The sequence below is a fragment of the Falco cherrug genome, chromosome 7, assembly GCF_023634085.1.
Source record: "Falco cherrug isolate bFalChe1 chromosome 7, bFalChe1.pri, whole genome shotgun sequence".
NCBI lineage: Eukaryota > Metazoa > Chordata > Aves > Falconiformes > Falconidae > Falco > Falco cherrug.
In genome coordinates this window covers 67,020,637-67,136,916 of record NC_073703.1, presented here as the reverse complement: position 1 = coordinate 67,136,916, position 116,280 = coordinate 67,020,637, and the positions used below count along the sequence as shown (strand labels likewise).

Genomic DNA, 116,280 nt, shown 5'->3' with positions numbered 1-116,280 from the left:
TGGAAAAATAAACAGTCTTTGATCGCTAGGGGTAAAGATAATATCTCTGGGCAGCTGAGCTTTATTTTAGTGAATGCCTTTAACTATGGACACTGCTAGCAAAATGGGCAAATCCAGCTGAGAAGTACTGTAACTGACTGATGGGTATTTTCTCCTTTATTTTTTTTAGACTCAAATTTAGTTATATTATGAAGGAGACAGATATAGCAGTATCATAAGAAACACTTGGGGAAATAACTTACCTTTTCTGGTGGGTTGCTGGCTGACATGTTTACTTGACAGGACTTCCAAGACCTGCTGATCTACCTGTCTACGTGACTTCGTAGCTGCTAGAGCTCCCTCTTGATCATTCACCTATCAGAATAGAGAGCAATTGCCTGCAAAAAAAGCATGAAGGCAAGAGGAAGAGGTGTACAAAGCTCAGCCTGGAGGTACTTTTTTGCTTGCATGAAATTCTCCATAATTTCCTTGGCCCTTGACTGCACACAAACCAATCAAGTCCTTGGTAGCTCACCTCTGTTCCAGAGGGTGCAAAATGCCTTTCAGTGACTCTTAGCAGCTCTTGTTTACAGCTGTATTCATCTCCAGAACTGGCCAGCACAAGAATTTGCAGCACACAGAGATCACTTATTGGTGAAGGACTTGCCCTCTGCTGCCACTAAAGCGAAATCTATGTCATGGGTTGTCCAAGATACGACAGTTTGTGTGGTAACAGGCATAGCTCTTCCTAGCCTTCCTGTTTTGTTCAGCCAGCCATCCACCCACCCACCCATCCACCCACCCCTCCACCCACCCACCCATCCATCCATCCATCCATCCATCCACCCATCCATCCATGCATCCACCCATCCTCCCATCCGTCCTACCCACCCTCCCTCTCTCCCGTACTTGCAATTCATTCTTTGCACTATTGACATTGGTTGGTTTGATGGTTATTTTGTAACGTGTTCCTACCTTTTTGTTTTGTAAAATAAGGAAGTCCATACACTGGCTAACTTTGTAGAAGTGGTTTATTATTTTTTCTTTTTATTTTATCAGTTGAAACGGGATGTCATGTTATGTTTGAACTATGGGAATACTTAAATAAATGTTAAGATGAAGCAGCATATCCACATTTTTGCTGTGAAATTGAAGTTGTATATGTGCTGTATATTCTGATAAGTCAGAAGTCTTGAATTCAAAAGAGGAAGAGGGAGTGCTTTGAATGGCATAAAGAAGGAAATAATTTGGAATTAATGGGACTATATGTAGAAAAAAGATTATTTCACTTGGTCATCCAGTTTGAACAATAGAACACAAAGGAAATGGAGCAGGCCTAGAGCCTGAGCCACAGAACAGATGTGCAGAGCAGTGCTGACATCATATAGAAGATGACCCAGCATTTGAATGAAGCCATCCTGAAACAAAGGTGATTGAGAATTGAAGCTTCTGCTCAGTGGGTGTCTTCTGTTCTCTGACCAGTAAAGCCAGGAGTACATGTGAGGGCTGCGTCCTCCTGTGATCAGAACATCTGTTTGCAAAGCAGGTGTAAGGATAAAAGTCTCAACTATTTACTATTCTCTGTGTTCTTGCAAACTCGAGTAAGCCAAACATCTTTCATACAGCTTTCTCCTTCCCTCACAGTCCCTGAGACGAGCTGCAGCTTGCTGGTTTTCTGAGAAGCACTCCCTGAATCAGCCCAAAGAGCTGGGCAGTCTCATTGACCAAAGAAAAGCAGATCCCCATCGTAAGGGCTGCTCAGATTATTGCTCTGAGCTCGGCAGGTTCTCCGTAGTGTGCCTCAGCACAACTGACAGTAAGTCAATAATTTTACCGTATAAGAAAATGGAGGTATGCAGGGAACAATGCCTCATGTTCATTATTCAAATCAGGTCAGCCAGAAGAAGGAAAGTTAAATAGAAAGATTCAGGGGCTGTCAGTAATAGCAATTTATTTACTATAATTCATGTGTTTAGTGACATTTGTTAAATGATACTATCAAATTGAGAAGGTGGCATTATATTAACCATGATAGCTTGATAGTACGCAAAATGGTTTTTTAGAAGAGAGTTATAGAAAAAGCAGAAAGTTTGAAATTGGGGAGCTCAGAGTTCCTCGGCAATAGCGCAGTCCTTCCAGACAAGCCAAAATAACACCCTACAGGAGATGCAGAAGTCAGAGTGCCAGCGCAGCATGTACCCAAACAAAAGACATCACTAGAGCGAGATAGCGCAATTTGGGGAGAAAAAAGCACCACGGCTGTTCTTTCAGTGCCCTTGGTTGCCATGATTGCCCTTACCATCTAACCCAGATATGTTGTAAATTTATGAGCAGGACAGAAGCTGCTGAAGGTTGGTGAGGTAAAGCAAAAGAGAGAGCAGCAGCTCCTTTTTGCCACCCAGGTGCAGGTCTGTGCCACTGTGGATGCATCTGAAACGTGGAGTGTGCTAATCCCAGAATAAAATCCTGTCTGTTTTTGTCAGGGTATTAGAAGCCCAACAGCGACTGCCATATATAAAAATGTAGTTGGAGTAGTATTTCAGACACCAGCCGTGAAAGGTGTCTTTCTCAATAATGGGACAGCAAAGCCTGATGGAAAGGGGTGACTACACCCCTGCTTGTGGCTGCACTGGGGTGCTGCAACAAGCGGCTCTGCCGTGCTGGGGTTCAGGGCTGTGGGCAGACTGGTCCTTCCCTGCTCCGGGACCTTCTGCCATCTCCCCAGATGCTACTGCCCAGGGGCTGTAGATAAACTGGGAACTGATCACTTGGCCTACAGAGCTTCTGCAGGAAAAAGAGGAGCACAGGGTGAATACAGCTGAAATGAAATTTCCTAAGGTGAGAGCCTCCGGTAAAGGTTTCCCTCATGCAGAACAGGAAAGGACAGCGCTACTCCTCTGTATGGAAGCAAAAAAATGCGTTAGGGCAGGGTCAGTTCAGCAACTGTGTTAGCACAGGGAATGAAATGGGAAAACCTCGTGTCACTGCACAGATGCAGGCAGAACTGTAGCAGAATTGTGGCTTCTGGAAAAGAGAAACAAAAGCAAAATTGCAGACATTTTTCAACTAAGAGATTAATGGAGTTCAACCGCTACGGCATCCGCTGTCCCCACATCCTTTTGATCAAAATCTTGCTTAAATGGCACTGCATCGGGCAGCCGGCTTTTTTTTTTTTGCTTTTTTTTTTTTTTTTTCCTTCCCCAAGCTGTTACAGGTACCCTTTGCCCAGGAGGAAGAAATGTCCCTGGCAGTCAGGAAGTGACAGTTGGCGCGAGAGGAACAACAGGGGAGTGCGGGTGGCAAAATAGGATACGCTGAAGTTACAATCTCAACAGAGAAAAAATATGTGCTAGTACATTAAGAAGTGACAAGTCGGGAACTACGCAAAAAATATGACTTGGGGAGTCCCAGTCTACAAACACTGACCCTAGGAACAAAGGAGAAAATAGTAAAAAACCCAATACGAGTATTACGAAAGATTGGAAGGTTTGTGAACAAATGGAATCGGATTTGAAACTGAACCACATCGTCAACATCAGCTCTCAAATTGTACGGGGCCAGAGGACCTAAAAGACTCAGAAGGCTGAAAGTGAGCTGACTGTGACATTTCTGCTGGGTAAGTTGTAGTCTGCGGTATGGCTCCTACCTGGAGAAGTAACCTGCAGGTTGGAAGGATGGGGTGCTGAGCTGGTGTTCCCTAGGTTGGCAGGAGCCAAGGGACTGTTGCTCTCTAGTGGTCGCTGCAAGTTTTTGCCTGGACTACTGACCTGCTGCATCGACACACAGCTCTCACTGTGAGCCCCGTGCAGAATTTGGCCGTGGTTGACACACTGGAAGCCAGTCAGATCTCAAAACTGAGTGTAGGTGTCGACTACCTTGGTTGATCACATGTTTAGCTGAGAAAAGGCCAACAGACAAAATAATTTTTCAGTGGTGTTGACTGCTCTTTGCACCCAGGGAGTACCTACCTGCCCGCACGTTCATGCATCAGTGTGAATTTACATCCATAAAGCCCTTTAAGTACCTCCAACAGAAAGTGCTGCGAAAGGGTAACTTTTAACTACTGTCTATTGAAAAATAAAAGCATACACGTGTGTTGTACAGGCGTGCAGAGGCCTACACAATTATGCACTGTACGATGGGAAGAACAGTAGTTTGACCTTTTTAATTGCTGGCCACCCTTCTAAACGCCGGGCACCCCAGCACCCCGCGGTACATCACTGGGGCTAAGACCCAGCCCGGGCAGCCAGGCTTGCTACCCCCGTCTGGAAACCCCCGTGCAGCTGCCGCCTCATTCTGGAAGTACCAAAATTCCCCGGAGCTCTCAGAGATGTCATGAAAGACACCTCCACACACCTGCTGCCCCTGTGTGTGCCGCAGACCGCCGCAGTCCTGGAGGGTTGGACAGCCAAGGCCAGCCCGGGCTGCCAAGCCAGGCGTTCTCCCTTCCCTCCCTCCAGGATTCTGCCTTGCTGCCCGGCTCAAGAGGAGCACTGGGTGCTATAAACCTGGGCTGGTGGGAGCGCCGCAACGCTGGTAAGCAAACGGGGTCTGGCTGCCTTTCTCCCCCTTGTTTGAAGCTGCCCAGGAGGGCCAGGGCAGAGGTGCAGACAGTTCAAGGCTGAAAAGAAGGACTGGAGGCTTTGCGGGTTGGGAGTACCGACCAGGTTTGTCCATCCTGGACTACAGTTGCTGAAATGCTCTTGAGCAAATGACAGAAACAGTCCTTGGAGCAAGACCTGGGCACCAGACCCGCCCTTCCCCTCCAGCCAGATTTCTTTGCCCAGCCCTCCACAACCTAGAGGGCCTGCTGCCCAGGGGATGGGCTCTGCAGGGTAAGTGACAACGCTCTTTGAGGGTAGCGCCTTATCTATTTGCTGAGGTGCTATGGAAAAAGAAATGTTGAAGTACATCCTCCTCGTGCAGTATTTTCTGAGAAGTAATTTGTTATAAAAAAAGTCTCCTTCCCGCAACAAAACGATCCTTCTGTATTAGAGCCTGGCAAGAACACAACTCTGCCTTTGAAATAAATCCCTTACAGCGTGGGGACAGTTTTCCTTTCCAGTGCCCACAAAAAGCACAGGAAAATCAGTCTTAATCTGTCCTGAAGTAATTTCTTACTTAATTTTTAGGTTTAAGACAAAGATGTACTAGTTATTAATTTTCACGTACACTGTGCATAATGAACCTGCTTGTATAGGAGTTACAGCTAACAGCCATTGCTCGCACTGGGAGCGCTACTGGGCAATTTTAGCACAGAGGGAATTTTTTACAACCTATTTCTCTGGTTTGTTTCCTGCGGGAGTGACTGTACTGGCATCGGAGTTCTGCCTCCCTCTTGTGGCTACATCCCTTACTTTCGGCTTCGAAAAGGAACTTTTACAGTGCAGCCCGAGACAGAGCTGGTGATAGTCACCGTCCTGATATAAGCCTCCTCCTCCTCCTCAAGTTTGTTGGAAAAGCCCCATTATGTTAGGAATCTCCCACACAAAAATTTCCTATCTAAGGGAGAGTTTCCTTTTCACTTCCATGTGGGAACAACGGAACACGTTTGATAAAATCAGTGGTAATTCATGCTAGTTACGTTTTGTAATTGATTCCAAATGTCCAGCTTCAAGTCAGCCAAATGTATGAGCTCCACCTAGGAGTTAAGGTATATGCCAGGTGATGTGATATTGTTGGGTAGTGCAAAAACTCATGGCCTGTACATTTCAGGATAGCACTTTAACCTTTCCTATCGCCTCCCATTTAAATATCACCTTAGTCCTTTTCAAACAGTTAAGAAATTAAGCTATCTGAACAGTTAACTGAAATAAAAGACTGTACCTCCTAGAGGATAAGGAAGCTAAGATAGCATTAAATCACTGCCTTGGAGGCACAGAGCCCCAGCTGAGCGCAAATCGCATCATGTCCCTAACCCAGAAGAACAATTTCTCCCTTCAAGGTCCTTAGCAGACTTAGAGCATTTGTAGCTTGATTTACCTTGAGTGTCTCTGCCCTGTGCCCTTGTATTCTTCATTCCTTAGCAATTTACACTGATACCAACACAGCACATTGCCTGCCACAACATTCGGAAAGACGTGTGCAGTGTGTCCTGAAAGCCAAAGCTGGAAACTGGACAGGAGGGATCTGGAAATTTGGAGCAGAGGTCTACAGTAATGGAAAGAGAACAAGCTGCACAGCTTAACCTCCGCTGCTGGTCTTGTTGCTTTGTTGGGTCTAAAAGAAAGTGACCCTGTAGTTCTACACCACTGTTACTCACTTGCATCCTCCAGCTGCATCTCTGATTTCAGCTGGCTTTGGCAGCAGGGCAGGGGACTTGCTTTGACCACTCATATGTTTACCAAACCATCCCAGTGATGTGGACGGAGATACTATCGCTTTGGCTTTGAAGGTACTGTGAAGCTGCTTCACATTAGCTGATACCCATCAGCACCACCTTGGTAGCTGGCCAGTGAAAACATTCACAGGAGCTGAGCCCAGCCCCGGACAGACGCTGCCAGGGGCTGGCTGCAGCATGGCCGGGCTTGAATTTCTTGGGAAAAAACCATCCCTGGTGCCTACAGACTGTATCCAATGAAGGCGGTGTTGGTCCCTCACCCTCTAGCAGTCCCGCGTCTCCATCTGGCCAGGCGGGTCGGAGCAAGGACCCGTCCTTCCAGCACAAACGCAGCTGTCTGAAACCTCTGTAAACTGGAAGCGCTGTTTTCTGCCCGTCGTGCAGCTCTGCCCCTACCATAAGACAGCGCAAGCAAAACGGCAGGTATAGCCGGTGCGAGGGGGCGTCTCACTGGAGATGTTTTCTTTCCACAGGGACACAGATGTGCCCACTACTAATCTGCCTAGAGCCCGTCTGAGGGAGAAATGAGATGGCTGATGACAGTAGGTCATATTGCAAATCTAGGAAGATTTGTAGTGGAAGGTGATGCTTCACATGGAAAAACAATCCTTCATCCAAAGCAGCAAGGCAGGGAGTAGGAACAAGCAGCTGAGGGAAAATGTGGGCTCCGGTCTATAAGCACAGCTTCCCATTTTTCTTACACGTTTGCAGCTGTCAGAACCTTGGTATGCCCAGGACTCCCAGGCTACACATCATTTAGCATGAAGACTCCAGCGGAGAGGAGCTCTGGAAATGGGTCACAGGTTAGAAACGGCAATAAATGCCCAGGGTCCTATAGCTCCGTTACAGGATGAGCCGGGCTGGCTCGTTCCTGCCACCTTCCTTTCTCTCAAAGCCAGGGGCCCGGATGGCCCAGCGGTCCTCACACCAGCACAGCTCTGCCAGTTCGATAATTAGCCTCAGCATGGGAACTGCACATTAACTGCTCATAAACGATAGGCTGGCTGCGACTCAGAACCGAGTTCGCATCCACTGTTCCTCGCTGGGAAGGCAGAACACAGCCAAAACTGAGCTGGAGTTGTTTGCTACAAATTCCATCCAGTCCTGTGAAAAACAACCCTAAGATTTATCTAGGGGGAGAGAATAAATTACAAAAAAAACCCAAAAGGGCAAAAAAAGTGCAAAGGTTCATCTTATCTGCCTGATGCCTGTCATGCTGGGTCCCAGAGGGGACACACAATGACCTCAGACAGCGTGGTGCACACCCATGGTTTTCCGCGAAGGCTGTAGCCTCTTTGCCCTTAGAGCAGCCCTACGTGGTCCCCAGCGAGGCAGACACTTGCCTGGCTCGCTGGGCCGCGCGCTTGGGCGCAGAGGAATGGCTATAGCAGGTGGGTGGCAGCGAGCATCCCATGTGGAGCAAACCTGCCTTTGCACAAAAGCATTTTTACTTTACGGACGTGCGACTGTCTAAACCACTGAGTAAAACACACCACAGCGCATCCCTGCTTGGCGCTGGCTGCCCATGCGCGGTGTGCCATGGTTGTACACTGCATATTTGTATCCTGGCGTACTCCGGAGCGATTCCTTTATCCTTTTCACTCTCCGGTGCCCGCATATATCAAGACTAACATTGCAGAAGCGAATACAGTTTTGCTGTGGACCTCTGCACATTATAGCCTCCGATGCAGCAGTAATCGGTAAAAACCTTCATGGGAGTGCTAGGGAAAGCTCTGCTTCAGGTCGGTAACGTAGCACATCGCGTGCAGGGAGACTAACTGGTATTTTCAGTGCAGATATTTTGTTAACCGCCTTGGTTTCATGGATCAGAGCCAGCAATATTTTGGCTGCTGTCAGAACCTCCTCACAGTTGAGTAGCTGTGATTCATAACAGTGGCAGTCCAAGTGATTAATGTTACTACTTAAAAAGCACTTAAGCAAGGTAGTACTGACAGAACGTGTGACTTCAAGGTACTCCTTTAGCTCCTGCCCTTGCAGAGCAGCTCTGGCCTTCAGAATTTTAGGGGCCTTTTTGAGCTATTTAAGAATCAGTACTCTGTGTTCAAATTATTATTCAGCCTGTAGAGACCTAAGCATCGGGTCAAACTTGCCTACACATGTGAAAAATGAAGGGGTGGGCTCTGCCCTAGGACGGGATATCTTCACACTACAAGCATTAGGGCTTGCTTACAGCAAGCGGGGTGTGCATTTTAGCAATGGCCAATTCTTCTTCAATAAAAGGAAGCCTGGAGACTTTTCTACATGACAAAGCATTTGGCAACAATGTTGTTTTGAAGCATTTCCTCCTCTGGTCACTTATTTCTACTCCTGTCAGCTCTTTCAGTCACACTAACACATCTTTTGTGCGGCTGCCCTACGAACCAGATGAGGAAACTGATCCAGGTTAAAAATTAGCCAGCAGAGGAAAAAAATAATTAAAATGGCACAGCAAGGAACTGGCACAACTGCAAAGCAAGAGTGTGGTGGCACAGGGACATGGAACGAGCACTCAGGGGTATGGGAAGGAAGTAGGAATGCCTGACATCCTCATTATCACTGAGTGCTCGAGGGTCGTGGGAACCACGGGGTCAGTGTCTCAATTAAGTTTTGCCTTTATGGACTAAGCGTAGTTTTGTCAACCAGAGGCATGAAAGAAACAATCTCTGATCCACAGATCCGTGATGGCAGAAACCTCTGCTAAGGTGTAAGTAAATGCAGCTCATGGCAACAGCCTACAAAGGAGCTTGTTGCCTCCTCCAGCTGTAACTGATCATTTATTAGAAGCAGCTGGTATGAAAGGCCATGGTGCAGCTCTGTGAAGTGATTTTTTTGAGGGATGAGCTGAGGGAGGCTAAGGGAAGTCAATTCCCTAAGCAGAGGAGGCACAAGTGGCCCTAGAAAAGGGAACAGGTTTTCAAAGTCTGGTGTGGGGAGGGACTGTGTTTCTGCTAGAGGAGAAATCGTAGCGCTGAGAGGGGAAGATCTAGCAGCTGGTGGCAGCTGTAGAAGAAAGTCTTTGGATGGGTGTACAAGCCTCTGCGTTTTGTGGTGGTGTTCCTCAGTCTTCGAAGCCCTGAGAGGTCTGTTGGAGATGTGTGGGGACAGGAGTTAAAGTAACAGACCAGCTAATGTGCCCTTCTGTGAAGGTACAACTTTGGCATTTTGTTTGGAGGAGGGAAGATGGCTTTCTAATGTTGGCAGCTATGTGGCTTTGACTGTATTACTAAGCGCGGAGTTTTATTGTCCTGTTCAGACACGCTGTAATGAGGAAGGTGTGTATATATAAGCTGTTCTCAAACAACTATATGTATTCTAACAGTAAACAGAACAGCCTTGGCCGATGTCGAAGAATATATTGAAGAATTCTTCGCGCTTCCTACTTTGCCTAAGTAAGCACTGGGTAAGAGCAGAGCAAGCCTGAGACTCTAAAAGTCTAATAAAGAAATAAAAGCTTGATGTCTAGCAAGCTTCTCTGCAGGCATTGCCTGCTCTAGCACTTTAAGCTGAGAATTTGCTGAAACATGGCCTGCCCTCTGAAAGGTCGCTGGGGACAAAACAGGTCGCTCCGGGATGACAAGGCTCGGCTCTCCGTGGGCTGCGAGGAGGGCAGCAGCTGAGCTGTGCCTGTGTCAGACTCCTAAACCCGCTGTTGACGTGCTTTGGTAAAGCATGTTGCTGTGCTTCAAATTCTGCACGTGATGGCAAATCCATCTAAAGAAGCAGAGGTGCCTTGGAATAAGGGTGATAGGAGCTATTCCGTTCCACTTCTGCCTTGCTTACAAATCAGAGGGGGGGGGGGGTAGGGCTGAAGGCAAGAGGGACGTGTTTACTGCCTTTTGTTTCCGGCTACTAGATGATGGCGAGCAGGCTGTTAGAAGGAAAATGTCACATTCTCTATATATCTATTTTTATACTTTTAATTAAAAAGTGTTTATAGAGTACCTGAACACTGAAACTAATATCACATGAGCTCCGTTATGTGTCGGTGTCTCTTCTGACTCTTGAGGGCTGGTTGCATCCAGAAAAGCTTCTGTATGATGTGTCTGTTGTTAACTTCTGCCTGTGCCTTAAGATTTGGATCATGGTTGGGCCACTTACTATTTTTTTTTTGAGCTCTGCAGGGACACTTAAAAAATGACAAAAACCCCAACCACACAAAAAACGAAACGCTTTCTCAGATTGTATTTAAGGTTGTATTCCCTCATTGGTACAGTGAGTGGAAGCAGCGAGAGTGAGTTAAACAGAGGTGAACATAAGCTCTAAATTCAAAATGTGTGAACGTAACTGCAAGCAGCTTTTTCCCCTCTTAACGTTTTCTAGACTGACTTGGTTCTGTGTATGCTCCCATTTCATCCTTTTAACGTGTGCTGTTGCAATTTAAACATGTATCTCCCCATTCTTCTGGAAAACTGTCATTTCAGAGACTGGGTCAGAAAGTTTACCTGCTTGACTAATAGTAACGCTGTCTTGCTAACGCCTTCTGAAAAGTATTCGATGGCTTAGCTTGTTTCTAAGGAAAGAGTGTAAGATACTGGGTGAAAATTGTATGTTGTCTTCATGCCCACAGTGGGAGACTTCACCAGCACAACGACAATAGCAGATTGGTAATGTGGGCAAGATTTAGGATGACAAATCTGGAAGGCGTGCAGACGGTAAGCCTCATTCTGTCAGCTGTCTTAAGATTTACACTCCCGTAATACAGTTAAGACCAATTTTTGTTTTCCTTGCTCAACCGCCCCCCAGGGGGGAGCTGAACCAGTTGACATGATCACACTTAACAAGCTTTTCTGTTGTTTCAAGAAATTATAAACCACTGTGTCAGCAACACCTCATACTAGGCACTCTATGCTTTGGTGTACAATCAGAAATGTTTTCAAAGAAAAATGAGGGTGTGCTGATACTGACCGAGCACCGATTTCTCCAGGTACAGGAGGTTGGGTGTACTGATCTGCTCTTTGGAGGCAGAAAAGTAACTTCAGATATCTTTTTTTTTTATTTGCCATTTTCAGATGAACCAGAAACCATTTACAAACTTCACAAATAAAAACTGAAGATCACAACTTTAAATTGGATGTGTTTTGACTTAGCATCAAGATTTTGTGGTTCTTATTTTCAGCTGAATGGCTAGCTCCGTGGCTTTCACTGGCAATCACAGGTACTTAGCACCTCTGAGTTTCTAAATTCAGGTGTGTCCCATCACCACCCCCATTAGCAAATACTTATACATCAGTTATCCCTTTGCAGGATATCTTCTTCGAAGATATGCTGTGAAGAACAAGACATTAGTACTTGCCAAGAACTTAAGAATGGAAGTGCATTGACCCAAAAATCACACTGCAGAAAATTTATTTGTGTGTGTCTGCCCCACTTCCTACTCACAAGTTCAAAAATGTCTCTTCTAAAAGATGTAGTTCTCTGATGGACTGCAAAGGGGAGAAAACAAAAACATCTCCATGCCCTAGACCCTTTATATTAATTCAACAAGCTACTGTTGCAGTAGTAAGTCGCTTGCTGTGCCGAGGAGAAGCAAGGGATGCTTCTGGTACTAACAGGACAACCGTTAGGGCACGATGCAGACTGCATACCTCTGAGTGCAAAGTACTGGCTATAAAAGACTGGCTATAAATTTGTTTGTCTTTTTCTCAAACATCCAGTAGAAAAAGGAGGATGCTTGTGCCTAGGATTGAGCGGGAGCTCTTTCATTTTATTTCTTCCTCAAGTACACCAAGGATCGGCTTTCGATCTCGTACATAGATGTGCTTTCCCCTGTGTGGGAGAGAAGGATAGAGAATGTCTGAAGAGAGATGTATGAGAGGAGGATGGAGAATGTCTGACCATTACTGGTAGGAGATAAGAGAGAGGAGGATAGAGAATATCTGAAGAAAGATGTAAGAGAGGAGAATGGAGAATGTCTGATCTGGCAGGAGATGAGAGAACAACTGGGTATTGTGAGGGAGAGTAAGAAAGATAAACATGGATATTTAGTAGTCAAAAGGTGTTTGCATGCTCATAGTGATATATAGCTACGTAACTGCACAAATGTTTTCTGCCCCGAGCCTGGTTGTACATACAGCTGGAACTTCTATCCGGGCTCAGAGATAAAAATATCAGCTTCTCTGTACAATAAAGTGTCTCTGGTTGCCCCACAACCAGAGTTCGCGCCTTCATACGCCACACCCCTATGTTACCCCATATTTGGCACGATTTTTGCAGTGAAGGGGAAAGTTTACCCAAATGCCATCATCTTTGTTCTGGGTATAATGTCAATCATCACTGTGGAGTTCAAGTCTACACAGCACAATGGCTAAAACAGAAGTGTTGAGCCAACAGTAAAGCTGACATTGCTGCTAAACCTGGTGAAGCCACCCTGAGCTGTCAGTGGTAGAAACCTTCGGGAGAAAGAGGACGGACGAGGCAACACAGAATCATGCCTGACTGGCTAACCAAGGAGAGCACTGGTAGATAAATACAGTTAACTGGAAAAGTAATGCTGTTACGTAGCTTATGCCTTCTGATGCTATCGAGGTTATCAGTGTTGCTACTGAACTATATACCAACAAGCATGTTGTTGCAGTTCAACAAAATGCTAAATGAAGTAGAATCCCCTAACATCAGCACAGCAGGCAGCTGTGATGCTGAGGAAAAACAAGGTGAACAGACTTCAGCAAGCGGCTCGCTCGCTCGCTCTCTCCCAGCAGCAGCTGAATTGCCATGAATTAGATGGACCATTAGTCTGACTCAATGGGGCATTGCTCATGAGGGCTTGATTTTGTTCACAACAATATTCTTTAGAGGCACTCTGTGGGTTTGTAGTGCTGCACCGCAGCTTGGTATTAGAGACCGAGAAACTGTGGCAGGGCTGCACACACCGGTCTTACCTTCTGGGAAGTCAGTCTGAACTATGGAAGGAAGCGTGATACCAGCCTGAGCCATTACTGCTATCGTGCCCATATGTTAATTTTTTTAACTCTTCAGTAAGCCACTCTGGAAAACGGAGGGGGTTCCAGGGAAGGAAACTGCAGCTACCCAGTGCCTCGTGTCAAAAAGAGGAAGGGCATGAATGGCAATCTGATTACTTCCTGGTGGCGTGCCAGTCACTTCAGCAGCTTAACTTCACAGTGAAGTACAAACTCTGCGAGAAATTACTACCTTCTTGTGGGAGGCATCAGAAGTCAAGTAAGACTAGCGCCCTGCAGTTTATTCATCAGACCATGAATTATGGCTTCTGAGGGGGCAGACCCTCTTCAGTCACGTTCAGCTGTGCTACGCAGGTGGAAAACTCCAGCAAAAAGGTGGGGTTTGGCAGCTGAGAATGGTAAAATGTAAGCTCTTTTGGGTTTTGGCCAGGGCTCCAGCAATATGTACAGTGAGCAGTGGCTTCATCAGCTGGCCCACTGCGAAGCAGTCACGTCCCTACACCAAGTCTGCTCTCCAGAAGGGAAGGAGGTGTTCATTACTGCAGGAACGAAGGATTTAGAGGAATGGGAAGGGAGAAGGGAAGGTCTCCTGTACCTGCTAACAAACTCCTTCCCATCAAAGGGTACCAGGCAAGAGCTCCTGAACCTGTTACTTGGGCTGTTTAATAGGTAGAACTTCAGGCTAAAGGTAACTTAATAAACGTAGCCTGCACCATCGCAGTGTTTGCTGGAGATGTAACCTGCTGTGTCTTTCGTATGCCGAGTCAGAATTCAATGTCATTTTTCCATTATGCTTGACTGGGACTTAGAACACGTGACATACTGGTGGAGATCTAAGGGATGAGCAGAGTTGGCAGTTGTGCCAAGAAGGACTGAGTGAAGGTGGCAGAGGTTAACTCTGGTGGAACAATACTCGTCGAAAAGATCTTCCTGCATTACGCATCTCAACAGGCTGCCAGAGAGAAAGGGGGCAGAGAACGGCAGAGACAGCAACAGAGAGGGGAAAGCTGGAGTTAAGCCAGCTGGTGGGGCTCTGCTAACTTCTTACGCAGGTTCTGTGAGCAGCCGCTGAACACAGCCGTGCTCCCGCGGGCAGGCCCTGACGGCTGGCATCCTCATTCCGCGGCCTCTCTCGCCCCGGCCTCGGCTGCCCGCCCGGCCGGAGGCCAGAAGCGCCGCGGGGCCTGCGACCACGGCAGCGCCCCCACGGCCCGGGGTGCCTTTGTTTGAGCGCCTGTGAGGGGAGGTGAGCGGGCCGGGCCCCGGACCCCTCCCGCGGGCCGGGAAGCGCCATTTCTGCCCTGAGGCAGGCGCCTGCCGGCAGCGTCCCGCCGAGCGGGCGGCTCCCGGCGGGCCGAGCTGAGGCGCCTTCCTTCCCCACCTCCCCGGCCCGGCCCGCTCCCACCCGCCGGGACCGCGATCCCCGGGCCGGAGCCTGAGCCCGGGGCCAGCCCTGCCCCTCAGCGCCGCCGCCGCCCCGCCTGGCGGGCGCCGTGACGTCACGGGCGGGGCGGGGCGCCCCCCGACTTCCGCCTCGGTAGGGCCCGGCTGCGCGGGAGCGGGCAGCGCCTCACGCGGCCGCTTCCGCCTCGGTAGCGTCATGGCGGCGGGGCGGGCGCCTCACGTGACGGCGGCGGGCCCGGCGCGGTCTCGCCGGCAGCTCTCGCGGTGCCTGGCCGCCCCCCCCCCCCCCCCGCGTCCCCCGCTCGCCCTGGCCGCTCGCGCAGCTGCTCGCCTCTCGCTATATAAAGGGGCGAAGCGGGCAGAGCGGGCGGCTGGCGGCGGCGGCTGCAGCCCCGGGGCCGGCGGAGGAGGCCGGGCCAAGGCCGCGGGGTCTGCCCGTGAGCCGGGGCGGGACGCGCGGGCTCTGGGGGGAACGCAGCCGGGCAGGTTTTTGTTGTTTTAGGGGCGACTCCCCCCCCGCGGTTGGGGGCGTCCCGAGGGGCTCGGGACATGGCGAGCTCGACTAACACAAACCCCGTGGTAAGGACCGGGTCGGGGGGTGAGGGGGGCCCCGGGGGCAGCGCGGGCGGAGGGGGCTCGGCCGCCCCCTCCCCCGCTCTCCCTTCCCTCCCGCCGCCCGCCTCGGGCGGCCCCGGCCCCCGGCGGGAAGGGGCGGCGGGGGGGCGCGGGGCAGCCTCACCCCCGCGGCGGGGAGCCAACTTGTGGCGCCCGGCGGCGAAGGGAGGGGGGCGGCGGGAGCGGGGCGGCTGAGGGGGGCGGGGGGGCGCGGGGGTGGGGGGGGGCTGGCCCCGCGGGGGGAAAGGCCGGGGCCGCGCCGCCGCCCGCGGGCTGGGGGGCTCCGGCGGGGAGGGGGCGGCGGGTGGGGGGCGCCGCCGCCGGAGGGAGCCGCCCGGGGAAGGGGGAGAGCAGGAGCGAGCGGTGGGGGAAGCGCGGGCGCTGCCGCCCGGCCCGCCGCCGTCCCGGGGCGAGGGGAAGCGGCGCCCCAGCCAGGTTTCGGTTTTGTGGCGGCGGCGAAGCCCGCCCGGGCTCCGCTGGAGCCATTTTATGTTGCTTTGTAAGAAGGAGACGATGGTTGCAAAGCACTTATCCCAGCCCGGCCGGACCGGCCAAGCCCTCAACTTCTCTCCGGCGAGCGGGGCAGTATTTATTTTAAAAAAAGAGACAAAAAAAAAAAATACCCCCAGACCTCCCCCCGTCCCTTCTCGTGCTCTCTGCACCTCGGCGGTGGCTGGCTGCTGCACTCGTGCTCACGGAGGTTCCGCCACAAGCAGTCACACAGCCCGGCGCGGCCGCCGACCCCCCGGCTGCCACGCTCCGCTCCGCGCCCCCTTGCGCGCCCCCCCGGCCGCGACCCCCCCGCCCCGAAGCGCTGGAGGAGACAAACCCGGCGTCCCGGCGGCGGGCTCGGCCCCCTTGTTTGTGGCTCTCAGATCCATCATGGCTTCCCCCTGCCTTTCTGCCTCCCTGCTCCTTGTGTTCCTCCTCCCTGTGGCTGCCCTGTTTATATAGAGCTATTGCCGCTCTCTAATATAGACTCTGCTCGGATGGGAAGGTGCTTTCCAGCCCCACGTCACCGCCTCTCCATTTAAACACCACATCAGCCTTTAAATAGGGAGCGAGCCGCGGAGCGCGGGCTGGGAGGTGCATGCGGCCGCGGCGGAGGCTGCCAGGCGGGCGGCGTGTCCCTCGCATCCCGGCCGGGCTGCGAGCCGGCTCTGGCCGCCCGCCGTGCCGTGCCGTGCCCAGCCGTGGCTGCCTGCCCCGCTCCGGCGGGGGCGGAGGTGGCTCCCCTCCCGGGCACCGTGCTTCTACGCATTGCACAAAGACACATTGCATCCTCTCTTGCCTTTGGAACCGTTTACCTTTTCCTTCCCCCCCCCCCCCCGCCCTTTTTTTTTTTTTTTTTTTTTTTAATCCCCCCCCCCTCCCCCCCCCCCCCCCCCGGCATAGAGCTAGTGCTCCCCTAAGCTCTTCGAAGTAGTTTTTCTCCTGGGTGGGGAAAGTTAAGAGTTTAAGCGGTTGTTACCCAGTACGTCAAGGAGAGACGTGGTGCTGATTTTATGGTGCTTTCCCAAGGTCTGACTACAGCTGTCGCCCTAAAAGTAACGTTAATATTACTTTTGCCTACAGGTTGTGGGCTGCAAATACTGCTCAATGATTTCTGTGTGTTTTGGTGGACTGAAGCGTACAAATACTTTACAACAATCCAGGCAGAGCACAGGTTTTAGAATTTTCACTAATACTGGGTTGCATTGCAATGTTTAGCAAGCCACAGAACAGCGACACAGAAGAAATTGCATCCTAGTTTTCCTTTCCAAACCTGAAATTTTGAAGACCTGCCTGCAACTTAGCATCATGCAATTGCAAAGTAGCATCGTTGCTTTGATATTTTGTAAGGTTTTGTATTGGGAAATTTTAGGAAAGCAGTCAGCCATTACGTGCAGGGCAGTTACTCAGTAGGATGCATATCAAACGTGTGTGATGTGAAGCTGTTAGTTGTCCTTCTGTTTATAAACTTTTGACTTCGTTTTTTGATTACAAGACAAAGGGATCTGTTTCTGTACAGTAAATCAGAGGTTTTGCTTCTCTTTTTTGACTGAGTTAGTACTGAATAGCAAAATATATACATATCTATATTGAATAATCACCAAGCTACTTGTAAATATCTTGGATTCAACAATGAACCAAGATTTCCTTTCTCTTGGCTGTATTTCACTACTGGCATAACTTCCGTGAAGTTCTCTTGGAAGGTGTCTGTGTTTGAACACTGTGTTTGGAATTGCAAAAGCCAAGCTTAGAATGAGCCTACTTCAAATAGGTACGCTTTAGGCTAATATTTCGGTTTAGTATTAAAACCTTGCCATGCAAATAGCACATGGGCAACTTTGTCAAATTCAGGTCTCGTTCAGCAGCGAGGATCAGGATGCTTGCCCTGGCATTACCAAAGATGAATACGAACATTTTGAAATCCTGTAACCAGGTGAGAACTTTAGGAAGCTAGATGTCCAGTCTAGTGTGTTAAATATTATCGTGTCAGCATCCGATCAAATTGGGATCGCTAGGAGTTTGTTTTTCCTAATAAAGGACAAATATAAAACATTAACGGTCATATGGCAGTATAAGATTTTGTAGGTGACAAAGGTAATTCTTTTGTAATAGCCCATGACAATGCAAAACCAGCTGAAATTTCCATGCTTGCAACGTAGATTATATGTGTTACTTCTTTTTACGTGCATCTTTGATGTAGTTGCGATTAAAAGGAGTTACCTTTACAGTGTGCTTTTCTAGCTGTCATCCAGCTAGCTTCCAGCTGTAACTGCACAGACAGGAGAAAGATTAGTGACATTTCAGGAATAACTGCAGAAGCAACCAGGATCAAACTGCTGTCAAATGTACAAAGCGTGCTGTGGTATCTCTCTCCATAATGTGTTCGTTATTGGAAACCCAAACTGCTGAAATGCCAGGTGTTGTGGTAATAATTACAGAGAGATGCAGGTTTTGTACCCTGGAAACTGAAGGAATGTAGGAAGTCTAAGCCCCTAAAGGAATGAGGCATTTCTTAAAATAGCTGGCTGGTTGCTCCTCGGATTTGGGGGGTGTGTGTGTGCATGTGTGTAGCAGTCTCTCCATACTCGGGAGTTTTCTTTACAAGATGCACAGAGAAAGTGAAATATAATCATTCCCTTATGTTCCCAGAGGGGGAAGTACTAGATTTCAAATATCTTCTATGTGTTTGTGGTTGTATCTAATAAATCAGGAATTTTAATTGTTGTCTTTAATCTATAGTAAGTGTTTGGAATAGTGTTTATTGAAGAGTGATTTGAGTATTTTGCTTTTAAAAGAGCTTGAAGTTTACAGCAATGTACTCTTTATGAGGGAGGCACTTTAATATAAACCAGATGAAAGCATGATTATTTTAATAGCAATCTTTAAAGTTTCCATTATGTTCTCATTGCTTTTTCTTACTGAATGCAGAGATTTATTGGAAAGCATAACTCACCTGCTATCCCATCCTTAGATTTGTTCAGTAATTGTGTTCCAATGTTTATTTTTTAAGTAAGCAGCGTATGAAAATAATTTTGTCATTCAGCTCCAGAGTCTTAGGTGGTTTGTATAAACAGCTTGAGCATCGTATAAATAATGCTTAAAGCCAACACTTAGTGTATATCTAAAACAATACAGTGTGCTTCCTTTTAAAGACCAGGGCTTAAGGCGGTTTTGTAATTTTACTGGATTTGCCTCTGCTGAGATAAGGAAAAAAGCATTCTGTGATATTCCTCAAAATTCTGCTGTGGAGGGCTCTTGAAGGCATCGCTGCTCCCACTGCGGGAGGTGGTGCATCCACCTGGGCTGGATGTTCAGCAGGAATGTACACAAGGGACTGTTTTGAACTAGACAGGATTTTTCTGAGTGATACATAAAATTTTAAGTGTGCAGCTATTCTCTGTTCCCTTCCTTCTAATCATACAGCCACGAATGTTTCATATATTGTGATAGTGCGTGATTAGAACAGCGTCCAAAAATTCTGACCCATCTTCAGATCCAGTCACCGTGTGGCTCATGCAGAGAGAGACGTGCATGTACAAGTGGCTTGTGGTTTTGTTAACCTGCATTGCACCAGCCTCCCTGCACCCCAGTGGTGCTGTTGCTGTCCTTTGAGGGGGTCTCAGCCACCTCCTTAGGCTGCTGGAAGTTGTGCAGAAGGACGCTGCATCAACAGCAGAGTGAACATCTATTATTGTATAACCCTCCTTTTTGTGCTCTCTTCCTAAACGAATGCTGGACACTTAGAAACCAGCATCCTGCTGCTTGAATTTTTTTTCCCCCCTTACTACCTAGGGGAAAAAGGAAACGTTCCCAAGCAGACTGTTGGGGCTGTCGGGTTAGTTTGTTGTATCTGAATGTTGATTTTTTTCCTAGGGCTTTATAGGCTGAGGAGGCTTTGTGAATAAACCTCACAAAAATGCCTGACTGAGGAGATAGGAGGAGGTAACTGCTGCTGGAATTTTTTAGGACCTATTTGTGTAAAATATGTTTTACTAGAAAAGTGGACCTAATAGATGATTTAAGGAGAAAGCGCAGTCTCCATTGTGAGGGTATTTCGATTGTAGTTTCAGATATACAGGTAGTTCTCTTCACTTAAGGAAAGTAACTCACGTGCTTGAGGTTGAGCGTGTTTGTTTGCAGAATGTGGTTTTGGCATTAAGAAACAGATGCTTTTAATACAATAAGGAACACTATACAGAATAGGTTAAGTAGCATTTCTGCGCTAGTTGAATGGTATAAACCTTACGCAATCTGTTTAATTACAGAAATAATAGGGCTTAATAACATTAAGTAGAATGTCTTTTTGCATCTGCTGTGAATTAAATCTATGTGAAAAAATAATCTTGTTAATGATGCTTGGCATTTCTGAGTTACTCACAGATTTAAAGTACTAGAACTCAAGAGTAGTCTGGCTTTGACAGTCTTGTTTCCAATGTCTCTGTAAGCACAAATAATGCTGTGCTTGAAGCCTGGGTGGGTGAGCGTGCACTATTGTTTTGAAAGAAAAAGATCTGCAAGTAGTCTGGTATGGAGAAGTTAAATTTTGGGTATAGATGCTCTAAATGTAGCTTTGAAGGCTGGCAAATTTACTCTGTTACTTGAGGCCAGAAAGTTTTTTTTAAGAGACAAGGAAAAAAGGATGAATTCTAACACTGCAGCTACTTCATTTGCAGCAGCATGTTCTAAAGCTGAAAAGTGGCAGACTGGTAACATGTAAAATGATGAAAAAACAGGATGCTGATAGCATGCCATTTGCCAAAATATTGATGCATGGTCAATAACAGAGGGGTATGTTGGGTTTTGTTGGTTTTTTCTGGCTTTTCTTTTTCTCTTATCTTTTACCGTGGTTTGGTTTTCGTTTTTGTTTTTGTTGGGTGGTTGTCTTTTGTGTAAGAAAAATCACTTGAGCATGCCCCAGTGCAGAGGTTGTTTTAAACACTTCAGGGCATAATGCACTAAGCAGCCATCAGACAACTTAGTTCCAGGCTTCCAAATAGGCTCTTTTCTCCCCTTGTAATACCAGTGCATTTCTTTTAGGTTTTTGGGTTTGTGTGTTTGGCGTTTTGTTTTAACATTCAAAAGTAAAGATGTTCAGCTTTTCTTGGTGCTTATTGGCCACACAGCTTTTTCCTGTACTAGTAAATCATGTGCTGCTATTCCCCCTCCGTTATTCCATAACATAGGCGTAACAATTCCATAACGTGTACAATATAATCTTTAGCATATCTGTAACAAATTCAACCCTTCTGGGATGCGTTAAGCAACTGCGTATGCATAAAATAAACATTTCAAGTGCATGCAGTACATTTGTGTAGCTCCAGCACTGCTGGGCTAACTGCATGTGCTTGGTGCAGGTTTTCTACATGTGTATTAAAAGGCACAGCCCTCCTGGGGTGCCAGACCTGCTGCGTGATTGTTTTGCGTGTATACCGCATATCTGAGGTGTTCGTGGCTTCATTTGTGATTTACTGCTTAAGGAATTTATGGAACGAGGTAGAGAAAGATGTGGACTTGCAGAAAGTCGTCGCTACTTTCAGATCAGTTTAAAATGGTCTGCTCGCGGCCCAAGGAACAGCCTTGGTCAGTGAGGTATATACAGTTCACAGGCTGCAGATTGATCAGCGCTAATTAGTGAATGATCAACACTAATCAACTTACTAATTAAGGGCTGGTAGTCGCTACCTTGGAAGTAGCACAGATGTTTAAACCCAGCCAACATACCGTTGAGGTTCACGTGTAGGTAGAGAGGTCCAAGCTGTACTGTTTAAAAGGTACAGCACGTGCGTAGTGTAGTTATCCTGTGGTCCTCTGAATTAAATTTAGTGCTTTAATTGGTAAGGATAAGTATTTACATTCTCCTTTTAAAACTGTACCTGCATTTTAAAATTTACAGAATGATTGAGGTTGGAAGGGACCTCTGGAGGTCATCTTGCCCAACTTCCTGCACAAGCAGGGCCACCTAGATCCGATGGCCCAGGGCTGTGTTCAGATGACGTTTGAGTATCTCTGGGGATGGAGACTCCACAACTTATTTTGGCAGCCTGAAGTGAATTGACAGTTCACTTTATCATTGACAGTTCAGGCATGAAATCAGCGTAATAGAATAATAATGTATTTGTAGTATTTCCCCCTGAAAAATTCCTAATGTGAAAACATAAGTACTGATTGAAAACAGAAGTATGTCTGGCCTAATACCCTGTCTTCAATAGTTTCTGTAAACAGGTGTGTAAGGGAGAACAGGACATCCACATGAACGCTTCCAGTTTTTTGAGCCTTCAACGTTTTCAGCTTGAGATCATTCTGAGCTGTACTTTGTTCCTTTCCAACTAGCAAGCACTAACAAGTTTCTTTTCTCTGTATTTATCTAATATCCTTTTGGGCTTTTAACATTCTTTGACATGAGTATTTTGCACACGTGCAAATATTTTTGCATGTTCAGTATGTCCATTGGCAAGCAGGAAACAGATATACTGAATGGAGAATAATCTCCTTTTCTCTGTTTTGAATTACACTCCCTGTGGCTTGAAAACTCTTGTGCTGTAGTTATCTCGGCAATAAAGATAGCAAACAGTCCCCTCCCTTTTCTCCTTGTTTGAGCTGTGTCCCTCCTTTATTTTACTCACTCAGAAACATGCAGTGTATTCTGTAAGGGAGTTTTCACAAGTTTGTTTGTTGTTTTCTTTGCGGGGTGGGGGGGGAATCTTGCTTTAATGTTAAAGTGATAAATGTCTTTCAAAACAAAGTTACTTTTTGTTTTTTAAAGCCTAAATTGTACAGGTCTGTAATTGAAGATGTCATAAATGATGTCAGAGAAGTTTTTCTGGATGAAGGAGTGGATGAACAAGTTCTTATGGAACTCAAAACAGTAAGTCGAAGCTTAAGTTTTTTTTAATAGACCAGTACCACAATTGTTTTTTCAGATCTGCTTACTGTTGTACACAAGACAATTACTAATTTTTAAGTAGCTAAGCATTGTATTAATCTGCATCTCTGTTGCTCCATACCATTTGAATTACACTGCTGTATAGAGAAATCTGCTCACCTTGTGTACTTTCCTTAATCTGGCATGTCAAACTTGACATAAACTAACAGCAGGCATCTGAATTCATAGTGTAATTTCAGTCCCCGAAACATTTTATCTATAAAAAAGAAAAGGGAGAATATGTTTAATTTAGAAGCAGACAATTCTTAAGGTTTCTGTGCAGGAGAAGTATAGCATCTGCTCTGATGTTTTTGTCTTTCTGAAGAAGAGGAGTTGTGTCGTCAGAGTTTTGCATGTATGGTTTGCGGTTTGCAGAAGTACTGTTTCTGGGGGGTGGTATGTAATAAACTGCACTGGGTGCATCACCCTTTTCTGAAGCTGTCAGATTCAGAGTTGTTTCACATACGGTGGGTTTCAGCTGTTACTGGGGGTCCAGAAGTAAGACAGGATGTTGACCTGAGCTCTGCTGAGTCTTCTATGACTTTCTTCAAATTCTTCCTGAGTAAAAGAAGCACTTCAGAGGGGAAAAGGCAGGGGAAAATAAAAAGGAAGAAATAAAGTAAAAGGTAACTGGGAAAGTAGGTGCCTGCTTAATCTTAGCTGTGGAATAAGGGCTTCTTCAGAAAGTGGGATGTCCTGCACTCGGTACTTTTGAAGTATTAAAAGATGGATGGAATGGGAAAGGAATTTTGAGATGTAAATAGGTAAACACTTTTTTTTTCCCCATGAAACCATGACCTGGCTTGGTGGAAACTGAGTGAGTGCTATAAGAAAAGCACCTTGTTGTATGTGTCACAGATGTATTCTGCAAGTGATGTCAGAAAAGATTGAATGAGGAAAGAGACAAGAAAGGAAAAGAAGTATTGAAGAGAAAGGCTTGGGGAGCCCTAAGCAGGGTTTGAAATCAGGAGTCCTGGCTGCCGGTAGTCTCTTTGACTCTGATGTGTTACGGGGTACTTGTGTTGCTGTCTTTTTGCAAGAGCTTCTTTTTTGTATCTGTGGCTTTTCTTGGGAGACATGTCAGCTGACATTAAGAACTGAAGGGCTGGAGAAGCTGAATTTGATGCTGTGGTAGGAACTGTGTAATTGCTTGTGCAGAGGCATTATCTTAGGTATACTGGTAGTTTCTGTTGAAGTGTGTTACGAGGCAGTAGTCTTTAAGCAACTTTTATTGAGGAGCTCCAGGAAGAAATGGCTTGAGGAAAGCTGTAGTAATTATTTTTGTGATTAAAGAGGTAAGAAAGAAAGAAGGTAGAGAAGTGAAAACTTGAATGCCAGTTTAAAAGTTACCAGCTTATTCATGCTTCTGTTAGGGTTGTTACGAATCTTCCACACTAGGAGGAAAGAAAGAATGTTAAAGCTTAAGCTTTGACTGACAATTCGTAAGGGATATTTAATTCTTCTTCTTAAAACGTTACCTCTGTGGAGTTATCTCTTCAGTCTGAATTTGCCTAAGGGCTTTTTGGGCTAAGTAGACGGCACAAGATAAACAGTGAAAACAAATTTGATTTTAGAATACTGTCTGTATATTGTTACAAATCCTGTTGAGTAAAAATGGTACACAGAGATTTCTCTTTCCTTTTCCAAATTAGCTGTGGGAGAACAAGCTGATGCAGTCCAAGGCTGTAGATGGCTTCCATTCAGAAGAGCAGCAGCTTTTATTGCAGGTGCAGCAGCAGCAGCAGCAGCAGCAGCAACAGCAGCATCATCACCACCACCATCACACACAACCTCAGCCGCAGCAGACTGTGCAGCAGCAGTCTCAGCCACAGCAGGTCCTTATTCCAGCATCTCAGCAAGGTCAGCCTTACTCTCTAATCTCTCTGGCAAAGGACTCTCAAGTTAGACCAACTTCTTGGCATATTTTGAATCTAGGGCAACATGTTTATCTGATGGATACCTTTGTATCTTTGTGTTAAACTTTGTATCAACTTGCCTCTATTTAATGGGTCAAGAGAGCTATTTTGGTGAAAAATATCTTGGTATGTGTGTTAAGTCATATTCTTCAGAAGATTTTGGAAAAGCTGAATTCTTCTCTTGGTCTTCTGCTACATAATGTTTTCAGAATACGTGACTTTCAGATTCGGTAAAAAAAAACCATTAGCAGCTCTGTAATTTCAAGCCAATATACATATGCAGTTGACAGTTTAGTCATGAGATAGTAATGTCATTAGGAACAAATTAATTAAAAAAAATATTATTGTTCAGCATAAGTGGCTGTTAGGATGTGAAAAATCATGTGAAAAATTAACAGTCTGAGTATATGTGGGAGATGGTTTTTCATGTTAAACAAGTTTCAAGTGACAAGCATAATGGCTGGGTATTTTTGTGGTCTTAAAAGATTGCACACTGTGTAGGTGTGGATGTTCAAGGTGTATTTTAGCTAGCCATAACAGTATTGCTTCTTGTAATTATTGTCTTGTGTATTTTCTGTTAATAATTTAAGGGAAACATTTCCACTAATTACAATTTCATTTGAAAACTAAGATAAATATGCTGTGTAAACAAATCTGCCACCTGTGAAGTGCTTGAGTTGATTTTTCAGTGTGCTATTAGCATTGTGGCATAAAATATTTATCTGTGGTAGTCAGTCACAGACTTCAGTCTTTATCAGATTTCGAGAATTGGAACCTACATTGTCAGAGGCACAGAAGTAGCTATGACTTCCCTGCCCCCCTCCCCCCCAAAAACCAACCCCCAAACCCAACCATTAACTCAGAAGAGAACCAGTGTGACAAGAACCTCTTGTTGGGGCTTTTTTTCCTTTGGTGTGGGTTTTTTTGTGTGCATGTGCGTGTTTGGGGTTGGTTTGTTTGTTTTGGGATTTTTTCTTGGTTTTGTTTTGTTACATTTGGTTTTTTTTTTTCTTCTTACAGTATTTTGGCTGGAAGTAAATCAGTTTCAAGTGTTGGGATAAAATTAATTTTGAGTTTGAGTCCTAAATACACATGGCTTCAAATATTGTGGGTGTTTTAGCTTGAGTACCAGTCAGCAGAACCTGGAAAGTCTACTTGCCAAGGCCTCTAGTGGCTCTTTAGCTAAATAGCTGTGAGTACTGACCAGGTTTCCCTCCACTAATATGGAGGTCCTTGTCCTCTTGTTAGCTTCTTGAGATGAATAAGATCCTGTATATATAAATTACTATATATATGTAGTAATACACTTGAAACCAAGTTATTGTTACCCAGTGTTGTGGCTTATGACCAAATGACAGTGGAGGCTAAATGAAATTAAGATACAAAGCACTTTAATCACAGACATGCAGTTTTACGATATCCTTGACTTCCCTGTTCCATGGGAGAGGTGGTAGAGTAGTTCCTTGTGTGACCTGGTGCGGTCCCAGAGAGAGATCAGGACGGTTGGCACGGTGATTCCTGCTGCCCTGTGTGTGGTCCTGGCACAGGGTCACAAGATTTCCTTGGGCTCTTTGGCCTTCCCTGGGTTCCCTGAAAGTTGGGGAGATGGCCTCTGATCCCAGTGCAAGGTTGTGGGGCTTCCCTCCCCAGAATCTTTTCCAGAAACTCTTCAGTTATCCCCAGCATTCTTAAGTGTCCTTGGTTCTAGGACTGGATGGAGAACATCTTGTCAATGATTACTTTGTTCAGATTGCTCTGATGTTTCCCAGTTTATTGCCACTGATATTGGCCCTGGCAATCTGCTTGTTGCATAGACTTGTATGCTTTTGCACTTACAGATGATCAACAGATGTTTGCATAGTTTAGCTATTTCCTTTAGCACGCCAAAACTGTTCTGTTGTTTGGGGCAGGGGTTGATCATACTTTCATCTGCTTCTGCTAAATTAGAAAGACGGTGAAGATCATGAGCTTACACTAACAGCTCTGCTAACTAGACCTAACTCGGGCTACCTGCTGCATCCTGTTAACATGTTCTTCATCTTGCAACAGCCCTTGCTTAATTCTGTTTTAAGAGTTAACCACTGTCAGCTGATGGGTTTGGAGAACTCTTGCTACTGGACATCAGCGAGTTTATCAACATTTCACTAGCACTGTTAATTTCAGAAATGGTAGTTTGAATCTTACTTTACCTGGGGTCAGAATGGGTAACTGAAGCCCTTGACATAAGATCTTTAAAGCCAAAATAGCTGTATCATCTCTCAGAGCTGCTGTTGTGTATTGTATTGAGAGGAAAACTTAATTAAGATTAGAGACTGTTCAGTAGCTGGTTTTGTTATGAAGCTCAGCTGATGTTTGGGTGATGTTCTTTCTAAGCTACTTGGGCTTTGATGTTATTTTGAGACCAGCTGCATAGTTTTCTTGAAATGCTGTTTGTTTTTTTTTTTTTGTTTCTAGCACCTCAGCAGCAGGTTATTGTACCAGATTCCAAGCTGATACCGCACATGAATGCATCAGGCATGGTAAGAAAAGCAGAAGTTTATACATGTGCCCACTGTTGTTATGTAAATTGTTTCAATTAAATAGTAAACACAAATCTGGCATTAGTTGTCAGATGCTGAAAAGTGGTGTAGAACACATTGGTAAAGCTGTCTGCCATCTTTCTGAGTTTTGCTGCTGCACTGACAATCTAGGAACAGTAATCCAGGACTTCAGTTTTGACAACAAATGTAGGACTTACCTTGATCCTCTGCCTTAATTGTGTTTAACCAAAACTTTTTTATTTTTAATCAGAAATTGGAATACTTTTAGTATGAATCTGCATGACGATGTGTTTGTCATATACCAACACAGCACTGTTAACTGATGGAAGCATACTGTGTTAGGTGCAGGAAAAAGTATCAACTACTCTGAAACTTCAGCTTGTATCAAATGAGAGATTATTTAGCAATTCACATCCATCTTTTCTGATCACGTTAATTTGATTCACTGATTCCATATTAGCATTTAAAATGGAGTCTACTCGTTTACACTTTTCTTGCAGTTTTTATCTCCAGAGGTTAATTTTGGTTATCTTATCTTGCTTTAAATGCATAATTTAAATTATGACTTAATTAAAAAAAAAAAATGCTTGCAAGAAGGCACTGATAACAACAGCTAATACAAGTTAAAATGTATATTAACACCAGACTTCATTATATTCCTATGACTTATAGGGTAAAAGCACATGAAACAAAGTTTCATGATTTGTCAAAGCTGCAGCAGCTTTTTTAGCCTTCACATTGGTGTTACCTGCTGACCTTACTACAGGAAAGAACCTGAACTTCGTTACTTAGAGTGATTTACTCAAGAGGCTGAGAGCACGTCAATGTCTGCCTTTTTCTTACATGTTTTACAGCCATTTCAGTGTGATTTTTAACTTCCAAGTCCCAACAGTTAAACATTCTTCTTCTGTCTCATTCAGTTTAGATCTTCGTGGTGGTGGGTATTGCGAAAATGAATGCCATGCTTTTAAAGCTCTGCTGCTGTCAAAATGTAGATGAATTGTACGCTGCAGAAGGCTGCTGTTCAGTAAATAGCTACAGAATTGATTTGGAATTATTGTGTGAATTTATTAGAAACATTTAAGTTGATATTAAAGAATGGATCTGACAGACCTTGAATCCCCTGGAAGGCAGAGAGCGATGAGAGTTTATTCGCCTGCCTTTGTCTGGGACCTGAGGATGCAGACAAGTGCTTTTCAGTTTTGTTTGGCGATCCCTAATTTTGGCAGTTGTAATGACTGTATTGACCAGCCAATATGGGGGGGATCATGTTTCTTACCAACAGGAAATACGTGCTCTGCTCAGTAATAAAGTTTAAATCCTTCAGTAGCAGAGTCATCGGCCATGGTTCCCTTCTAGCGGGGAGAGGGAGGCTTTTCCATAGACAGCTCCAGTTACACCCTCGAAAGGGAGAGGCCCTCTGGAGAAGTCCATCTCCCTCTGCGAGTTAGGGACCTAATGCAGATTTTTGTGTTCAGATCTCCCGTGATGGATGTTGGAATTCAGTTTCCTTGTAAGTTCAAATCATTACCCATTTTGAATCTTCGGCTTTCTTTTCTAACCAGCTGTCTTGAGAGAAAAAAATCAGTCATTCTGTGAACAGTCAGTGTACACTGTGTGCGTATATTCACTCAGGAGAGCTGTGTATGTGGGACTTGAAATGCAAATCATTTACAGAGTGAAGAAAAGTGCAAACCTGATTACTACTCCTTGTGAAAATAAGACAGGCAGACATGATTGTTGCTTCAGTACCTTATGTTTCTTCAGATTTGTGGGCTCGTATCTTTAGCTGCTTTGAAAAAAGTGTAAGTAAAATTGCCACATGAGCAATTCCAGTGTTGGACTCTATTAGATTGGCAGAGGAGGAAAAAAAATCTGCTGAGCTTGCAGATAACCCAGCTCCATGTGGTTTCTTGGTTTAAGGTATGACACTTAGTGATTGTTGCTTCAACTTTCTTCCTACTAAGGAAGAAGGAAGATAATTTTTGTGTGTCGTATAATGTGCAGTTGATTAATGACCGCATTTCAATAGCTGCAGAAACTTGTGTGCAAACGTTGTAAACGGCAGTAAAAGGGTACATATTTTCAGGCAGTGTGTTGTGAGATGAAACACTAATGTCTGTGGTTAAAAAGCTTTTCTTGTATTTCAGAGTGCTGCAGCCACTGCAGCTACATTGGCTCTCCCTGCTGGCGTTACTCCTGTTCAGCAGATACTTACAAATTCAGGTAACTGTCTTAACATTGAGATCCAACAATGGTTCAATGGTTTTGAGGGTGCTGGGGGCGAGAAACTGGGGGTTTTACTCCCTGCAGTATATTGTTAAAAAGCAGAACCTGGGAATCCACCTCTAAAAGGTAGTGCAACCTCTTTGCTGGACTCCTGGATTCTTTTGCTCACTGACTTGCTGGTCTTAGGAACCTTGTGGTTCTGACCTAATGGTGGTGTGGGTTAGATTTGGTGCAAGTTTCCCCGGCTTCTCACAGAAGCACATGAAGCAAGAAGGCAGGCATTTCTGTCTCCCCCCTTGGCGTATTCCTGAGCTTTGCGATGCATGATCTGAGCACAGATACTAGACTGGTTATAAAAGAGCAGGATCGCTTCATCTGTGGATTCAGATGAGGAATATCTTCAGGTTACTCGTACCAGCTAAGCACACTCAGTGGAATTTCTAATTTTGCTGGCAATGCTAATTTTATTTTAGATTTATCATTTTTAAATATTGTCGTGCTGTCCATTTAGAATATTATTAGATGTTACTTTATGAACAGCATATTTGATGCTTCATGTACTTCTGTGTTACGCTGCTTTTTCTAGATCTGTTCTGTGTGAAGAGTAAAAGAAGATCTGAGAAACCTCGTTTTCTAGAATCAGTTGCTGTTTTTGCCAGAGCAATTCATCTAGTCTGCTCAGAATCACCTGAGACTTAACCTCCCCGCTTTTAACATTTCAATGTTTAATAGATATATGGTTGAAACAAGACTTAAATGTGTAGCTGTTCTAGAAATTCTTCCCAATTTTTAAGGAAGCAAATCTGTGTTTGTCATAGCGTAGAATGATCTGCAGCTCATATTTGTTACTTTTCTTATGGTCATAATTTTTTTTTCCCCCTTACAAGTATTTATAGTATGTTTTCTTAGACAAGGAGCTGGGATAGTTGGTTCCTTCAGATATGCATAGTTATTTTGGTAAATAGGACTTCACATATTGTTGTGGCGGGAGAACAGGAAAAAAATCAATCTTTGAGGGAAACTTATGAAGTTCAGGATTATGTAGTTTAGTTTCTTCTCCTTCTCCATCTTTCTGATTAGAAGTGTGAAAACCTAATGTTGGAATATGTCTTAGCTTTTGCTTGTCTGAGTCAGAGGCCATCTCCAAAGGTGTGTGAGTTTTAGATGACTTTTGTGAAGTGAGGAAAAGTATAAAATGATAAAGCTACAGGATAATAAAAGGATATAGAGTGCAGGCATTATGGGAACAGAAAGGAGAGGTGGATAATAAGGACAGATTTTTCCAAAAGGCGACTGCGCAATAATATTGCAAAGAAAGTTACGCATAGAGGAATTTCTTGTAATGTGGTGATTGGAGGGAAATGGATCTGAGGAAGGGACATCGTCTGACAGGACCCTGGAAATACCAGTGTTACCAGCGGGTAGAATTTTTGTGGTGTGAATACCTGTGTTCCTATTTTGGTATGTGTTCCTTTGTCTTTCTCTCTGTAAAAATCTATCTTATGAAACATGAGATATGTTCATAAGTGGGAGCTAATATTTAAAATGCTGTGCTGTGTTAAAGGATTACACTTTGGCTTGCATATGCAAATTTATTTTTGGATTGCATACCTCATGATGGTATTTAGATGGTAAACAATCCTATTAGTTCTTTGTTTCTGACACAGCTACTGTAGCATAGTATCTTTTCACTCACAAAAGTGAAACAGAAATGGCTCTCCTTTAATTGTCATTGGTGTTCTTCAGGGAAACAAGCTTCTAAACTAAGATAATTTAAAAAGTGAATTTCTACATTTGATTAATTTGATAATTATTTTATTACAGGCCAGATCCTCCAAGTAGTTAGAACTGCAAATGGAGCTCAGTATATCATTCAGCCACAGCAGCCTGTTGTTCTACAGCAGCAGGTGATACCGCAAATGCAGCCTGGTGCAGTACCAGCACCTGTTATACAGCAGGTAAAGAAAAATTTTTGAATAGGTACACTTGAAAGAAAAACTTTATAGTAATTTAAAAAACAAAAACCACACAAAAAGAACTGTGTTAATAAGTGTGGTTTTAGAAACTAATTTTGAAATGTCATTTTCAATGTCACTTTTATTCTTGCCGAATTCTGTCTGCAGTTTAGAATTTCTTCCATGCATCCCCTGATGACAACTATATTATGTGCATAATCCTAGTATACATCCTTTAAAAAACATGCATATTGGTTAAAACGATTCAGTGTCACAGAACATGTAGAAGAAAATACCTAAATGAAACATGCACACCTGCCTTGGTTATTTTAGTAGTAAACACACAAGGATTTTTGTTCACCTACAAGGTCAACTGAGTCCAGACTGTGTAAGCATTGAATTTAGCCTTGTGTCACAGTTCTGCAGTGTAAAGCATGAATAACAATTTGTAGAGTTGAAAGTTAAATGTTTTATAGAAAAGGTTTGAAAATAATCTTTACTTGAATTTGAACAGTTTTTCTGCTCTACTTGGAATTCAAGTGTGATGGTAGTGCTAGTGTTTTAGGATGGAAAGACAGTAGGTTTTCTTAGATTTAGCAATGCAAAATGCAGAAAACAAACACAGAGTAGTGAAAGAAGGTATATTATTGAAGATTAGTGCAAGTCAGATTGATAATGCTTTAATTGTTTTTGATAAGTGATGTGGTAGTCTTGTTCCGTTAGCAGCCACAGTACTTGCAATGATATTCCATCAGGTTTTGGCTCCTCTTCCTGGAGGGATTTCCCAGCAGACAGGAGTGATTATTCAGCCCCAGCAGATCCTGTTTACAGGAAATAAAACACAAGTCATACCTACAACAGTGGCTGCCCCTACGCCAGCTCAAGCACAGATTCCTGCAGCTGGTCAGCAGCAACCACAACAACAACAGGCACAACCGCAAGCACCACTCGTGCTCCAAGTTGATGGAGCAGGGGACACATCTTCTGAAGAAGAAGAAGATGAGGAAGAAGACTATGATGATGATGAAGAGGAAGACAAAGAAAAAGATGGGGGTGAAGATGGCCAAGTTGAAGAGGTAAACTTAACATTATTTCATAAGACTGGGGCATGCTTGTGTTCGATTTTTTTGCAAAATTTGAAAGAAAATTACATGTTTCAAATTATACTATATCCCAGTAATGTTGAGAATACAACTTTTGTCCTTGTACTTCAAGTTCTTTATTTCCCATGTTGAAGTTGTGGAAACTGTATTATCAAAGAACCTTGAAATGCAGTGGGGGAACGTTGGGGACGCAGTAGAACCTGTTCATTGTCATGAATGGCTTTTTGAAAACTTCAGCAGTAATATTTCTGATGTTATGGAGGGGTTAGCCATGAAATTATGAAACAAACAAACGGTTGACTCCACTTGGGACTGAGCGCGTACAAAAGCAAGTTGTTGGGAAGATTGACAAAAGGGAGAGCATGTATTTAGTTTGCTGCGGGGACCACTAGGTGGGGTCTGACCTGTATCTTTCTCGACTATTCCATTGCTTTCTGTTACACTAGAACAAACCTGAGAACTCAAATTTGATTATAAAGCACCTTCCAGAAACCCATCTGACCTTGATTTAATTAAATCAGGAGATAGGAACAGAAGCGTATGTTCTTCATAACTTGCTGGATTCTTAACAATATGTGCTTAATTCAGGCTTTGAATTTGCTTGGTTTTGGACTTGAGCCAGTGGTTCTTAACTAAGGTTTGGTGTGTTGCACCAAAAAGCCTCAAAAGAATAAGAAATAAAAAACCCCAACAGTGTTTGTGTGTGTTGGTTAAAAGTACTGTTATTTCAGTCTCTGACAGGTAACTTGGCACTCCCTAAATCTATCCCTACATTACATTTTGAACTGTCAGCTCACTTCCATAGTTCTCTGCAGCCTTTCCAGTTATTTTAAGATTCCATTTAAAATGCCAATAATGAGGAGCACATGTAGCATTTCACAGTCTGTATCACTCGCGGTATATGCAGGTAGAACTTCTAATTTTTATCAAGGAGTTAAAATCGAGTTTTCTGTAGCACATCTACAGTGGTGTCTAACAGTATTCCATTACAACATCGCATTTCCATAATACTGATCAGCATTGATGTCAGTTTGAATGTCTTAATGATTGCCTTATTAAGTATAGGTCATCATGCTTAAATGTTAAATGTTCTTTAACAGTGCCTTAATGCTAGCGTTCTTGGGGATTTTTTTTATATGCTAAGACTTCATTATTAGCATGCCAGAGATCTCATGTTGGTTTTGCTACATTTGTTCATCAGCTGTTACTTAATGAGTAAAGTTTTTGTAATCACTTACAGCATTACTTTGGAAGGAATTAGGATGGTTAGGACACCTTTTTCTTCTCTCACTAGCGTTTCCTCCAGGATAGTTTACATATTTGGAAATAGGTAGGAAGATGACGATCATACAGGAGACTTCAGAAAAGTTGTTCGGCATTTGTTATAGGTTATTTTAGCATTTGAAATGTTTGTTATGTACGTGAGATGAAAAAAAACCAACATCAAATTTCTGCTGGAACAGAATGCTAGCAGAAAGAGTTAAAAATGAAAGTAATTTTTAAGGAACATGAAAATGCGTTCTAGGAGCTCTGGAGAAGTTATTTTGGGTGTGTCTATGCCAGATCATCTTAAACCATCCTTTTTTTCCCCCTCCATGTTTCTGCATGTGTTGAGGTCTGTTTCTGTTTGTGGTACATCAAGTGTGACTAAGTCATGGAGTGTCTGTTTTTTTTGGCACATGGGGAGTGATGTGACTAACGTCACCTTTCCACTGCTTAGATGCTATAGAAAAATGAAAATCTGCATAATGATAAATTTTTTGTAAAGACAAATTGCAAGCACCAGAACATTTACAGTAAAGGAGCAAGAATGGTTGTGGTGCCAGAAGGCTGCAGCGCCTGGAGTCTGGCCTGGACACTGAAGGTCCAGACTGAAGTTGGTAAGGATGTCTTCTCAGGATGCAGGGCAGGAAGGAAGTGTATGTACATCAGCCCTCTGCTGGAAAGCCTAATATTCCTGTCTCAGATGCGTTTTAGCTCCTGTAGTTCATAGACAAGACTGTAGCCTCATGTGAGTAATCAAGGTAACAGCTCTGATCGTACTAAACAGCGTAACTTTTTGCATCATGTGTTTCTTTCAGGAGCCTCTTAACAGTGAAGATGATGTGAGTGATGAGGAAGGACAAGAACTGTTTGATACAGAAAACGTTGTTGTGTGCCAGTATGACAAGGTAATCTCTCCGGAACAGAATCCAAGAATTCTACTTCCTCTGTTCTTGCTATCAAGTTGTAATTTTAAAGTATTTGTGACTGTAAAGTACAGGTAGATCTGTAAAGATGATAATGTGAATGGTAATATAAGAATTAGCGATTGTTTGTTTTTAAAACTGGTTTGCGGGACATATTTGTACTAAACTTGGTAATGAGTAAAGCTTAGAAAAATTTGGCTGCATTTTCTTTTTCTTCATCATGTCTTTTTGTGACCTTTAACAAAAGGTCAGTCCTCTAGGTTCAGGAGAAGCGAACTATTATAAGCAAGTTTCTACATTTGCTGTAGCCATGAATGAAAGAAGCAGTCGTTATGATTTAGACTTGTGGAAAACTGTTCCGTGATCACTAAAAATAACCTCTTCTTGATGACAGGATAGTTATCGCAGGAGAAGGCTCGCTCTGTGCTGTGCATTCTTTACTGTAATGGCAATGCGGAACACTTGCTTATTTTGCTTTAAATTCTGCTGAACTGTCTTGCCTCCTCTGTAATGACTAATTTCTTCTTGCACATTTGCCCTGGGTTATAAAAGGATTCATCCATGTCTGGAATTGTTTTAAATGTCTGGAGGATATTGGACACCCTTTTACTGTGGTAACATGCAGAAAGATTATTTAGTGTGGATTTTCTTTCTTTTCCTGTGTTAGATTAATTGGACTACAATGAGTAATGATCTTTTTTAAAGCAGAAAAAAGCTGTAAGCTTATTGAATAAAAACTCCTACATGATGTAGAATGGCTTGATTAGAAAATCTTCAGTTATGCCCAGACTCTGCTTAGGCTTGTCATCAGATTCAACAGAGAATTCAAGATACAGGGAAGTCCTGTCAGGATCTACATTCCAGCCATCTGTCTCCTCCAGACTGCAGTCCAAAACTTGTTAGTTTTGAGGCAGTTCCTGAGGATAGTGAGGGACCTCAAAACAGCTCTCAGGGAAAGCTTGTTAGGAGCTGCTAAAGCTGAGCAACATGAACTGCTCTGAATTCCTCACCCTCTTAAAAGTTAAGAATGTGAACCCAGTAGGGAACAGTGTCCATCGTTAACCCCTAGTGCCAAGCGCTCTGAAAGGAATTCATCACTTATCAAACGATTGTGGTTCAGTTTGTCTCTATAAAAATGTACAGGATCAGCTCACTTGTTCTGAGCAGAGTCCCCTCGTGCACAGTGTCCTGCGTCAGCTGACGTGGGTGCCTCTGGGACAATGAAACAAGGGCAAACAAGTAGCGATGCTCATGTGGAGGATTTCACCATCCTTCTGTGAGGAGGGTTTTTTCCTTAATTGGCCAGAAATTAATTTGATTCTTTTCTGAATCCTTGTAAACTTTGTCTTGTGACAAGGAGCTTCATAAATGAATTATGTGATGTTTGAAGAATTACCTCGTTTTTAACCCATTAGTTTCATACCATAATTCCTAGTTCTGTATTTGGAAGTTTCCTCTTTCTTTCTTGGTGCCTTTTATGATATTGCAGACCACCATAACCATCCTCAATCACCTCTTTGAAATCAGAGCTATGTTTCGCTTGGCTGTTATTTGTACATCTGTCCAAACATGATTATTCTTACTTGTGTTCTCCAGATCTGTTTTATTCTTCTGTATCTTACTTGATACAGGTAGATAAGGTTGAGGAAGGATCAAGCTATCCGTAACACGGGTGAACCTACAGTTTAAGTGGTGTAGCAATGTTCTGCAGTAGTTCGTTCATGAACACAGAGCTGATGTTCTCATGGAAAAGTCTTTGAACACTGGGATCTTGTCCCTGACTTGTAACTGTCAACTGACACCCATTGTTTTTTCTATCCATGTAAGTTGGAATTTTTTCCATCCTTGCTATCTTCATATACATTAAATGCCACCATTGTTCTACTACACAATGAGTTAGGGCAGTAACATCGTTCTGCAGCTCGTCAGTAGCTGTTCTTTTGTATCATCAGAGACGTTTTGTCATTTTCCAGATGATTAGTGAATTCTTAAACCATGCAGACTCCAGCTAGCACAAATCTCTTCTGGAATGATCTCATTTCACTGTAAAACAGTGTTCTTACCCTTTTTTCCCCATCTTTATTCAGTTACTTATTCATCCGAGGACCTTCCTTCTTACCTCATGACAGCTCAGATGGTTCTGATGAGGGATTTTTGTGGAATGGCATTTGGAAGGGCAAGTAGAGTATATAAGCCAGACCTTTCCTTGTTCATTTCTTTGATGTTGCCACCGACTTTTTAGCTTAAAGTGAACACAGACCAAACAATAATAACAACAATAATAATAATAACAACAACAACATAAACAACAATTATAACAACGATAACAGCAACAATAATAATAATAGATTGAGTGCTATGGTCATATCTGTTCTGGTGCTACTTTACTTTTTTTTTTTCCTATACCACTGTGTAGTAGATGGTGAAACTTTCTGTCCTTGCAATGAGGTTTCCTTGGGTTTATGCCCTTTGTAAAATTTTCTTAACATTTTTAGATTGCGTAATTACATTTTTATGTTTTATTTGCAAAAGTTTATGATAATCTTTTACTCTTTGGACAACATTTCAGCTTTCTGAAGGATCTTTGCTTTCTTTGAATACCTTGCTGTTCTGCTTCTTAATTGTACTTGTGGTCTTTCCTCTTTTGGATGCCCTGTTTGATAGGTGGCAGGTATTTATCTGCTCTGTGCTTACAGTATATGTTTTCTTTTTTTTTGGTTTGGGTTGGTTTTTTTTTTTGGAGGGGGGGGGGGTTTGCAAAATTTACTATTCTACTTTCAGACTGAATCTTGTTCAGTTTCCTTTATTTTTAAATTAAACATAAGAACATAAATTCGGTAGAACACCCTTCTAGTGGATTTACCAACGATGTATTACCCTTGGAAAAATGTTTGTCTTGTGTATTTGTTGTTAGTGCTGGTGATATTTTTCTGACTTAAGCCCTGTACAACACCGTCTTGGACCCACAAAAGGATTGTGTGTTTTGTGGGTTCTTGACTTAGTTTCTCTGTGAAGTAGGACTCGGCTGTATAGTATCTAAAACACCCTCAGTGCTGCACGTTGATGTTATGCTCAGGAAGCATAAGATAATTGAAGTCTTCCAATACTACAGCTGTTTCTTTTCCTTGTGTCTTCTCTGATCTCCTTCACCACATTGGTCGGCCTGCTTCCTGTAGTCAGGTAGTATCTTTTTGGGAATGGGCATGAAGAAAGAAGTTACTTTTGTATTGAATATTTTTGTAAACAGAATACGAATAAAACTTCTTTTAATATTTTATTTTCCCCTTCTATGTGGGTGGTGTGGCACTGGAGCAGATTGCCCAGAGCAGCTGTGGATGCTCCATCGCTGGGAAGTGTTCAGGGCCAGGGTGAATGGGGCTCGGAGCAACCTGGGCTGGTGGAAGGTGCCCCTGCCCATGGCGGGGGGTGTGTGGAACCAGATGATCTGTAAGGTCCCTTCCAACCCAACCCATTCTATGATTCTAAGATATTTTTTTTTTTTCTGTCGTAGTATTTCTTGGGTTGTTGCAAATAGCTTGACTGATCTCACAGTTTAATATCAAAAAATTCTTTCAAACAAAGCCTTAAAAGGGCCCATACTTTAATTGGGAAGACAGTAGGTTAAAATTGAAGATTCATGCCATCATTCCCAATACTGGACATGTTACTTCTCTCACTTGATGCTTCACAGTGAGAACTGGAACATAGATCATATGCAATGACTCACCATTGAGGAGAAATTCTAGAATATAAGTCTAGTACATATATTCTCTTATCAGCTTGCATATTTTGTACCACAGAGATTTTCAGGCTGAAAACTATGTAAATATTCTGCTTGCCTTTTAACCAAAACTGAAACTTTTGGTAACCCGGAGTCCAACTCTAACATTACAAGTATAAAGCTGAATAGGCTTGCTGTCTACCTAAACATAACATAGTCAAACTAGTTTTCATGCAGAATGGAGTTTAGACAAGAGGTGCAAATACTAAAACAAACAAACAAACAAAAAAACCACAAAAAACCCCAACAGCTAAAACTTAACATTTGACCCTTTCAGGGCTGGTTTAAAATACTAGTCTTTCTGTTACAGTGGTTGAAATGGGGATTTCTGGCTTTCAGGTGAGCTTTGTGGCTGTTGTAATCAGAGATAATTTAATTGAATATAAGGCAGCTCAGGTGGATATATCTCCTTTCTTTTCAGTCACCTCTAAAAATGTGCTATATGCTTTGGATTTTGGAATGCCTTTGTGCTTGCATGGGTTTGTGACAGTTGCTGTCCCTCGTTTAAAAAAAGAAAGCAGAATATACTGCTATATGCATAATTAGGTTTTGTTTTTCATAGCTAAAGGCACAACTGATTTTCAAGATATTTGTAGTAATATAGTGATGTATGTCTAATAATTTTCAGTTTTTCTTGCCCTTATGATTTACTTATATATTTATTATAGATGATATTACTTACTGTTACCTATTTCTCATGCATAGTAATAGTTAAACTTTTTTCCCTGTTTTTAGATTCATAGAAGTAAAAACAAATGGAAATTTCATCTCAAAGATGGCATCATGAATCTTAATGGAAGAGATTATGTATTTTCCAAAGCCATTGGGGATGCAGAATGGTGAAGTTTTCAAAGACAAAACAAAACAAAAAAACTCCCTGTAAAAGGAAAAAAAAATCAGATGCAGGAAAGGTTGAGACTTGGATGTATACTCCAATCAAAATGTGTATCTGCACATCAGAAATAAACAAAAAGCAAAAGTATTGGAACAAAGGTAAAACGTGGCAACAAAGACACTACTTCAGATGAGCAAGCCATGGACTGTAGCAGCTATAGCATTGTCTGGGAGCTGGTTTTGTGTGTTAGGAATACCTTAATTATCAATTCTACATACAGGTACCTACAGCTGGTATTTAGCATGTAAGGCTTTGTTCCCCCGCCCCGCCCCGCCCCCCCCCCCCTTCCCTTTTTAAGATTTTAAACTACTTCTTCCACTGATTGAAGGAACTCTTCCCTTTGATAGATTATTAATCTGAAAATGCTTATTGTGTGTACAAATCTTTGCTTTGAACACTTCCTTTTGGTAGTGAGGATGGTCAGAATGTTACTTAAAACTGCGTGCAAGCTTTGTACAGAAGGGTAAGAATTAAGGTGTTAAATTTTAAATAACTTGTATAAGGAAAATATTTTTAATTCTGATATGCTCATTAATTATTATATCTATTTGTTGTTTTCAGTTCAGTTCCCCATAAACAGGTGGTTGTTTCTAGCAGTTATGAAATGGTAAAATGATCATTTATATTTCAAAATTATTTTAATTTTCATGTAAGTGATATCTTCTATTTAGGACTGTATTTTTTAAATACTAAGCACCTGTAGCTCCCCCCACCCCACCCCACCACCAAAGTCAGATTGCTTAACTTGTTAATTATATTCTTGCTGTTTGGTGGTGGTTCAGCATCACTGAACTGAAACAAGTAATACAGTTTCCATTGATTTTTTTTTTTAAATTTTTTTTTTGTTTGTTTTAAAAAGGCATTTGAGATCTTTTGAATCAAGTATGTAGGTAATGGCATAATAGATGCATTCCTGCACCTGCTTACTACATATGTAGTCCAGACATCCACGAATAATTAAACAGACCACAAGAATGACTAAATTTTTAATGTAGAAAATTGCATAAAAATTCTAACATCCTGGCTGCAACTCTGTTAATCAAAGATCTGCTTTACTAAAAATTATAGCCATAAGTTACCTGCAGCAGTTAATCTCTCTAAAGTTTCCAGGTGGCATGTAATTTCATGAAGAGAGCTGCACAGCTTTAAGAACACAGATTTTGTTAGAGTATCTTTAGACTGTCTTGGTAACAGAAGATCAAGCAGTCGGATGCACTAAACCTTGTGTAGTCACTTTTTCACTTGCCTTTTCCAGAGGTGTGGTTTTGTGGTGGGTTTTTTTTGTTATTGTTGTTTGTTTGGGGTTTTTTTTGTTTCTTTGGGTTTTTTTTTTTTTTGAAAAGCAACAAGGTTGCTCCCCCCTCCTTCCCTTCCTCTCTTGAGAAGTGAACACCTTTTCTTCATGCATAGGTTATTCTTGCAAACCTTGCTTTTGGAAATGCAGTTACTTTTGAATGAGGAGAGGCAATGGGCATTATACTTCGGAAACTGTTGAGGAAGGAATGTTCATGTGGCTCGCCATTTCAAAAAAAATGTCATGTTTCATTGGGTGCTTGGAATGATGATGAGAAAAGGACACAGTGAAGATAATTTTAACTGAATCGGGGAAAACTTTCAGAAGCAGACGTTTTGATCCATGATTTCTGACGTCTTTTGCTTGAGAATGAAACTTTTTAAAGGTTATTTTAACAAAGTCACAAGTGTATTTTAGCAGTGTATAAAGACTGCTCTAGTTTTCATTCTCGTGACGTACTTGCCTCCACGTGCATTCAGAGTCTCAGTCGTACATAGAAAACTCAAAACACATCGTGACGAGGGTTTTTTGTCACTGTGGTTTTGTACACCTGTGCTCTCATTGATACAGACTAAAACTGCCTGTAGGCTACGTCCAGAGCCGTGTGGGTGGTAGTAAGCCATCTACGTACGTAAGCTTTATGAAAAGTTACTTGATGTTTCTTTTAATTCATTCTTAAGTAATGGAATAGTCATTTAGAGTGCGTTTTTGGCTTGGGGCTTCAAGGTATCTCAAACTGATCGGTGTTTGCTTTCTTCTGAACAAAGCAGATACTTTATTTTTATATTTTTACCACTGTTGACACTTCTATGTACAACTGCAATGAAACTAATAATGTACCAATTAATTCCTTCCCTCACCTTTTCCATATCTGTTACCAGTAAGTCTTAAGTAGTGGACTTCAGAGAAATTCCCGTAATGCTGCACAACCAAACCAATAAAAGGAAAAAAAATCCCTTAAGTTATAGATTCCTTTTTTTACTACTGGAACCCAGATTACTTGTACAACACTTGTTTTCCTACATCTTAGTGACTTTTTTCACCCCCATATACTAGAAGCTGCATAGCCTTTTTATTTATTTTTAAGGGATAGCAGAACTTTAAAGGTAACTTAAGCTTAGCCTGTTCTGAAGGACGTTAAAAGCTTTCTGAACTTGCACAGTCTCTTGCAAGCTAATTGTATGGTATGCTTTTCAGATAAGAAGTTTTGTCTTCAAATACAAATAATACCTGTGAAGATTTTGGAAAGCCAGTCAAACATGATCGTACCAAACTGTGCTCTTATTGCTACATCAAGTGTTCCTTTTTTAAAATCAAAAAGCATGTTTTAATTTCATTTTATTGTAGCAGCTTGCTGTAAGAATGTAGTTTGCTTAATTTTATTATTGTACTTGAATTTTTAATCATGGTTTTAACAATGTAACTGAACAGACCATTTCATTAGGTTCCAAAGAAACCATTCCTTTCAGAGGGCAAGGGATTCCCATGGTCACAGTTCATAACTAATCAATCTCCTCTTCCCTCCCCCCCCCCAATAGACTTAGTTGTTTTTTGTTTTTAAATTGTCCCCCATTTAAATAGTTCAGTATTATGGAAACAGTTAATGATTTCAAGAGGGCTTATGTTAAAATTTGCACAGATGATGGAGCACCTTTTTATGATGGAAAAAATGGGGAAAGAACTTCGTAATTATAACCATGGTGGCTGATGGAAACTTGTAGAGCAACTGGGCAAAATTGGGAGTCTTGTGCCTTTTCAGTTTGCAGAATACCTTTTTTGCCAGTATGACAATACTCTTTTTTGATTCCTGAGAACGTAAATTTCCTGCAGTGCTTCGATCAGATAAGCAACTTTTTTTGCTCAAATTCTGATGGGTTTTAGTGTGTGCAATCATTTTAAAACACCTAAGTTGAAAACAAGTTGAAATATGTTTTCTGTTAAGGAGATAATAGAGAATTTAGTCACATAAGGAACTTTATATTGGACTATTTAAATAAAATATGTTTTTATTCCCCCTCAGTTCCTGGTTAGCAACTTCATGCTCCTTGTTCCTGCATTGTACTTACAAGTTGCATTTGAACATCATTCAGTTCCCTAAACACAGTTAAAAGTGATAATTGTGGTCTGAGTTGATTTCCGAGAGTGTGATACATGATTCTGAAGCACAGTTTCTAGAAAAGAGCGAAGAACACGTTGTGTCATGTAACAGATTTTTTTTTTTATAAATATTTTTTCTATTTCTGCTGCACAATTAGGAGTGTTAAAGTAAAGTTCATGGAGTCTGTGAAAACAATGCCACTGCTTGACAGTTAGCAGTAGTTAACGTCACCACGTAACACTACCAGAGTAAAATTTCTTAATTCCAGTGAAGGAGTTAGAGACCTTGTTAACTAAAGTTCATTTTGATTCAATCTCTTCAATTTGTAAAAGCTCCTTTAAAAGCAGTAAAGCCCACCCCACCCCCCCCCCCCCGCCAAAAAAAAAAACCAAAAACAAAACAACAACAAAAAACCAACTTCCCCCAAAGCAAGAGCTTCCTAGGAGAATGCAATCAGATGTCCGGGAAGTGAACAGTGGGTTTAGGATAACGCACACTGGGTTGATACTGGGCTGCTTTACACAGAATTGTGGGGTTCACTGTGTGCCACCCCACCCCACCCATGCACCCCCCGCTGAAACTGCAGTTCCTTGCAGACTTTGAGGTTAGTGACTATACAAGATGAAGAAACTTGCATATTGTTATATACCAGTGTCTGGCATTTAAAGTCTTGTTTTCCCATCGCTGTGATCGGTTGGGAAATGTGTAAAAACCAGTCCATTGGTTTCCCTGTTGTCTACTTTTTTTTTCCAGGCAGTTCATGCAGTGTGTCGTTTAATTATTATTTGGTGGAATAGACATTGTGGAACAAAAGGAGCTTTTTTAAATAGGAAGAACTACCCTGGGTTAGCTATATGTACAGTCATCCAATGAGACATGTTCCAGAGTGCGTAGGGTACCAATAGATGACGGAGTGGGGGAATATCCTTTTTTGCTGTTCTGAGCTACTATTGTCAACTGCTGTTGTACATATACTGTTATGTGTAAGGGGGTAAATATATTTATTATGTTTGTAAAATTCATTCTGTACAATTGCAGATCAAGGTTGCTCCTCTGTGATATACAGGATATTATGTTTCAAAGGCCATGCTTGGAATACGATTAGAGAACTTAGTATTTTGATGTACTAAGACCTATTTTAAGTTTAATATTTTGCCTTTGCAAAAACTTTAATTAAAGATGTTATTTAAAAATGTTTGCCACTTCATTTACTATCTTGCATGTGCATTTGTTTAATATGTGACGCTTAGTGACTACTATGTAATAACACTGAAGATGCCGAATTTATTTTCGTCACACAGGGGTAACTTCACTGTCACCTACTTGTTGGGCTTGCCTTGCAGACTTCCATTTCACATCATCACAATGTTATAAAAAAAAAAATCACATTTTAATCTTGAGGCCAGACTTGCATATTTATTTAAGAATTTTCTCCCTATGGTAACTTGAAATGAGATCGGCTGAATAACTTGGTGTGCCGTCTGGATGCTAATCCTGTAAATGGAAGTGCAAGACAGTATCAAGAACTAAAATACAGAGTTCTTGGATGGTTGCTAGATGGTCATAAAGGTTTCACCTTCATCAGTGGAACATTTGATAGAATTGCTTCTAGTGCAAGCAGGTGACATCTTTTCAGTTCGTGGCAAAAAGCAGTATCTTGAGACGTAACTTGTGCTTTATTTTTAAATCAAATTTTTGAACTTGGAATTCTAAATATAATTAGAAAGAATGTAAGCTATAGGCTGTACTGCCTGTACGGGGGGGTGGTATTTTGGAAGGCAGTGATTTTGAGGTAATCTTTTAGCTATAGTGGTGTATAAGTACAGCAAACCAAGAATCTTTCAGGAGCGGGTGGTTTTTTTTTGAACACACAAGGCCTTTTTTTCCCCTAAAACTTTTCTTCCCCTCCAGCCCTCAACACCAGAGCAAGTCTGAAAAAAACTACTGGTTTTTATAAACTTTGGCCTTATTTGTCATCTTGAAAAGGATTTGGAGATGATTCTGGGTAAACCACTGTCAGAAATTGCAGTCTTTTATCAAAAAAGATCATTGCTGTCTGAGCTTGCATAATGTATAAGAAAAAAAAAACAACAACCACTGACCAAACAAAAAAACTCTTGGAAAAAATGGCCTCTTGTTCTGGCCACAGTATTTTCAAAAGGACCCTAAAAAGAGGAGGGAAGGCAAATGCTGACAAATTAGTAGCAAGTTCATGTTAAAACACATAAAAAGCTGGATTTCATCCCTGTAATAGTGAATGTTAATTGTGCTTTCCAAGCTGTGCATGAGCAAAGTATTAAAAGGATACATTTTTAGGCAAAATCAAATATATTTTAAAATACCTGATTTTTTTTGCTATCAGTTTTTTTATTATTTTTATTCTAGCTTTATTATTTTAATTGTGGAGGTATGAGAGGATAAGAAACTTGGGATATTAGCATAGCTTTCAGAATATCCCCATTTAGTTTCAACTACACATCATTCCTTACAACTTGTCCTAAACTCTTGCGAGCTTTAGGGTTTGTGTTGTGTTTTGTTTTTGTTTTTTTCTAACCTGGACTTTTGTTTGTAAAATGCTGTTAAAGACTGGCCATTTGTGAGAGCAGACTGTCACTCTTTTTTTTTTTTTTTTTTCAAACTAGTTTTTCCACCACTAATGGGATTATGCCAAAACCACTCTTAATCTTTCCAGACGCAGCAATGACATCTGTAGTACAGTCAAATGAAGTGCAGTTGAACTACTTTTGACCTTCGCTGTGAATATATAACATTCCAAAAATTGTTTTTATAACAATTTTTTTCTTCAGAGTGAAGACTGCCACGATTATTATTGCTTAAAATGCCTGTGCATTAGATCTTTTTACATAGTGTAAATGTGCACGTCCTTGTGTGACCTGGAAGAGGATTATCCGAAATAATGAGGTAATATGGAGAGAGAATAAATAATTGAAAATAGCACTTTGCATTACCAATGATACCGAGTTGCCCATCTGCTTCTGTAGGTGAAAAACCCCTCTCTGAAGATGTATATTGGTGAACTTAACGTTTTTTAAATGCCTTTCAGTTATAACTGTTCTAAAAACGTATAGCTGGGTGTATTTGGTTTACATTTTCTAGTTTTTGGTTTAATTTTTAGTTGAGATCTGTGAACAAGAAGTTACTGAAATAGACAACAGCAAGTGTTTTAATTTGGATAGGTACATTTCAATAACAAATCCAAAACAAAGACTACCGTTAAATTGTAAAAATAACAAAAAGTAATCTTGTAACACAAAAAACGTGTGGCAGGTGATTCTGTCAGGGTAGCAAACGATTTTTCTTTGCTAGAGGTACCAAGTGAAGCAGACAGAAGTGCGCTGCGGACAGGCCCTCGGATGTCTGGAACAGAAGACCCATTTCAATCCTGAGAGAGCTGGGACGCTGCTTTACCAGTGCCGGAGCTGGTGGGATTTGATGCCGAGGTAAAGAAAACCCCTTCCCTAGCTGGGGACAGAGAAAATGATTCGGACTAGTAAAATAAGGCAGGTGGGCTGTTCTGCCTAAACCACCCGGCTTCCTGACTTTTCTGAAGGGTCATTCTCGTTTCTCCCAGGATTCCTGCTGCCAGGTCCCCCCGACAGGGCTGCTGGCGTGTCCTGCCCGATGGGGTCTGAGGGTTTCCCCTCCGAGGAACAGCGGGCTGACTCCGGGCGGGCGGCCGGATGGAGCAGGTGATGTATTCCAGGGAACGTGGTCTTCTGGGGGGTACAGCACTTCTGAAAAGGATGTGGCACAGAGTTCACCCTGTGCAAATAAATACTGCGACTGCCTTTTGTTCTGGCTTGGGTGGCCTTGTTTTCAGAAAACTCAGATTTTTGCAGGATGGAAGGTCTTTCCTTCTGAGCCTACCTTGTTTGAGCTTTTAACAAAGCGTTAGTGCTGGGAGGAATATTTCTGACATACTGTTCCATGTGGACTGAATTTGTCTGATTTTAATATGTAGTTTTAATCTTAAAGCAGCACCTAGTAAAATTCCATGTATGCGTAGAGAATTGACAAATGGCTTGGCAAGTGTGACGATGATACTGGTATTAAAAACTTGTTAGTGAAAGAAGAAATACATTCACATCACAGACACTTCTGCATATCTCACTTAAGTTGGTTTTGGGAGGGGAAGTGGAGCCATTCTTAATTTTAGCAGATCAAGTCGCTGTTAATGTTTATTCAGACTATCTTTTGGTTTAATTTTCTGTCCTAAATCATCTTCATAAACAGCTTTATATTTTCTCCCTAAGGTTGCTGTATATGTGTGTATATATATATGTGTGTGTGTGTATATGTAGTCTAAATAACTTTAAATGGTAGGTAGAAAATACGAAGTACTTCATCAAATAGGGCACAGGGTTTCTTCCGTAGTCGAGAAATCAGAAGTGAAAAGACTCGGGAAGGAGGAAACAGAGAGCACAGAGGGTAAAGATAAAAAGAGGTAGCCAGCCTTTAAAAAAAAAATCTGATAGAGTGCAAATGCACTTAGTTGTTGAAAGAGAAATATAAGAAATAAAAAAAACTAACTTTTTTTTTTCCCCCTGGACTTTTCCTGGGAAGGGGTGCATCTGCCGGCGTGTCAGCCACCCCTCCGAACTGCCCCTCCTCAAAACACACTTCTTGCTGCTTCACGCTGACGTTGCTGGGTTTGACTGGAAATCTGTAGCTGGCTAAAAAAGAATTATCTGTTGTTTCCACGGCTCCCTCTAGGCAGCAGTAGTAATCCACGTACCCTTTCAGGAATTCTTTTCGGTACAAACTGAAACCGGCATTGTGCGTGCAGCACAAACAGCCTTCGGAGCAGGTGGACGCGCAGACAGTGCCTCAGAGTCCGCAGTGAGCAGGTTTTTGTGAAAACCCGTGTTCCTGCTTGCGTTTGGTTTGTTGCAGCTTTGCCTTCAAACAAGAGCGCTGTCATTTTCCTTTGCTTTGCAAAGAGAAGCCGCTGCCATGTCGGCTGGAACTGGGCGTGGGTTTGGCTGTCCCACCAGTTACCAGTCGCGGTGTTTGCAACAGGAGGGCTCTTGGCAGCAAAATTAGAAAGTATCGCAGTATAGATGCAAGTAACAATTCCAATCGCTTTGTAATGACCGTTTAGTGAGCTCTTAGATATGTGTTGTGAATGAAGTTGGTGTTCACAACAGATTTCATTCCTTAAAAGAGAGGAAAAAATGAGAACCCGGAGGAGACTCCTCATCACAGCTGTGTAGTGAATAGCTGAGAACCAGAATGAGTGTGCTCCTCCTCCTCTAATTAACGAAGCTCTATGACCTGCAGCTGAATTGCACAGATGTGCCGTAAGGATACTATTTCAGATGACCACACATGCGGGGCTTGGCACTGCATATAATCAGGACAGCACAGAAAACTCCTACCTAAAACGTAGGGTAAGATTCAAGTTGATTCATATTAATCCTGCAGAAGTTCAGCTCCTGGAAGTTCAGGGTGGCCCCAGTGAGGTCCCAAGTCCTGTGCTGTAGTTGATGAGACTTTCCCATGTTGTGGAATAGTTACTCAGTATTTTTGAGGTGGAAAATAAGGACAGGCGGTTACAAAAATCAGAAATTTCCACAGATGGGTGTCCTGCCTGATCCGAGTACCTGGCAATTTCAGGTGCTGTGGCAATTCATAATGTGTGTGCATGGGGAGGCAGGTGTGGGATGGGGATAGGAAGTTAGGACCGGTGGGTTCTGCTGGTGACACACTCTGCCTGTTGACCTCACAGAGCCTCCGTTTGCTCCCTTCCACATCGTGATTTCTAGTCACACAGAAATCAGTCGGGTCAGATGGAAATGACTAAACAGATTAAAAGTGTTTCAGCTTTATGCAGATATATTATTGAGCCGGTGTGAATTCAAGGTTGACGATGCTGTCAGAATCTCTCGGCGTGCGTCACTAAGACCTCTTAACCATCTTCTGTTCCAGGGCGTGATGATGGCCCTTCAGCACCTTGTGCCTTAGCCCACAAAGCTTCCATCAAGGTGCAGTATAATGTCATATGTTTTTGGATTCCCTACCAAGGAGGAGGAGAGTGCATAACAGAAAGGCATGATACCCAACTGATTTTGTGCCTCACTCTGTCCAATTTTAACTGCGACCCAGAAACCATTTGATTACCGAGTGGTTTTAGAGTGAGGATGCCTGGCGTCTGTTAGGAAAACAATACAGATTATGCTGCTATTACTCATCAGCCTACACAGACAGCCTGGAAAAGAGGGCTTGCTTCATTTTAACACAGAAGTGTAGGAGGTCTGCTCAAATCAAACTTCACTTTTGAAACCTTTTTTTTTTTGGGTACAGATTTTCCAAAGACTCTGCTGTGAGCATTAATATTTAAATTACCCAGCAAGAAAGGAAATGAAATTGTATTTCATTTATGTTAATAAACCAAAATGCTATGGTAGTGATTTGCAATTTACCTTTTATTACTTATGCTGTTTTCAGCTTCCAGGATAGCATAGCTTTGCTTTGACTATAGCTGACCTGTTGTGGATGGTGTCATCTAAAACAGCTGCCTGCTCAGTCAAAACCCCACATCTCTCTATAGGTGGAGAGAGGGGAAACTAGCAGAGGTTCAGCTATAGCCACTTTAAATTGCTCGGGGAAAGTTCCACATCCTCATAACTAAGCCTCCAGCTAAACTTTACAGCTTTTTTCTACAGTGTCTGAGAACGAAGAAATCTTTCATAGTCTATGTATTACCACCAACTTATGCAAATAGAATTACAGATGTTTACATAGAGAAAACAGCGGCATTCTCTGCCACCCTGAAACAGGATTTTCTGTTCTCCAGTGTGAAATCTCAGAGCTATTGAGAGCCCTGTGGGATGGCAGCACTGGCTCTTCCCATTTCTGTGCAGGGTTTGCAGAGGAGGCTGCTAGCCTCTGCCCTTTCACTTGAGCTGCGAGGTCAAATCAGTTGAGGTAGTGCTGTGAACAGGGGTATGCTCTTCTTCACTCAGCTGGATTTTTTTCTTTTATTTTTATCTACCTGGGCTTGGCGGTCGGGCCTATGGAAGGCAGATGCAGTTGAAGCTGTCTTTGCAGTCTGAATAGGGGAGCTGCTCAAACACAAGGGAAGCGGCTGCCCTGGAACGGACCAGAATCCATCTGTGCCAGAGCCCTGACTGTGATAGCTGCTCACCAGGTGTGGCGACGCGAAGCGTAATGGGATAGGCAAGCACGTATGAGACACTCCCCATCTGCCATACATTTGCAGTTCAGAAGCATCCCGAGACAGACAGTTTTTGTGGTTTTAGTATCTTTCCACAGATTTCTCTTCCATGAATCCTCAGTGTCTCCATAAACCCATGTAAACTTTATTACCCGCAGCAGCTTTTGGCGAGAACTCGGCTGCTCCTGCCTGCTCATGACTATCGAGCTTTGTCTTCTTTCTTCTAGTCCAAGGGGTCCTGCTTTACTCATTCCTTAGCTGTAACTCTGAGCCTTTCACTCTCCTTGCTGCCCTACTCTGAAACCTTTCTAGTCCTCTAATATTGTTTTTCTGTTGCGGATAAGAGCTACGTTATTCGAGGTGCAGATTTATACAGTGATATAATAATTACTGATTTTAGGTTCTGTTCCTTTCCCAATAATATAATGTGATTTGCTTTTTTGTTCTCCAGGAGGCATAAGCTAGTATTGTCATGGACTTACTGTACCCCTAAGATCTTATTCCTGAATTGGGGTTGTCAGCCCAGAGTACATCACTTAAGATTCCAACTCATCTTTTTTTACTATGCGTATCACTTTGTTCATCTACACTGAATTCCTCTTGCCAGTCATTCAGTCTTAAGAAGTCTTCCTGTAGTTCTTCATAGGCATCTGTTTTTCCTATGGCTCTGACTCTCTTACTACTACAGCAAACTCTGTTATCTTACTGTTCACTCCTTTTTCCAGGTACCTTATGCACATACTGAACGGCATAGGCCTTCTAGAAAGAACTATTTATTCCTTGTCACTTGTTGGCCTGTTGGATTTTCTTCTTGCCTGTAAGCTTAATTGGCCTAGCTGATGCCAGTGAACATCTACAACTGAGAAAAAGATTTCCTTGCACCGTAAACTTCACGTAGGAGGGCAGCACAGTTGCAGGCAGTAGCAAGGTGTGCAGTTACTGAAGTCAGCTGAGGTTTTGGGGACAGGGAGGGTATGTCAAGAGTTAACTTGATACTTCAGCTGTTTTCAGCAGTGGGAGTTGTCCCCCAAGTGTTTTTTTTCCAGGTAATGCAAGGATGCATATAGCAAAGGTAACCACTTTTTTCCCCTCACTGATGAGTGATGATCTCAATAATGAGAGCTACTGAACATAAAGTTTGGCAGCATAAATGTTGACAAATAATGGGACAAAGGACATTTGCTCGGAGGGAAGACCTAGTGAGAGGGAAGGATCTTCTATCATGTTGCATATGGGCAGATTGATTTAGTTAGTTTGAGAATTTCTGCAGTAGAGTCTCTCTACTACATGAACTTCTTACTGTGTAAGTGCTTTCTCATGGAATCCTTAGTCATCCTTAGTCACTGTGGCTGCCACATAGCCACTGGGTTTAGTAAAGAGAACAGAAAAGATCAGATTCCAGATTTAGTCTTTTGAAGAGGACCTCACAGCTGTTAGGTGATTCTTCTGATGATCTTGGATGTATTTAATGATGGTTTTGGAACCCCAGAGCTCAACAGCACTTCTTCAGTTCCTTTCCATCCCTGCCGTGCTGTCCAGGATGGCCACTTAGGGCATCCCTTTCCCAGTTAGTGGTGGCGAAAAAACTCAGAGCTCTGTCAAATTGTGTGTCATGTGGTCAGTCTTCTTGGCTGTAGGCCAGCCAAGGACAGCAGTGAAGCTGAATGCAAGAGAAACAGTATTAACTTCTTTTATAGGAAAAAATCTTTAAAAAACTTCAGAAAAAAACTTGCTGAGCCTCTTACCGTTTCAAACAAAACGTTTTATTCCAATGCTTGCCATTCTTTCTAAAGTAATCTAGAGAAGATACCTACTGAACGCCAGAAATAACACATCTTGCTGAGACAGATTTAAAATAGCAAGTATTACATAAGGCTGGATGCAAAACCAAAAAGAGCAGAAATGGAAGAGGATATCTATAGGATACAAACATTTACAAGAAAAAGTCTGGCAAATAAATTATTTAAAGTCTATTGCCTGGATCTTTCCAATAGCTTTTAAAATATTTTTTACCAAGTTAAATACAAGAAGAAATATGCAAGACATAAACCAGAAATATAAAACTTTGTTCATAAAGGTAATATCACAGAATTTTGTTTAATAGACAAAAAAAAAAAAAAATGCAACGATGTGAGATAAAAAAGTTCAATGGTGGGTAAATATATCCGTCATCCATTAGTAACAGCAAACAGCTGTATTAATTCAAAAGCATACTGCAGTCAGTCCAACGTATTGCAGCTTTCTCATGTCCTAGTAGTTTCATGGAACAAATAGTGTGGTTTGTTTTAAAGTGAAAAAGAGGTTTAAAATAAGTGATCCATATTACTTTTAAAAGCAGTTTTAAAATAACCTTTGATTTCACCTTTTCTCTCTGAAAAAGAGTACGATTCAAGCTTGGATTTTCTTTTCCACTGGTACGCTACTATCTATGAAGTCTGTAACATAAATGTCTGTTAGAACTTGATTGTCTTAGCTGCTGCTGAGATACTAAATGAAGGCATTCAGGAAACTTTTTCTCCCTTTAATGATTATTCCAGTGTCAGGAGGGTGACAGAACCCAGGGGTGGGATGTTACGCATCTCAGCATAACATGTTTTGTAGGGGGGACTCAGGCACAGCCAGAGCATTCCGAATACAGCCGTTTCAGGAGTAGGAAATTTTATGGGTCTGCACACGTAAGAAGCTACCTTTACATTTCTGATTAACGTTGGGTGAGTCTAGATCACAGAAGAGGAGGTCATCAATTATTACTTGTGTGGTTTTCGGCAGTTAGGTTTCAGAGTTTGCTGAGAATCAACCGAAAATGGAAGCATGCCCCTCCCCAAAAGAAGCAGCTAAATTAGTCAATAATGCAACATTGTAGATTTGTAATGGCATCAACAATGATGGGATCTTTTATTTTTTATGAGAGTTGCTGCCCCTTGTTTCCGCTCACTGAAGCGGCCATTTGTTTATAATCAGGAATATGGAATTAAATAATTGGGTTTGAATTGGAGAAGGTACATGACCTTTGCAGTCAGGGAATTTCTAGCTGTAGTAGCTAACAGTTTGGAGGGCTCTACCATTGTGTTTTTCTGGATACTGGTAACCTGCAGTATAAAAGATGTGACTGTTGTCTGTTCAATTTATAGTTCCTCAAAGACTATAATTCCATGAAAACCAGTATAGGTATTACAAAATGAACTTTAGCATACCTACCTGATGGCAAGGATTCACCCCATGTTCTCTGTTCTCTTGGTAAGCCTTCCTTACCCCCAAACAGATGAGCAAAATGATCAATTGCAGTCTTGGTCGTGGTCCTACAGAGCTAGTCTCTACAGCTGGAGAACGGGTCTGATCCCGCTGTCAAACCCAGGCACTCTGGCCCCACAGGTGCTGCCCAGCCAGGCGGTGCAGCCCAGCTCCGGCCCCGGGTCCCGGTGCCTGCGGGAGGTGCAGAGCACCAGGCGTTTGTCTGTGGTGTCTGGATGAAGCGAGCACAGCCAGGCTCAGGCTCGGTCTGGCCCCGTCTAGCAGCAGGTGTGGCAGAAGGATGCTGTAGTGCATCACCGGAGCAAAAAGCTGTGGGTTGTTTCTTGTATCTGAGCTTGGATTTCGTTAAGCGCAGAGCAGGGAGTATGTGTCTAAGCCACAGATAAAGCTGACGGTGTGGTTTATGGAGTCGTACTGCGGACGGTACCGATGTCAGAATACGGCTCTCGCTACGCGATGGAGGGATGTTCTTAAAACACGTTGGAGCCTTCAGTTCTGTAACCGAAGGGCATGAAGTACCCTGAAGGCACGAGCCACCCCCTTTGTCCAAGTGTAGATTTGAGGCAGGTCAACGTAGCAGGCACTGAAAGGGAGGTCATTCTACCCTGCGAGAGGGGTGAGGGGGGATAGCAGCAGTGGTGAGAAGGCAGCAGGTACGGCGTGTTCAAAGTAAAAAAACGTACTCAGAGTGAACTGTGCTGGTGTCAGGTAAAGAATGGATAATAGGGAGAAAATTTTAGTACTATCTCAGGTATCAGCCGGCAAAAAAATACAAACGTCCTTAACTTGACCGGGTAGGCTGGTCTTCAAAACAAATTCAAACTAATCCATCTCCTAAGCAGGTTTATCAAAAAGTGAGAGTGGTAGTGAGGGGATTTTTGCAGCACACAAACGCCCTGAAAAAAACAGGTAAAAGTTTCTTATCTGTAACCTTATCAACAGCTGCAAGGTCAAGGGCATCTGCCTTTTGCTGCTCTAAAGGCGATACGGAGAGGCCTCTTTTTCCACCTCACCCAACTAAACCAAGAACCGCAAACAACAGACTAGCTGTGTTTAGGTCGGGATAGCAGAAGGAATCTGTTCCATTTTAGGGCCTGGTAGAAGTTTTTTGCCATTAGAAAACCAGTTGAACCTTTTGACAGGCTCATTTGGCAGCTGGCATTTGAGAACTTCAGCCTTTCATTTTATTTTTTTTAAAATCTTGTTGTAATTACAAAAAAATATGTTCTTTTTTTAGTTATACAGGTACCCCCAAGTTTTACGCTTGGTCTCCTCCTTCCTTAAACTTTTTAGGTGAGGGTGTGTGTCATATTTGCTGAGTTTATATATGTTAGTTTTCCTGTTTAGATAGAGTGTTTGCATCTACTTCCAGCATTGCCATCAGAACGGTATCTTCTGACCTGCGCTGCTAAGAGTGTGAGTGAGACAAGAGGTTCGAATGAGTGACTTGTCTAAAGAAGACCACTCTGAAGGTACTTCCAGACATCGCAAAGGGTAGGCTAGGGAAGAAGGCTATGGCGAGTGTTATCTTCTGACTTGACTCACTATATGCACAACCAGCTCTTGGGCAGACTGTGGCTGCGATACTTTGGGGCGTTATAGCTCAGTTTGCTTGCATTCTTCCATGAGAATTTGGTTCTGCGTTGTCACAGCAGGAAGGTAATCGTTGACTGGGTCTTGAATGCTGGTGAGAATCTGTCCTATCCCTCGGCTGATTCTCTGCCCGTAAGAGCCACTGCTGGTTTTGGCTGAGATTGTCTGACCTCTGTAGACTTGAGCCTGGTGCTCGCATATACCGAACTTGCTTAGCAGGATGAACACATCCCTTCGGAAAGCTTTGGTGAAAATAGCATAAAGAAAGGGGTTGGCACAAGAATTGAGGGGGTAGAAGAGTACCAGCAGGATCTTGGAATTGGTGACAGTTATCAGTGGTTTGTTCATGATGGCAGATAGAGCGTGGAAAGAGATGGGAGCCATGCACAGAAAGTCGGTGAAAATCAACACAGCCATCCGCTTGGCAATCTTGGTGTCTTTGTCCCCTGACTTGTACTGAGGGTTTCGCACTGTTACGTAGATTTTTACGTAGCAGGCACAAATGATGACAAAAGCAATAATGTTACATATTAAAACGAAGACAACGTAGGCTTCAGCCACGGGTGTTTCAGTGTCCATGGGCAAGCAGATGCTGACTTTGCTATAGCTGCTGACGCCAACCAGTGGCAAAAGGGCAAGAAGAAAGCAGGAGAGCCACCCCCCCAGCATGATCACCAAGGCGTGCCGGAGGCGAATCTTTCGATCGGGGCGCATGGCGAAAGTGATGGCGTACCAGCGCTCCAGGGTGATGACAGTCAGGGTGTAGATGGAAAGCTCGCTAGCAAAGACGGTGAAAAAGCCAGCTGTGTTGCAGCCAGGCCCGGTCTGCCACTCGATAGCGTGGTTGTAGTACTCCGACCTGGTGTAAAGATCCACTGAAGCGATCAGGAGGAGGTACAACCCCATGCAAAAATCGGCAAAGGCTAAGTTACACATCAGAAAGCGTGGCACGGTCAGTTTGTAATGGCTGGTGAGAAGGATGAAAAGGACAAAAATGTTACCTAAGATGGCCAGCAGGTTCACGAACCACACCACAATCCTCAGAAACTGGTATCCCATTATATCCTCACAGGGATTAAACTCGTCAGGCTCTGGAGTGCATATTACATCTTCGTTGCCTCCACAGAGAGGATAGTCATAATGACTGTCAAAGGTCTGGACGTCTTCTATCTGAGGGTTCTTGAGCTCTTGGCCAAACCCAAGATCGCCTTCGCCGTGCTCTTCCAAAAAAATGTAATAATGGGAATTGTCATGAAAATTTGTGAACTTGGTGTTTTTGTCATAGATGCTGTCGGTGTGGTCTGTGTATTCTTCTGCGTGATCTTTGTAAAATGGACCTCTGAGAGCTTTGACTGATCTCTTACGAAAGCTGTGGCTGCCACTCTGGTTACACATCAGGTACTCCAGGATTCTGAAAGAGAGAGGGGGAAATCACCACTGGCATTTACAGTGCGACTGGAGTGCAGCGAGTAAACGAAGGGAACACTTCAACAGCGAACCGCAGTGAATGAAAACAGCTAGAAAAATGTGCTGGGGTATCCTTCTGTTCATAGAACACAGAGCAAACGGTTCGCTTGAGCATCTCAGAGCTTTTTTTTAAACTATATTTTTCCTTTCTCTGTTGCTGTCAGCTGTCCCCAGTAGTAATTTGGCTAGTTCAGCATCCATAATCCCTTTTCCTTCTTGGGATCTACATTCTTACTAGGTAACAAGACTTTTATCTGCTGTTTATGTACCTCTTAAATAATGCACACAGTGTTAATTTCCTTTTCATTTTTGCTCACAAATAATTTTCTCCCAGAGCTTCCATCATTTTAATTTCTGATCTGTGCATTTTCTGTCGGTGCTTTACAGCTAACAAGCAGTATAGTGGTTGGGTCGCTGTACCTCATGGTGTGATTCACCTGTATTTGTAGTCAAAAATTGTTCGTATTTTTTACTAGGGAAAAAATTGCAATTTGTCATCGCATTTTTTGATCGCTGCAACCCACTGTCACATAACCTTTAGCACTTCTCATTTCCAGCTCCGTAGAATTTGAGGTTGCTAACAGTCTGAGATGGCATACAATTCCATCTGAGAAATTTCATCTCTACTAATGAACTTGCAAATACTTGTTTCTTTCAGTCATTAGACTGTGCTGGGTTTTTTCTGCACATTCTTCCTGTCCAGGACTTTAAATCTTTCCACTCCTCTGTTTTATTTCTGTCCTCACCTTTCCAGTCGTCGTAATTGTGAATGCTATTGCTTTGTGAGTTTATTATCGAATAATTCATATACTTAGCATAGCATATTTTCAATATACTGTGTGTATTGAAATATACAAATACTGCAATACTGAAGACGGGAGCTGTCTTTCTAAATCAGGGGCTGGCCTGGATAGGAATTCTCTAAACTTTATTAAACTTTGGAGAAATTTACAGTGGATTTGCATTCTGCGGTACAATTCTGCTGCTAATCCCAGTAAGTCATCCCCCTTCCCTCTGGGACAGAAGATGAGTCGCTTTGTTGCATCAGAACATCTAGAAATGTTTTTTTTTTTCTTTCCAAAAGCTATCCGCACCTGTTCTGATGGAAGGCTGGAAATCCTGCTGAAACTGAATTTGAAATAATCTGTCTGCAAGGTTATTACAGAGTCATTTATTCTGAGCTTTTCAGTTAGAAAACATACAAGACATGAGGTTATAACCCCTCCAAAATGTCTTTTTCCAGGCTTTCCTACACCACGGTCTGTGTTATGGCACGTTAGCCTTTTCTTTTTTTTCCCTTTAATTCTGGGCTCAACTAAAGGAGCAGCAGTTGCAAAAGGTCCTACAAATTATTACATGAAAATGTCTGTCTTCTGTCAGTTTGAAACTGCAAATCTCTGTTTCAAAGGATGTCCTCTATACCTAGGAAAAATGGCCACAGAAGTGCCAATAGATGTAATTTTAGATTAATACTGTAACATTGTCTTCACTTACATACTTCAAAATTGAATGGAAGTTAGTGAAACTCACCCGCTGGCTTTTTTCCAGCTCTTGAAAGCACAGCAGTGACTTGGGTATGATAGGTCAGCACGCATTAGCTGAAGAAATATCTTTACAGCTGGTAATTTCTTTAAAGTCCATGTATTTTTGGCCATTAGTTCTTTAAGGCTTTCCAGTCCTTTGGCTGGAAGGTTAGCGACGGCTGTCCTGGAGACATCCCTAGGTAAAGGAAGAAAAAGAGAAACATCAGGATATCTGTCCACTGGCTGGATCAGATTATTTTTCAGATTCTCACAGTAATTTAGGAGTTTCCTACAGTTCTACGGCAAAAATAAAATCCAGAGGAGGTCGGGATTTCATACTGCCTTGCTAGGATCTGATACCATTCAAATCCAAGTAGGATATGAATTCTGCCTGTGATTTTCCCTGTGTTTTAAAGTTTGTCTTTAATGGCTCATAGTGCAGAATATGGGTGGTAAAGAAGTAGCAGGACTTTTAACATTACACCTTTAAAGCCAACCAGATACAAATGCATGCGCAAAACCAAAGTTTTAAAAAGTCTTTAAATAAATCACATCTTCCATTGGAAGAGAGCTATTTTCCTTTAGACCTTTACAGACTCCTTTTAACCTGTTGGGATACTTCAGTAGAAAGGATTGTAATTACTAAAACAACGTTCTTCATAAACTGAAATGAAAATCTTCCGTTCCATCCTGAAATTCTTAGAAAACTCAGCATTATGTTTGCCGCATTCGGTTTCTGTGGTGCTGAGTCCAGCTCAGCAGATGCCTTGCGCCGTTGGGGCAGGTGCTTCCTTCCGAACCGCCGGGGGAATGTCAGCTGGTCTCGCCGCTGCTTCACACTCGTTTTTTGCTCTGTCCCAAAACCTCTCCTACCAACACTTGAAGTCAAGATGTTTTCTCAGAATTAAGAGTCTGTAAAGAAGTAAACCTGTAAAAAAAGGTTCTAGTGTAGGAACGTTGTTTGAGTGCTTTCATCATGAACACCCTAATAATAAATAATTCTGCTTTTTTCTATGCATTATTTTCTGAGTGCTGTTCTTATTCCTCTTAGAAGTCTCACCCACCGGCTGGTTTCTTGCACCTGAAAGATTACTGCTAATTTTATGCTTTAAACAAACTCCTTCTAAAACACTTGGGTTTGCTCTGCCTTTTTTTTTTTTTTCTTCTTTCTTTTGATTTGCTTGTATTTGTTTTTAAATTGAGTTAGAAATTGTTTCCCCTTTCTGTAGGAGGGTTTTTTTACTTCTAATAGCTTCCTTGCTATCGTACATATTTGAATATGTCACAAGTAGTTGACTTAAACCACATAAACTTCTTTTTTGTTCTTCTGGAGTCCTTTTTGATAGGTAGTGTGTGTTTCTACCAAGCCCCTGAATTGGCTCTTAGAAGAGACTGAATGTTGCCTGCTATCACTTTATCCTTTGAAGAGTCACAGAATGGTTGAGCTTCCAGATCATCCAGTTTGACCTCACTGCTCTGCATAGTGTCACCCGGAGCAGGTTGCTCCGAGCTGTGTCCTGTTGACTTCCCGGTATCTCCAAGGTTGGAGACTCCACAGCCTCTCTAGGCAACATGTTCCAACAGTCGACCACCCTCACAGTACAGAAGTTTTTTCTTTTGTTGAATTGGACTTTCCTGTATTTCAGTTTGTGCCTTTTGCCTCTTCTCCTGTCACTGGACACCTGAGGAGACCCTGGCTCCATCTTCCCAGTTCCCTGTCCCCATCCCTGCCCATCAAGTATTTATACACGTTGCGAAGGTTCCTTTGACTCTTCTCCAGACTAAAATTGCCAACTCTCTCAGCCGATTCTGCTATGACAGGTGCTCCAGTCCCTTAATCAGTGGCCTTCTCCTTTTTTTTTTTTTTCCCCACCAGTTTCCTCATTGTATAGAGCTCTCCTTCTGAAGCAAAACATCTTGGTAAACTAGATCTTGGACTAGATCTTACCAAGACAAGGCTGGCCTTTCAGCAACCCCCATGGGTCTCCATCAAGTCCTCATGGTGGTGGCAGCTACCTGCAGGAAGGGAAGATGGTTAAATGCTGTGTGAAAGGCTTTGTGGAAGGGCAGTGACACCTCGCAAATTGTTGGGAGTTCTTTGAAGGTGTTCTGGCACAAACATGTGGAGAAAGATGATCCTGTTTGTAGAATGAATTGGGATTTCTGAAGAGCCTTGACAAAATGAGATATCAAGGGCTGTTGAGGTAGTTAATCCGTTATGTGGCGAGGAGGATGGCTTTCCTGGATTAATGAAAAAAACATAAAAGAGTGGGGGAAAAGCCTGGGGAGAGGTGATAAGTTTCATGCTAGAGGAGGACTGGAAAATGAACCGGTATCTGAACATACCCCACCGTGGCGGCAGAGGCTAGGCTAGCACTGCTACTACTGAAATACTCAGGGTAAGAGAATGACAGTAGCTGCAACAAAGTGTGTCTCTGACACAAAATAATATACGAGGTAGTGAAAGCTAACGCTGATTGTCTAAAGAAGCAGAATGATCCTGCAATTCTGAGTGACTGCGCGGTAAAATAAGTGACGTGATTCAATACGGGTGATTGTAAAGCGTATTTAGGAATAAGGCGTCTTAACTGTATGTGGATGACAGTGGGGTTTAATTTACTTGGCACGCTGGGAAGATCTTGGAGTCATCTCTGCAAATGTCAGGTCAGTGCTACTTAATAATGTTGAGGGGAAATAGAATGGTAAGATTTTTTAGGAAAGAAATGGAAAAGAGAACAGAAAAACTTCGCTTTGTCAATCTAATATGACTGCGTCTGAAATGGTCTATGCAGTTCTATAAATCCTCTATGCAGTTTATAATAAGAGCACAGAAAGCTGCAGCAAGGATGATTACAAGTATCAGGTTGTTCATATATAAAGTGATAAGGAGTAGATAAGGATTTCTCTCTTGGGAAAGCCTAGGACTGGAAGCAGCGGTACACTACCGGTGCCGTGCATGTCGTAAAGCAGGTGATGGGGAATGATTATTCTTATGAGAGGGGTTTTGGGGCACGTAAGAATGTGAGGCAAGAGACTTAAAAATGAGAAAAGGTGTGTTTAGGATTTGTGCATCAGTGCTGGTCCCCGGGGTGCTGCGGTGCCTGCTGAGCAGGGTGACACAGCGCCAGGGGCTGCTCTGCCCCTCCCCCCTCCCCACCGGCGAGCAGGCTGGGGGGCACCAGGAGCTGGGAGGGGGCACAGCCGGGACAGCCGCCCCCGCTGAGCCCAGGGGTGTCCCACACTATGACACTGCGCTCAGCAATAAAAGCTGGATGGAAGTTTGCAGGAGCTGCTGTTGCTCAGGGGCTGGCTGGGCATCACTCGGTTGAAGGTAAACAATTTTTTTCTTGCATCACTTGTTCTTCTTGGGTTTGTTTTGTGTCCCTCCCTGCCCCCCCACCTTGTTGTTTTTATTTTCTGTCCTTTTTTCATTATTGAACTGTCTTCATCTCCACCCATGAGTTTTCTCCCTTTCAGCCTTCCAGTTCTCTCCCCCATCCCACTGGGCACGAGGTGAGCAAGCAGCTGCGTGGAGCTGAGCTGCAGCCAGGGTTAAACCACGACACCTTCCTAAGATCTTTAGCTCAGGACTAGCAAATCAAAGGATCATGGTGTGAAATACTCAGACTTTTTTAATCACTACAGACTTTCTGTTGTTTCCCTGCCATTTTATGCCTTCTGCCTTTGAGAAGCAGTATCTGTCTTTGTAGTGCCGCTATAGTACCACATCCCTCTTTAAATATAAATGCTGGCAGGACGGTTGTTAGCCACGGAGGTGTCCCATTCTAATGGGAGGTGGATAACTGCTTGTTTAGACTGCAGGTGTATAACACATCCTGAGACTGAGAATCAATAGCAGCAGGGCTAGCACGGTAATTATAGAAGATTAGAAAAATTTCAAGTTATTTGACAAAATCAAGACATACCTGACTTAAAAATGGAGTGAGAAGGAAATTCTTTACAGTTACGTATGCGCACCCTCGGAATTAAACAGTAGCCCCTGAAACAAGAGGTTACACGTAGCTCAAACACCTCAGAGCTACCCTTGCAGGGTGAGCTCGCTGGCAACGTTAGTAGAGCAAATTAGTAGGCAAAAAAAATATGATACCCCACAGCCCTTTGCAGTGTGTCATTACTTGTTGACCTGTGTAGCATAACAACACTGCTGCTTTGAATACCCACTGTAACTCTAAGAGTCAAAATCTGTGCTGCTGCCTGCTCTCACCTCCCTTAGACTTAAAATCCAAGTCTTCTGTCTTCTGCCATCCCTAGGAAGGAGCTTTTCAACCCATCGCGCCACCTGTAGCCTTCAGAGGGAAGATGTGCAGTGAGCCCTACGAGACCCCAGGCGTAACAGGAGGCTGCACCGTGTTTTGGGGCCATGCATTTATTGTGACAAAGTAGTATCATCATGGAAACACGGTGCCCAGGTAAAGTTACATCAACTGTAACTTTTTTCTGTAGTGTTCTTTCTGGCCAGGAAAAAAATGAGAAAGGGCTTCTCTGGTGCCACGTGCAATATTAAGAAAAAGGCTTTGTTAGCCAAATACTAATAAAAAAGGCTTGCTCAGCACCGACACAGCTTCTGTCGTGGTTCTCCAGCAAGGACCATCTTAGTGCAGGGGTGGGTGGCCCGAGCCCTGCTCAAAGCAGAAGCAGGGAAGTGAAGGTGACCCCACTACCAGGGAGGAAAAGGAGCAACAGCCACCACAAAGGCTCCCTGAGCAGGAGGTTTAACAGCCCCTCGGTGAGTTTTTTCAGGTTTCCCTCCTGATCTCTTGCCTTCTGCTTCCAGAACAGTCTTTTTCACTCTGCCTAGATGGCTGGTTCTCCTCCTGATCATGGACCCAGGGCCTTGGCTGTGCTTTTCTTATCTAGAACATACAACTTTTAAGACATGGTCAGAAAACACTCACTGCCTTTCACTGCAGTCTCAGGATCTGGCCCCTCATGGCACAACTGAAGTTTATCCTCCAGGTGATTTAGTGATAAGAAGATAAAAAAAATGGGCTCATTAGTCCTTGACAGCATCTTGAGGGACAAGTGCAGGGTGTTACTGCCTTTACTTATTCTCATTAACACCTGCATCCCGAGGACTTTGCAACCGCAAGTGAAGAGGACTGGACTGCCTTCCTCCCTCTGGAGACCCTCTGGAGAGAAGCAGGGGGTGGGATTGCCCACGGCTGGCAGCCAGAGCTGCCAGGCTTCAGGCAAGAAGGTTGTGACATGACATTATCCCTACTGACCTATGCAGTCCTGCAGCAGGTTTTTGTGGAGGGAAGGGGACCGAAAGCAGTGAGTGAAGGGGAGGAAGAGCTGGCCTGCGTGTCCTTGTGTGGGTGGCTGTGCTGCTGCTTCCCATCTCCATCTTTCTGGTGATGCTTCAGGTGCCACTGGAAAAATCGAGGATGACTTTAGAAAATGGACAAAATGTCACCCCAGTGTGACAGGAGTGGTTTGGCATGATTTTCTGTTGGAATAACTGATTATTATGGGCTGCTGCTTGCTCCACTGCCAATTTTTCAAGGTTTCTGCTTCAGAAGTGTGACTGCAGGAATGGTCTGTGCTTCTCTCTCCCCTCCAGCCGGTGAAGGGAAAACCTGATACTCCCCAGAACTGGTCTCAGACCCCGCTCCCAAGAACTCTGCTAATAACTCCAGTGGACCTTATGGAGGAGCAATGTGACCCTGAGAGGTGGGTCCTCAGCCAGATCTTCCTTTTCACCCCACCAGACAAAGTCATTTAGCTGCCTGAAGCAGAAGACAGGCTGCTGTTCACACCCAGGCTCTGAAATGCATCTGACTTGGGATGCAGGGGGACAGAGAGGACCAGGGACTTGCCGGTGACCTCACCATCAAAGGTCTGCTGCAGCTTTGCACGGCAGGGACACAACTCTTCTTCGCATCAAGTGGGTAAAACCAACTCGGCTTCTGCTGTAGATTGTTGTGTCACTGGTAGCCAGCCTGGTTTGCTGGAGTTGGAAAGATTCCGGGAGAAAAATAGTGTCTTCTGCACCTTTTTGTTATTACAGCTAGCTGCTAGGATTCCTTCTGTGAACACTGCACCGGTTTCCTGATAGAAGTTGGCTGTTTCCCAGGAGAGCAGAAAGTAAAACTGATTCTTACATGGAGTGAGCGTCTGGTTTTGCAGTGGAGGAGGGGATCCCGCTTTCAGCACTTCACCCCACCATCGGTCCTATGCGCTACATGATGTGCTACATGATTCGAGTGAGGGAGGATGATTCTTCTTGAAGGTCTTAAACTTCTTAAAGTTTTTTGTTTCATTCTGTATTGCGATTCCTAATTTTAGTGAACAGTTCTTTCAAGGACTGTAAAATCCAACTGGAAGGCGAATTAAATGAGAAAGAAGATAAGAGCACCAGAAATAACTTCATTCTGTCTAAAGTTATTCTTTCACCTCTGATTCAGTTTCTTTTGTGTGTGTGCTACTAGAGTCCTTAGTTTGTGCTACAATTGTAGAGTCGTAAGGCAGACTGCAGTACAAAATCTTTCAGAAGAAAAACTGGTAGGAACAGGATTTCTAATGCAAGATGCAAGCATTTCTTAAATTTATTCCCTAAAGCACGGATTTGTTGCTGATACTCTTTTTGTAAACATGCCATTTCCTGCTCTGCTGCTAATAACGGTTGGAAATAAAGTGCAACCTGAACCAGTATGATTTCTAAAGTTTTCGGTACTTCATTTTCTCCTTTCTACTTACAGTAGAGTTGGTCCACTGTACACTCCCAGAAATGCATCATCGTTGATAACTTCCAGGTACTTGTTCTTGTGCAGGTAGCTGCAGAAGCAAACAGAACACAGTGATCTGGCAATAGTTATGCATAGGCTAAAGAAGATCTTCAGTTTACCTGCCTAAATAGCTTCACAAAAGCAGTATTGTATAAGCGCCATCCCATCCCAACAACATATTGAACCATAATCCGTTACTTCATTTTCTCTGTACCCAAGAAACAAAATACAGGCTTACCATTTTGAAAATAAATTAAATTCCTGAACAAACAGATTAGCAAAATAAATTATCTTTGCTCCATATCCTTTTTCTCTCTCTGTCATACACATAGAGACACATGCATACACACTGTATCTGCAGGTAAATATGTGTGAGGATGAGGTGAAATAGATTGGTTGGGCTTCATCAGACTTAGGTTATGGGGATTTACATGATACTTCCAGGAACACATCATGAACAAACGTGAAAATAATTCCCTCCTTGTTCTGAGCTTGATAAATTTTGAACGCTTTAAAATCTCCATAGCCAAGTGGAGGCTCCCATGTACATGTCAACAGTTAAGAATGAGGTTTTGTTCTAAGAAGAGCAAGAGAGGGAGAAGGATGATAAATCTGAAGGAAAAAATAACATAAAACTTAATGTAAAAAAAAAATTAAGAATCTAAAGTCTTGTGGAAACAGTTTCCTGAGTAGCCAACACTTTCCTGAAATACAGAATGCTGCAAATTTCTCCTGTCATTACATGATCGATGTAAGCAAGGACCAATATTAATTCCCATCACTCTGCAAACTGACTAAGAAAGTGGGGATTCAGGAAGCCGGGAATGTACAGAGTTGAGTTAAAGGTGCATGATTAAAGCCAGGCAAAGCGAGACTACTACTGAGTGCTCAAAAAATGAACATAACCCAAGTGGAACAATCAATGTTAAATTCAGTTCTGTGTTTTTAGAGTTAAAAGTGACTGACCTAGAATTAATCTTGATTTTTTAAAATTATTATTATCATTATATTTTAGCTGGATTCCTGTTTACCGTGGTCCAAAACTGTCATTTGGGAAACTTATAAATACACGGATTATTATTGCAGGTAATTCAGTCAAGTTCCAAATTGCTTTACAGAGGCTACGCATTTCTGTCTGAGACTTTTGTTCTCAGTGGGCTGATAGAATTTATGTTTTTTGTAGAAAGACTTGGGAGAAATAATTGACTACAATATTTCTACAGTTGCAGGTGTACTGAGAAAGCATAAATTAAAAAATCTTGCTGGAGCAGCAGAAGCACAGGCATCCTGCTCTTCTGCCAGTCACAGACATACGGCACCGAGCATATTTTACATCATTCTGCAAAGAGCACATATACACAGAATGTGACGAAACAGAAGAATAAGCATTAATTTTATGCATAGGGTGCCAGCTGGTGTGTATTAGTTTGGTATATTTGAAATAGATTAAAAATGTGGTTTTGGAAGAATTGTCCAGCTATAAACTACTTCCCAAAACACACCAGGCACATTAATTTCCTTGACGAGGTGGTTCCTCCTGGGCAGGAGGGAGGAGGACTGCAGGTACAAGCAGCTACATCTCCTGAACACACAGGCAGGGATGTGCTGAATTAGCTGAGTTATGAAAAAAGGCTAAAGATTAAGTTGCAATACATACATACATATATATGTGCATGTGTATACTACATACACACGGATACTACTGGTAATTCTTGCCCTAAGCCAGCAATTAAACCCTAGGTGGTGTTTTTACTGAGTTCAGTCACTTCTGTCACACTGTTTACAAGAGAAACAGCTTGCAGGCATCAAACCTAGTCATGCTTTTTAACTTAATTTAGATGGAAATTGAAGCCTTGTGACTCATTTTCCAAATATAGTAGTCCCTGGGGGAGGGTGGAGGGATATCTACTTCCTGGCCAGATGCCAAGTGCCCCGTGGCTGAGGGGCCCTACCTAAGACAAAACAGTCAAAGCGTTTTGTTTCTGTCCTAGGATGAGAAAGGACCTCAGAGAGAAGTTTGAACCACGGCAGCAAAGGGGATGGTACAGCTGCAGGACTGAGCTTCGGGCCAGAAATGCAGCGTAACCCGTTAAGGAGGGAACACGGAAAATTGCCAAGGAAAGTTGTCGAGGGGAACGTATGATCCCATTGATGAGATGATGGCAGAGTGATCAACGCTGTAAAGGCCCTGAAGGACCATGGTGCCTAGGCAGAAGAGACTCATAGCACCTGTGACTATCCTATTTATAAATTTTATCCATTTTCTATACAGTAGAAAAGGTAAAGTCTAATGGCTCCAGTAGCAAACCACAGATAAAAGCATGAGGCTGCTTTCCAGGAGCATCAAAAAGGTCCACAGCCTGCAACATCACCGGTAGCTCAGGGCCAGCAGAAGCAGGAACAAGAGCTTGTAGCGACATAGGTATGACCACAGTGGGTGACCCAGACCCAACAACTGCAAGTGTCAGGATTGCTGGACATTTCACCAACAAGGGCACATGGCTGGTGGAGGTCTTGTCATGCAAGAACGAAGAAAAAGAAGATGATTGCAGATGATGACCATAAAGCATTGCTCAAGAGAAGACGACGTGGTCCTCGGTCCAGCTAAAGGACGGAAACTTTGCAAGGGCCGCAGACTGCCTTAGGGAGGTCATGTTTCACAGGACAGATGAAGGCAGAGAAAATTCCAAATGACGAGATCAGCAGCAAAAGTGAGAAATAGAAGACCAACAATATTGCCCAAGTGAAGCCAGGTGACGTTGCTCAGAATTTCAACAAAATTATCTTAAAAATAGAAACTTCATGACATTTCAGTTGGCACAGAAATGATAAGATGCCCAGACCAGACTTCTGAAAGAAATTAAATGAAATGAAAGGAGAAAGAATCTGATACTACTAATGCAGGCAGTAATACCTCAAGCAGAGGGGGATGTTTGGTACTATAACTATTACAAATATGTTAAAGCCAGCTTGTGATGTAGTTACGAAGGCAAAAAAAAATACAACAGCAAGGTTGTCACCACACATTTCAGAGGGTGTCCATGCAATTGCTGTGAGCTGTGCCCATCGTGCCAGTTGGTGGCAAAAATGCAAAGGTCAAACCTTTGCCAGTTTTAAGTTCTGGAAGAAAACCACCATTTGAGATGGTGGCTGTGGAGATAATGGAATTGATCCAGAAAAGTGCAGAAGGCCGCTATTTTATCTCTGGGCTGGAAGAGTCTTTCAAATTCAGATAGCTGAACTGGGGTTAGCTGTAAAAATAATAAAGCCGGAGCAGTTATTTCTTGCTGTGGGGGGAAAAAAAATAACAAGTAAAGATTCTAATCCTGCCCCAGTTGAAGTCATTGGCAAATTTCCCGTAACATTCACTGGATATAAGCTTATATTGATCACCATAGTGAGAAATGAAAAGTAAATGCACTTTGGCTGGGTTACACAACACAAAGTCTTAGGGAGCCGGGCCAGGGTGACACTTCTGGACTGTTATTCATTGGACATCACCCATGCCCAAAGCCTTGTTTCTTACTGAGGAAAATAGCTTAATGCATCCTCTCAGCTCTTGTTATTTGAAATAACCTCTCTTTCTTTAGAAATATATGGCATCCTAATATCACCTGACATTTGTGTTTTCTGAGAACTGACTTTCACACTCTGTAAATGACAACCTAGTCGCTTCTGTTGTGAGCTTTTGCTTCAGTTTGCAAATTTCCTTGTGATTTTGTCTGCAAAACTAATACAAAAATTAAAACCAGAGCAAGAGATAAGAATTAATTCCAGATTTCAACACCTAGGCTGTAGTTTTGAAGGACAGAAACACCTGCCTGACCTAATAAAACCTGTCTGCTTTAGTAACTAGACATTGTTATACAACCAGGTAGTCGCTTGTCCAATTTTAAAATATTTTCCCCTGATATTTGAGCACCATAGTGAGTGATAAAACTGAAATATAATAGTTTACACATGCAATAAAAATCTTCTAACTTCTGAGTAGAAACAGCCAGCTAGAGGCTTTTGGGAAGTTAATAACAATGCGTTACCAAGGAGGGGCTGCAGGGGTGGCTGCCAGTTTTCACATAGATGAGTCAGGCCCATCAGAATGCACAATTTCCTGATGCTAATTGATTTCAGTTGTTTAAGCCCTTTTATTTTGATAGGTACCTCTTTTAAATGGAAAGAAGACTTCAGTAAATAAAAATTTGAAAAATCTTATGTACGGCCAATATAGCTCCTTCTGAGAGTGTCCTTAATCCTGTTGCTGCTGATAGTGGAATGACAGAGGATGTCATTTAAATGCACTGCAGTAAAGAAAAGCACAACACGTGTTGGAAGTCTTAGAAATCCCACGGGTGAAGTGGAATATCTATCCCCAGTGGGGACACTAGAATACTAGTAATTTTGTAAAGCTGGTGGAAGGTAGGCATGAATACCACCGTGCAAAGTATGCGGGGAATCTGGGATATTAAATGCTGGATCAGGAGTAGGATACACTGATGGTTTCATAGTGCTAGAAGTAAAAGGCGGCTTGCTTTTTTTGGCTTGCCTTCCCCCCCCCCGCATCAAATCAGATCAGCGATCTTAACTATGCCAGTGACTAAAACAGAATCTATGGACTCAAGACTGGGGGGTAAGTGGGAAAAATACTGCACTAAGTCACAGCCCAGCAGAAAACAACCTGACTGCAGTCTGCTGAGCAGGATCTTCTGAGGTCACAGAACAGCAACAGGGCCCTTCAGCTGCTGTGTAACACCAGACAGTGTCATGTCAGGGCATGGCAGAGAGCGAGTATTCAGACGTTATCAGCGCATGCTTCATAAAGCAACAGATTAGAGAATCTGCATGAGGAAAAGCAACTTTTGATCTGAGCTTGTGGCACACGTTTTAAAATGTGACGGTCTAAAGTCTGTTTAAAAGAGCAACCACCAGCTACTGATATTCAGCAACTCTGTAGGACCAAATAAACCAAAGGGTACACTACAGCTATAGTCTCCAAAAAAGGACAAATACATATAGATGAGAAAACTTCCTTAAAAATAAACAAAAGTATCAAAGCTAAATTATTGAGAGCATTCTGGGAGCTCTTTAGGGACACCATTTCAGAGATGCAGAGCAAACGTGAAAAGCATGTGATGGCAAAAGAAGAACAAAATCCTGAATACTTAAAATATTCAAAATCTTCAACTGAGATGAAAAACTGAAAGATGCTAAAAGGCCTGAAGATATTTTTACAAAATATTTTTACCAAAAGTATATTTTCTTCTGGGGGTAAAGAATACGAATGAAAACTGCTGACCAGCTACTTCAGCTAACAAACACATAGTTTCACATACCTTTCTTTTTTCAGTGTAAAAGTTCTGTATTTCTCTTCTTCCGTAGCCCACGGTCACTCGTGCCATCCCCCATACTGTAGCTGGATACACCTTTCTCGGTGTTTTTTTTAAACTGGATTATTTCACTGATCAGGTTTTACTGCAGTCCCACAACCAATTTTATCAGCACAGGGAGCGATGGAATGAGAATGAACAGCCAGATGAGGGCAAACGGGAGGTTTGGCAAAATTTTCTTCCAAAGGATCGCTTAGTGAAAACCCAAGTTAGTTACGTTACTGAAGCTCCCGGTTGGAATACCTCACTGGCTTATGGAATCACGTACTATTTCATAGTATCTGCTTGCTTGCTTTCAGCTTCTGATTTTAAAATAAGGCAGCAGAGCTTAACAAGCAAGGAGAAAAATAATGTTGGCCACACATTTCAGTATCACCGCTATAGTGTTAAACGGGCGCTGGACATGTACTGTTAATATATCTATGCATCCTGTTGGATTAGGAAATGAAGGTTATAGAAAGGGATAACAGCCAAAAGAGATGCAGTGGTAAATGAGCAGTATTAAGGATTCATCATATGGCTTTTCTACACCACTGTTTATCTTGACTGAGCTAAGCCAAGCATTATAAGTGATCCCTGAGAGCGTATACCAAAGTAAATATATTCTTGTGGAGTTTATTTTTGAAATTAGATTTTGAGATTGCACACTTGCCATTTCAGTGATTTAGACAGCTCTGTAAAAGCTCAGCACAAATATATTTTGCCATTCACTGGAATATGTTTTTTGAAAAAAATCTTCTTCCCTCACCAGTTTCCTTACAGAAATAAACATTGGTGCAGGAGCACCATTTTGAGAAGTCTGCAGGAGTGATGCAGTTCATGGACCTTAGTCATGTGTTAAAAAGAGGGATTCAAGTTTTAGATGAATGCTGTTCAGTAAAAGCATCATTCGGCCCTTCATTCCTGGTTCTTTACTTCCCTGCCTTTACAAAACACGTCCAGCGATACCGTGGTTTGCTATTAAACCCAGATCCTTGTTGGATGAGAAGATTTATTAGGTAGTGCCATTATTCAGTATGATAATGGAAACCATTTGTGCATGCTTCCACACCTGTATCTGCATTGACTGTTTTCACCTCCTTGAATTACACCGGGTTTTTTAACACTGCAGAGTGGTAGAAAAGCACACTGCATGGTGGAACGTGGCCTCCGAGATTCCCAAAGCATCTTCTGATTTATGGATGGAAGATGGAGTCTTTGGATGATTTGTCGAAAACTAATTACTATTTTTGGTTGTTTTCCTTTTTTTTTACTTGTTTTCCTCCTTGAGGGCACCATTCAAAGTCCATTAAAATGTCTTCCCTTCACTCTTTTGCTCTTAGTTTCTTTTTGCTCCTAGTTTCATCAAGTCCAAAGGACCTTGGATCAGACCTGGAGGAAAACAGGTCCTTCCTTCACTGTACAGTGGTAGATAAATTGGAATTCAAATTAGAAATGTCAGAATACAGAAAACGCAGTATTTGCCTTCTGCATTAACGTAATACTGCTGCTAGAAACAACAAATCTCCAAGCTTGCACTTAGCAAAATTACACCTTATCTTGGCATATGGTAACCGACCTACTTCAGAAAATTAGTTTAGAAATTTCAATGTCGTTTTATCAAACAGATAAAGGCTTTACCACAGATGTTCAGCCTCCTAGTTTGCCTTTTAAATCTGAAGTAGTCCTTTGCTCCAAGTAAATGTCATATGATTTAATTAGGAGAAAACTGTTTGTTGTAATAAACCATTTTTACTGCTAGTAGATAAAGCCCCGCAAGTAAGCTTGGGTTTAGGTCTTTTGGGTTTGTTTTTTTATTTTATTTGCTTAACTAGTGCCTCATAGTCAGTCTCTGGGAAGATTCACTTAGAATCATAGGATACCTCAGGTTGGAAGGGACCCACAAGGATCATCGAGTCGAGCCCCCTGGTCCTTGCAGGACTGCCTAAAGCTAAACCGTGTGACTGAGAGTGTTGTCTGGACGCTCCTTGAACTCTGCCAGGTTGGTGCCATGGCAGCTTCCCTGGGGAGCCTGTTTCAGTCAACGACCACCCGTTGTTCGGTGAAGAACCTTTTCCTGATGTCCAATCTGATCTTCCCTTGATGTGGCTTCATGCCATTTCCACGTGCCCTATCGCTGGTCACCAGAGAGAGGAGACCAGCCCCTCCCCCGCCGCTGCCCCCCTTGAGGAGGTTGCAGAGTGCCCTGAGGTCACCCCTCAGCCTTCTCTTCTCCCAGCTGAACAAACCAGTGACCTCAGCTGCTCCTCACGCATCCTTCCCTTGAGACCTTTCACCAACTTGGTCACCCTCCTCTTGGACTCTGACAGTTTGATGTCCTCCCTGCGCTGGGGTGCCCAAAGCTACACACCGTACTCGAGGTGGGACAGTCGCCCCCCGACCGGCTTGCTGTGCCACACCTGATGCACCCCAGGGCACTCCGGCCCTTTCGGCTGCCAGGGCACACTGTTGACTCCTATTCAACTTGCCATCAACCCAACCCCCCATCCCTTTCCACAGGGCTGCTCTCCAGCCTCCCACCCCCCAGTCTGTATGTCTAACCACAATTACCCCATCCAAGGTGGAGAACCCGGCATTGCTCTTGGTAAACTTCATATGGCTGGTGATTGCCCAGCTCTTGAGTCTATCCAGATCTGCCTGTAAGGCCCTCTACCCTTGAGGCCTTAAGGAATACTGAAATACCCTTAAAGAACAGTAATTACAAACTTTTTTTCTGAAAGTAAGCAAGCAGTGTCTCCAGAACCTATTATGTGTTTCTGCTTCTCTATTTCCACCCAGTCCAATGAAGCTAATGTTTAAGACTCCAAATCTTCTAAAACTACATTTTCACTTCATTCTTTAATAATAAGGAAAATTCCAAAGAGCACAGAAGCGATAGCACTTGCACACTATCAGAGAAGCAAAAAGAAAATTTCCTACAGAATCATCTCCGACCTGTGCATCATCAAAATGTAAGAAATGAAAGAGCCAACACAGTTCATATATTGGCTAAGGCTCAGAAAGGTTTTAAGTATTGCATATACAGCTTAGAGGGATTCAGTCAAGGCACTGGATTCATTTTGCCATATTTTACATCTCGTGATTTCTGTAAGCTCTAGTACAAACACTATGTCATCATGAAAAACTGCCTTTCTCGTATGAAAGTTCAAAGCCACTGAACTAATGTGAGTTAAGACCTATCCCAGATCTTTAGTTTAACTCTAACCTTTCAAAATTTAGGAATTCTATCTAGCTGTTAGGGAGGGGAAAAAAAAAAAGAAAAAAAAAAAGAGGTAGTTTGGAAAGATTAAGACCACATGAAGGATGATTTTATAAACTCCAAGCCCAATTTAAAATAAAGCAAATAATCATGTCCATCCTAATGCCTCTCCAGTTAATTTAAGAGTTCACAATGAAGAAATCTCTTTTCTCATGAGCCTGCCAGCCAGACTTTTCAGTCAAGCCTTGGCAGGGCCAAAGTAAGCTCTGCCAAAGTGCGTGGAGCCTCTGAAATTCAGATTTGGTCTGTGTGAATGATTGAGGCAGATGATTTGGGGTATGGTGTAAAAAGGTTATTCACTCACTAAGTATTAGTTTTCCAGAAACTGCAATAAGAAGGCGAAGGGAAAGGTGAAATGGTCGCTCCATGCTTTTGAGCTGCCCATCTCTCATTTCTAGTGCAAGTGACTTGTTCCTCTGAATCGCTTCCAACACCTTACAACACTTGGCTTTGCAGAAAAGGGCTGCTACCATTATCAGTGCTACACTTCCTAAAATAAACTGTCTTGTAAGTAAACCAGCATAATTATCTTCCAAATTGTCTTAGAGATATTAACTGATCAAAATAAATTTTATTGTAGCTTTAAACCAAAACAAAATTCACACTGGAATAACTGGCATGGTTTTATTTCTGAACTACAACTATACATACCAAATGAAAGCACACTGCAAAAGACATTGAATGCTGTTATTTTTATTGCTAGCTGAAATCAGGATCCTCTCTAATTAAAATAATTAGAATAAGATACGTATTTGAGAGCCTCCAACAAGTATAGAGTATTTATTACATAACTTTTTTCTGAAAGAAGATCTGCTACTTACAGAGCATCCAGATTTGTCCCATTAAAAGCATGGCCTTGGATGCTGGTAAAACCATTATTGTAGAGTTTGCTGCAAGCAAAAAAAAAAACACCACACCAACCAAAATTAATGTATTTTGGGTTGCTTTAATACCTGAATACCTAACATCTTCTGTATCATTTTTCTTGGCAACAGCACATTTATAGTTGGGTTAATTTTAATCTCTTGAAGAAGCAGCAATTCTAGTCCAAGGTCAAATGAATACCCAGCAGCATTCTTGAGTGTAGCTGAATCAAGAATACCATGTGGCAGATGTGCCATCTTTTACTTCTTTTTACAGCACAGATAGAACTAGACTAGAACACTTTGCTATAACATTCCACTCTCAATCTAAAACCAAGGAAACCAAATTCTGCTAGGACTGATTAAGGAAGGCTAAAGGTACTAGTACCTAGCAGGATAGGTAGGATTTTTCCATCAGGCCTTCCTGAATTTTTAGAATTAATTCTTTTGCTCCCATACAGCACAAGATTTTTTAAAGAATTTTAGAATTCTTCCTTTTCATTCTAGTGTTTTTCCTCCTAGTTCAGGTCATAACTCATTACAGCCATTCTCACTCCCCTCAACCCATTCTTGTGGCTCACATAGAGTGTGACTTGCATAAGTGAATTTTCTTTAACAATTTTCTTTCAGATATGACACATTTGCCACCCATTAATTTTCACAGTATGTACCACTTAGGTTGCAAAAAAGTTAGACACAGTTCTAACCATGCTGTAGCTGTACAGAAGGAGAACTCTGCAAACCTTTCCCTTTCATTTTCTCCAATATAACCATTCATTGGAATTAGGATCGTACAAAAGCAAAACCACTTTGGTCAAGCCAGTTTAAAGAAAAGCAGCAGACCTGATTCAAATCACTGTCAGAAGTTAAGGATTTATGCAAACTAGATTATGGATACTATCTGTCTATGGTGTTTCTCTTAAAAACCAGTAGAGAGTAGAACAGGGATGATTTTTTTTTTTTTTAAAGATTTTACCATACGCTCGAGAGAGGTAATCACTTTTAAGTGACTTAAACTGGAAGAACTTACAGAGTTAGAGATTCATTACAAAGCCCACGGAAAGCATTTGCAGGCACCGAAGTCATGAAAGGATTATCTGCAATTTCACTGGAAAAGGAGACAAAACATCACAATCAAACATCTGCCCAAAACAGTGCTTCTCCAGAACAGTTTTATTATTAATTGTTCTCTGCCTTGATAGTAGATAAAAGTGTCGAATAACTTTAGGGAGCGAGCTGCTGGGGCAGGGGGGTCTGCGAGCCCTGGCGTGCTGTGCGAGCCTTGGTGACTGTAGCAGGTAACAGCACAGACAGGTCCTGTCTCATAAGCCAGAGAATTAGCAAAGTCAATAGTGCTGCAGTGCCAGCCGAGCCAGCCAAGTGCCTTCAGAGCTGGACCCTGCTCTCTCGCTAAGCTGAGACATAGGTAACGCATCGCCCAGAGCAGAGGCTTTTCACTTTATAGAACTGCATCTAGCACGAGGGGAACAACTTGCTGTGCGATCTAACCTAGCGATCAGTCTCAACTCCTGTCCCAATGAGCGTTTTACCACCTGTCATTTCTTAAGTACTTTTTTTACTCCCACTCTTCAGTCTTAATAAATATTATGCATCTTCAGACCAAAACTCTGTTGTGACGAAAGGGACAAAGAACAAGTGAAGAGATTTTACTATGACTAACCTGGAGAAAGGAGGGAGAAAAAAGGTGGTGGAAACAAGGGGCTGTTTGTTTTGTCCTTTTTCCTGCTCTTTCCTGAATCATGTTAGAGCCTGGAAACCAAAATACTCTGCAAATTTTTCTTTTCCTCAGCTTATGGATTAGATGTGGTCTAGCAAGGCCAGACCGTAACGTCCATGGGCTGAGAAGTCCTAACAATCCCGCACGTGACAGGAACAATTTCATTCCTTTTCTCTGCTATATGTGTGCATATGTATGTGCTAATGCTGAACACTACTACAACCATTTTCATTCCAAGTAGTTTTTACCAATACGTGGTTTCCACCACAAGTTATTTTAGTTTGACATTTTTCAGGTTGGTTCACTTTTTTGTAAACAAACATTTACGTGCAAATTGCTTGACTTCAAGGGCCAATACCAATACAGTTAATGCTTTTCCCCCAGCTATACATTATTCAACATTTAGAAACCTATTCTTCAAGAGCAGATTTTTTTCTTGATGAAAGAAACAAAAAGGCGATCTTTTATTGAATAGCAGCGTTTAGAAATACCTCCCTTGAACATGCAGGTCTATAAAAAGTCTGTGGCATATAAATCCCATGTTTGTTTTTGTTAGTAATATTGATCAAAAATTTTCAAGGTAGAAATAAAATAATGTTTTGGTATCTGCCACTTAGAAAGTCACTGAAATGGTTGGAAGCAAGGACACAGATGGTCATATAAATGGCTTCTATTCCATCTAGCCTATTTAGTTCTTGGTTCTTTCTACTTAGTAAACGTAGTGTTTAGTTTACAATTTAATAGAGCTTAGCCTAAGCTAAATGGTCTTTGAGGAACTCCCTAATAGCTCTTAAGATGTAGACATCCCTCAGAGCTCTAGGTAGACTAAATTTCAATCTCAGAAGCCTACAGCCAAGGCAAACACAGCAGCTCCAGGTATGGAACACAAGCTAGCACAAGGCTTAGCTCTAGTATCAAAAGATCCTTGGGAGGGAAGATCTTGTTGTTCACTACAGGTCTAGAGTCTTTAGCAAAATAATCAGCATTTCTACATCGCTCTGAAGTTCATCTTGCCAATGGGAGACCATGCATACAGTAGGGACTGACCATTCTTGGCTAAGAACGTCCCTTAGCAGCAGAGAAACAACGCCTGACAATTAATCACATCCTTGTAAGCACCTTCTAGCATAAAACTTCTCCTTTTTAACAGCCTTTCACACAGCCCACCCAGCAGCCAAGCCTCCTCCAGCTGAACACTGCTCCAGTATAAGCTTGTTAACTTCTCTCTAAGACTAAGTAGTGACCAAAATATTTTTACTTTGTGCCGGTTTCCAAAGTCTTCATCTGAGCTGTTCTTCCTCCTTCATTTCATTAAAAGCCAGAATTTGCACTTAAATTGCAGGTTAGGGCACAAGGATGGGTGTCATCTTTGTTTTCTGAATAACAATAAACACCTGCTTTTTTTACCGCAGAACCCTTTGATTCTGAAACATCTTTAAGGATAATACTAGGAGATGTCTCTGCCCCCATTTTTGTTCCTATTTTCTTTCTCCAAGAAATTGTTCTGCAATTTGCCTCAAGCCACGTTAAAATAAAAAATAAAAAATAAAAAAAAAAGGAGGGAAAGGTGTGTCTTTAGCTCAGCTAAATGGGTTTTAAGGTGTGAGAAAGGAAGAAGATCTTGTGTTATGTAGGATTGCCTCATGTGAACAAACCCAACTAAATTACCCAAGTTTGCTAATAGGAAAATTCTTTCCAGCTGAGGGCTTTAATTAATGAGAGATGGCTCCACCTAGGACATCTATCTTAAAAGTAGCCAACTGTCAGTCCTGGTGCTTTGGTCTTTTGGTGGGACTATAGACATGTGTCTGAAATGTGGCTCTGTAAGTGAGGCTGGGCAAGGGTATTTAGACAAATTGTTCATAGAAGCTTATGCTGTCAATCTCAACATGTTATTCAACTATTATGGAAAAAGGAGCGACAGAAGGGAGATGGATAGTTGTCTTTCTTAAGGACATGCTGTGCCAGCCTGAGCCAAAGGCTGTCATGAAGCCATGGTACTCCTGGACTAGCAACTTAAAAGTACTGCTTTATTTCTTAGCTTTGGAAATTTGCTTTTAAAGCTCCTTTTCTGTTGTCTTTATTAAAATGTTAATTGTACCATAGTTTGGGTAAAATAAGTCTTCACCAAAAATCTTCCTAAAAATGTGAGCTCATCCAATGCTGAGCTTTTTACGGGTGTCATGATAAACAATTGCTCTCAAGATTGTCCAGTTCTGCTTTTGAGCCTTCTGTGCTCAGGGCAGGGTCAGAAGAAAGGTGGCGTGTGGCCAGCAGAGGTTATGATTGAGCAATATAGGAGCTCAAGGAAGAGTAGTATCAGAAGAAGTGCAATGTGAGCTCACCATGGCAGCACAAACTGGTTAGAAGAATGCTGATACAGCCTGCTAACACGAAGTCATTGTATGTCAGACCAGGTCCTGTATGTCACGCTAGTCTGACTTCAGACTAATTCAGGTATTTCACAGCCATTACAAAGCCAAACCAAAATAAAGCAGAAGGCCTGCGGAAGCTGTGTATTACTTGCCTTGGCTAATTCAAGAGCAATGCATTTGTGTGTCCGTATCTCTCATCCAGGTCAAATGTCTAGTGCTAGGTGACCTGGCATTTTTCAGGTTTGGTACTAATGATAATTGAAATACGGCTTGACAAAAAAGTGCTGTGTCAGCATTTTTTTCTCCAGAACAGAAACCTTCACCACAGGTTTTCTTGGGATCTGAGGATGGCAGTATTCCCACCAGCTGTGAGGACAGATACTTACAGTAAAAAGTTCACATCAGATGAGTAGATTTTGTTGAGGTCTGGAAATGCTTTGAGTCCAGTATTAAAAATACCACTGAAGGAGAGAAGCAACAGAAAGAATTATGTGTACTTGATCACTGAACAACAGCAAACAAGGTACTGAAAGCATTCAGCAGTGCCGGACGGTTATTTCATTCTCTCTATTGTCAATCAGTTCACTTATAATCAGCTGTCCCAAAATCAAAGAATGCAAGAACAATTAAAAAAATTTCAAAATAACAGTTTTATGATAAATTATAGAATCTAAAAAATGGGAACACAATATGATAAGACAGCTAAGTAGATCTGCAGAGGGAAGCAGCCTATGAGGTGAATACGGAGAAAAAAACCCTATAACTTTGGATTCACTTGAGATACTAAGGCTGCTTCAGACAATAGTTGGGACCCCCAAGTCCTCTTTCATTGATGCTACGAGCTGTTCAAATAGCTTTAAAAAGGGAAACTGTCTTGAAATGTGAATACAGTTAATGCCCCTTATTTCTGAACTCCTGTGGAGTGGAAATAACTTAAGAAAATTAAATTATCAATTTTTAAAACTATTTTCCTGAAATTAAATTGTTTTGACTACTTTTTTTTTACTACTTTCAGATCTATAGGAAAAATCTTCCCTCCTCCCCACAGCACACACGGTCCTTTTTAGAGTCTTCCAAACATTACTCAAAATCCCAGAAGTTATTATCTTTCTTATCTCTTTTTCCTGTGCTATAATTTTAGAATTTCATGGTTTGGTTACTCTGTGCTGCTTTTTAGAAACTTCATGGGAATACAGAGAATTCTTCAGGATTTCTTTCTGCCATAGAGGACATATGAAATCTGGTGTCTATAGACGGCCTTTTCACATCTATCTAGCAGATATGCTTTAAAACCCTGTGTAAATACCTATTTAAATATAAAACGTGTATATTTCTGTTGTGTCCCTTCTTCCCATTATTAAGAATGATGAAATTACTGATGAATTTGTGAACATGTTTTCCTTTCTTGCAAAAGTCATCAAAGTTCCACCCCCTACCCTAGTCAGATTTCTGTCATTAAAATCAAGCAACAGTGAAAAATATTGCAATCAGGTCCACAAAGAAATGCAAAGAAAAAAACCCAGCTATAGCACAGTCATCTGTGAAGCTTAAATGCAAACTTGTTACAGGTGCTAAATACTTACAGGTATTTCAAAAGTGGAAGGTTCTTAAAGGCATCTGGATCTATGTAATCCAAGTTTCTAAGATTTCGAAATTCACTGTAAAAAAAGGAGGAGCATTTACTACATTGATCATTAATTATTTATCATAAAAAGAAATCAGCAATGTTAAAATGAAATTTCAGGAATGCAATGCCTGCGATGAACTTTTGTACTGGCCAGCACTAGCTGAAGACCACTGTGCATTCTGAGCAATCTTACAATGATGAATTTTCATCTGGATAGAAGAAATGAAATAGAAATAGTAATAGTAATAGAATAGTAAACCTGGAGACTGCCTGGTTTAAGAGGGGAAGAAGCACCTGAGATCTGATTATGGATCCTTTGTCTGCATGGTCTTAAAAATTAAAGCAGTAGCCTGTGGTAATGGCTGTTACTCTGAAGATGGTAAGAGTTGTGTGTCTGCAAGGTAGAGTAAAATGAAAAGTTAAGGAAAACTTTTGGGTTTGATGTATAATAATCCTATCAATTTATAACCATCTATTTAGCTTATAATTTTATGTCCTATTTTTCTGGTTACTCCCTCCATGTCTCTAACAGTATTTTGTATTATTTTTCCTGTCTTTTTTACGGAACTCATCAGTGGATCCAAAAGATGGCTCAGGTCACTGAAATTAACCGCATGCTGGGACTTGAAATGGACGCAGCATTCACTATATAGCCATGTCCAGCAGGGTAGAGCATGGTGTATCTCTTTGCTTTATACTGATGCAAAAGGTAACGTTGACTTCATTCCTTATGTCTTCTGTCCACAGTTATGGCTTTAAATACTTTTACCCAGCTGACAGCTTGGTCTGCAGATGGCTTTTTAGACTGGACATATTGAAGAACCGGCCTGACACTGATCATGGCTATGGTCATGTTTGGTGCTTTCTGTCAGTGTGTTGATGGGGCTGCTGCCCCTCCAGCCATCTTGATCGTTGCCTGGCATCATGACTCTTCCTCATTTTCCTGAAATGTTTGTCTGTGCCCTTAGTGCAATTTTCCTCAATCCTTCTCATTCCTCTTCCTTTCAGCAGATTTATTTCTTTTCTATCCAGAACGACAGGCTGCACCAATCACTGTGCCAAAATTCCCCATCTAGTCTCAGTGGACCTACCAAATTTTCATCTTTTTGAAAAAAAAACCCACCCATACCTGTCCCCATCACACGCACACTTTTCCTTTCCTGGCCTTTTTGCCGCCTGCAGAAGGTATTGCCCTTTTTGTATGTTTGCTTCTACTTCTTTACCTTAAACCAGCTCTGGACTTAAAACTCAGCTGGAAAAACTCTCAGCCATTCCTAATATAGAAACCATAAAGAAAGAACAGTGCCAGTCTTCCTCCTGAGACTAGCCGTGGAGCACTGGGCTGAGGGAAGCACTTCTTGCTACCTGTATAGAGAAATCTGATGAAGGTGACAGGTATAGGTGGCATGGTGGTGCGGGTTGCGTGGGTGATGTTCTGGTCTTAGTGCAAGAAGGGGTGCTACTGGGCAGAGACTCCATGGGCAGAAACTGGTAGTATTTAATTTACCATGCCCTAATAGTGCCAAGTAACTTACAGGTATCAGGAAGTTGGGTTTTAAGGGTACCTCTGCCACTGGAATAATTTTTACGGGATAAAATCAGCCCAACCAAGTTGTCTAAGAAACAAAAGCGGGAAAAGAGACATAAGACAGTAGATAAATCAGTATGTAGATACAGGTACCAAGACTCTCTATGTACTGTTGTACTAACAAACTAGTTCTGCTCTACCTTTGAAGTCTTCAGTTTTTACTCTGTTTACTCCAACATTGTAGGGAGATAAGGGTTTAACTTTTACTTGTGTGTTAAACTGATTCAATTAATACCCATACTACTGCTATTATAGTGCTGTATTCAAATATTCTTTATGTCTGTTAGCTACTTTGAACAGTATTGTTTCTGTATTTTAAAGAAATCTTCTCCGTGTCAGTCTCTTGCTTCTCTCAAATTATTTCATTACTTACGTAGCTATCACACTCCCAACAGTGGAATTTGCTCCATCAACTTTAACTGACATGTTTTTTTCCATCACTGACTACATTTAAAACGCTGGACTCATGAGCGTCCTGGCCAGATACTCCTCTGTTGTGGACGAAACATATTCCAGGGAAAGACAGTCTTTAGATCATCCTTCAGCCTGGCAATGGATAAAGCATTGGAGTACCATGGAGTGATCAGGTTTTGATTTGTTGTTACTCATAGTATTCTGCGTAATGATTTGGATGAGGCTACTGAAAGTAAGAATTCGACATCTGCAGATGGTACTAAAATTGAAAGCACAAAATGATGCGATGAGATTCAATCAGATTATGATTTAGGAAGTAACTGGTCCATGAGAGGGCATGTGCTGTTTAAAAAAGGCAAATGAAAAACTAATTAATCTGGGAATAAAAGATGTAAAACTGCCAGATGAGACAGTTGGCACGGCAATCAGAGAAAAGCTTAAATAATGTGAGTGAGGAAATCAATATGATTCAGCTGTACGTTGAGGAAAGGTTTATGTCCCTGCTGTTCAATTTCCTTGAATTGGTAATGTTTTAATGTATACTGTATTTATGTTTGCATTTCATCCTAAACATTGTATTACAAAGCTTTCTTAAAGAAGAGGATGACAGGTATAAAAAGATAAAAGGTGACTTGACCAAAGTGAATGCTATGCAGTAGAAAAAAAATCAGGTGAAAAATCCAATTTTCCCTATTTCTAGTCCAGAAAAATGTGCCTCTTGCTGTTGACTGGCTGTGAATATGTGGCCTCTCATTTCATATGCATGAAAAAGAGAAAGATCTTCAAATTCAGTTCCATTCATAAACTGTGCTGCTGTCCTTATTTTGCACACTCAAACATCATTAATGGCAGAGTACTGGATGATTCCCCTCCTAAAATCACGGATTTAAAGGGTATCTATAGCTCCATCAGTATTGGAGCCTATGAAGCTAAGCCCCTAAGGATAAAAGATATTTGAATAGTTATGATCTCATCAGTTAACATCAGTTAACAGGATAGTGATACACAAACTGGATTTCACAATTTCTTTTACATTAATCACTTTTGAGCAATATACTCAAAGGTGCCTAAATGTTACATGATAGTAATTTTCAAATAATAATCAAAAGACTGCTGTGGTGAAAGGATTACTTCCAAAGGATCCAAAAAACTAAGAAAAGCGAGTTTGTTATCGGTAGATTCATCAGACAGGGTTTGCACTTTTATCAGTAAGCTTTTCTGAATTGGTGAAAAGATTGAAACCCACTGATTTAGAAAGTTAAGGTTCCTTTCAAAAGTAGCTGTAGGAAAACTTAGTAGTTTTAGCCACCTAGAATGCAGATAAAGCCAAAGAGTATGCTTAAAAATGCCTAGCAGGCTAGTTGCCAGGTATCTGAGTGTCTATGGGAGCTGATCTTAAGTGACTTTTGAAATGGAACTTTGACACGCTCTATAAATACAACTTAATCTTAACACACAGTGCTTAAATTCTGCGTTCAGCAGCAATGTAACATTCTGAGTCCTTCTGGGAATGAAGTGCTTTAAAGATGTAAAAAAAACCTAAGGTGGCTAATAGGCATCTTTGTTGACCATTGATGCAGAGAGGCAAAATGTGCCCTGAACAAACATTTCACTTTGCAGTCCTAACTAAAATTACTTAGAGATGATCATAAAAAAGAAGGATGCTGCTACCTACCCACAAGATAACAGAAATACCTGTGGAATATTTACAAAATTATTCAAAGCCACTTTACAAACTATTCAGCTTCTGCATTACTTTTAAAAGCACAGAAAATGATTAACAATTGGCTTATTTGTGCTTTAAAGGCCGTCAATGTTTTAGATTTTATTTCTGGCACTCAGAATAGAAATTAAAAATGTACTTGGTTTCCAGTCAAACCACCACCTGACTGTCCATGAACAGCTACTCAGTTTTGCTTTTTAAGGAAAACACTCAAAAAACTTGAACACATCAAGAACAGATGTGCAGAGAAATTCACTTGATGATATAAAATCCTGTGTCAAGACTTACAAATAACTATGAACTTATCTTCAGTTACAAAGATATATTTAGTTCCAAATCCAAATGAATTTTAAAATGAAACTAATAATAAGAACTATTTGAATATTAGTCTAATTAATTCATGAGACGTAAGTTCACCAGATAACTTCTAGAAACTTTAATGAACTACTTAGCATCCTATATGAATTTAGTAACATAAAAAAAGGCACAAACATTTACCTATTTCAGTGGTCTCTAAATTTCATTCCCCAGACATGTCTTTCATACCTGCCTTTCAATACTGGCACATCCTTGAGTATGTTGAAACCCAGATTTTCAATTTAACACGAGAAACTCACTCTTAGGGGAGGCACTTCTGCTTTTCAGCATTGGTTGCTCTCTCTCTACAGTAACAGTACTGATATTATCATTGCTTGCTTTTTTAAAAAACCTTTCTGTTTCACACCATGTAAAGTAAAAGGAAAAAAAATATAGAAAATAAAGCAGTGTTGAGAGATCATGTAGTTTATCTCTTTCTCTGATTGAAGATTAAATAGATTTACGGAATTTCTGATTACACAGCCTTAAAGACCTCCAGTGATAGGGACAATCTCCCTAGGAAAACACTTCTAGTGTTTACTTACGTTATCCATATGAAAACATTTCCTAGAGTCTAACATGAATCTTGCATTATCTAAGGTTATTATTACTTTTTCTTTGTCAGACATCAATGTAGAAAATGGGTTGTAGCTTTCACCCCTTGCAACAACCTTAAAAGATGTATCTGCTTCTGGCACACTTTGTTTCTGAACACAAAAGCCTTTCTTCTCTGACAGTATTTTCTGGATCCATCATGACCGACAGTGCTCTCCTGTGGAACCTCTGCAAACACAAACCTTCTCTGAAATATGCCAAACTGCAACTCATCTGAGCTTTACAACACTGGCACACTTTCCATTCCTTCATTTGGATCGGTAATGGAAACATGGAAGAGTAGCAGATGCAGAATGCATCCTATCAAGCTGTATTCAACACACGACCTTCACGTTTTGACAGGGAACTGCTGAAGGACAGGGACTCCCTGGAGGCAGGTATCCTACCACCTGCGTAACCACCCTAGTGCCTCATTTGGTGAGGACCGGGCAGAACAAAAAGGTATAAAACCACTTCCCAGGCACCTTTGTCCATAATGTTCCCATTCCATTTGATAACCAGATAAACATGCTTAATTTCGCTAGTGCACTTCTGGAATAATTACTTATTATTCCTCATGTCTCCAGCTAGCACCATTTTGCTCTGTGCCTTGTCCCTTCTGATTTTATTTCTGGTGCTTCTATTAACTGTTTTACACTTACCTTCAGTAATTTGACAGAACTAATTCTTAGTTGCCAGTTTATTTCAACTTGTCATCAAGCTGATAATGGAATCCCACACACTTTTCACTACACCCCTTACATTTCTATGGGAGGATACAGAGGAGCAAGGGAACCGAGAAGATGGGGGGAAAGAAAACACAAGTCAAAAAAAGAGACTGGCTCCACATTACAGAGAAAGGAAATGAGAAAGGGACTATTTAGCCACAAAGGAGACAAGAATGACAATTCAAGCATCCCCAAATTTATTTTATCACTGTATTCATTCATTTAATTACAGTACTTACATATGAGTGACTTTACTTAAACTGTTGAAGGAATGGGCCTCCAGACTCCGAAGCGTTTCATCTATGGAGATGTAGCTAAACACCAGCAAACAGAAAAAGAAGCAAATCTCAGACCTTGGCAAGCCATGGCTAGCGCCCATCGTGCCTCTTTTTTTTCCTCACTCTTTTTCACATCCAGCTGCCACAACTCTGCCAGACACACGGACAGTGTCTGAGGGACGACCTTTTAACAGGATTTTGATTTTGACTGATGCCTTATATGCATACCGTACTGCAGAATACAGTTAAATAATACCTCCCCCCCCCCCAAGTGCTATTAAGCAGCAAAAGCAAACTAATAATAATAAATAATTTCACATTTCAGAATCATATTTCTTCCCTTTCCCCCATCTAAGACCACCTTGGAATCCTCTAAGGAGATCTAGCCCTAGATAAATTTCTCTGTATCAAAGAATTAAAAAGGAAGGAAAGAAACAAAGATGGTCCTTGGGCCATTGCTACGACTGCTGCAATTTCTCTGGGAAGAAACAGATCATCAGGGCGACCGATGTTTTGAGATTTTTGAGGGGAAAAATGTGCTTTAACATGAATTTAGAGAGAAACTAGCCATACAGTGAATGTCGTAAAGGATGCAAGGAGTAACGTGGCTCAGAAGCTTAAGAAATATTTATTTGCACAGTTTAGACTGCGTAGCATTTGTACTGCCAGTAATCTACCAAATGTGATAAGAAAACAGCTCTACAGAATCTCTCCACCATCATTCGGAGGATGATAATACTGCAACTACTGTTAAAGGTTTTGAACTGTGAATAAAGTTGCAATACAACTAACTGGTGCTGATTTTCAGACTAACTAACTAATTACTGTTTGGGTTAAATTATCTGATTCTGTCTTTCAAAATATCTCCTAGTCTTAAAATTAATTAATGCTGGAATAGCATTTAAAAGATGTATTATTGTATTTTATTTAGTTTTCTAATCATATTTTATATCATATTTCTGATCTGTAGAGCTTTTAAAATAATTGGAATGCCTTGTATATTCTTTATGTTTATTATTATAATTACAACATTTAAGCACTATCTTTTGATACTCTTGATCAAAGTTACTGACTCAGTTTTTAATATTTTGCATGGTTACAAAAACCCTGAGCAACTTAATCATTACTTTAAGTGCAGAAAATTAAATTGACTAGAAGAGTCTTAGACATTGATTTTAGATGTCAATATAAAATAAAATATAACAATGAAGAGACTGTATTATGTGCCTTTCCTCCCTTTTAATCACTAGACCTGCAAAGACCTAGAATAATACCTAACTTAAAAATATCCAACTGATGGTTTACATCAGCTCTAATTGGGTTGTGTTCCTTAAACAAAACAGCAAAGATTTTTAACAATCTTTCCATTTTTTTCCAGTAACAGTATTAAGAGTGATAATAGTAAAGGGCAAATTAAAATATGATCATTTAATCCAGGACGGCTTTTTAATACCATCAATTATGGATCAGATTTTTATATTTTGTGGAAATTTTAAAGAAGGTAAATTTTTACTTCTTTCAATGGATATTAAAAAACATTTTAAATGTTTAAAAAAATTGGAAAGAATACTTGTGACCAGCGCATGCTCTAACAACCCATCCAGCAGATGCCTAACACCACTAACTGTTCCAAAGGAATTTATGTCCTCTCCAGACTGGAGCTAAAAGCATATTACCTGAACTCATTTTAACCCTTCTAGCATGAGATTTACTTTTTATTGGTCACTTTGGAGATGTGTTCAACAGTGTTTGAAAAGGTACCAGGAAAGTAAATAGTAGAAATCGTATGACCAAGAGATTCTCTTTCTACAGTAGTATTGCTTTCACAAAGCTATTTGCCTCTTCCAAAAGGAAAGAAGATAATAACAGAGGAATAGAATAAAGTATTTCCGGTCTGTACCTCTGAGTTAGATGTTTATGTGAGATGCTTTAATTTTGTTTTCCTGTAAGCAATAAATGTCTATTGCCCAGGAAATTGGAGTTTCAGCCTTCAAAGAAAACTAATTATTCCATTTTAACAGACCCTACATTTTAACACACCAACAGATAGGCTATATCGATGGCACAGTAAAAAAAAAAAAAAATTGTTCTATGTAGCAAACAGCTATATATAAATCAGCTTGACAGAAAATGAAATTAAAAACTGATAATGAACAAACGTTGCAACCCCATGCTGGGGCTAGGAATTAGATGGTACTTTTCATGTGCTCTGCGATCAGAAGGGGTCACCTTACGTTGGGTGGGCAAGTGCTTTGCTCTCATGAGAAAAGAGGCAGAAGAACGGCAATGGGGATTCCCCCCCTCCCTCACCCTACCGCCACCACGTCTCTTCCCACCACATTGCACATCACATTTTTACTATCCTGCTTGGCTTGGAGCTGATTGAGTTACAGTTTTATATCTTTCAGCTGTGGGACAAAAGTGGGAAGGAAACAGCTTGTTTTCTTTGCGTGTTGACCTCCACTCTTCTGCTTCATAAGCAGTTGTATTTGTGTACATTAATTAAACCACATCATCATTGATGACAGGAAAAGGAGTAGTTTTATTTGTTTTAGTGTCATCTAGATAAACAACCAAAAGCCCACAGAAACACATTGAAAATCTCCTCTGAGACAGGAATGTCAAACAGAAGCATGTATTAATGGTGCATAAACATTTACTTCCAAGTGTTCAGAGTCCCTCCAAGAACCTTTGGGCTCTGGCTAATGAGCACGTAATACAACACGTGAAGTGTAAGAAATACAAACCATAGCAATCGGAACTGGAAGGAGTTGCCTCAGAAGAAGAGGGGAAGCGTGTTAAAATTGCCATTTTGAAGGCGTGTTACAATTCAGCACCTCCTCTCCTACCAGCTGTGTTTAATTTGCAGAATTTTAAAATGCCTTCAACACCCATCATGAATACAGTCATAGCTTAAATACCAAATGCTTCAAAGCAAGTCTGTTTGCAGGTACACTTTAATCACCATTGGCCCATTCAGAAAGAGCCTGAGAACACCCGATTTAAAGCAGAGCAGCATGTGGCGGTAGCTGCAAGGCACCTCCTGCCCTTTTCTTCCTTCTCTCCATCTTCCCTCACTTTTTTCCAGCCTCAGCATCCCCTGTGCTGCTGTGTTGCTGCCCACACGCCGCCCCTGTTGTCCTCTGCTGCTGATGGAGGGCAGCTTGGTGATGTGAGGGGTACTTCAGAAGAGGACATGGAGGAGAAGGTGATCAGAGCCCTGAGCTGGGGCTGGTATGTGCTGGCACTGGGGAGCGGGCAGGCTTGGGAGCACTGTGGTGCAGATACATGGAGGCGTGGGCAGCCGTGTAGTGGCATTGGCTGTGGGACAGCAGCGTGCATGGGATGTGACGAGGCGCTGCGCTGCACAGAGGGGACAGCACGCAGGGGAAATGTTGTGCTCCGCATGGGGCTGCTGGCAGAGCACACTGTGCAATGTGGGGATGCTGCTGCCTGTGGAGAAGCTGTGGGGAGAATTGCTCTGGGAGCTATAGGTCAGGTGTCTGCGAGCTACTCATGAATGTGACCCCAAAGCATCATCCTGAGCCCAGGAACAAGGTTCCTTATCCTTGACTTTATAATAAAATTACTGAATAATAAAATAACAACAATACTCAACCTGTCCTAAGTCGGTAGGAAATATGAGGTGAATCCCTTCTACCAAGATTTAATATATATGCAACTTTAAGGGTGTAAACCAGAAATTTCTCTTGCATCTGTATACCCTACAACACTTTTTTTTTTTTCAGCGCACTGATGCATTTCTGACAAGAATTAGCTTCTTGTTTCAGCATTTCATTGAAATGCTTTTTGTTCCATTCCTGCGGCAAAGCAGCAGAGGGAAACAATCTCTTCCTCTGGCAATCAAGAATGCATAGATATGCATTCATTTAAGAGAAATGGTAGCTCCAAAATTGTTGTTTAAATAAGGTTCATAAAGAGGACAACTACACTTTCTATTCAGTACAGAGGAAAAGAAGGTCTCAAGACTGTTGACATCAACGAGCAGTGCAGCGCAAGGGTAGCCACTTTCAATGGGACAAATATCGTTGTGAGGCAAATAGGTAGAGGCTGCTGGCTGTGCATTTGTGGGCTGTATCCATGCATGTGTTTACACACAAAGGAAGTGACACAATGAAAGTCCCCCTCACATCACACAAATAATAATGTTGTGGTGAAAGTCCATCCCTAGTCGAGAAATGCCACGGGGTCTCCAATGAAATGAGTTAGAAATAATGCTGGGAGCCGGAAACAAATTTTTAGCCAGGACCAGCAATGGAATATGTTCATTTGTTATGAATGAAACCATTTGTCATATTTTGTGAACTGATAGGAGTGGGGAGTGGGGGGTGTTATAGCCTTATTTACCAAATCTACTTCCATAAATCATCCAAAAATGCCTAGTATGCCTTTCTATATAGCTGGTTCAGGTTATAAGCAATGGGATTGTCACCTGCAGTTCTAAAATGTAAGCAGTGAGATAGCAAAGGTGCAAGAATATTTTCATTTCAGAAGATGTTATACACAGAATTTTGTAGAAGGAATGTGATTTTTAATAAAAGAGGCAAAAGAATAATATCAGAAACAGAACTTACATTCTAGAGATGTTGGGGAGATTGGAAAAAGCATCACTTGGAATTGTTCTTAGATGAGTCTCCATAAACCTCCTAGAGAAATAGAAGTTTGGCAGTTAGTATCCTTTGGTAAATACAATTTAACGTTAAAAATTCCTACACAATTCCAGCTGTGCTCCAATATTTCTGTTTTTATCTTCCCTTTTCCCAACGTTTCCATCTTTGCCTCATTTCTATTCCTGTTTCATTATGTGGCTTGGTTTGCTTGGTGTGCTCCCTCCACCTAAATTACAATCTTCTGCTCCGTCTCTACTAGGAACTCAGTATTCAGTGGCAACGATCGACCTTCCAAAACTCCAGAGCATCAGCAGCAAACATATTTGCCCATTGAATAAATGAAGTATTAAGAATATAAGCACTCTTAATCATTTCACGCTCCACAAAGGTATTCCATCCCTCATTCAGAGTAAGAAATTCAGGTATACCAGCCAAAATTGAATTACAGCAATTGCATACTGCCTCCACAGAATTCTCCATATACTTTGTAATAAATACAACATTCTTGCTCTCTAAACCTCTGATGGGGGGATGGCATGTACACTGTTGTTTTTTGGCTTAAACCCAGTTAATGACGGACTTCAGGAGAGCATAGAATTATGTATCTCACCCATCTGCAGGAAGCTGCAGAAAACCAGGCAATATGTAAGGGAGATAGTTATCAAAAGCCAAATTCTTAACTGAATGAATCTCTAGCAGACTGACTCATCCAAAAAAGGAGAAAATGCTTTGGAAAATTAGCCTATAATGTCTGTTTAAGTTACAACCTGTCATTGCTAGATGAAGTGCTCTTTGGTTTTCCAGTCCATCTGGGAATACATTTATATATTTTATAGTCAATGAATAGTCTGAAGAATAATCAAAACCAAATTACAAACTTTTCCCACAGCTGCTGTTTAAGAACAGCTCAGTAGAAAAGAAATAAACAAATGAGGATGATTTCCTAATTGTCTTTTCTGTTTCATAATATGAATTATCTGATTATAATAATTATATTTGATTTACACAGACAAAAATATCGCCATCTTAAGATCGGTCAAGCTTCTGGAACTTGCATAAAAGAAATAAAAATATCTGTAGAAATTCTGAAAACTTTCATTTTGAGTAAAAATATAAATCAAGAGAATGTACACGCTTATCATCCCGGGGGGGGCTCTGCCTACTTCCCAACTCCATATACCCATTACAAGAATGAGCAAGGAGAACCTAAAGACTTCTAGTTTTCCAGCAGTGGGCTGATGTTTCTCCTGACCTCAATACACCCAGCTCCTACCAAGACCCAACCAAGGGGGTGTCAGTTGGTCCAAAGGTATACTTGGCTGTTCCCCTGCACCCATAGCACCTTGACACCCCATACCAGTGCTCTCCCATCCTTCTCCCTCCTCTAGCTCATGTTACCACTTTCTTCTGTTACCACAGTCCTAGACAAAATATTTGTACGAAACAGCTGCTTAGTCCAGCACAGCGCGCTGATCTTGCCATTGTGTTTCAACATCTGTCCGTATGTCCAGGCCTTTGAGGAAGCTGACAGTGATGACTGAGGAAGTTCTGGTTGCAGAGTTTAACAAGTCTTAAATAGAACAGAGTGAATGAGGGACCTCGCCAGGCTAGAGAAATGGGCCAACAGGAACCTCACACAGTTCAACAAGGAGAAAGTGCAAAGCTGAGCACTTGGGAGGAAGAGCCCCATGCACTGGTACCTGCTGGGGCCAAGTGGCTGGAAAGCTGCTTGGCAGGAAAGGACCTGGGGTCCTGGTGGACACCAGGTGGAACATGAGCTAGCAGTGTGCCCTTGCTGCAAAGGAGGCTAAAGGTATCTTGGGCTGCATCAGGAGGAGAAAGCAGTCCTAAGGCTTCTCTCTGAGACTGTTAGAACTCAGAAGCCAAGAAAAACATAGTTTAAGCCACTTCCAACTGTCCAAGCTCCCTTTTAACCTCTCTTATATCCCTCTGGTCCTCTGTTCACCTGCAAAATTCTGACTCACTCAATAGTTATTTCCCATCACCAATCATTACAGAAGCTAGTACGCATAATTCCATGTTCCAGAAAAGCAAGAATTCAAACACCATCTTATGCCTCTTCTTGACCTGCTCTTACGTCAGACACTCATGCCTCTCCGTTTTTGTCAGATAACAGAGTCAGACCCATTAATCATGAGCTACGCATGGGCTGAGTGAGCTCACATTAATCTTTTCTTGACATACTTAAGATTTACACATCCCATCAGAAAAGCCTGGAAAATCTGGGTAATATTTATGAAATAATTATACCAAAATTGCTGTATTATGAAATGACTCTGTATTTATAAATTTCTAGACAAGACCCGTAATACCTCAAGAATAACCACAGCGAAGAAATGTAGCCTTAAAGGCTATTTTTTCACTGAATGGCTGGTAAATTTATTATATTGGCTGGATGTGGGAGTATCATATTTCTCCCTATCTATCTGCTAGAGTAAAGGTATACCAACATTATGCAAATATGACAAAAAAACATATGGGGTACAGGATGTGTTTATAAATGGACTCATAAAGAAAAGAGAGAGTAAAGTATAAATGCAAAGAAATCTTAGGCAGGAGAACAGATAGCCCATTTCATGACAAAAACTTAGTTGTGAGGTGAAACAGCATCCGAGATTGTCAGCAAAGCTAAAAGACTCCCAAGTTCACATAACACACCTATGACATAAAAAAACACGCTAAATAATAGCATGTAGTATATACTGATGAAGTACTTGGTGTTTTTTAGCTGCCATTCTTCAACTACTTGCTGTCTTAACAGGTTGCTGATTATGAGTTCAGATTACGATTACGCAAGAGTCAATGATTTTGCAGCCCATAAAATGGACTCAATACAACAAGTCTGGGGCCAGACTCTTAAGCCAGCCTTTGTGTACAAACACCTGCAAAAGTCCAGTTCTCGCCGAGTTTTAAAAACCTCTGCGCTGATAAATTGCTGCTAATTTTAAGGCACCTCCTAAAGCAATTTTAAACTTTGCAGAAAAAAATATCCGGGCTTCAGTCGCTGTTTGCCAAGTGTGAGTCTGCGGGTAATTATTGGTCAGGGAGCACGAGGCACCAGCGGTGCATAGAAGGCTGTGGCATCGACAGTAACCCTTAGGAGTGGGAAGAAGACAGGCTGAGAAAATTCTCAACCAGAAAGTTCTGCGATGGATCAAAAATGAGAGTAATTTAAACAGACTAGCTTTAGTTTAGCCCAGTCTAACTGCATATAGAGACCACAAACTTACCAACTGCATTAATACACTCTACAGGCTGCAAAAGCAGCAAGTTTTGGAATTCAAAGCCAGAAATAAAAAAGGCAAGACAGGTCAGAGCTTCCAGTGTGGCAGCTGCTGGCACCAACCATAACATGCACTGTGAACTTATGATGAATGATTGAGAATTCATTATCTTAATGGACTGTGATTCTTCCTGTCTTCCATGCATTATAATTTTTCTTTAAAACTGCATGTTTCAATCTGAAATCTAGCAAGTGAGTCCAGTATCCATCCAGCCACAGTATCGTCATGAAGAAAGTAAGCTTTTTCAGAATAGAGGAAAAAAAAAAATATCGGGAAAATATGCATTAGTTTTCCAAGTAAGAAAAACTGTAAGTATAAGCATTTTAATATTTAATAGGCTCACTTAATATCCTTTCTATATTAAGGCAAAGACATCACATATGAGAATGTTCAATACCATTTAATGAAAACATTGCTTCTGTGCTAACCTGAGTACTACCATTTATTTCTACCTTATTTTTCTCATTCAGATTAAAAGCCTTGATAAAACCTGGGAAAATCTTCAATCTTTATTCTGTAAAATCTTGTAAAAAGAAGAACCCAAAGTCTGAGGTCATTCTCATTACAAACATGCTGTCAGTATTTGCAAAGATACAAATCACATCTTTGTTAAATGAGTTGTTTTAAAAGTAGCAAGAAAATGTTTTCAAAAAACATTTTAAGTTTTATAGGACGACATCTAGTTTGCATTTCTTAGTCTGATAGGACAGAATGTAAGTTTGAAGTTTTTTAATTTTTCTTTCTGCTTTGGTATTTACACAGAAGTTTAGCCTGTATGGTCATGAAAGACTCTACATTGCATATATCAGGGAAATGAAACCTGACCAGCTGATAAGGAATATATTAGACTGCTTGTGCAGAACTTTGCATTTCTGTTTTCCTCTGCCCCAAACTTCTGTCAACCTGGAACGTAAAGAGTTTCTTGGTCAAAAATCAAGTACTACAGATACTCATCTAACAGCTGAAAAAACTATCACTTTGAGTCCCTTCTGTCTTCCCAAACAACCTTTAGCAAAGGCTGTTTCTCAAAATTAGCCTAGTTATTTTCATTAATGAGAAAAAGAAGCTTTTTTAAAAAGTATAGGACAACAAAGACTTCAAAATATTTTATATCTGCATAGAAACAACCCTGGTTTTGACTGGCTTGGAAATACAGGTATACATAAGTGGAGATTGGGAAGGGTTCGGACTTAAACATGTTTGCTTTATTTTAATGACCATACAGTATCAATGCACAGAGCATTGCCCAAGCATCTAGTATATAATAATGTCATCTCTCCCTTAAGTGCTGTATTTCTAGCACTGCTAGGCACTGATCCACGATTTGTATTTGTGCTTTGCTGTTCTGTGACAGTTAATCTAGTGGCCTATTTAATGATGCACCACGGAACTCTGGTCTTGGGGTGGCTGGTGCTTATGCTCCCATCAGTTAGGAGCTACTTAACTATGAAGGAACATTTTCATGGCTTCAGTATTAATTAGTCCTATCACTTAAGAGCCGTTAAGAGTAGGTAGCTTAAGCCAGGCATAGTTCAATGAAACTAGAATCAGCCCTGTAAACTAAGCAAGTAGCATTAATTGCCATGTAAGTAGTGACGTTAATTGCCTTCAGTATATGCTGTTGTATTACATTCACTTTTTCTTATTTTAGACTGCACTCTAAAAAGCCCTATAACTAGAAATCCATTAAAATATGCAATTTACAGCTGGCTTAAAACAGAGCAAAAGTAATAATAATAGAAATAAACCCCCATTTCATAAAAATCCATCAATAAATCCAGATTAGAAAAATAGGAGAAAAGCTTTGCCCTTATAGACTACTAACTTTTCATAGAGATTGTACTTCTTGACTATCCATTTAACAGCTCTCTAATGTCAAGCAAAGCCATAATTACATCTCAGAAGCCAGGAGTTCCTCACTTCCATCTGCACATTTAAGTCACAATTGCAGCACAGCTTATTTTTTTCACTGAATGTTAAATACAATTAGGGAAAGACTAGTACCAAGGAGTTACAGCAAAATTCAAGTGACACTGCTTATAATCTGCACAAGAATAGAACCTGGTTTATGACTTTAAAAAGTCAGTGTTAAGCATATAAGGAGGTTAAACTGAAAATGTTGACAGGTGTTTCATTTCTTACAGGTGACCATTTTCAAACATCTGAAATTGCTGAATATAAGAACTACTTAGGAACCGACCAGAGAAACATCAAGGGATTTTCCATTTGAGACGTACAGGCAATCTGCGTGCACATGTAACTGCCACAGCCTTTGCCTACCTATGCTTGACTAATTATTTTCTATTATTGTCTTGTGTTAGAGCAAAAAAAAAAAAAAATCCAGGGGAAAATGTAGGAAAGGTATACATGCCCTTCAACCACATCTATTCATCTGACAACTAGCACTAACAATATGCACTATGTAGCCAAAATACTACTAGAGCGACAACTTACAGACATAGATATACGTGATAGAATACATGAAAATCTAAAGAGAAAGCATTTCTATTGCTCTGGTTTATTTGGTAATCACTTGAAAGCTTTATTTCTCATTGCTGATGAATCCTGACTCAGTGCTGAAGTTCTTAGAATAGCATGAAGGTATAGGTAATATATTGTCTAAACTAAACCCATTTATAAAAAGCACTGGTCTTTTAAAAAGAGTTTTACTATTGCATTTAGCTACACACCTCTCAAGTGTTTGGGGTTTGTTGTGGGGTTTGAGGGAGTTTATTTGTTTCCCAAGTATGAGATTCTGTTCATCAAGACAGGGCAGCGGCAGATGGTGTCCTTCTTCCCTGCCACCTGTGAGAGATTGGCGGGAGGGAGCATTCCTTCTTTGAACAACACCGAGCATCACAACCTCTTCCCCTCAGTCTCCAGTACCCTATACCAAGCCCGGATCAGGCTGAACTGCCATGCCTATCGCCTGAGTTCACAGAGCAGAAAAAATGTACAGAACAGAGGGTAAATGAAGAAGTTAAACACTTAGCCTCGGAGTAAGAGATGGGAGCAATTGCACAAGGGCTCTGGTGCACATTAGCAGGTAGATTTAACTGCTATAGTCAAAACTTATTCCTCTGCTGGATGCTGGCAGAAGCGGCTGGACAGTTTGAGTGTTCATTTCTTAGTTCTCCCTCCTCTGGTCTCACCTATACTTGCTTTTCATTAAGGTTCATACTGTATATAAATATGACCTTCATATTCTATGTAAATATTACATTTCAGCAAAATCTAAGAAAACTCCAGCTGTGACTACACACAACAGACAATTCTATGAGGATTTAGCAAGAAGATAGGACAGACTGCAGCGACCAGGCACACGGCTCGGTCAAACGTGTTGAGCAGCTCCATTTCACACAGATCTGATCTTTTTTATACCTCTTTCTGTCTATTCCTCCTTTGTTCCCCTGATCCCCTTCCCCTGCACAATGCCTTATCAGTTTGCATAGTTTCAACAAGACCCCTCCCACCTCCCCACCGCAGTATCCAGGACCCCCAGGTCTGCATCCCCATCCCTTGTGAAGTCCAGGTTGGCCTCTCTTTGAAGTGATGCCTGCAGTTTCTTGGTAGCCCATCAATTAGCGTGACTGAGCAGGCTGCTTTCTTGTCATTATTTTGTCATTCTTGTCATTATTGTTTCTCTGTGAGGTCCGTGTCTCTATGTTTTGTTTATTGTTGCCCTTTTCCTTAGCTTCCCATTTGACAAGGTCCTTGATCAGATAACGTTAGGGAAGCAGACACTGTCTCCTTCCACATACCCTTACAAGATAAGTTGTGTGATTGCTCTGCATAATATGACACAGAATGCTTTTTAATACTTTTACATTTTGCATGTCCGAATTCCTCAAAACACCACACACACACAGAGTTCTTCAACCTACTTCATTTAATCAAGCAATGAAAACTCACCAAATACCTCCCCCATCAGAAAATACACATTGCAATGCAAATGGAAATATTTGTCTAACTACAACTAAGAAACTATTCACTTAAACTATTTATTCTAATGCCTATTAGATTAATTCAGCATTCATGATGCATTAGATTTCCCAAATCTGCCCAAATTTTCCCAAAGCTTTCTTCAAGCTGTACAAATATGTAGCACTTAGAGTTCCATTTATTATATATCCTAGATTTTAGCCCAGTGTCTCACACTTCTTTACACTTGATTGTTTCACTGCACAACAGCCTACGAAAGAACTCCACCTTACCTACAAATTCAGAAAACAAGTCACTTGTCTTGGATGAGTACAAGGCTTGATGATTTTTATTTCCCCTTTATTGCCTCTTGGACTTCAAATGTACTCACTCGATCCCAGTGCTTCCAGCCTCCCTTCTTAGGGATCACTGCTGCACCCAGACCCACTGGCATCGTCAGTAACCAGGGACCTGACCTCCTGCTCCAGCAAACAGCAGAGAAGGAAACCTTGCTCCGTTGCAGCCTGACTGCAGCAATCCCTGTAGCTGCTTCGAAGCCTTAAATAAGGAAGGAAAAAGCATCTAGTAGGCCATACCAGCACTGACAGGTCATTCATTACCTTTTAGCTGGACCGGGAGGCAAACAGTCAGTGAAAAATCCACATGAAACAAACATTCTCCTCAAATATAAATGGCTTCACATTTCCTATGTTAAGAAATATATAAACTTATGTCTAACCATATACACATGATTTAAACAACATCCTCAGCAGTATTTGTGATATTACTTCAGCAAAGATGTATTAGGGAAGCAAATATATATAGTTTATGTACTTAGCCTCTTCATTTTATAACATGCTTTAAATTTCTGTCTACAAAACGCAGTACATAAATAGGGGCTACCCAAAGAATTTCGGATTAAAGGAACATGATTTATAATCTGAATCATGGCAATGATACCTGCAAGTATTTTAATGAACCATTGTCCACAGAGGAAAAAAATAATTGACCATCTGTGAAGCAAAGTGAGAAATTTTACATATGAATTTCATCTTTCTGAGAAAATTATAACAAGCAATGACCTTTCAGCTTTTATATAGGAGAAATAACCACGACCAGTTAAGATAATGGGTAGAAAAACAATTATTGACACATTAACTCCTAGGGGTTTATATCCAACTAAACCCAACACAAACTAAACTAACTTCAAAATATTACTTTTGTAGGTTATTATTCGGAAATAAACACCTCACAGCCTTTCACTGGTGCAAAAACAGCTGTAAAAACGCATTTTCACATAGCGACACGCATGCTGAGCTTACCAGAAGACGATTACCACCTAGTGTCTGATGCTAGCATTACCGGCGAGGCAGGAGCGAGGGGAAGGCTCACAAAGCAGAGTCACTCTAAAAGTAGGAAATGACTGCGGAACGTGCTAGAAAACTGCATAGCTACTTTGCTACAATTAACCAGCAACCCAAAAGGACAACATAAAGTATACCGAATCCAAAAGAATAACATCAAAACTGGCCCAGCCCTAAGAAATTCAAGAAATACTCGATCCTTTCAATGTGAAAAGTATGCAGGTCGGCATTTGGGACAAAATAAGGCCTTAGCACTAACACGTCCTCTTGGTACAAACTGAGGTGCATGTGGACACTGTCAGGCAAGAATTCAGGTTGGTCACTTGCTTGTTTATAGCAAACAGAGAACAGCAATCCACAATGGTGGAGCTTGTTCTTGCTCCATTTGTCATCACCCAGGATTTGAGTCAAAACCAAAGACTTGACAGGCTGAACTGGCCCTGCTGGATCTCACCTTCCATTTACCAGCAAAACAGTAGGTTGCTACAGTTGTCTAATAGATTTGTGAACTGCCAGTGCTGGAGAAAGCATGCCCTTTAGATGCCTACAAGGCAGAGGTATTTAATCCTAAATAGCTGAGGTGGCTTGGCTGCTCACGGCTGGGCCGGTGTGCTCTGCGCTGGGTGAGAAGCTGGTGCCAACCCTGGGGCGGTGAGGAACGGGGTCACATCCCGCTGGTGCCGGGCACACGGGGTGTCCCCAGGGCTCCGTGCTGGGGCCACCCCGTTCAGTGTCTGTATCGATGATCTGGGCGAGGGGACCGAGTGCTCCCTCAGCCCCTTTGCAGGTGCCACCAGGCTGGGTGGGAGCGTTGAGCTGCTGGGGGGCAGGGGGCTCTGCGGGGGCTCTGGGCAGGCCGGGCCGGGGGGCCGAGGCCACCGTGTGGGGTGGGACAGGGCTGGGTGCCGGGCCCCGCGCCGGGGTCACACCAGCCCCAGGCAGCTGCGGGCTGGGGGCAGGGGGCTGGGAAGGGCCCGGCGGGAAGGGGCTGGGGGCGCTGGGCCACAGCCATGGGCAGGAGCCCCCCGCGTGCCCGGGTGGCCCAGGAGGCCAGCAGCGCCCCGGCTGGTGTCCCACACGGCGCGGCCAGCGGGGCCGGGGCAGTGCCCGTCCCCCTGCGCTCGGCACGGGTGAGGCCGCCCCTCGAGCCCTGGGCTCAGCTCTGGGCCCCTCACGGCCAGAGGGACACTGAGGGGCTGGAGCGTGTCCAGAGCCGGGCGGGGGCTGGGGGGGCTCAGCCTGGAGAGGAGGGGGCTGGGGGGGCCTGACAGGGGCTGTGGGCAGGGGGGGTCGGTCTCTGCTCCCAGGGAACAAGCGACAGGGCAAGGGGAAATGGCGTCAAGGTGCGCCAGGGCGGGTTTAGATTGGGTAGGGGGGAAATTTCTTCGTGGGAAGGGTGGTCAGGCACTGGGACAGGCTGCCCAGGGATGCGGTGGAGTCACCATCCCTGGAGGTGTTTAACAGACAGTGTAGACGTGGTGTTCAGGGACATGGTTTAGCGGTGGGCTTGGCAGTGCTGGGTTAACAGTTGGACTTGAAGATCTTTTCCAGCCTAAATGATTCTACGATTCTAAGATTACATGAGATACTGAGAATTGCAAAAAACGTGGTAAGGAAGAATCCTGTGACGAACTGTGCTAACACAGAGAACTGCTGAAAGACACCGGCCTACCAGGCAAAACCATAACAGTACCACTAAAATTTGAAGAAAAAACAAACAGAAAACTCAGTAGTGGCTTAATGTTTTGCCTAATATACATTTCAGTGCTAAATGAAGGTGGCCATACAAAATGCAAACAACAGAAGTATTTTTTGGGTGTCACACTAAGACAATCACAGTGAAGATAACACTTCAATATGCATTCACAAATTTCTGTGAAAGATTTAATGAAAATAATACCCTTGCAATGACACAGTTGTATATCCTAAGAAATGGCACGAGATAAATGCTAATTTTAAAGTTGTATTTTAAATATGTGACTCAGTAAAATCCTGAACTTGATATATCATGAAATCACTTGCCCTCAATTTTCCAAATTTATTTTTCAAATACCAAATATTAGCTCAGAGAAAGAAGCAAAGGCCAACAAAATTTAAAAGTTTTAAAGGGAAGTGTTGGGGTATTGGTTTTTTTAATGGTGACAAGTCATACTTCAACTTATGCCACACCAAAACTGGTCTTTATAAAAACCATACACAACTGCCTTGCATTTGTAAGGTCTTTGTAAGGCCATTGTGTTTAACATATGAATTTGATACAAATTATTCTCTCCATTGATATTTGTCTTTATGTAGAAGCATTGGGACTATTGGTGAACTGTCCTCATTTTAAAGTTGTTTTAAATATTTTCTCCTTATTCAAGGTAAAGTTGAATAGAGAATAATGTTGATAAGACAATAAATTACTGTGTAATTTTACTAATTAACAATACTACTAATATTAATACTAAATATTACTATGTAATATTGACCTTAAAAAACCCCAACCTCTAAAAGTAAGTGAAGTAACTGCTTTTTTTGGGGGGCAAATATGTTTGCAAGCCCTACAAACATACCTGTAAAATGATTTCTGAACAAAATTGGGAGCTACCTTTGAAGTTTTCAGTTCACATCAGTTTAAGATATTGCTCATATTCCTCAAAGAAAATTGTTAAGACATTTCATGGTACACAGAATACCTGTAAACCCAGTATGTAACTGCTGTTCCCGTATCCAATAAGGAGAGGAGAAGTCAACTTAAGTTCGTGGTGAGATGTCACACTTAAATATCGAAACACAGACTTGCAGCCTACTCATTGGGCACATTTCTCACCACTGGAAGATTTTTCCTTGGCCTTTGGTAATGTCTGGATATTCTGTAGGTAATAATATGAAATGGTTATACTTTCTGAAGTAATTTTTTCATTGTAATTGGTTCATTTTCCAAACAACACTGGGTTGGTTTCATTCGTAAAAGTATTTAACTATTTCTGAATCCAAAACCAGATTTCAGTTTTCTTAAAATAATGAATTACTTTTCTACCAAACACCATTATACTTATCAAATCTGTTAAAATATCTTATCGATTATCTTTCAGGTTTATGACTGAAACAGTTTTATGTACATGCTGCAAGATAAAATGATTCCAAAATACTTCATTTTGAAAAGTCTTTACTTTTAATGTTTCCTTTCAAATTTGATGTTATTATATTTACCTACATATTTTGCTTGAAAAGGCATGCTATTACTTCTGTAATCCTGCTGTTGACATACAAAATTCCTGCATGTTGACATACAGTAGGTCCAAAAAATTAGAATGTATTATCCTCTCAGTTAAAGTGAAATGATTTGTTTATAAACACATGGTGAAGCATAGAAAAAACTGTTTTAAGGGGTCTTGAAGTTATTTACAAACTATGCACTGCTTTACTGTACATACACCCAACAACCCAAAGAAGTGACCAGATGAAGAACAGGAACGAGTGACAGTAGGGGACAAGAGAGACCACTGAAGACCAAAATAATATTTTTGAACATTGAATATAAATATTTTTTTTCATCGCCCATCAGTCAGTGTATCAGTAGCATTTTTTGTACATTTGTAACATTTCAATTTCCCGTGTCATGGCACAGAAATCCAGCAAGTGCTGGGAACCGTACAAGCACAAACTAAAAAGCCACTCCCATTCCCAGTGGAAACAAGCACTACTTCAGTATTCTTTAACTACACACATAGCTTGCTCAACAGAAAAACAGAGGGATTTCAAATAGTTCTTTTGTAGACTCTAAGAAGAGATTAACTTAAATAAGAATACCACACGTTGTCACAAAAGGCACTGGTGATATGGCAGTAGAAACTCACTTTTATCTTTTCCTTGTCTGTAGAGATGATGACTTTTGATCAACTTAATAGCAAAAAAAGGGGCGAGTTAGAAAACACTATTTTTGGAGAAGATTTCGACAGTTGTTTAACAGACTGATTCTGTAAGTGTTACACTCCACTGAATCTTGAATTGCTACTGCAGTCAGTTTTCATTACATTGTTTTCTTTTGACATTAAATTTCCAACCCATTACACTTCAGAAGCACACAACAGCTTTCTCTTGAATTGAGAAACACAGCTTATTGATATAGCTGTAAAAGGCAATAAAAAGCTTAAATTTTACACAATACTGTAACTACTGAGCAATTGTTTAGAGTGTTTTGCAAAAAGCTAATAATAGTATGTTTTCTGATAGTATCAGTTAAGAAGGCAACTTGTCACAAATCTGACTCATACAGATTTTTTTATATATTTGCAAAATTGGTAAGTATTTGGTTTTTTCCATAACACGGGTTTACAAAACCTCAAAACAGTATAAAAAAAGTGACTATATTTTGAACATTGGACTGCCTCAGGAAGTGGTTTTAAAAAAATAATCTAAGTTATCTGCCTTCATCACCGGCTGTGATGGAACATTCCCACATGCAGTTCAGATAGACTACTGTCAAATGCTGACCTGCCAAAGCAGGGGTGAGAATTGTGACGTACAGTCTCAGGTCCTCAAAAACCTGAGTCACCTCCCTCGCCCTGCTGGCCATGCCTTTTTTGATGCAGCCCACGATACAGTTGGCTTTCTGCTCCCTTGTCCCTGAGGGCAGTTTTCCAGGGGGTCCTATTGACTAACTCCTGGAACAGCTGGAAGTTTGCTTCCTAAAGTTCAAGCTGCTGACTCGGCTCTTTGCCTGACCCATGTCCCTCAGGACTGCGAACGCCACCCGTGCACAGTCACTGCAGCCCAGGCTGCCTCCACTCCTGACACCTCTGATTAGCTCACTTGCGTTGGCCACCAACGGGTCTGGTATCGCGTCCCCTCTGGCGGGGCTCTCTATTACCTGGCTTAAGAAGTTGGCCTCAACATGCTCCAGGATCCTCCTGGGTTGCCTGCAGCTCTCTGTGCCACTTTTCCAGCAGAAGCTGGGGTGGCTGAAGCCCCCCAGCAGGATGAGAGCCTGCGAGCGTGGTGCCTCCTGCAGCTGGAGTCAGGAGGCTTTGTCAGCAGCTGCCCTTGATCGGGTGGCCTGTAGTAGACACCAGCCACAAGGTTCCCTTTGTTGCCTTGGTGTCTAGTGCTTACTCATAACCCTTCAACCTGCTCGTGGCTATCCTTAGAGACAGCATGTTAACTGTACAATTACATATAGTTCAAAAGAGTTAAACTACCTTGATGGCACAATATGAAAACTCTTTTAACCCTACCTGTCAGTCACAAGTAGTAAGACAGACCGTAAAGAGATTGTCTCTGCTCCAACCTCTTATGCCTATTACTCATATTTTTTCTTTCTTCTATACCTTTCACTGGATCCCCAGCTTTCTATGCTTTATGTCTTTACATAATGGCAAAAATTTCTGGACTCGTGACTACTGAAGATTGAAATTTTGTATTTTTCTGTAGAAATAGTGCAGATTTCTCTTCTGGTTTTGCCTCTTAGCCATGGTGAAAGAATATTTCATGCCTAAATCTTTTTTCTGATGACTACTAATAAAAATAATACTTTCCTAAAACACTGGCATACTTTCAGTACGATCGATTCTAAAGGTCTTACAAGTCTCAGCTTGTACCTAAATGTTCTTTATGAAGACCACAATTAATTATTCTGGTTAACTAATTCTGGGCACAAGATCTACCTGGCAGAATGTGGTCCCTCCACTGCCACCCTTCCAAATGCACCATTACCTGGTTCTGTCTGCACGGCAGGAGCATACACTCCAAATATGATAGAGAAGAGCTGTGTTTCTGAATTATCAAGCTATAAATAGCTGCAAAGAAAGTTCAAATGGGACCATGAAATTTCAGAAAACAGCAGTCAGAAGGGGTTCACTTCCTACAGGGAAAAAGAGTAAGAACAGGCTGTAATTGCCAGCTACTGCTGTTTCTAATCAGAGGACCACTAAGTGCCTGTAATTGCTGCTTGCTGCTCAGCAGAGGTCCAAAAGGGAAACTGAATGTTAGGAAGTATTAAACAGACATATAGAACACCACAAAGAAAATTGTTTTGCCACTGGTCATATATATATATATATATATATCACCTGCAAAAGGAGGTTCAAAGGTACAGAATGACTTGTATACAAAAAATAACCATAGTGGCCACCACTCTGTGTTTTCCCAGATCCTCCTTTTTGCCTTACTGGAAGATGTGCATGATGTTTGCCTTTTACAGACATCATCAACTTCGCTTGATCACCATGATCTTTCAAAGAGCATAGAATGATCTTGTGATGGATCTTGTGATATATGGGATCTATCTGGTCCCACAGATCTCTCTATGTCCAGTCTACTTCTGCTCTTTATCTTCTACTGCAGGTAATGTCTCATTTCCTCCGGCTGTGCTACTAGGTGAAGGGACCTAGGCGGTCTGGGATCAGATGAAAAGAAACCCTACACGACAGTGCAAAGCGTGCTGGTTTTGGCTGGGACAGAGCTAGTTTTCTTCACAGTAACAGCATGGGGCCATGGTTTGGATTTGTGCTGAGGACAGCGCTGGTCCCTGGGATGCTGTGGTGCCTGCTGAGCAGGGTGACACAGCGCCAGGGGCTGCTCTGCCCCTCCCCCCTCCCCACCGGCGAGCAGGCTAGGGGGCACCAGGAGCTGGGAGGGGGCACAGCCGGGACAGCCGCCCCCGCTGAGCCCAGGGGTGTCCCACACCCTGTGGCCTCACGCTCAGCACATACAGCGGGGGGGAGGAGAGGGAAGGGGGATGTTCGGGGCGATGGCGTTGGTCTTCCCCAGTCCCCATCACATGTGCTGGAGCCCTGCTGCCCTGGGGATGGCTGAGCACCCCCTTGCCCATGGGAAGTGGTGAATGAATTCCTTGGTTTGCTTTGCTTGTTTGCACGGCCTTTGCTTTATCTATTAAACTGTCTTTATCTTAACCTTCACTTTACCCTTCTGATCCTCTTCCCCAACCCGCTGGGGAGGTGGGGAGTGAGCAAGCGGCTACATAGGGCTGAGTTCCCGACTGAGGTTAAACCATGACAAGAAGGCACTGAAGCCTTCTCCATGTCCTTTGTCAATAGGTCCCTCGCCCCCCTGCGCAGTGGACCCACAGTTTCCTTGTTTTTCCTTTTGCTGACCATGCACTTACAGAAGTCCCTCTTGTCACCCTTCACATCCCTTGCTAGTCTCAGCTCCAGCAGAGCTTTGGCTCTCCTAATTTGATCCCTGTATATAAGACTATTCACACCCTGTGCCCTAGGTATCTGCTTTTGGTCAACTTTCAGGACAGCATCTTGGTGAGATGGAGATTTCTTGATGACCCAGTACAATACATTAAGTTTTTATGCTCCATGACACTCCAAAGAGTTAGTACACACACTTGTCCCCCAGGAACTAACGAAGCAAGCTGCTTTCAACTCAGAGCTGTTAGTCAGAAAGGAAATGCTCATCAAAATAGACTCCATGTTTAAAATGCAGTTTTCTCCTTACCCATTTAATTGGGGATTTTCCACAAATGGTAACATAAACTAGGACTATATGAAATGTATTTTTCCTGCAGAATGTCTCTGAGTGGTTAAACTCCTCTCCCTTCCTCCACCAGGACTGATGCAAGCTGGGCAAAGGGGAAATCTCTGTCACAACCAGAGTGAACAAAAGTTAAATACCCAGAAGTCTAGAGCTTAACATAGCTATTAGAAAAATAATTCTATTCCTTCTTGGTGGGTAAATTCAGTTACAAAGAAAAAAAATTATTCAAGGACTTCTTCAGAAGCTACCTCCATTACAGTGTTTTGTCATACCTGGACATTCAGCTGAGGCTGAGATGGTCCTGGCGGCAATTTTGAAATTTGTCTAGCCCAGAAGAAAAGGTTTGCTCCCAGTATAATTCTCAACAAATGTACCTATATTGGTTGCGAAATCACAACTCCGAGCAACAGCTTTACCTTTTTTCTGATGGTCAGGAAGAAAAATTGGTATCGTAGATCCACAAAAGGAGAACTTTCACCATTTCCACCAAAATTACGTCCTCTTTTTCTACCTAGCCTTTCTTTCTTGCCATGTTTATACGATTACAGCATTTTTTCAACTTCTTTTTGTTCATTTTCTTGATTTCTGCATGAGTCAGACATGGATTAAAAAGTTGTTGCAGTACAGAGGCTATTCTCCCGCACTGTGAAAATGGTTCAGTATGTCCTGTTTGCACTACAGACCACTTGAACCATGTCCCTTTAAAGAAATCTTTGTATGTTTATCTGGGAATAAGGAGGGAGTTTGATGGGGATCTGTCTAGCTGAGCAGGAATTATAGAACAGCATGCTTTAGTTAATAAATTTCTTTACATTTCAAATGTAAATTAAGAAATTTCCTGCTATTTCATTAGAGAAAAAAAGTGACATCTGGTTTTGTGAGACAAAGAAAGTCTGAGATCATATGTGACAGAAAAAAACCCAGGCCTTAAAAACTCAGAGGCCTTTATAAACAGTCAGAGATACTTTAACATTCAGAAAGATCTCTGAAACCTAATTCTTTGTACATATGACAGACATTAGAAGCACATAGGGAAATGTAAAGAAACATTCATCATAATACTCTTAAGATTCAGCAAAGGACTTTTAAAAATAAAATTACACAGGAACTTCAAAACTGCTTGAATTTCTACTGAAAACACACACAAACAGTAATTTTGGTTTCATATTTGCTTAGCTTAAATGACTGTCATTTATAAATTACTGTTGTGGCAGAGCTCTACCTTAGGCAAAAAAACCGTAACCAGAAATGTGCACATATTATATACATAAATATACAGCTTTCTACAGCCTTCCAGATGCCCATGGTTCTCTATATCAGCCTGCAGTCCTACATTACTTTTGGAGGCAAGAACCATCCCTGTCCCGTCCTTCTACAATGCCCACAGGGTTTTGGTCCACAAATGACAGTAATATAGACAATAAATGAAATAAGGAATGTAACTTGCTTGATTTTTCCTATTTGAGGAATGTAAGGAATGAGCTGGAGTTGACTTGGGGTGATGACCATGCAAGCTAAATACAGCATGAGAAGTGCAACTGGAATGCAAATGGACATTCAAAATGTAACCTCTTTTAAAAGAGGATCCAGAAGAGTACTCACAATCTAGTGGCAGCCTTTCAAAGACTTTTTTTCTGCCTGTCAGATTGTCTAAAATCCTCAGTGAAGGATGAGGGAAACCAACAAATGCTGGTTCAGATGCTGGTCAGCATCCATGACATTTTTATTAACGGTAACAAAAGCAATGCTGTTTCAGACTGTACAATGCTACAGGCTTAGAATCTTAGATAAACCACCAAAGACAGTGAACATGGTACTGCAGTACTGTGATAAGGCAGATAATATACAACTACATACATCTAAGTTTTGAGGCTGATCAAAGAGAGCACATTCAACAGTTTCTAAGGTAGTATGTTCATTTGTGTCTTTACTTAGATCTTCCTTAACAATTAGTTTTCACTGTTATTTTCTAGCATGCATAAATGCTATGTAAGCATTTTACATGTTAAAAAGAAGTTTATGCCATTTTCTCATCCCAAAGGAGACACTTCAATACATGGGGAAAACCTACTCTCCCTTAAGGCAAAAAAAAAAGTCTAGTTAATTTCCAAGATTGTGACAGTTTGGATAAATAAACTCCAAATAAATTATTGGTTAAAAATAGGAAACAAAAGAGAAGAGTAAAAAAGAGTTCCACAGAGATATGGGTAAGAACTTCCAACTTCCTTAGGCTGTTTAATGTTTATTCATAAATGGCTTAGAAAAAGGGGGTGAAGAGTAAGGTAACAATATTTACTCATGCTAGGAAGTTATTAAGCTAGTAATGCTGAGAGCTGACTGTGAAGAATTTCAGAAGGTTCTTATAGGACTGAGTGGTAGAAAATAAAATGGTAAAGAAAATTTGGTGTAAATAGATGTAAATGATACACAGGGGGAAAACCATACATAAATATGTATATTAAAAATGATGGATTATGAGTTTATAATTTTCACTCAGGAGCAGATCTTGGCAATTATGTTAGATCTTGGCATCAGTTCCAATAAAACATGGATTCAGTGCTTAGGAACAGTAAAAAAACCAACCCAAATCAAATATTAGAAAATACTGGGAAAGGAACAGGTAACATACTTCTGCCACTGTACAAACTTAGGGTTTGTCTGTACCTTGAATACTTTGTAAAGCACTGATATTGTCATTTGGAGTAGCATATTTACTAAGAAATAGAAGAAATACAAAGAAAGCAAGAAGCACGAGCAGAGATATAAAATGGTTTCCACAGAAGATACGGGGTGGCCTGGGACCCTTTGCTCTGGCTGAGGAATGGCTGGAGACATAATAGATGACATCAGGAAGGGCATCAGGAGACATCAGGAAGGGCAGGGAGAAGATGAGATTGACTGTTTACTCCTCCTTCAAAAACAAGAATGAAATGTCATATAGGTGAAGCTATAAAAACAAGGAAGTTAAAAACAACCCCCACACAAAACTATCAAAGTCAAAAGGGAAGCGTTGCTTCACGCAACAAGAAGACCTGTGAAATTCCTTGTTGAAAGACATTGTGGATACAAGCTGATACAAGCTCAAGGCAAAGTTGGATGTGCAACTGAAAGAGAGATCCACTGAGAAAAAATAGGCAAAAAATATATTCATGAACAGGCTCAGGAAGTTTCTTCAGTTGAAAAAGGTGAGAAGCTGGCCAAGTATTAAGGAAGGCCATGTGCTTGGCCTGTTCTTACCCTTCCAGTCTGTCTGTGGACCCCTCAGATATAGAGTACGTGGCAAAAACGGGTCCTTCACATCAATCAGCACAGCTATTCTTATAGTCTTAATGTCACTGCTGTACCCTAACAAAACAATTGTTTCTTATTTAGATGAAAACCCACTTCACTTCTATTAAATCTATTGAATTAAGTGGTGGAATTTTTGCTAATTCCATCCTTCAGCAGCTAGAAATAGTTTAATTTTTTTCAGGGGAAAATCCCCATCTTTTTCTGACCTCACTATATGTGTCCTTTTACATTTAGGAACACTGATTCTTCTTGTAGTACCTGATCAGCACCGATATTGATGCATTTTGGATCAGCACATCTCAAGAAAATTGCGGATTAGTTGGAAAGAACCCAAAGAATAGCATCAGGAGTAGAGCGAAGCAGTGGAACAGACTGCTGAGGGGAGCTTGTGAAGACTTCTATCTCTGAAAGCTTTTAAAAACAAAATAGTTTCTTCTTCTAAAGAAGACAGATGTACCAGCATTTAGTTCCTAAGGTATTCCCGAAAGAACTTTTTAAAAAGAATTATGATATACTTGTGACCTTCCATTCCTCTGTCACCACAGCTGGTTTAAACAGTAATTTACATACTACAGTAGGTAATGCATCAATTTTGTCTTTTAATGTCTTTGGAACTCTTACACAACTATTACCTGGCTCAGGGAATTTAATTCTATTAAATTTTTTTGTTTTGTTTCAAGCAAGTGTCATACTGACACTTCAGTTTGATAGAAGTTTAACAAGGTTACTCTCTTGCGTTTTAAAGACTATACTGAGTTTTTATGATACTACAAGTTTCTTTTAAAAATATTTTTGTACATTATTACTTCAAGTTTCCAAAGATTTCCTCATCTGGGTATGACTTGCATTTTCTAAAAGATGCCTTAATAGCTTCCTTCAGTTGTCTGTTTAACCATGTCAGTGTTTTCCCTGTTCTTTTAGACTCTCGGTACTTCATCATTAAAATAGGGATAATTATTATGTGCTTATATTGCAAGGTTATTTATGAAGATGTATTTATGAGGCTCCATACTTCATTCTGAAGTAATTAAGTGTACAAAAGGATCACGATAGAATTACCTGAAGTCACAATATCTCTGAATTTCAGACAATTCCTAAGAGTAGGATTTTGGGGGAAATTTTTAATATCAGTTTAATGTATTTTCAATATACAGTAGAGACGTTATCTCCTTCAATTTTACTTGTAGCTTCTGTGAACTCAAAATGCTCTAAACTACTCATTAAGCATATAAAAAATGTGGATGCCAGTGATGCAGTTGACAGGTAAAACTGCCAAGTCCCTACGTATTTTGTTCTCCAGTTCAAAAAATTTTCTCAATAAGTACTTACAAATATTGGACATATCATTGCAAGTTCTAAATATCACATTGTAAATGTGTAAAATATGTTACACAGTTTCCATCTCTCTTCTATCAAAAGCTGACAACAGCATGGGGAACTAAACAGACCAGGTGACTCATGACACCTTGTTATCCTGATATCCACGTGCTCACCCTTACCAACATAGTAAACATGACATGCATCAGGGCTCCTTGCCCCTGAAGGGTGAGCATTTTTCAGAAAGCAGTATCCTATCTATGGCCAATATCCTGGAGCAGATGCAGAATCACAGCTTAATACCTCATGCAGCGAGCATATTCTTAAAGACAGTACTGGTTTTGTGTTTATTTACCTGCCAGTTCCACTGCACCCCTCCCCACCCCACCACTTTTGTCCAATTTCACCCAAGTTTGTTAACGGTCATGGGAAAATAGCACCTGGATACAGGATAGAAACCTTATTAGCATCCCTTAAAAAAAAAACAAAAACCAAAAACCAAAAAACAAAAAACCAGGGAGGGCTCAACCCTTACCCATTCTGTGGGGAGTAATCATTCAGCACTCACACAGCTCTGAACTCAGGAGAAGCTGCCTTCCATCCAGTCATATATGTATATAGATTTTAGGCAGCAGAGGAGATTCCTTTGAGCAACATTTATAGGAATAAACGCAGGACACTGCTATTGACTTGCTATAGAAGATATAGGGAGGAGATGAGAATATTGTCAGCAGACTTAAGGGATATAACATGGACCTGAAAATGTTGCATATGCAGCTGCTGATGGGTGATACAGATAATGTGGCATTTTCAACAACAACAACAAAAAAAAGAGTTCTTGCAGCTTGTATTAAACTTGTGGACCTTGCCACCAAAGGATATTATTATGGATGTTAAAATGGGCTCAACTGGCAACGGAACAAGGCAAAACATGAAACTCAAGAGACACAGAAGAGCAGTCCTTTGAGGGTTACTACAATGACAAAACCACACCAAGTTTAGAAACTTCCTGCAGGTAAAAATAATGGAAAGCTGAGGCACTGTTCATGGAGAGTACCTCGTATGACTTCTACATGCAGATCCCTAAGGAAAATAAAAAGAAGGGAAATGCTGGAGACAGGATACTGCATTAGATGAGAGCCATTGGACTGATTTGCTATGACTGTTCTTAAGTGGTGGAAAACTTAAGTGAAGGTATTGGGGATGGGAAGTGGAGCTGAAATTACTTTAGTAAGTGAATGCAGGTGATGTAGAGCACAAATAAATAGGAAGCAAAACTTTATTAGTTTTATCGCCACAGGAAAAATAATTAAAAGCAACTAATAATAGATTCATAAAAAGAAAAGCATTGGGAACTGCACTAAATTGATGCTGGGATAGTGATACCATCTAAATATTTCATCATAATGATGCCAAGAAAGGTATTTCAATAAATCAAGCATTGTGATGCAATTATGTCTTTGGACAAAGGTTCCTTGGGGTTTTGGTGATCTGTAAGCGTAAGCAATTTTTCACAGTCATTACCCTCCACTTCCTAGTGGATCTGCTTGCACTGAGAGCCCAGGATCTCCACTAGCATAGTCCACCAAACAGGGAGGAGGTTGTAGCACCAACTGTTGCCCTGCTCCAGCACTGTGCTGGTGAAAGAGAAAAGCACCACCAGCTGCAGGGCTGGGACAGGGATCCCTTCAGTACTGTGCATGTAGTGCCACTGCCGCAGCAGGAAGGAGGAGTGGAGTCAGGGAGAGGCAAAGCCAGAAGCAAAGGAGGGCCAGGCAGGGGTAAGATGGTGGCAGACCAGGCCAGGGTGTCAGCTGTGCAGAGAGAGGCATGAAAAATATCATAGATGTGACAAAATTATTGATATCTAATTTCATATTTTTAGTAATGTATTTCAATACCACTCGGAACTGCTTTCCTACCATAGTATCATATGAGTATATAATCCTTAACTTCAGGCAACAAGACAAGACTTGCCTGTAATACAAAAAACCTTTTTCTTTCTACTTACTTTGTTTATTACACTGAAAAAGAAAAATCTTGTACTGAAAAAAAGAAAGCATCTCAAGAACAGTATCTGTGCACTCAGGCATTCTGGATAAGCACCTGAATTAGCTATATTTGGACAAATACATTAAAACCAGTTTAAAACAAACGCACTTTCCTGGCTGACGTTCATGACACTTTTCCACTAAGAGTTTGGAAATAAACACTTTTTGCAATTTCTTATAAGCATGGCTTGTTAGAAAAAGGCTTACACCACCCTCTTAAAGTAGGGTAGAGAAATGAGAACAGTGTCGACTGAATAAGCAGAATGAAACTTTAATTGGAGTTTCAAGATCCTGTGCACTGAAAAGAGCTCATCATCTCCAAATGCTGGCAAAGTGTTCCTAAACTCACCAGACTCTTAGCTTTACAAACCCTGTAAAACTGAATAGCCACCTAAGAAAGTTTTAAAACCAGCAGTCTTGAGGATCACGCATAACCACCAAGAAGCAAAGTTACTTTACCTAAAGCAACAAAGTTGCTGGATTCGGGGGAAATTGTAGAGTTTCAACATAGAATGTGCAGATATGCACAGCTACATACTTTAAAGAAGTGTTCATTTGTTCTTTAAGGTTAACAGAAACTTCAATTATTTTGGAATCTTTTGTCTTGAATTCAGAACAGTTGCCTGTTGTAAGGCAGAAGGATACAAAACATGACAGAAACAGGGACACACACCTTACAGTTTCTAAGGAAAACTCTTTGTGTTATTTTATTCTCTATGTGCAAGTCAGTCAGTCTGAAGCATGTGAAAGCACTCAAAATGAAAACCAGATACAAGTACCTGTTATGACTCCTGTTTAACATACGGAGGGACAGAAGGATTAAGTCATTTGCCAAGAGCAAGGGACTACAAAATTAGATACAGCCCACCAGACTTCAGCAATTCACATAATAGCACAGAAAGAAAATATATACCTTATCCAGACAGAAAACTGCAAACAAGTAAAAATTGCCTTTTTTAAAAAAAAATCTGTTTCCCTTATTTCCTTAGAGAATATTTCCATTGATCTGCAGATCAAACAGACTATACAGCATACGTTCTACCTTTTCTACTATACACAATAAAATCAAAATTGTCATTACCTGGAATTTTTTTCCTTGTCTTCTAATGACTATGCTAGGGAGTATACTCCTTGAGAAGTTTGCAACTGTCACCTCAGTTGGTACAGATGATTAAAATACACCCAAAATAAACAGAAAAATATTCATCCATTTTTTGGTTAATTTCTTTTTCCACGGAAATAAGATTTTCCATGCCTGTTTTTGTATTTTAGAAACAGTGGCTTATGATCTTAGAGTCCCCATTACAACAGGTGTTTAAAACACTAAAACTCCAGCAGCCAACGTGCTTTATTTGTGAAGCTGTATGTAGAGAGGTACTTCTCAGCCATCATGCCAGCATTTTTCAAGGAAAGTATGCAATACCATTTTGTGAACTCATTTACATTAACTATTTTAAATGTCTGTGCAAAGGTGTATTTCTCCTATGAACTGAAGCTGCTTTGTTTTCTAGCTTGTCATGGTAGATTTCAGAGAACATACTATGTGTTACATATAGTAACATTACTGAAATTTCAAACCAAATAAACCACATATTAGTAAGTATAATAACCAAACCCCATATAATTTAAAATATTATCAACCGAAATACTGTAATCTAATAATACAAAAAATTAAGAGCATGAGTAAATAATGGAAACAACAGAAATAATTTTTCCTGTCTTTTTAGGTAAGTGATCAATTTGCTAAGCCTTTACTTTCAGGTGTTAAAAAAATCTTGAGAAGTCCATTCAAATAAGTTTAAATAACTTATGGCTCATATTTTCAAACGAAGTCCTGAGAATCATTACCAAGACATAAACAAATCAACCTGTTACCATTTTATCTTGCAATTAACTGAGCATGAGTTTGTTTTATCACAAAGTAATCTAGTTAAAAGTGAACCTTCTCTTGGAGAGTAGAAACCTTCTGTGCCTGACAAGACAAAGTAAAAGCCAGGAGCAATTCAGCTGCTTGGTTACAGCTGACTGGTGCCATTTCGCTTTCCCTGCAGTATTTATTTATCTGATCCATCTCTATGGGGCTGACAGACAGGACACAGGACAGCCTTAAGGGCTGGCTGTAGGAACCCAGACAAGATGTTCTATGCTGCCTGTACTGGTACTAAACACTTAGGTTTAGGTACTTGGATTGCTCTATCACTTTGGCAAGCTCCTAATTTGTTGCTTTATCCCATACTCCACACTTTTGTTTATCTGAAGTACTTCGTCTCCCAGACAGTATATTGGGATTCTCAGTTCCCACAGATTCTTTTTGTCGGGCTTTGGCAAAGAAGCTGAAAGCGCACAGAAGCTTTCGTGGAATTGTTTGTGAGAAAGCACATGCAATATCTGTTCTTTATTTAATTACAATACTATTTTTGATCTATCCTTTGCTCCCCTCACCCCCTATGGGCATGCCACACAGAATCCAGCCTTCCACTCGGTTTGCCCACAGACAGCGCAGTAAGTAATTTTCCCCTATCCTCCCCAAACTTTTAAGGCCCAATGGACAATCACCTCCTCATATCTCCCTAAAGCTTCACAGTCCCTTTTCCTACCTATGTCCCCCTGACCCGCAGAGAGTCCCCCCCATGGCTGTAGTGCCCAGGAGAGCTACAGCACTCCCTGCTTCCCTCCCTCGTCCCACAGCGCGTTCGCTCAGAGCATCTCCTGTTTGCAAAATCCGAATACTCACAGCGGGCTAGCGTCTGTCCTAAACCATCCCAATGTACTCACAGGGTCTGGGTGTCCTCGGGAAGGTTGGGAATGAAGTGGATGTCCCTGCAAGTGATTTTGTAGTCATCCCAGTCGGAACACTCGCAGAAGGACGAAGGACACCTCTCCGTGCCCTGGCTGCACAACACTAGCACCAGCAGCAACTGGAAGGCTACTGGGAGGCACAGCATCTTCTGCCCCGCGACCTCCGGGGGGAAAGGGTGGCACGGCCGAGCTGCAGGGGCGGCCGGCGCTGCCCCGCCGGGAGAAGCTGCTGGGGAAGAGGCGGCTCCGTCGCCGGCCAGCGCCGCCCCCTCCTCCGCGGGGGAGCGGGGCTCGCAGCGCCCCCGGCGCGGCCATCCCGCCCCGCCGCTCCCCGCCCCCGCTGCTCCCGGGCACCCCTCGCGGCCCGGCCCCTGCCAGCCACCGGGCCCCAGCGCTCACCGCGGGCAGCGCCGTGCCGCCCGGCACCCCGCCAACCGGCACCCTGGCACCCCAGCACCCCGCCGCTCGCCAGGCACCCCGTTACCCCGGCACCCCTGCACCCCGCCGCTCGCCCGGCACCCCGGTAGTCCGGCACCCCTGCACAACGCCGCTCGCCCGGTACCTCGGCACCCCGCCGCTCGCCAGGCACCCCGGTAGTCCGGCACCCCTGCACAACGCCGCTCCCTCCCAGCGCAGCCGCGGGGCGCCGGGGCCGGGACCGGGCGGGCCAAGCCGGGCGGGAGCGGCCCGGCGAGGAGCTGGGCTCGGGCTGCGGGCGGCCGCGGGGCGAGCCGCCG

The 116,280-nt window shown here is 41.8% G+C and overlaps 2 protein-coding genes and 1 long non-coding RNA gene across 4 annotated transcripts; 2 read left to right on the top strand and 1 right to left on the bottom strand.

The window, feature by feature from the left end:
• Positions 1-14,912: 14,912 nt before the first annotated feature.
• Positions 14,913-43,032, top strand: GTF2A1 (general transcription factor IIA subunit 1). Its single transcript, XM_055716975.1, has 9 exons — positions 14,913-15,219; positions 22,511-22,612; positions 24,322-24,529; positions 27,040-27,104; positions 29,276-29,351; positions 31,179-31,312; positions 32,065-32,385; positions 34,494-34,583; positions 39,118-43,032. Exons 1-9 carry the CDS (start codon positions 15,190-15,192, stop codon positions 39,223-39,225), a joined length of 1,134 nt encoding a protein of 377 aa, XP_055572950.1. The 5' UTR covers positions 14,913-15,189; the 3' UTR covers positions 39,226-43,032.
• Positions 43,033-46,168: 3,136 nt separating this feature from the next.
• On the top strand, positions 46,169-71,326 carry LOC114015730 (uncharacterized). Of its 2 annotated transcripts, XR_008733276.1 has the most exons (5): positions 46,169-46,379; positions 61,975-62,132; positions 63,287-63,610; positions 63,734-65,537; positions 66,443-71,326. It is a non-coding gene; the product is annotated as an uncharacterized LOC114015730 (long non-coding RNA). The 2 variants fall into 2 exon arrangements; XR_003559815.2 differs by lacking the exon at positions 46,169-46,379 and having other exon boundaries at positions 57,892-62,132.
• Positions 46,394-115,689, bottom strand: TSHR (thyroid stimulating hormone receptor). Its single transcript, XM_005438747.3, has 10 exons — positions 115,520-115,689; positions 89,972-90,043; positions 85,338-85,412; positions 79,651-79,725; positions 78,454-78,528; positions 74,985-75,062; positions 73,913-73,981; positions 64,423-64,500; positions 57,710-57,898; positions 46,394-56,123 (listed from the first exon to the last, which is right to left on the bottom strand). The coding sequence occupies exons 1-10, from the start codon at positions 115,687-115,689 to the stop codon at positions 54,716-54,718; spliced, it is 2,289 nt and encodes a 762-aa protein (XP_005438804.2). The 3' UTR covers positions 46,394-54,715.
• Positions 115,690-116,280: the final 591 nt, after the last annotated feature.

What these genes read in the sequence shown, in the direction of transcription:
- GTF2A1 (XM_055716975.1), top strand. Translation starts at nt 15,190, where the DNA reads ATGGCGAGCTCGACTAACACAAACCCCGTG. An exon ending in TATTCCAGCATCTCAGCAAG is followed by an intron (nt 24,530 to 27,039) that starts GTCAGCCTTACT and finishes TTTTGTTTCTAG; the next exon opens with CACCTCAGCAGCAGGTTATT. An exon ending in TTGTGTGCCAGTATGACAAG is followed by an intron (nt 34,584 to 39,117) that starts GTAATCTCTCCG and finishes CCCTGTTTTTAG; the next exon opens with ATTCATAGAAGTAAAAACAA.
- TSHR (XM_005438747.3), bottom strand. Translation starts at nt 115,689, where the DNA reads ATGCTGTGCCTCCCAGTAGCCTTCCAGTTGCTGCTGGTGCTAGTGTTG. An exon ending in TCTGATGTGAACTTTTTACT is followed by an intron (nt 75,063 to 78,453) that starts GTAAGTATCTGT and finishes CTCCTTTTCCAG; the next exon opens with TGAAATTGCAGATAATCCTT. An exon ending in AGCTGGAAAAAAGCCAGCGG is followed by an intron (nt 56,124 to 57,709) that starts GTGAGTTTCACT and finishes TCTCTCTTTCAG; the next exon opens with AATCCTGGAGTACCTGATGT.